At 44.9% G+C, this 144,179-nt stretch overlaps 1 protein-coding gene across 1 annotated transcript; it reads left to right on the top strand.

Moving 5' to 3' along the window:
• The first annotated feature begins 43,607 nt into the window (after nucleotides 1-43,607).
• On the top strand, nucleotides 43,608-110,152 carry SAMD5 (sterile alpha motif domain containing 5). The gene is made up of 2 exons (XM_075553887.1): nucleotides 43,608-44,350; nucleotides 109,438-110,152. Exons 1-2 carry the CDS (start codon nucleotides 43,901-43,903, stop codon nucleotides 109,498-109,500), a joined length of 513 nt encoding a protein of 170 aa, XP_075410002.1. The 5' UTR covers nucleotides 43,608-43,900; the 3' UTR covers nucleotides 109,501-110,152.
• Nucleotides 110,153-144,179: the final 34,027 nt, after the last annotated feature.

The following is a 144,179-nucleotide window of genomic DNA, read 5'->3' as shown; positions in this document are numbered from 1 at the left end:
GGTTCGTTTGACATATAAAATAATATCCTTTGTGCCATATCGTCTTCTGAATTCGACTTGAATTTCTACTAGTTTTCTGTGGATGTATTGCAACAGTTGTTGGATTGTCTTCAGCAATAATTTACTTGCATTCTATTGGGCATCTTTCTTGAAATGGGCACAAATATGGACCTCTTCCAGTCAGTTGGCCAGGTAGCTTCTTCCAAATTTCTTGGCAGAGATAAGTGAATCCTTCCAGGGTTTCATCAATGTGCTGAAACACTTCAATTGGTGCTCAGTTGATTCCTGTAACCTAGTTTTTCTCAAATGTTGTCAATGCACATTGGACTTGGATAACATCAGTTTCTCACCATATGCTACCAACCTGAAATTGTTTGATGTTAACCAGTCCATTTTGGTGTGGTGAGTCAGTGTGTTCCCTCAACACCAGTCACTATTTCACACATAGAGTCCTTCAATATTGCAACCCAATGTTTGAATTTTTTGTCACGATTTTTCTGCTTTGGATATTCTTAGTGTGTTCTTCATGTTTGACTTTCTAATTCCAGGTCTTTTCACATTTCATTACAGCACTCCCTCTTATCTTCTTGAGCTGCTCTTTGAAATTTTCTTTTCAGCTTTTTTATTTCATGGTTTCTTCCCATTGCTTCAATTCCTCTATGATCAGGAACAAATTATAGAGTCTATTCTGACATCCACTTAGGTTTTTAAAAAATTATCCAGTCTTTAAAATTTTAAATGACCTTTTCCTTTCTTTACATATGATATTCTTATGTCATCCTACAACTCATCAGATCTTCAGCCATTAGTGTTCCATGTGTCAAATCAGGTCAATGTTATCTATATTCAGGGGCTACACTCAAGATTAGAGAAATAGAAACACTGCCTTGAGAGTGTTGAGCTAGATGGAGGATATATCAAGAAACAATAATCTCAGATTTTGGTATTGAGTGGTATAATACAAGTGTCTATGATTTTGTAGAAATACTTTTTAACCACTCTGGCATTTCCTCTCTAAGAGCTTTACCTAAGAAAACAATAAAATATATGAACAAAGAAGAATATACACCTACGTTTTTTGTTTATGTATACCAGTGGGAGAAAGTATATTTAATAGGTACATATAAAAATGGGAAGAAAATATGCCAAAACATTATTAGTGGTTGTCCGTGGGCAGTAAGATTATGAATAAATTCTAGTTTTCTCTGTTTTCTAAATTTTCAACATAAACATGCATTTCTCTTCAAATTAATATTTTAAAAGTTTTCTTTTCAAATAGGCAAACGAGTCAAAAACTAAAACAAATTGGTATAGTTATTATTCGTGGATAATGTCCACACAGTTCAAATAAAGAAAGAGAATTTGAATTTATGATGATAGCACATGACAGCCAGAGAGCACCCATCTATCCCCACCCACTGCTGGGGAGTCTATTCTGACTCATAGCAGTGGAGTAGGCTGGGCACAGGGAGTATCCCAGGCTGTGCAGCTTTATGGAAGCACAGTTTCTTGTCTTTCTTCCCTGGAGCAATAGGTGGGTTAGAACCAGTGACTTTCAGTTAACATGTGAGCGCTCAACCTTCTGCACCACCAGAACTCCTACCTATCCACAAGAATTTCAATTTTCCACCACTTTAAGATAATATTAATTCTAGCATCTAGTGTATGATTTGCAAGATAAAAATATAATATATACAGCCATATTTATTTACTTAAACAGGAATGCCTTACCTCACTTGAACTTGCAGGCATTCAATATGAATACACTGCTCAATCCAATGGATTTATGCACACTGATAAAAATTGCATTAAGTATGAATTATGATAAAATAAAATGCTTTCTGTTAAGTTGCTTGCGTAAGCTAAATATTTAGGAAATACTTATCTTTCACATTGCAAGTATAGTTATTCTACCATGTTGCAGGTTGTCCAGTTTAAAACCCATTCTTATATAATCTAGTCAGTAGGTGACACAATGGATACCTAGAATATAAATGAGCAATTTATCCTTGTATATAATTAATTTATGATATCCTCTACTCTGATAGATTTGAAATAACTTCACTTCCTCTTCCATATCTGTCTCAGAAACTCATTTCTATTATAAATGTTTTTTGCAACCAAGCCAATGATTTTGTATTTAATTTAATTTTCATTAGTATCCTCTAGAACAACTGTGTTCCCCCTGAAATATTAACGAAGAAAGATGTTGTATTGAGTATATAACCTACTGCACCAGCACGATCTGCTACTTTATTCTTTATAAGATATTTATTTTCTTGAATATTTCAAAATTCACAAGACATTCCTTTCTTGAATGAAATATGTTCCACATCATCAAAGCACCGGGATTTTTTTGGAATTCTCGTTATGCACAGATTTATAGCATGCGTCCATTATTTTTCAAAACATTGACCTCAAGCATGATAGCAGAAAGCCAGGCAACAGTCTTTATAATGTAAAAAATAGACTTCTGAAATAGAGTACGTGACAGCTACGAAGAAATAGCACAATGGATTACGACTGTATTAAGACTGCTTAACAACTAAATGCGTTGAGATTCTCATTTTATTTTAAGCTCCTTCTTACGCTTCGAATAATCATGGCAATCACTTTTCCCTTTGAGTGTTCAGGAAATGCTTCCGCCCAGTAGAACTTTCTGTTCACAGTGGCTGCACAGAAGCACAGGGAGGACCTAGTCCTCATGCTCCGTTAGGACTATTTTTGTTTCTCTCTGCGATGGCTCTAGTTTTTACTTTCTTTGGGTAATTCTTCTGATTTTGACATTGACCCTTGGGTTGCCTTCTGCCTCCCAACCTCTTCTTTTTTAATTCAAATAGGGATGGAAAATGTATCCTGTGAAGCTTTTAGACCATTTTCTTTACACCAGTGCCCGTGGAGTGTGTTTTTTGAAATCTGTTTATTTCGGATGCTTTAATAATATTTGATCAAGGGTCAATTAGTACATGAATGTAGCACAGTGAGAAGAGTGTGCCCTGAGAGCCAGAAGCCGTGGGGGGATAGTTCCTTGTCTGCCACTTAACATTTATGTGACTATAAATGGCTCCCTCCCTCTCGGAGCCCTACTTCCACATCTGTAGAGGGATAAGAGTACTTATTTCGAGGATTATAGTGAATGAGGTTCACAAAAGATAAAGTTCTCAAAGGTGCTTTGTGCAGGGAAATACTAATACTATTATTATTTTAAGACGATAATGTTTCTGACTCTGTCTTCCCTCCCCCCTCCTCTCTCTGAAGCTTTCCACATCTATAATTGAATCTGCTATTTCCTCTTTGTTAATGTTCTCAGTTTATACGGAAACCTTAATGCAACTGGGCATTGCAGCCCCACATGAGTGCCTTGTTCTCTCCTGGCTTTATCTGCAGAGTCCAGGTACACGCAAGGCAGAGGGGCGTGCAGCAGAGCACAGGCAAACTTGAAACAATGACGGAGAGGAGTCAGGGAAGACTGAGGAGGAGCTCATAAGAATGAGGCCAATTTTCATTTCATTGCAAAATTCTTTGAAGCTGTTGTAATCATGCTGCCATAACTCTATAAACACAATAGACACTGCTGGTTGTAAAATACAATAACCCCGACGTGTAGGCCAGGGGAATCAGATCACGGAAAAGAGGCTTTAAAAGCATTCTAACAAGTATCCTTGGATCCTATTAAGTGTGTTCCCCACCAATTGGCATTATGTTGCTCATTACATGTATAATGGGAGTGTTCTCTTTGCAAATGATTTTCAGAAATTGTACAAACTCTGTAATACAAGTTTCCTAGGTCTAAAAGGAGGCCCCGTTCGCAATGATTTTTCCATTAAGCATGTCTTCACTGATGTTTCCAAGAACAGCTACTATTGTTTCTGACTCCTTCTTTCATTCCCCAACTACTCATTAAATGCCTACCAAGTGGTGCCAAGTGGTGTGCAGGGGCACTGAGTATGCGTAAACAAGGCCCTCAATGAGCCTACAGGAACTGTGCTGATAGAGGCTAGTAAGCGGTAGACCGGGAAATCAAACCAGAGAAGGGAGCGTGTGGTGTGGAGGAGCTTGCTTGTTTTGTTGGGAATTTAATGAGGGTGGACAGAGAAATCCCATTTTAGAAAAGACTGGGAGGAAGAGGTAAGGGAAGAGAGCCTGCAGGTATCTTTGAGAAAAGCATTTCAGGGAAAGGAAGTTGTGAGGACAAAGACCCAGGGCAAGTGTGTGTGTGTGTGTGTGTGTGTGTACCTGATGCCATGAATGGACCAGGGGAGAGCTGCAGGAGCGACGTCCTGTAGAGTTTATGGATCATTAAAAGGACAGTGCTGAGTGAAAAAAGAGGTCATTAGGCAGAGGATGACATGACCTGACTTGTATTATTATTTTTTAGATAATTTTATTGGGGACTCTTACAGCTCTTATAAAAATCCATACATCAATTGTATCGAGCATATTTGTACATATGTTTTCATCATCATTTTCTAAAACATTTACTTTCTATTTGAGCCCTTGGTATCAACTCCTCTTTTTGTCCCTCCTTCCCCCATCTTCCTACCCTCATGAACCCTTGATGAATTATAAATTATTATTATTTTTATATCTTACACTGACTGCTGTCTCCCTTCACTCAGGTTTCTGTTGTTTGTCCCCCTGGGGGAGGGTGTTGATCATTGTGATGGGTTGTCCCTTCTTCACCTTCTCCCCTCACCTTCCCCCTACCCACCTGATAAGGCTACTCCCATATCTGTTCCTGAGCGGTTTATCTGACCTGGATTCTGTGTGTCATGAGTGTGAGCTCTTATCTGTACCAGTACATGCTCCGGGCTAGCCAGAACTGAAAGGTAGGACTGGTGTCATGATAGTGGCGGGTGAGGAAGCTGAGTCTCCTCAGCCTGTTGACCAGCGATGTGAACAGACTTGCCTCAGATGGAGGGCCTTGGACACTGGATTAATGGAGATATATCGAGGTTAAAATTTAGCACTTTATCGTTTGTTTTCTCTCATGACCCATTGTTCTAGTTTTTAGGACTTTCTGATTTCATTTGGATTTTGTGTTCTTTTGCTGCTGCTGGTGGTGGTGGTGGTGGTGATGGTGCAATTGTTCTGCTGTTCTTTTAAGACAATAGCTTTCTTTCCGTAGTGACACAAACTAGATGAATCTTTCTCAGGATTTGGGCAGTGGGGAGGGTTGGAGGGAAATGGGGAGCTAGTAACAACGAGTACAAGAATGACTAAAATGTTCTAAAATAGATGGTGTGGTGACTGCGCAACTCTTTGTGATATCTTTAAACTATTGGATGAGATGTACATTCTATATTGTTCAATATTTCTTTTAAAGAGATGTTGAAAGGTTGGACCAAGGTAATAACCCTGAGGTCACCTAAACTGTGACCTGCACAAGGTTGAAAGAGATGGAGAGGCAAGGTGTTGGGCATGGGGTTCGGAAGTTCTTTTAGTTAGATGGTAAGAGGAGGAGAGGGGGATCTTCAAAGGAAACCAAGCATAACTTCACCATTGTAGATTTATGAAGAAGACAGGAGGACAAGGAAGTCATCACATCTTCACAAGGCACTTTCTCCGGCTCTAGCTTCTTGGCGACTGCTGCACCGACGGAAAGGAATGGCGCGTGCTATAGAAGGTGGACATGTGGGCACATAGAGAAGATGAGCTTTTCACTTTCAAACTTGGCAGAAGACAGTCATTTAAGGCAGAGATGATAACAATGTACCCTGGGGTTATACTGTCCATGGCAGTAAGAAGTAGGACAACAGATAATGGGGTAGACAAATGAAAGGGTTCTGTTGCTTTCAAGGCTCAAGGTAGAACTTGAAAGAACACTACGGTAAGTTCAAGATATGTGGTGTAAGGCTCAGAGAAAGCATTTTAAAAATTGCACTTATAGCGAAGAGTGCAAAAGACATAATATAAAATCACAAAAAATACTTTATAAATTCCCCAGATACTTTTTAAATTACCAAAGAAAGCAAAGAAGAAAGAACAGGAAACACCATACGAACACGGTTTGAAGGAAAGATGGATGAGCTATTTTAATAGCAGACAGAGTAGAGTTCCGAACTGAGAATATTAAAGGTGTCATTGGATTCTTTCATAAAAACAAGTACAGGGGGTGAGTTCATCAAGAAAGCATAGCAATCTTAAAGATGTGTGCACACAGCAATAAGGCTGCCATATAAATGAAACAAAAACCAGGAGACTGACACGAACCATCCCTCCCATGGCATTCTACATCCTTCTTCCAATGGCCCCATAGATCTTACAGACAATACAATTGCTAAGGACGTCCACTGGCTACAAAATGGTAAAGGTTATTGGGGACGTTAGCAGGTTGAAAAGTGGTAAGGATAGAGTTCTTTTGTCCATAGCACTTCTTCTCAGACGGCCAGCCGGCTGTCCTGCTCTCCTCAGTCATGTAGTCGCTTGGACTCTGTCCTTCTCCATCAAATTTTTAAAAGCTCTTACAGAGCTGGTAAGCATTCAAAGGGTACCCTCCTCTGCAAGCCAGCCTCTTGTCCAAAAGTGCTCAACTTTAGAGTTCTGCGGGCCGGGAAGCCCCCCACTCTGTCCCATGGTCTTGGCGCTGCAACTTCTGATGCACCGGCAGCCTCTGCCATTTCCAAAAGGGGTTCTGCATGCACGCTGATGCCGACTCTTCTTTCTTTTAATCGTTTTATTGGCATGTAATTCATATATCATACAATTTAATAGTTCAATCACATTAAGAAGAATTGTGCAATCACCATCACAATCAGTTTTAGAATATTTTCTTCTTTCTTGTACACATTGTTATTAGCCCCCCATTTCCTCCAAAATCTCCCCTGCCATGCCACCAAGAAACTATAAATCCAGTTAATCCAGTTACCATCTCTATAGATTTACCCATGCTGGATTTCATATAAAGAAAAATATTCCAAGCAAACAGAACACTAATAACAATAACAAAGTAAAACACAGAAAATGTTCAATCGAAAAGCACAAAATATGGAGAGGGAAGGAGAGAGTGGAACACGACCTGGCTCACCAAGCCCTCAGCACACTATTCTGGCTCAGAGCAGCCAATGCACAGAGAGGATCACAGAGCTGACCCCACCATGAGACATGCGATGTCCTTCACTGACACATAGTGCTGTGGGGGACAGCACTGGGGACATGGTGCGGGAGGTGTGCCCGATCCAACCCCACCACACTGGGGCCAAACCCTAAGAGGATGCAGTGGAACAGCAGGAAGAACAAAGCAACGAATCCCTGAGGAATGCCAAAGGTGGACTTTGGGACCAGGTGTGGCACCCCAGCAGACTCGACTGGAAAAAACTCATAAAGATAAATGGACAGACGTGGAACTGTTTGAGGGCATTTCTTTTCTTTCTTTTTTTTAAAAAATGTTTTGCTTTGCTTTGTTTTTGCATAAAATATTGTCTCTGCGTGTCTATGATAGGTGGGATGAACAATCTGGAGGAGAGAACAATAGGACTGAGGTTCTGGGGGGACCTGGGAGAGGGAGAGGTAGGGGAAAGGAAGGGGGGTATCAACAAACCCAGGGACAAGGGAACAACAAGTGATCTAAATGGAGGGTGAGGAGGACATAGGATGCTTGGGGGCGGGGGGGGGTGTCTTGATTAAGGGCGATGAGTGAAGAGGAATTACCAAAACCCAAAAAAAAGGCCAAACATGATAGTGGGATGAGAGGAAAGTCAAAGGAAACAGAGGAAAGAACTGGGAGGCAAAGGGTATTTATAGAGTTCTAAATACAGGCGTGTAAATATGTAAATGCATTTATATACAATGATAGGGGAATAGAGCTATGTACATGTATCTATTTATAAAATATTATGGCAGCAGATGGACATTGGACCTTCACTCAAATACTCCCTCAACACAAGAACATTTTGTTCTACTAACCCAGCACTCACCTTCCCTGACACAATCGCTGAAGACAAAATGTGTGCATAAGCAAATGTGGTGAAGAAAGTTGATGGTGCCCGACTATCAAAAGATGCAGTGTCTGGAGTCTTAAAGTCTTGAGGATAAACAAGCAGCCATCTAGCTGAGAAGCATCAAAGCCCACATGGATGAAGCTTACCAACCTGTGTGATCATGAGGTGTCAATGGGATCAGCTGTCAGGCATCAAAGACCCAAAACAAAACAAAACAAAAATATCAATGTGAATGAGGGGGAGGCAAAGCGGAGACCCAAAGTCTATCAGTAGTGAATTGGACTTTCCCTTTCAGAAGGGCCACAAAGAAGAGACGAACCTGTCAGGTTGCAGTGTAGCTCTGATGAAACGCACAACTTTCCTCAAGTCTTTTAATGCTTCCCCACCACCACCCCCATGATCATGACCCCAATTCTACCTTACAAATCTGGCTAGATCCAGGACAGAAAAACCCCTCAGGATCAATGATGGAAGTAGCAATGCTAAGTGGGTAGGGGAAGGGGGGTGATGTAATAAGGGGGAACCAATCACAATGATCGATATATGACCCCCTCCCAGGGGGACAGACAATAGAAAAGTGGGTGAAGGGAGACAGTGGTTGGTGTAAGACATAAAAAAAATTATAAATTATCAAGGGTTTATGGGGGAGGAAGGAACAAATGAGCTGATAGCAAGGGCTCAAGTAAGAAGAAAATGTTTTGAAAATGATGCTGGTAACTTATGTACAGATGTGCTTGACACAATGGATCTATGTATGGGTTGTGATAAAAGCTGTGTGAGCCCCCAATAAAATGATTTAAAAAAAAGAAAAGCACAAAAAATTAAAAGCTAAAATAATTTTCAATGGGTCTAAAGGGAGATCAAATAATAAGGGGTTAAATTTTAACCTGATTGCATCTGCAATAATCCACTTTCCAATGCGCTTTGCATGAGAGCATGATTGTTCACATCCTTGGTCTATGGTCACAGGGGATTCACCAGAGGGTTGGTTAATCCATGTGTATTTCAGCTTCTCCTTTTTTAAAAATTAAAGCAATTTTAAAGTGGATCAGAAGGGAGATCAAATAAAAAGGTATTACATTTGAACCTAAGCATATCTGCCTTCATTGACTTTACAAGGCCCTCAGCCTGATAACAAGGCTACTCACATGACTCGATGTGCTCAGAGAGGAGTCACCAGAAGATTCATTTAATCCATGTGGGAACCCTGCAAATGGACTGTGTGTCCCCACTGTCATCCATAAACTTCTGCAAATCAGGTGTTCACCATATAGGCTCTGATATCATTTCTTCCTTTGGATTTGGATTTTATTTTTTACAATCCTTAGATCACACAGGCAACATGGTACAGAGCGTGCTTAGTGTTCATGAACATATGTCATTCTCTCTATAGGTATATCTTAAAAACTACTTTGACAGAAGAGACCTCACCTCAGTTGAGGTCAGTTTTTGAAGATGTAGGGACAGAAATATGACCATCCAGTTGCTGCAATACAAAATTGTGGTAAGGAAATCCCAAATCAATAGACCCTCATGCCAGAGTGATGAGCAAATCCTACTGGAGATTCAAGTCAAGATGAGGTGGAAGGGAGCATGTGTGTTTTGGAGAAGGTGGTTAGATTTCCGTTGGTAGGAAAATAAGGAGGAGCAACCTCTTATTGGGAAAAAGGTGCTTAACAAAGCTTATATAGAAACCAAGAGGAGAATAGGCCTGGTACTATGTTCCTAGTAGGACACTTTTGACCTCACGACTATTCCACCCCTTGATGACCCAGAACAGGTGCTATAGATTACTGGAAACCTAGACTCTTCGTTCAAGGCACACAACATCCTCATAGACCACCCCAGGAGGAGTTCATCTGGGACCCCCACTAGTGAACTGGGCTGTACCTCAAACTCACCCTTAGACCCTTGGGTTTAAGGCATAGCTATAGAACTGGCAGTTGTTGGACTTTGACTTAGATTTCTTGCTTTAGGATGCGAAATGCTTTTGTATTTTACTTCCATCTTGGCTTCATTATGACATGTAGTAACCTGGTAGGCATGGTTCTGGCATTGTGAATGAATTCCACCAACCCTCATTGTTTCTGTCAATAGTGTGCAGTCACGTAGGAGTTTAATCTGTACAAGTCAACAGCGTGCATGATGTAGTTCATAGCCAGCATCCACTTGTATAATGGCCTTTTCTCAAAAGTGCTTTCAATTCTATACTGCTGACAAAATTAATGCCACTATACCCCAGGGTGATAATCAATAATATTCTCTAACGTAAAATAACAATGATGTCTTTAAAGTGAACCAGAGACCTATACAAACCATATATGAATGGATTTGGGGGCTCACAGTTAATTCTAGCCCCGAGCTAAGAACAATTTGTCTGTGATATGGTCCTGTTTGATGATTGTCCTCATGAAGAGATTCTGTAAGACATGGGTGCTACAGAAAAGTGTGGTGGGAAAACTAGATGGTGCACAGCTCTCTGAAAGACTAGTGTCCAGATTCTTAAAGTCTTGCTTCAGACAAGCAGCCTTTTAAGTGAGGCTTCAACTGAGTCTATGTAGAAGAAACACACCAGCCAGTGTGATCCAACCACACTAGTCTGCATGCAAATAATAAAATTCAGATCTCCAGGAGGGAATGGCTATTCTTTCTTGATGTTTTTGCTTTGGAGATAACTTTCTTTAACATCCAGTGAAATTGCAAAGCTGACCAAAATCACCCAGTCACTGTGTGAAAGTTACAAAGATTATGGGTAGAAGAGCCAGACCAAGTAATTTCACTTAATCACAGGCATATTAATTACTCTTTCTTGTGGCACAAGAGTATTAGCTTATCATTCAAAGAATTGTACGTACTTCAGGATAGATCTTTGAAATGTTCCTTTTGACCACGAATGCCTCACCTTACCTTTTCAATTATAGATTATGTGATTGTTCAAATCAATTCAAGCTGGCCAATACCAAGTCCATTTCAGCACACTAATTCTGGGATATCTATCTTTATGTGTTTTGTTTCATTTTTGATTATTTAAAATTGTCCTAGGTTCGTGTTTAATGTATTTCCTGTTCTGCTTATTAGTGGATGTTTGCAGTTCTTCCTGTCCATGATAAGTCATGCCTCATGAGCAAATGAAGGCCCCCAAGGTCTACAACAATAGCATCATTAAGGTCAATTCTACTTTGAGGAGGCAGCTCTTCCCCGGTTGTTTTTTGAGTGTCTTTCTGCCTGAGGGGTTAATCTTCTAGCACTATTTCAGACAATGCGCTGCCGCTTGTTCAGGAGATTTTCACTGCCCCCCACCCCCAACCGCCCCCTCTTTTTTTTTTACAAGTAAATTTCTGGATCCTTCTTCCTAGTCTGGAAGTTTCTCTAGTACCTGACTACCAAGAGTGATCCTTCTGGTACTTGAAATACCAATGTCATCGCTTCCAGCCTCATAGCCACAAAAAAGCCACCAGAGTGCAACAAGTGATCAGCGGTATAAGGATATAGTAGGCTTGAAAACAATATGATCTTAATAGCTATAGAAGAAGCATTTGAAAAAAATTAAGCACCCATTCATGATTTAAAAAACAAACAAAATATCGCAGCAACTTAGGAAAAGATTAGAATTTTCTCAACCTTACAAGCGTCTACTAACAACATAGAATCACACTTATGGATGAAAGAAGAAACATTTCCTACCCCCCACCCCGCACCATAAGATTAAATAAGGCTAAGACGAGGACATCTGCCTTCACTATTGATGTTCAACGTACTTGTCTTAGTTGCATGGTGCGGCTGTTACAACAGAGCACCACAGATTGATGTTCTGAAAGAATAGAGATTCATCTTTTCACTGTCCTGGAAGCTAGAAGTCAGGTGTGGCTACATGAGTTTTTTTCTTGCTGGTAGACCTAGGCATTCCTTGATAATACTGGTATTCCTTGGCATATGACTTTCCTCTGTATATGTCTTTTCATCTCTTTTGTGCTTTTTTAAAATACAAAGTGATTAGGTTTAGGATTCACCTGAATTCATTCACTCAGGTATGGTTTTATTAATGTAATTAAAAACTAATATTTCCAAACAGAGCCATGTTTGCAGGTACAAGACCAAACCAAACAAACACCTTTGACCCCAAGTCTGTTCAAGTACATGCAATCCATGGATACAAGTTTGCATGCCTGGAATTTTTCCAGATGCAGGTCACCAGACCTTGTTTCCCATGGTGCCGCTAGGTAGCTTTGAACCCTCAACTTTCAAGTTAGTGAAACTCCAACTCCAACTCACTGCCATTCAGGTGATTCCATGTCTGAGCGATGCTCCAGAACAGAAGAGAACTGCCTGGGTGGGTTTCCATGGCTGCCACTGCACCTGGGAGTCCAAGACATCCATCATCATTGCAGTGGGTATCCATCTGTCATCAGTGCAGTGGGTATCCATCCGTCATCAGCACAGTGGGTATTCATCCGTCATCAGTGCAGTGGGTATCCATCCGTCATCAGTGCAGTGGGTATCCATCCGTCATCAGTGCAGTGGGTATCCATCCGTCATCAGTGCAGTGGGTATCCATCCGTCATCAGTGCAGTGGGTATCCATCCGTCATCAGTGCAGTGGGTATCCATCCGTCATCAGTGCAGTGGGTATCCATCCGTCATCAGCGCAGTGGGTATTCATCCGTCATCAGTGCAGTGGGTATCCATTCGTCATCAGTGCAGTGGGTATCCATCTGTCATCAGTGCAGTGGATATCCATCCGTCATCAGTGCAGTGGGTATCCATCCGTCATCAGTGCAGTGGGTATCCATCCGTCATCAGTGCAGTGGGTATCCATCCGTCATCAGTGCAGTGGGTATCCATCCGTCATCAGTGCAGTGGGTATCCATCCGTCATCAGTGCAGTGGATATCCATCCGTCATCAGTGCAGTGGGTATCCATCCGTCATCAGTGCAGTGGGTATCCATCCGTCATCAGTGCAGTGGGTATCCATCTGTCATCAGTGCAGTGGGTATCCGGCCAAGAGAAATAAGGCCAGAAAACCAAACCAAAGACATACAATTTGAATAAGATGTAAAACTAATTTCTTTACTCTCAGATAATATCATCATCTAGGTAGAAAATCTTAAAGAGTTGATAAAACAAACCAAAAATTAAAAACTGAAAAAAATCCTAAGGAATTTATCAAACAAACCAAGAAGGGGGTGAAAAACACTTCTAGAACTACTGAGTATGGCAAAGGCACAGGATATAGGTCAATGTAAAAAGAAAATCAATTGAATTTTTTCATATCAATGAATAGTTGGAAATTAAAATTTTAAAAACACCATGTGCAAAGCAATACAAGTATAAAATATTCATGGATGAGTTTTATAAAAATTTAAACAACCTGTAGAAACTACCAAGATTGATGATAAATATGACTAAAAAAACCCAATAAATGGAGAATTATATCCTTTTTATGAACTGAAAGTCTCAATACCGTTAAGATGCTGCCTTTTCCATGGTGATCTATTGACTCAATGTGATCCTTCACACTTCATTTCTTTGGTAGAAGTAACAAGCTAATTCTAAAATGTGTACAGAATGCCAAAAGATAGAGAAGAGCCACAAACATTTTGAAAAAGGAATAAACTTGGAGAACTTACACTCTCATTTTAAGATTTGTCATACTGTGAGAGTAATTAAAACAATTTAACGTGGTATGTATCGAGTTATATAAATCAATGGGAGAGAGTAGATACCTTCTACAATATACCCTCTCATGCATGGCCCATTGATTTTTATCATGGGTGCCAAGGCACTTCAAGGTAAAAGGGATGGTCTATTAAAATATGGTCTTGGAATAATTGGTCATCAATATATTTGAAAAAAATTAAGAACTTTGAGCTTTACTTCACACTCTATGGATAGAGGATATTAATGTGAAGTGGATCATAAATTTGGTTGCAGAAACAACAAATATAAAGCTTCTGGACAAAAAGAGAGCAGAAAAATTACCATAGTGATCGTGAGCTGGGTGAACATTTCCCAGCAAACATTTAAGACACAGAGTATGAACCTTAAAAGTAAAAATTAATAAATTCAACTTTATCAAAATTAAAAATTTTGTCCTTTGAAAAACATTGTTATGAAAACAAAAAGGCAAGAACAAAATGAAACGGCAACATGATTAGCAAAATGATCTGTAAGACACATATCTGATCAAGAGCAGGTGTGCAGATTTATACTGAATTCTTACTGCTCAATATGAAAACACCTGCATACGTAAAATGGACAGTGATGGACAGATTGCCTCTGTGTTTCTATCTGTCATCACAAATAGCACCACAGGGACCATCTCTGGAGAGTAGACGTTTGCATGATTGATTTCAAACCTACATTCTAGAGAGGAACTGCTGAATCTCTGGGTCAGACTGTGCCCTAGGTCCCAACCCTGAAATCATGAATGGAGTCTTCTACATCTTCATATCCCTGATGATACCTGATGTCTTCCAGCTTACTCTTCACACAGCGTATCTAGTCTAGAACCACACGTCCGCTAGCTCACCACTACCTTTAGGACCAATGGCCTTCATGGAACCAGCTAGAACAGACACCTCTGTTCTCTTTAACTAGCCAAGCAATTATTCATTGTGTAACCATTAGAGCTCAGTTGTCTGTGCTCCCCATGGCACAGCCAGCCCTCAAAGACCTCCTAACGGCTCTCTTTTTAATCTAGGGAACATTTCAGGGCACCTGACATATGGGTACTCAATACGTTTGTAAACATGAATAAGGAGGGAGGATAATTTGGGAAGACAGAAGATTATCTTTGTGAATATAATATACATTGCATACTTAGGAAGCTAATAGTTGAGGGAGATGCATGGTTTGCATATACATATATACACACACATACACTCACACACACATAAATATGTATATAAATGCACATGTTATTTGTGTAATATACAGTACCTTTTGGCCACATGGACTTAAATGAATAGTGAGACATTTGTGTGCAATTGACCTTCAAGAAATCTAGAACTTTGAGTTTAAACATAGGAGAGCATTTGGGGATCAGTTGTGGCTTTTAGTCATTACTAGTGAATCAGAGAAATGTGTGGTCAAGGAGTATGTTGACGGAATGCTGAAAAACTGGGGTTCATTTAGAAAAGTGATGACAGAAGGTCCTCTCACCAAGAGAAAGGCAGAGAGATCAATGCGGTGTCAACACCGAGGCTGGCGTGGCTGGCACGAGGACTCCTGAGCCCTTCGTGAGAGGGCTGGAATGAGATCAAGCAGAGACCACTGGGTCTGGATGCTCACATTTCACTGCTTCCTTTGATAATACGGAAAGCTAGACTTGGTGCTTTGAGTCAATCATAGTGGCGACCTTATCGTACACACAGCGTAGAACTCGGTGGGCTACTTTTGGAAGTGGGGGAGTAGTGGGGTGCTTAAATCTTCACACCACCCAGAGACTCCTTTGATCCCCAAATCAAACCTTCTGCCCTCAAGTGGAAATCAATCCCTAGCAACTTTACAGGGCAGCGTGGAATTGCTCCTTAACGTTTCCAAGACTGGAAACATCTTCCCATGAGCAGGCTGCCTCCTCCGAAGATCAAGTGCTGGGTTTGAACTGCCACCTTTGTGGATAACAGCCTAGTGCTAAACCCACTGCACCATCGGTGGGTCTTAATTTACCATTGATATTAAGACAGAAACCCTATTGGCTTTACCATTTATCTTCAGCGGATATTCTGCCCCCTCTCTACTGTGCACTTGAAAAACCTACATGGAGGGAAATTTCAGAATATCATTTTACTACAAGAAAGATGAAATTTTACCAGAGAAATGACGTTAACAGGATATTTTGCTTGTAGGCTACTTTGCACTGTGCAAAGCTTTTATTCCGTTACTGGATTTTATTTACAACTACTATCGAATTCCCTTGGCTCATCATATCACATACGTTTTTCTTTGAAAATTCAGGAGCCGTGGCCTTTGAAAGGGAGGCACAATTTTCTTTCTTTCTGCTACACACGGACATAGGCACCATTGCTTCAAAGAAACCTGCTCCCATCTCCCAGTTCCACAAGGAACTGAAAATATGTGGTCATAAGTCCCTGCAAGGTTACATAGTTTCTGGTTATATTCTTATTTATCATCTAGTATCGTACTCATTGGATTTCCGCTTAAACAGACACCCTAAGTTTGTTGTAAAAAGAAAAACTTAAACACCTCCTCCATTAACCTCATAAAACTTCGTGGACAACATAGTCTTTTGAAAAGTTTTAAATTTCAACTTCTTCAGAAAAAAGTCAACGTTATGGCTTTTATATATTATGAAACTTTCCTGGTGAATTTTATGTTATTCTCACCTCCCCTTAACCAATCAAAAACATAATCTTTCTGAAGTTTCTGGAAAGAAAAAACATTGCTTTAAGCCATTTTCCATTACTTTCAGATTTAGAATTAAATTAATGCAATAAAATTTAAAGAAGAAATTCTTCCTTTCAAATTACTTCTGTGCTCATTTCTTTTATTTCCTTTGCACCTGAAATTTATGTCTCTTTGTGCTCCTGGTTGATAACTTGTAAATCATCTTTCCCAGTCCTGCTACCGGTCTCAGAAAAAAACCCAAACCTAAAACCCAACTCACTGCCATTGAGTCAATAAGGACTCATAGCCACTTCCTGTGGGTTTCCCAGAATGTAACCATTCATGGGGGCAGAAAGCCCAGTCTTTTCCCTCAGCGCTGCCGGTGGTTTCAGATGGCCCACCATGTGGGTTGCAGCCCAAGAAATAACCACTACACCACCAGGAAGCCTCAGGCCCTGGAAAAAGGGGGTTGGGGGATTTGAGTCCTCTGATTTCTTTTTTGGTAGCACTTTCCCGATTACAGGTGCTAGGTGATTGCAATGAGTAACAGTTGGGTTATCTGAAATTCTATCATGCATAGGCATCCTTTCCGTGTCTCTCTACTATCCAGGGGCTAACCATAGGAGGTCCTGGATGGCCCAAGCTGCTAAGCACAGGCCTACTAACTGAAATATTTGGCAGTTCAAATCCACCTGGGGACACCTCTGATCTGCTTCTGATAGGTCACAACTGTGAAAACCAGTTCTATCTGAAACACCAAAGGTTGCTGTGAATTAGATTCAACGTGACAGTAACTATTTGTAAATGTTTAGCTTATAAAGTGTCCACAGGAGCAGTTTCACCCTGTCCAATGGGGTTGCTATGAGTCAGAATGGGCTCAATGGGAGTGAGTGAGTGAGTGAGTGAGTGAGTGAGTGAGTGAGTGAGTGAGTGAGTGAGTGAGTGAGTGAATACAGACTCACACATACAAATGATTATGAAAATGCTCAAAATGCACTATTTTATTTGGTGATTTGTTAGGTCACTGTGAGCTGGAGTTGACTGGACAGCAACTAACATCTACAACAACATCAAACACCAGGCTCGATATTATTTTCACTAATATAGCAATTGACGCTCTTAATTACAGCTCCAAGGCACCGTATTACCTTCTGAATCATCAAGAATCCTGCCGGTCTAGGCACTTTCCCAGATGAGTTTGAAGCAAATCTGGGACCCTCTCAATTCACTGTAAACATTTAAGTATGATCTTAAAGTATAAGAGCTCTTCACACTAAAAAAAAAACAAAGAAAAACATCCTTACCTACAACAAGATTTTATATTTAAATATGAACACACATTTACTAAATATATCTAACCATATTGTCACGGAGTGAAAATTTTGAATATGGCTCTCCTCCCTGAGTCTCAGTAGCTCCCACCAACTGATTGGATGGGGTTATGAAGATAAGACATGTATAACACTAATAAAAGGTCTGGTCCATCTTTGTTACCAACCCACCCACTACAAGAATAAGCTATCTTTGAAGGAGCGGTAGAGAGCAAAACCCTGGACCTTGGAAGACTGGAGACCCCTGAAACCAGATGCATCAGAGACTCTACAGGGTACCTGCTCTTTATGTGACCTGAGACTATGGAACTGTGGGACAGATTGACAGCTGGCGGACTCCCTGGCCCATGGAGGCAAAACCCAAGGGGACAGGCGGCTGAGAGATTGAGAACCAGAGAAAGCCTTGGCTACCGTATGGCTGGGAGTCTGGGAACTGGAGAGAGATTGGGGCTCCTAGTTGAGGTGTCCAATGGCTACATCCGTGCTGTCTGATGATTCTGACTTGTAACCTATTCCTTTCCCTAATAAACGAGACTCAACCTCACCGCCATCGGGTTGAGGCCAACTCACGGAGACCCTGTAAAACAGGGTAGAACTGTCCCTGGGATGTTCTGAGACTCTAACTCTTTGGGGGAGTTGGGAGCCCCGCCTTTCTCCTGAGGAGTGGCTGGTGGTTTCAAACTGCTGACCTTGCAGATGGCAGCTGAACACGTGACCACTGCACCACCAAGAGCCGTCACTTCCTTAGTAAACCCCTTTAATTGGGAGTGTGGTCTATGAGATCTGTGTGACCCTGGCAATGTAGGAGGGCTGTAGCTGTGGCCTGGGACGACCAGTTGGCGTCAGATCAGGTAATGAAGGATGGAGCATGAAGGGAGGGCCGACCCCTGTCTCCTGGCAATAGGAAAACCGGAAGAGGTCAAGCTGTCCACCTGTGTTGCGGTTTATTGCACATCTACAGATCTAGCCATTATTCACATTTCTTGCATTTTCTTCTAATAATTTGTTTGAATCTGGTTCCAGGAAGGGTCCATATTGCAAAATGGGTTGAGCTGAGTCGTATGTCTCTCTGAACCTCAAAATCTCTCTCTTACCCGCTTTCTGTGTCTCTTGTACACACAATTATACACATACGCTCTCTCTTTCTTTCTGCTCTCTCCTTGGCTTTTCCCTGACTCACCCAGATTATTTTGTTTGGAGGCTCCCTCAGTCTCCATGTGGCTGATTGTCGCACCTGTAGTCCCGCTGTTGTAATTTCTGCGTATTGGTAGTTACATCCAGAGTATTGATCAGATTCCGTTTCAACATAATTTCTTTTTTTTTAAATTTTTTTTTCAACATAATTTCTTAACAGGACTATCTTATAGTTAGCATTGGCTGTTTTCACAGGAAGAAGTAAGAAGGCCTGAATTTCTCTCTTTTTTATGATGTGGTCAACCTCTGATGATACAAGGGTGAAGCTGCCATCCTGTATCTAGGATCCACCTATCTTGTCACATGTATACCCCCAATCCCTGCTCTTCCTATTGTGTGGTGTATGTCCCTAGACCACCCCCTCTCATTGCTGTATAACCTGTAGTGCAGCCCCTTCCTGTGACTCATGACATTACCACACGGGCCACCAAGCGGGGCTGAGGGGAGCCTGCTACCATGAAATGTGTCTGACTCCATTACTTCTATTTCTCATGCTCTTGATGATGTTAATATAATATAATATGATATGATATGATATGATATGATATGATATGATACATATCTCAACCGTACAATTGTGCTTACTGAACCCGTGATTAGTGGTGGGGGGCAAGGACCCCCACAAAAGGTGATGGACCTTTTCCACGAACTTTTTGAAGGCCCTTGTGTGTTTTGATTGGCAGTTATCAACCTTTTGTCTCAAGACTACATTACTTTCCTAATAGTTATTAAAGATCTTGCAGATTTTTCACTTATATGGGTTTTATCTGTTGATATTTATCACATTACAAGCCCAAACTGAGGAAACTTTAAAGTGCTTATTTAAGATAACAGAAACAAGCTTGTTCATGTTAACATAAATACCATTTTTTATGGAAAATAACTCTGTTTGTTGAACAAAGAATAGTAATCAGCGTAACTTTGTGACATTATTATCAACCTTTAGTCAAGTCTGAGCTATTAAAAAACAGTCTCTCCAGTCTGTTACAATCTGTTGCTTTGGTTGAAGTTTGCAAAAAAAAAATTCCTGCCTCACAAGAAATGTAGTTGGAAGAGGAAGGATTATTTTAGATACCTTTTCAGAATATTGTAGACCTTCTATCATACTATCTCAAACAAGACAAAGTTATTTTCTTGAAGCTCAGTGGCAATGTGAAATCTGAAACCACATCAACGAATGGTTCCTACTAGAGTCCCATATTGAATTGAATTTTTTAAAAACTTCCAGGAGCCCTGGTGGCATTATGGGTAAGTATTGTACATTAACTGCAAGGTTAACAGTTCAAGCCCCCTTGTTGCTCCGCTCAGATGAAGCTATCTACTCTCTTAGTGTCACAGCCTGGGAAACCCCATGATAGAGGGTCTCTCTGGGCAGGAATGGACTTGATTGCAGTGGGTTATGGAAGAATCAAATAATATATTAATCAGTTACCCAGTAAGAGAACCAGAATGAAGGGGTATCGTTAAACTATTATGCATTTGTTTTACCAGAGAGAACAGCAATTAAATAAGCAGGCTAAGAAACAAAAGATTGGGTCAGAGGATGACCTGCAAGGATGTTGTTTTGGTGCCTTCAGTGTCTTTGAGTAAAGACTGGCACAGACACGCCTAGCACCACAGCCAATTAAGAAAAGAACCATTGCCTTATCTTTTCCTTTTCTTGTATCTCTTACCCAGACATGGTTTTGTGACATCATTTAGAAAATAGCGAGTCACCGTTATATGTAGACTTTCTAAACGTGAATGTATTTCAGTATTCAAGATCTTAAAAAGACAGTTACCACTGGTGTTACCCAAAAAGCCGGAAGTATTGGGAAGTTGTCAAGTTCACTACAGTGGCAGCTACAAGTTTTCTGAAATTTTCATTCAAAAGCTCAGGTCTCACCTGGCAGGCAACCAGCATTGTCAGTTGTTTCCTTGAAGTGTCATGTTCACTTCATCATATTCAAGAAAATGTCTCCCAAGTACACAAATCCGAATCACTAGGACTTGTCTTGCCAGTCACTCGGTACAGAGAAAATGGTGCTCCACGAGAAAAGCAGTTAGTTCTGGTGGGAATTCAATCACACACCTGGTTTTCAAGGAGACAACTGCTGTGGGTGGGTGTGCCGAAGAACTGTACTTGTTTTTGCCATCTTGTTACATAGAATACTAAGAACTAAAGAACTCACAGATCCTGGTTTAATACAATGAATGGTTTTTACCATTTCATTGAAGAGGCTCTTCGATCTGAAATTGGATCCAGCAAGTGAAACTGGATCCATTTCTTTTCTTATAGGGTGCTAGTAAGATTACTCCTACCCGTACTGTTGGGTGCCACCCCTTTGTTTGGTGCAGAGGCACTAGAAGATTTTCCCACCATTGCTTTTGGGCCATCACTTCGCATGCTCACATAGTGAAATGGGTCATTTAGGCTGGTCACATGAAAATAATACCGAGCGGGTGAGACCCATAAAAGAGCTTTAAGGGATTTCAGGGCTATACTTTGAGACAGTGATACTGTATAGTCTTTCCATCTTCTCTTGATGTTCCCTGCATCATTCACTGTTTTGTCCATAGCAACAAGAGGCTTGAATTTTTTCTCCAGCTGATGGACTTGCTGATGAAGATCAAGGATTGCAGCCCTCAGTATGGATGGTAACTCAGTGTGAAGAAGATCAAAATCCTCACCACTGGACCAATAGGACATCATGATCAATGGAGAATGGGTTGAGGTTATCAAGGATATTGTCTTGCTTGGTTCAAAAATTAATGTTCATGGAAGCAGCAGTCAAGAGATCAAAAGACATGCTGCATTAGGTAAGTCTGCTGCACAAAACCTCTTTAGAGTATTGAAAAGCAAGGATGCTATTTTGAGACTAATGTGCACTTGACCCAAGCCATGGTATTTTTGATTGCCTCATATATATGTGAAAGTTGGACATTGAATAAGAAAAACTAAAGAAGTATCATTGCTTGTGACTTGTAGCTCTGGTGAAGAATTTTGAAAGTACATTGGCCTGCTAAGAGGACAACCTGAACTGTGTTGGAAAAAGTAAGGCTGGAGTGTTTCTTAGAGGCAAGAATGGCAAGACTTTGTCTTACACACGTTGGACATATTATCAGGAGAGGACAGCCCCTGGAGAAGGGCAACCTGTTTGGTAAAGTGGAGGAGTAGATAACAAAAAGAGGAAGACCCTCAATGGGGTAGGATGACACAGTGGCTGCAACAATGGGCTCAGGCATGGGACTGATTGTGAGGTTGGACCAGGATTGTGAAGTGTGTCCTGTTGTGTGACAAATAGGGTCAGAACTGACTCTAACAACAATGACATCAACAACATACCTCATACTTCCTGACCTAGACCCACTAATTGGTTAGAGGTTGCATTGAATATTCTAATTTTCTTAGCTGGAATACATCTATAAAGAAACTTATCTTGTCAGGTGGTGTTGGATTGGTTCCAAATCATAGGGATCCATGTACAATGGAACGAAATACTGCCAGGTCCTGTACCATCCTCAAGTAGATCGATGTGCCTATATTTACAGGTTTAGTATTAAGGTAGTAGAAGGACATTGGGCCTCCACTCAGGTACTCCCTCAATGCAAGAATATTTTCTTCTATTAAATTGACATTCTATGATGCTCACCTTCCTGACACAACCGCTGAAGACAAATGGGTGAATAAGCAATTGTGGTCAAGAAAGTTGATGGTGCTTGGCTATCAAAAGATGTAGCATCTGGGGTCTTAAAAGCTTAAGGGTAAACAAGCAACCATCTAGCTCAGAAGCAACGAAGCCCACATGGAAGAACACACCAGCCTATGTGATCATGAAGTGTCAAAGGGATCAGTTATCAGGCATCAAAAAAAATCATACCACTGGGTGCACACCTCCATGATATGATCACTGAGGACAAATGGGTGCATAAGCAAATGTGACAAAGAAAGTTGATGGTGTCTGGCTATCAAAAGGTATAGCTATCAAAAGGCTTGAAGGTAAACAAGCGGCCATCTAGCTCAGAAGCAACAAAGCCCACATGGAAGAAGCACACCAGCCTGTGTGATCATGAGGTGTCGAAGGGATCAGGCATAAGGCATCATCAGAACAAAAAAATCTTACCATAGTGAATGAGGGGGGGAGTGCAGAGTGGAGACCCAAAGCCCATTTGTCGGTCACTGGAGATCCCCTTGCAGAGGGGTCTAAGGGAGGAGATGGGCCAGTCAAGGTGCGATGTAGCACCGATGAAAAAATACAACTTTCCTCTTGTTCCTAAATGCTTCCTCACCCCCTCCCCAACTACCATGATCCGAATTCTACCTTGCAAGTCTGGCTAGACCAGAGGATGTACACTGGTACAGATAGGAACTGGAAACACAGGGAATCCAGGGAGGATGATCCCTTCAGGACCAGTGGTGTGAGTGGCGATACTGGGAAGGTAGAGGGAGAGTGGGTGGGAAAGAGGGAACAGATTACAAGGATCTACATGTGACCTCCTCCCTGGGGGACGCACAACAGAAAAATGGATGAAGGGAGATGTCAGATAGGGCAAGATATGACAAAATAATACTTTACAAATTATCTAGGGTTTATGAGGGAGAGGGGAGTCGGGAGGGATGGGTTAAAATGAGGACCTGATGCCAAGGGCTTAAGTGGAGAGCAAATATTTTGAGAACGATGAGGGCAATGAATGTACAAATGTGCTTTACACAATTGATGTATGTATGGATTGTGATAAGAGTTGTATGAGCTCCTAATAAAACTATTTTTAAAAAAATTATTTTTAACTCTGAGCCTATTATTGAAGCCACTGTGTTAACCCATCTAGTTGAGGATCTTCCTCTTTTTTGAATACCCTCTACTTGACCAAGTGAAAATCCTTCCCCGGGATTGGTCCCTTCACTCAATGTACTCAAACTGCAAGAGACCAAGCTAGTCACCCCTACTTCTGAAGCTGCACTTCTCCCAAGGCAGTTTGGTCATTTTCCTGGCAGCCCACAGTACTCCTTAGCAATGAGTTTGTGTTGAAGGGCCCATCATATAGGAAAGCATGCATCTATTACCTTTATGTGGAAGTTTTCAAACTAATGAGATGGTTCTCTAGTATTCTCCAAAGCATAGCCAATCAAGTTTTGATTTTTAAAAGTATCATATGAACATAGGGGTTTAAGCACATTTAATAGTTTTCAGTCATTGCATTTATGCTTCTCGTTGATAATAGTAAACGATTCCATGTTGCCTGGTGGGAGCTCGTGGAGGTTGGCTCCGTAGTCATTTTGGCATAGCCCTGGGAATCTCTGATTGATTCCTTGCTTTCTAGTAGTGTAAGATTGTTCTAGGCTTATCTTGTTCATTTCTTGTCCCAAACCTGGAATCTGGCATGTATCCCAGGTGCCCTCCTTCTCTCTGTTCCTTTTCGTGGATCTCTAATGTCGCAGATCTCATTATCAGTGAGCCAATAATTGTTTCCAAACCTCTTTATTGGTTGGACGGTGGCCTGGTAGCATAGTAGGTTATGAGTTGGACAACTAACTGTCAGGTCAGCATTTCTAATCCACCAGCAGGACCCACAAGGAAAGTTGGAGCTATCTGCTCTAAGGAAGTTCTATACGCTTGAAAACCATAGGGGACAGCTCTGTCCTCTTCCATGGAATTGTTATGAGTTGCAATTGACTCTCTGGCAGTGAGCTAGTAGATTGAGCTGGAGAATGAGTTTGTTCTTTTTGCTTATTTTTTTAAATCAAATGATTGTGAGTTCAGATGGATATTTCCAAATAAAATCTAGGATGATGAAGTTTTATTTAACTTTGATGATCCCATAATTATGTTTCCTTTCAATTGTGCCAAAAACCTTGGATCAAGCAACACCAACAATGACTCATTTGATTTATCCCTCATTATTTATACAACAATTCCAGCATTACCACCAACAGACACATTACCGACAATAGTTTATGATGTGTTGCTGCTCTTCCTTTTCACTTTGGGCATTTCCATTAGGCATGAACATCACGGCTGTCATTTTAAAGTCTCTTGGAATAACCAGCTCTTCTTTGGGTAGTGCACCAGTAGAAGACAAACAGGTTCACTTGTTTGATTCTATCAGTGTTTGGAGGATTTTTTAAAAATTAACTTTTTTGTGATATAAAGTGTAGTCATGCATTCACAGTCACAGGTACAAAGTAAATTATATTTAAAGATGTTTGGTTCTGCTTAGGGATCTCTGGTGATGTAGTGGGTTATGCATTAGGCTGCTAACTATAAGGTCAATGGTTCAAGCCCACCAGTTGCTCTTTAAGAGAAATATGAGGCTTGATGTTCCCTTGGAAACCTATCTAAGGTCACTTTGAGCCAAAATTGACTTGATGGCAGTGAGTTTAGTTTAACGGTGCTTTTATTATTAATTTTTGCTTCGTAAAATTTCTATGCTCATATGACTATTGCTTCATAAATTCAAATAACAATCAATAAAATGCCAACTCTACCTTATTGCTATTTTCCTTTGTGTTGGCTAGATTCTCTAGAGAAGCAAAATCAGTTTCACACACACACACACACAGAAATTTATGTTAAGAAAATGGCTCCATAGTTGCAGGAGTAGGAAGGTTCAGTTGGGTTCAAGTTTATGAGTCACATGGTAAACTGGAGGCTTTCCCTGACTACCGTAGGTGCCAGGAAGGACAAATCAGGGAGCAGAAAGATGAGCAGGAAGACCACAGCTGCTAGAAGAAGAGGTAGATGAATCCAAGGCCAGCAGGCAGATGCTAGGCCATTGGCTCAAGTCCAAAGACGTGAGCTCAGTGAACCAGCCGGCTGCATGACCTAGAACAGTGGAAAGCCTGGAAGCCCTCCACAGTGGGTACTTAGCCTCCCTTTGCATTCCACCCGATCATCTGACAACTGCTTGGCTGCTCACAACAGATCCCATCATGGAGTTGATTACACTGTGTTAGGCACATCATGGGGTTCCTGGGGCCCAAATGGCAAACCATGGGGAATCTCTGTAGAGTCACGTTGATACTGAACCGAGCCACCATATCTTTGGGTAGCCTGCTCTTAATCCATGGGGGCGTGTCCTTCCACTAGACACAATTAGCGAGTGTGAAGATATTCATACATTCTTCTCAAGTACAGAAGACACCATGCATGTTTTTCTCCACCTTAAAAACAATAGTATTACCTCTTGGGGTCCCTCTATTATGACTTATAGAAACGGTCTCAGCCTTTTTATCTAGCGGCCAAGCTGTAAGGAGTTCACGGGGCCTAGGTATCAGCGTGGGTTCCATCTGTCCCTTATTGCTGAGTGATGGGGGGTCGGCTGGTTTCAGTAGTTAGCTGTTACGGAGAGTACTGTGACGCGTGGCCTGGGGCATCCGTTTTCTCCCTTAGTTTATTAGTGGATCTTCGAAATCTTCTGAGATGTAGGGCGGCTGATGTGAAGGGTGAGCGCATCAGGGATTCTGCGGGATGCTGCCAAATCTCTTTCCATGGGGGATGTGCTGCTTAGTCCGTTAGGATTCCCATCTCCAAACCTGCCAAGGTACCCTTCGTGATGTGAGAGCTGGGACTCCCCCGAGCGTGCTGCTGCAGGCCCCTCGGTCGCTGTGAGAGTCTGCCAGAGGTGTGCTGAGGCAGACGACGGGCAGCAGAAGGAATCACACTCACAGCTGGATTGTTCCCTGTTGTCAAGGAGGAGCTGGGCTGTAGCAAGCAGAAGACTGGCACCATTCCTCAGCTGCTCATGGCATCCAACCCCACTGGCCGTTCTGCATGGACTGTGTGGTCAGGTTCTGCAGTCTCTCCTACAGGCTTGCTATGGGTCAGCATCGACACAGCAACAATGGATTAGGCGGTTTTGACCGGTGTCCAAAGCAGCAACACTTTGTACCTGGGAGAGATTGGCTGCGGAGCCCTGGTGGTGCAGCGGTCACACATTGGGCCGTGGCATGATTGGCGGTCTGAGACCTCCAGCAGCTCCTCAGGTGAAACACCTGGCTATCGATCCTCATAACCAGTTATTAGTCTTGGAAACACACTGGGGGGAGGGGGGTGTCACCATGAATCTACTTTGACTCAATGGTAGTGAGTTTGTCTTTGGAGACCTGGGTTAGAGTTTCCAATCTCCCACACTCCCAGAGGACACTCTGAGAAACGACCACCAGCCAGTCTCTCCTCAGAAGTCTGAGTCTCGGGACCATCTGAAGTGTCCTTCAAAATCCTTTGGGTCCTATACTTGCTGAAAGGGCCCCTTCCTTCCCCACAGGTCAACTGATCTCAACTCCTCGAGGCCTCTCCTGCCAACCAGAGACCACAGCACTTCCTCCTCCCAATGCTGGGTCCCTGCACTGCGGGGCCATTCCTCTGACTTTCTCTCTGCGCATTGCCTCAACTCCTTTCCTTTAAGGCTCCCTCCACGTTTACAGATAATGGCTACGTCCTGAAGTTACCGCCGCTGATAGACCTCAGGATTTACTATTTGTCTTTTAACTTCTTTAATGCCTGGTAGCCATCCTATTAAACTAAGTGAAGTGGGATTCATTTACTGACTTGACTCGACAAACACAGAGGTTGAACCGTTTTATTTTAATAGAAAGAGAAAGTCGCTTTATGGCAAAGGGTTGGGCAATGACCAGTCCTCAGCTCTGACTTCCCTAATATTGGGGGGTTTGCAGACTGATAGGGAAATGGATGCATAAATTTATATATATATATAAAGGCGGGGCAGGCTGGGGATAAGTTGAACTCATGAATGCTTTGCGCTAAAGGTAAATTTTTAATTCACCATGCAGGTACACGGGAAGTGTTCAGGGCTTTGCTATCTGGGAAACCAGGAAGTTTTCCTGGGCGGCAGCGGCGGAGGAGGAGGGGGTTTAATAAGTTGGTTCTGTTGCTTGAAGGGCTCTCTGCATGGGTGGGGGCCCAAGCTAGCATGGTCTGGTTTGGGATGGTTGTCTTCTATGTGTGGCTGCTGGATTGTGTAACTAAGAGGGAAGTTCTCTATTGCAACACACTATTTGTTTTGTTTCTGTTTGTTCATATTAGGGTGTATCTCAGTAGTGTTATGTCATTGGAGGTCCCCTTCATGAAGTTGTGTTATATTTTTTCCCTTTTTGGTATATGAAATCCAGGATTTATGAACCTATAAGGACAAGTAGAATCATGGGTTTGGTCGGGGGGAATACAGTGGTGGGTGGAGGGGGGCAAAAGGTAGATAATGTCAAAGAATCCAGGAAGAAAAAAATTGTTTGAAAAATGATTGTGCTAGCAATTGTACAATTCTGCCTGACATGACTGAACTATGGAATGATGTGATAAATGCATTTAAATTAATAATAAAATTTAAAAAAGAATCATGTAAGATGAGTGCCCAGGTGTGGTGTGTCCTTCTCTCCTTGAGTTGTGGCAATCCCTTCCTTATGAGGGATTGGGGCCTTCAAACTCTCCAGCTGCTTCCTGCTGATGATGGGTTATGTGAAATGTGTGTGATAATCTAATTGGCTTGTTGCTAGTAGTCAGGAGCAGGTAGTAAACCAAAAATAGAGCGTCTTGATCCTCATTCTGAGAGCACCCCTGTGCACTGCGATGGTGAGTGACCTCAGCAGCTAATGGAGAGGTGGGGGGGGTTGAGCTCCTTAGTCGCGCCTGGTAAACAAGATCTAGTGATCCCCGTCTAAGAGTCCAGCTGCTGAAAGCGCTACAGATCTTTGTGCTGCTCAGACATGCATGGGTCACCGTGAGCCAGGGTGGATTCAGTGACACTGGTCTTTGGGAATGCTTGCTTCTCCAGCTTGGCCAGCAGTTTGGTGTTAAGCTTGGGCCTTTTGCTCATTCACGTGTTAAGAAATGATGCTTCAATGTCATTTGAATGTGCACTTTTCCTATGTGGAGGAAGGTAGGGAATTATTTCAGTTGAAGAATCGTTTTCATTTTTTACTCCCCTGGGAATTCTCTGACCCATTTCTTTCCCATTGAACAATTGTTGACCTTTTCTTTCTCCATTTTTCTCTCTTTTTAGATTCCCTGTGCCTCCAGCTTCTATCTGCACCAGTGTACATCCTCTGCTCTATCCAGACTTGCAAGGTAGAATTCGGATCATGGTAGTGGGGCGGGGGGAGGAAGTATTTAGGAATTAGAGGAAAACTGTATTCTTCATCGGTGCTACATCACATCACACTTTGACTAACTCATCTCCTAACCTAGACCCCTCTACAAGGGGATCTCCAGTGGCCGACACATGGGCCTTGGGTCTCCACTCTGCACTTCCCCCTTCATTCACTATGGTAAAATTTTTTTGTTCTGATGATGCCTTATACCTGTTTCCTTCCACACCTCATGATCGCACAGGCTGGTGTGCTTCTTCCATGTGGACTTTGTTGCTTGTTTTTGAGCTAGATGGCCGCTTGTTTAACTTTAAGCCTTTAAGACCCCAGACACTATCTCTTTTGATAGCCAGGCATCATCAGCTTTCTTCACCACATTTGCTTATGTACTCATTTGTCCTCAGCGATCAAATCATAGAGGTGTGTACCCAATGATATGATTTTTTTGTTCTTTGATGCCTGATAACTGATCCCTTCAGAACCTCGTGATCACACAGGCTGGTGTGTTCTTCCATATGGGCTTTGTTGCTTCTGAGCTAGATGGCCGCTTTTAAGACCCCAGACGCTGTATCTTTTGATAGCCGGGCACCATCAGCTTTCTTCACCACATTTGCTTATTCACCTGCTTTGTCTTCAGAGGTTGTGTCGGGAGGGTGAGCATCACAGAATCCCAATTTAATAGAAGAAAGTATTCTTGCATTGAGGGAGTACTTGAGTAGAGGCCCAATGTCCTTCCGCCACCTTAATACTAAACCTATAAATACAGACACATAGATCTATTTCCCCATCTTCATATACCTATTTGCATATGTACATGTCTTTGTCTAGACCTCTATAAATGCCCTTTGCCTCCCAGCTCTTTCCTCTCTTTCCCTTGATTTTCCTCCTGTCCCACTATCATGCTCTATCCCCACCTGGGTTTCAGCAATTCCTCTTCCTTACATTACCCTTGATCATGCCCTACCAGGCTCCTTCTCCATTTTTACATCTACTTTGCCATACCTCACCTGACTGTTGTTGAGTCGATGCCAGCTCATCATGAACCTACAGGACAGGTGGAATTGGCCCTTTGGGTTTCCTCCGCACTGCCAGGGCTCCTCTCAGGATGCTCCCCAAAAACAGCTACAGTCTCTGGGCCACCAGGGGCCAAGTAGATGCTCAGGAAGTAGAATCCACTGAATCTTTTGTCCTTCTTGCTAAACGGAAGTGGACAATTAGGCGGGAACAGCTGTTATTTAAATAGCTAGCAGGTCCTAAATGGAGTGATTCCATTCTTGTAATTATGAAGATACCTTGTACTTGTCTGGATATCATTGCACTGGATATCATTGCACTGTGCTTGGACACACATGGACCCCTTTTACATCAGAGTGAAAGGCGGCCTCATCTTGTGTCATCTTCATGGTCGTCGGCACGTCTGAGCCCACTGTGGGGGTTACTGTGTCATCCATCTCATATGTCCACTCATATCTGACCAAGTTTTAGATTTTAAGTTAACTTGGTTGACTTAGCGCTAGTTGATTCAAAAAAAAAAAAAAAAGACGGGGGAAAGTATTCCTAAAATGACCCATGATACGAACAAAATACTGCAGCTGCCACTTTTCTCTTAGGTGATGCAAGATTCATCCTTTCCTTTTGCGTGCATTGTTAAACAGAGACACTTTATCCATGGTCAGAGATAAGAGGATACAACGTGTTTTCAATGAATCTCATTTAATTATCTCTCTGAGAAAGGGTCTCTTGCTTTGTTCTTTCTCTGTTAGTGACCTCTGGGTTTCTGACTCCTTGACTGTGCTGAATCATCATCATCATCATCATCTTCTTCTTCTTCTTTACACCCTTTGTTCCTTCCTTAAAGAACGAAAGGCATGCTCTACTAGCAATGCATAATCTAATGGCATCCTGCTGCTACTCCCTACAGCTCCTTGTCTCTCCCTCTTTCATATCCGTGTTGTCACACATGAGTATAATGTACACAGCTCAGACACATTAACTGACATCCCCACCCACCCTGCCCCCAATTAAGTTGCCAACCCCACGCCCCACTCGCCGCCGCTGGGGAACAGATTGCCTGGTACATCACTCAAGCCTATTATTCTTCTCTCCCCCGATGGCACGGGCTCTCTCTAGATGCTTTTTAGCTCTAGAGGCAAGTCATAATTTTGCATTTTAAGATGAATATTATATATCTTTGACTTTTACAAGGCGAGAAACCCTGGGGACTGACGTTTAATAGATGTTAATGGGATTTAATTTTTACACACCCAATGTGAGATCATTTATCTTCCAAATAAAATAGTCCGAAACCTTATGTGCCACGAGGAAAACTTCAGAACAAATGATTTGTTGCTTTATGTTACTAAATCACTTACAGATTCTGTGCAGAGCAGAAAAGCTGGTTCTCAATATTTAGCATTTCCAACCTGAATAGAATTATCATTAATTAATTACACGAGTGGATCAACAGGCATCTGTCCTACTTATTGCCACTGCAGGGCAGTCCTCAAATGGTGCCTACAAGGGAATTTTCTTCACATCCTTGTTCCCCATTGGTTTTCATTAGGCAAAGTGTCCTTTCTACAAAGCAAAACAAAAGCAGAGAGCTTTTTAAAATACGAAATGATCAGCAAGCAGAGGTCCTCCAAATTTTTATATAGAGAAAAAGTCTTGGTAAACAAATGCTACTCAAAAAACAACACAAAATTATCGGACTGTCAAGCTGAAAGAGCCTGGGTGGTGCAGTGAGTTGCACATAGGCTGCTAACCTCAGGGCAGCAGTTCGAACCCACCAACCACTCTGTGGGAGAAAGACGAGGCTCTCTGCTCCCATGAAGATTTCACCTCAGAAACCTAAAGGGGAAGTTCTACTCTGTCAAACCACTGAGAATCACAGCCCAGCGAAGTTTGCATATGCCATCACATTAACCATGCATATATCATATACCATAACATTATGTATGCATATATCATAACATTAACCGTCCACCTGTACACAGCTCCTGCAACAATGCACAATCTCTAAATCAAGACAATTATAAAGCCATACTTGTGCCCAATATGATACAACTAACCTGTGCACAATAAAATATGTCCTAGTCCAGCTGATAGTTTTTCTTTTGTAAGGGTGGGGGAGAAGCAAAATTAATTGCTACGTAAGTCTGTAGATGTATAATACATCAAGGAAGAAGTGTCACAATTACTTCCCTTATTTATTGCACTGCTCATGCAGTTGTATCTGTACTTAGGACCACCTTCTTCCGCTGCCATTCTGTATTCCCTTCATCCTCAGTAAGCACCTCAGCTGACTCTATATCTTTGTCCGGGGGTGGGGGGGGGCAGGCGGAGACTCCAACCTGAGGGAGCTGGGTCATTCATTTTCATGCTAGAACTGGATTGCTCTAGTTTTCCACCGACTTCCATCCCAGGGCGTGGTCGGGTGAAGAGCCATCCTAAGGGATCTCATGCAGCCCCGAGAGAATTCTTTTTTAGCCTCTATTGTGCAACATCAATTTGATTTCCCATTAGTCATCTCGGGCGATCACCCTGGCAAATATGGAAACCTCTTTCTTGGTCTGTTGCTGTTTTTCCAAAGGAGAAGCTTCTTCTCTGAATATGGAAGCCATGGAGATCCTCAGATCACAGAGTCCTGGGCACAGGAAGCAAATATTTTGTGAATGAGCCAGTAGGGGTAACAGTGATTGATGACATTCGTGTCTCTAATTCATGGTTCCTGGACCCATGGCTCTGGACTATGGGAGCAGCAGCATGCTATACTGGACACTGGCTGAGAACTTACATAATTTGTAGAATGGGAGAACATGATGTAAGAGAACTTATATAAGGCGAGACCATTGCCCAACTACTGTCACCTCGCTGTCTTGAAAAAGTCATTCGGTTGTTCTTTCCAGGCCGAAGCTCCCAGGGGAGGGGATATGATCGAATTAGTGGATTCCACGAAGATGACCCTCGTTGGCATCTTTTGATCCAAAGCTCTGTGGGACAGCAGGATAGTGGGTAGGGACAGCATTTGCAAGTCCATCATGGGAATTTTAGTCTAAGTGTTGAGCACAGAGAAGGTAAATTACATATTCAGTATAATATGTCCCAGTAAGATTGAGATGTGCCTTTTCTGTGAGGAAAGGGATCCACGAAATCCACCTGCCACCAGATTGCTGGCTGGTTCCTTTGGGAAACAGTGCCACAGCAAGGACTTAATGTTGGTTTCTGCTGCGTGATCGGGGCATTCAGCAGTGGGAGCCCCGGTGGATAGAAGTCCATGTTGTCGAGCTCAAGCATAATCTCCATTCTTGTCAGCGTGGTCACTTTGTTCACGAGCCCCCTGGACAATGATAGGAGCAGCTGGCAAAGAGGATGACTATTATGGGCACCACCATCCTATTTGTTTCACTGTTGAAGTTCTCTCCCCTGTGGAGGCCACCCTTTGGTGAGCATTCCCAGGAGACACAAAGATTTCCCCTTCTTTGGCCCATTTAGAGAAGCCATCTACACACTTCTTTCTTCTCCTCCCCTTGTCATCAATTTTACAATTAAGTTTCCTCCAAGTCCCACAATATGCAAGCAGACCATTGGCCGTATCCATAAAACAGTTTGTAATTGCACATCTGGTCAGTTTTCCTTTAAAGGAATGTAAACAGCCAGCTGCATTGTTCAAAGTTCTGTCCATTTGGAGAATGTCCCTGTGTTAACCTATAAGAGAGAGTATAAGAAAGAGTTTTATATTAAAGAGCAATTGAATATTGAGAAAACATCCCAGCCCAGTCCAGATTAAGTCCGTAAATCCGATATTAGCCCGTATGTCTGATACCAATCTATAAATTCCTCTTCAGATTCACACAACACATGCAATGATGCCAAATTCAGGAAGATCACAGGCCAGTGGGTAGAAAGTCCTGTGGATCCAGTGGTGGTGTAAGCATCTCCACGCTGGCGTGGGTCTCCACATGGGTTCTCCAGCTCCAGGGCTCTAGGGTAGCTCCATGTATCTTATCAACAGGAGTGAGTGTGTCCCATCTCCAGTGAGCTATTTATCTCCTTAACGCTTCCAAATGAGGTCATCAAGCTGTGATCCGATTGACAGCTAAACTCCACCCCTTCACGCATAAAAATCTCGAATTGACAACACGTTATGTATGTAACTACCATAGATCACCTCTTGTGAACTTCAGACTTTCAGACACTCTTTAGACATATAAAAATTTCAAGCAAACAATAATAAAATTATATCTGTACCTCACAGGATAATACTAAAATGCATACAATGAAAAATATGCCACCCTCATTTAAATATAACATTCTATAAGTGAACAAAACAAAAATATTCTATACTTATATGAACACCTATACCTTAATCCTATAATCCTGTGAAGACATTCCAGCACCTATGAAAGTTTGTAATCCAACCACTTCATGCCTTTATCCTCCCCATTGTGGGTATCCAATTTCTATACTGCTCACTTATGTCAACCCAGTGCTCTGAGGAGACAATCATATTATTTGACGTGAAGAATCTTCATTCCAGTGTGAGGCTGCATGCGTAAGCAAAATCAAATCAGGGAAGGCCGTCCATAAAGTCAGCAGCAATATGCAACAATTCACAGGCTCAAAATTCTTCTCTTCATTTGATCGGGTTCTCATTGGGGGGTGTATCACTTAGGCTCACCAGGGAGTCCATTGGCTGCCTTGCCTTTAGCCCATGGTCCCGTCACAAATTCCCAGCAACCCTAGTCCCCTTGTCTAGGTTTCAGACAGGGGACTTCAGACCAGGCAAGCAGCTCTCATTTTCTCTTCATTTCTCTTCTGTGAATCAAGTCCTCAAGTGACTCAACAAGTCTCTTTATTGCTGAATTTCTCTCACTTCCACTCAAAAAGTGGATCCAGGTGGTCACCTAGCAAGCATTTCAGCCTGCTCACAGGCTCTCTTCAACCTTTAATCCTAGAGAGGAGAGTTTCTTTAAGGCTCCAGATTTTTTCCAGCTTCTGACACAAACCACTAATTCAAAAATCCAAAGAGCTCCTATTTTTGTTTCTTCAATCTGTCAACAGCCCCCTAGGCAAATCTCTTCACCTTTGAATGTCCTCAGCACTCAAAGCACTGGGTGGGGCTTATCCTTTCAGAGCTTTCTTTGCAACTGTGTCCTAACCGAATTAAATCCCAGTTTGGTGGCTCAAGGCAAGAAGTCTTACAAAAATCTCTATTTTTACTTCCCAATAATCACTTCTATCAATCATTGTATCAATAACAAAAGGCAGAAGAAAAAATATAAACCTGATCCTAAACTCAATTCTTAAAACAGTCAAGTTCAATCCTTTTCTAACTTATCTTAATCCTATCTAAACTATTCTATTGATACAAAATATGGCCATAGGCCTCTGGCTGCATTGCCTCAAGCCAGGGCCAGGCCCCTGTCAGCCTTTTTGACCTTCTGTTAGCCATTTTCACTAAGCAGCATGATCAAATAGTGATTTTGCCACCCAAACTCAAAATTCACATTTACCACAATCATTTTCACCATTTCAGACAGGAGTAACCAAAGACAATTTCTAGAAATCAAACGTTCAAATTCCCATATTTTTTTCCGGAAAACAATTGAGTAAACAGTATGGCTTTCCTCTAACCTCTGGCTAGCCAAAGAAGGAAAAACTACCATGCGGCAGAGGTCAGACAAGCATCCAATCTCCATTTTTATGATGTGTTTCTCTAGTACTCTACTTCCAAGGTACCATAATGTGTTAGTCTGGGTTGACTAGAGAAACAAATTCATAGACTCTCTTATATGTATAAGAAAGAGCTTTATATACAAGAACAATTGAACATTGATGTGTATCCCAGCCCAGTCCAGATCAAGTCCTTAAGTCTGATATTAGCCCATATGTCTGATACCCATCTATAAATTCCTTTTCAGACTCACACAACACATGCAATGATGCTGAATACAGGAAGATTACAGTGTGTGGAAAGTCTTGTGGATCCAGTGGTGGTGTAAATATCTCAGTGCTGGCATGGGTCTCGACATGGCTCCTCCAGCTTCAGGGCTCTAGTGTAACTACATGTCTATTGTCAACAGGAATGTCTCCAAGGGAGTGAGTGTGCCTACCTTCAGGGAGCTATTTATCACCTTAGTGCCTCCAAATGTGGCTATCAAGCTGCAATCTGATTGACACACTAAACTCCACCCCTTCACTATTAATAGTCTCAAATTGACAACACAAAAGGAGGGGCGATGTCTGTAATGGATAACTGGACTTTATTCCCAAATTCAAAGGGTCTGCTCTATGACTCACCAGTAGGGGCCTGTCAGAGACTCCAAACAGCATCTCCCTCTGCCATTGCCATTCCAAGCACCATTGGATCAGCTGGATCATATGGTTGATGGGGCAAAGCAGCCTGCACGAAAGCCTGAACCTTTTCAGAGCCTTCCTTTGTTCTAGATTCCACCCCAAATGAGCATGGTGTTGATTCACTTGATAAATGGGCCAGAATAGCACCCTCCAAGGAGGGCTAGGTTGCCTCCACAATCCAGAGACCTGCCAGACACTGGGCCTCCTTTTCAGTTGTAGAAAAAGCCAGATGCAATAATGTATCCTTCACATTCGTAGCAATCTGTCAGCATGGCCCGCAGCACTGAGTTGAAAGGCACCTGCATTTTTAATTGGATAATTTTCCCACCCTCGATACATGAAAATGCTTTGCCAATAAGTCTAGAGTCATTTTTACTTCTTCCTTACTGGGTTCTATGAACATAATGCCACCAATGTATTGGATCAATGTGACATCTTGTGGATGAGAAAGGAGATCAATGGACTAAATTATGACACAGGGCTGGAAAGTTGAAATACCCTGAAGTAAGATAGCGGAGGTGTATTGTTGATTTTTCCAGCTTTTGGTGATACCTGGAAACCAGAAGAGAGAAAAAGGCTTTGGTCATATCAATAGCAATGAAACTGCATCTGGAACAGTAGCTGCAATTGAAGCAACCCCCCTGGTTAAGTTTACAACAATCTACCGTCGTTCTCCAAGATCCATGTTTGTCTTTTTACACATGCCTGAAATGAGAGTTGAATGGGGGATGTGGTCGAAAACACTGCTCTTACATCTTTGTAGTCTTTGCAAAGGGCACTAAGCTCTGCAATCCCTCCAGGAATGTGGAATTCCTTTGGGTTTACTATTTTCATTGGTAAGGGCAGTTCTAATGGCTTCCACTTGGCTGGTCCTACCTTCATAGACCTCATTCCGCTCCCAGGAATCAATGTGGGTGCTGTGTTGGTACCTTAGAGTATTATTCCAGGGATATATTCTGGAACTGGGGCTGTCACTAAAGGATATGCTCTGGACCAAGTATGAGACAAGTTGGAGGACTCCTTAGGAACCTGACTTCCGTAAGTCCCCATTCTGCCAGGTGGATCTTGGAGACTTTTTGTATCTCCTGAAATTAGTGTCAGTCCAGAGCCAATGGGCAGTCATTCTCACTCATAAAAGAACCTTTGGGGGGAGGTTGGGAGAAAGATTAAAAATATAAACTCCTGGAAGCGTAGTAGAATCTTCTCTCTAGGGGACTCTGCCCGCCCTTCATTCAAAAGGTTGTGCATCTGTCAACTAACTCAAATCTAGGAATTCATTGAGGACTTGTGGTTCTCTATTCCCCCATTTATTTGACCTGGAATTCTTCTGCTTGTACAGAGGAAGTAATCATTTAGCTAATTTTATTCCCTCCTAGGGACATCTTCCCTAAGTATTGAGTACTGACTCCACTTCTCTGTTCATTGTGGTCACCATGCTCATTTTGTCTCTGTGGATTAGGCATGCCCACTTGGCCCATCCCAACTCAGGGGTCCAGTCAACCCCATGTAGTTAGGTGTGATAATTTCATTAGGGCAGTTCCACTTGAAATCTGACTTACCTAAATATATAAATAAATAATCCCCAACAACAAACAATTACTGTGGACTTCAGGGAACCCCGAGGGAACCTGGTGGTGTAGTGGTTGTACGTTTGGCTGCTAACTACAAGGTTATCAGTTGGAAACCACCAACCCCTCTGCCAGAGAAAAATGAGGCTTTCTACTCCTGTCAAGATTTAAAGTATCAGAAACCTACCCAGGCAGTTCTACCCTGCCCGATATGGTCACTATGAGTTGGAATTGACTCACTGGCAGTTGGATTTGGTCAGGTACTCTGGGTACCCTTTACAAATCTGTTCCTTACCACTGTGGTAAAAGTTATGTCTTTAGGGCACTCTGTGTGTAGGTCAAACTTGATTAATCTATTAGAACATGCCAATTTCTCTAAGTCTTTGAGTATCTCCTAGGATTCCTTGTGGTAGACTGGGTTAAGCATTGAAATGCCAACCAAAAGGTTAGTGGTTCAAACCCACCAGTCATGCAGTAGAAGAAGGAAAGAAGACAATCTGCCTATGTTAGTTACATGAGCTGGTGTCCGTGTGGGGTGGAGTCTAGCCTGTCAATCAGGATATAGCCAATGAGACCTATATGTGGGTGTGGCCTACTCCTGAGGATTCTGGGAATTCCTGTTTTTCCTCCTTGGAGGCAGGAGGCAATGTCTCCCTGTTCACTCCCTTGGAAATTCTCTACCGACAAAACTCAAAACTCACTCCCTGAGAGACGCTCTACTGACAAGACACATGGTGATATACTAGAGCCCGTGCCCTGGGTGCTGGAGAAGCCATGTGGAGACCTCTGCCAGCACTGAGCTGCTTCCACCACCACTGGATCCACAAGACTTTGCCCCACTGGCCTATGATTTTTCTGCATTCAGCAACATTGCATGTGTTTCATGAGTCTGAAGAGGTCTTTATGGATTAGTATCAGACATATGGGCTAATATCAGACTTAAGGACTTGATCTGGACTGGGCTGGGGTGTTTCCTTAATATTCAATTGCTCTTGTATATAAAGCTCTTTCTTATACACATAGGAGTGTCCATGAATTTATTTCTCTAGTCTACCCAGACTAACAAACTGCCTCAGATGTATAGCCTCAGAAACCCAGTGGAACGATTTTACCCTGCTTTATAGTGTTGCTATGCGTAAAAACTGAACTCAATGGCAATGTTTGTTTGTTTTTAAATATACTTCATTTTATAGTGTACCAAGGCAAATCTAGTACTTGATTTTTAGTATAGGCCTCAATGTGATCTGTTTTAGCAAACTAACCAAATAAATGAGCAAATCTGTTTCTAACTTTTCGAGCTGCAATATTGAATAAAGAAGCTGTTTAGTACATCATATCAATAAACAGACCGATCCAACTTCATGTTCCTTGTACCAATATCTCCCATCCTTACAAGCTGTTCCTGTACACTTCGTTTGGTTTCTGTTTGCACATAATACAAAATCAGGTAGTGCTTTTGGAGGTTAACATACCTCCTCTGAGTCACATGTTGTGCTTTAGCTTTTGGAGTTTGTTGGGACTTAACTTAGGAAACATTAGTGACAGGGTGGGGTCAGGAAACATTTAGCAATGGCTTCTAAGGTATCAGCCTCAGGCCCATCTAGGTCCCATCTGACCCTTTAGGCACAACTAATTCAAGCTTCTCAGATGGTGGTGGAAGGGATTTCTTGGAGAGGGTGGCTTAACAGACAAATATGGAGTAATGTTGTCAGATGGGAGGGGTGGTGGCACTGGCAGGGGTGATGCCATGGGATTTAGGAGCCAATGTCTCTATCTTCCTGATTGTCTACATACTTAAATTTCAGGTGTCATTTTTTTTTTCTCTAGCACTGCTCTTACTTTAACTTCAGACTCCATTTGGGGTTGAGAATTCAGTTGGTTTTGTAATTCAGCCACTCTTAGGAGAAGCCTCTGGGTTTAGTTCTGACAAAATCAGCTATTACTATAAGAAAGAGGAGTTTCTTTCAAGGCACAGTGGCAACATTCAGGTCGCACTAACAGCAACAATGTAGGTAATTCAAGGAATTGCAGATTTGGGTTCCTATCCCAGTTCAGTTATGAAATAGCTGTGTGACCTTAGGTAGGTAGCTTGACTTCTCTGAGCCTCTAGTTTTTCCACATCATTGGAGGATGTTGGTGATAGCCTCATGGCCATCATAGTTCTCCAAGGCTATTGTTCTGAATCTTGAACTTAGCCAAGCATTCTTGAAGTTTTACTTTATACTTAGCATGGGTCTCTAGGGCAGGCAAAGAGACATCAAGGCTGAAAAGCTCCTCCATTGAGATGATGAGTAGTGGCCTCTATGAGCCCACTGAGAGATTCCCTCTGCTAAGGTAAGCAGTAGAAAGACAAAGGCTGTAGCAGTGGAATCTGGAGAAAGTGTGTGGTCTCCAGACCAGTCGGGCCGCCAGATTGCAGGTTCCTGTTGGAGGTCACAGTTGGTCGGTGTTATTTATGACTGATGGGCAAATGATTAATTTATAAATGCTCTCCTTTCCTATGAGAATGAGCCAGGACACATTATTTCCTAATTGGCTAGTGACTTTGCACATAAATAATGGAGAATCACTGCTGCTGGCTGGGAAGGCACTTGGACATGGCAGCTTTGTTCTTGTCTCAGTCCTGATTTACTGCATGACCTTGGGCCAGTCATTCATCTTCTCCAAAACCAGTTTCCCTAATTATAAAATGGAAATAAAAATACTTGCTGTCTCCACGAGGATTAATGAGACGGAGTGAGTGTCTTTAAGTTCCCGTAGGGAATTGGGTTCTAGAAAAGCAGTCGGAGGCCCACCAAAGCTGTAGGGTGGCACTTTCCATGCTGCTTTGGAAACAAAGCAAAACAACAATTAAAAACACAACCCTTGAGCTTTAAGTTTCTGTTTTTTAATAAAAGGGCTTACCACCCCACTCCACCCCACCCCACAACGAGCTCAATATTTCCTGCAGGAAATATGGCATTGGCTGGAAATATCTCCCTGAGAGACATTGGCTGGAACACACGTGCTGGCCTGTTCCTTCAACGCTGTAATGCTTGCTCCCTCTTCCACTGTGACATCTTGAGCCAATGGTGTTTGGGTACCAAATTTCTTCTCCAGATACTCGATCATACTGCTCACTCTTATCTGGTCAATTATGACTCAGTGGTTCTAGAGGGCAAAGAAGAACTACTTACTCCTGTGGGTTCCCAAGTCTAACTCTATTGGCATTGACAGCCTCATCTTTCTCCTGCAGAGCAGCTCGTGGTTTCAAACGGCTGACCTTGTGGTTACAGTTCAACACATAACCCACTACACTACCAAGGCATAAAACTACGAGTTACTATATATATTCAGACAGATGTGTATCCAAAAAAATACTCACTGCCATTGAGTCAATACCAACCCAGAGCGATCCTATAGGACAGGGCAGAAGTCCCCGGTGAGTATCCGAGGAGATAAACTCATAGAAAGCCCCTTCTCCCAGAGAACTGCTGGCGCTTTTGAACTGCCCACCTTTCAGTTAACAGCCTAATACTCCTAAACCAGGGCTCCTAGATGGATATGCAGATACTTGTTTTGCAGTAACCAGTCAGTCTCCATGGTGTGGACCTTGGCTGGTAGTGACCTCACACATGCCAGAGTCTGTGTCTTACAAGGTTCTCAGTGACTGGGTTTTTTGGGGGGGAGGGGGTGAATAGGATGTCAGACCTTACTTCTGATGCACCTGTGAGTGGACTTCAACGTCAACTTTTCAGTCAGTAGCTTATCTGCTTTATGCTTCGTGCCACATTTGTTAAGCTCCCAGTAAACATTTGTTGCTAATATGGGGGTTGTAGTGGCAGAATTCAGACAGCTGGAAAAATTTCCTCCACCCAAAATCAAAAGCCTTTATTGATACGGCGCACTAGGGTACAAAGGTAAACTTGGATACATATCTGGATTTAGAAAGTGGGGTGAATCGTGAGTTCATGAATTCTCTTTGGTGGAATACAATGGGTCTGCGCCGGACTGGTGGCACAATGGTTGAAGCGCTGCGCAGCTAGCCAAAAGATTAGCTGCTTGAAACCCACCGTTCTGTGGTAGTGAAGTTTATAGCGCAGGAACCCTTCAGGGCCCTTCTCTGTCCCATAGAGTCAAGTTTACATGGGAGCCTACTTCTCATTTTTTTTATTGCCCCTCCCCTTTTCTGATAATGCCTTAAATTCGCCCTCGTGGCCACAAGGGGGCACTGTGAGCTTGCTTTGGGGAGAAGTGCCAGCAGAGTAGGCGGGAGGGTTGGGCGCGCCCAGCATCTCAGTGTCCAGCAGCCTTGCAAGGAAGGTACTGAGGCTCCAGATCTCTAACTCGGGCTCAGGAAGTGGCCTTTGTCAGGGAGACCGGGGCTCGGGCCTTATGCTGCCCCTGAGCTCCTTGTACTTGTCTCTGCTGGTCCTCAAATCTACCATCTTTACTGGCAAACATTCTTAATTTGAGATCCCTAGTCTTGGAGCTTTGGGAACCCAGAGCCTCCAGTAACCAAGGGGAACATTCCTCACCCCCACCCCTGTCTCTATGATGGGCAGAAGACCCCCAATGTTTGTTTTTTTAAAAAAAGAAACAGGTCCCCAAAGAGGTTGATTCTTGTGATTGAGGGGGAGCCCTGCAAAAACCAACACAACTTCCCTTGTCCACCTTGGGGGTGGGGGTGCGTGGCATGAGTCTGGCACACTGGAAGCGGACCCCTCCAGAGAAGAGGGTCCAGGTGAGGCTCTAGGCCTCCCAGAGGTGAAGTTGAGTCCGGCAGCCAGAAGGCTACTAGACTGGGGCCCAGGAAGTGTCCGACCTTGGGGAGGACATGGGCGTGCATTGGGGGAGGGGGGTGCACAGCTGTTTCCACCTGCAGCTCTCCGCAAGGCCCTCCCCAGGTGGCGCAGACTGGGCAGCAGCGGGGCGGGAACTTGGTGATTTTGTAGTCCTTAGAAAGTGGTCTTGGGCGGGGGGAGGGGAAGGTTAGGTCACCCCTCTCTAGCCCAGCGGGGTCTTGGGGCCGGAAGCCAAAAGATCTATGCAGGTTGCTGGCCTCACAGGGACAGAGCGCCTGGTTCTGGCCCCGGGGGCAGAGCCGAGCGCCCCAGGACGCCGCGGCAGAAGGCAGGGGGCGGGGGACCAGAACGAGAAGACAGTGGGGACCCCGGTGCGGGGAGCAGGCGGAACTCGTCGGCCGAGCAGAAAGTGGCAAACTTTCACGGAGCCAGGGGCTGGGCGGTGGGGAGCCCCGCGCCTCCGCCTCGGCTGCAGCCCGCGCCGCGCGCCCAGCAGCCCCGCCGGCTGGCTCCCAGCGCCAAGGCGCCGCGCGGAGCCCCCGGGAGAGGCTGGAGCGGGCTCCACGAGCCGGCGGGCCGGCGGGTGCCCAGGGGGCCGGGAAACTTGACCATTCTGCCTCGCCCAGCCCGGAGTCGGCGCGGAGGTGCCCGGGAGCGAGCGGAAGGCTCGGGCCCAAGGGAACGCAGCGCCCTCCAGGGCGAGGCCCCGCGGGGAGCCGCGCGCACCGGCGGCGAGCAGGAGGACCGCTCTGGAGCCGCCCCTCCCGGGGGAGGACGACGGGGACTCGCGCTCGCGGAGACGAGGCGCTCTGCGCGCCCGTGGCCCGGCCCGGCGCAGCGCGGAGGAGCCGCCTCCCCGGCTAGGGGCGCGCGGGTCGCCGCCCACGGCGGAGCCGGCAGCCGAGATGCGGCGCGCGGCCTCGGGCCGGCTGGGGCCCGGGCCCCTTGGGGGCGACGCGGCGCGGCACTGACCGGCGCGGGCTAGGGGTGCGGCGCCCCGCCCCGCCCGCCTCCGCCCTCCTCGCGCCCCTCCCCGCGGCGGCGGCGGCGCAGCCGGGGCGGCTGGAGCGGCTCGCCCAGCGCCAGTGCTGCGAGCTCCCGGCGGCGTGGGCATCCACTTGGCCGCGCGTCCTCTCTCCCCGGCGCTCGTCTCCAGAGGGTTGGCGGCGCCCGAGCCTCGCCGGCGCCTCCCCGGGAAAACTTTGCCGCCGGTCCCCCACGCCTGGGAGGAGAGGCTTCAAAGTTCCCGGCACTGGTCCCGCCGCGCGTGGCCCGCGCCCGCGGGGCTCCGGAGCACCATGTGCACCAACATAGTTTACGAGTGGCTGAAGGCGCTGCAGCTCCCGCAGTACGCCGAGTCCTTCGTGGACAACGGCTACGATGACCTGGAGGTGTGCAAGCAGATCGGGGACCCGGACCTGGACGCCATCGGGGTGCTGGCGCCCGCGCACCGCCGCCGCATCCTGGAGGCCGTGCGCCGGCTGCGGGAGCAGGACGCGGCGGCCGCCGGCCTCTACTTCACCCTGGAGCCGCAGCCGCCGCCCGCCGTCCCCACCGGCCGCTGGGGGGAGCCGGGTGGTGGCCTGGCCGGCCGCACCCCGGGGCCCCGCGGGGACCCCCACAGTCAGACGGCTGCCCCCCGCAGCAGGGAGCTGGTGAGCTACCCAAAGCTGAAACTGAAGATCATGATCCGGGATAAGCTGGTCCGAGATGGCATTCACCTGAGCAAGCCCCCGTACTCCCGCAAGGTAAGGGGCGCCCGGCGGGCAGGAGGGACCAGGTGCGGCGGCTCCTGGCGAGGCTGGGCGGTTGGTACAGGTGCGGTAACGGCGCGGCAGGGATGCTTGGGCGTTTGGGGTGCTCTCCTAATTTCTCTCTCTGTTAGTGCTTTATCCCTACCTGCTTGGTGGCTCCAGGTGTCGCAGAAACAAGAATCCCTTATCTATCCAGGTGTTTACTCTAAACTCGGGTCAAGCCTCCGCGCCTCACCTGTTGACCAATGAACAACGCCTGATGCTGCTTCTGGCTGCAAAGGGCCTTTCCTATAACTCTAGAGCTGTGTTGGGGTCAGCAGAGTCCCAGAGCATGTTGGGGGACCTTTTCTGTCTCTTCCTTTAAGGACACCCCCAAGAGCAACCACCTGCTCTTGAAAGAGTGGGGATCCAGGCTTGGCTGCTCTCAGTGGCATAAAGCCGAGTCTCAGCACTGCTGCATGTTTGAAAAGTAAACCGTGAACTTGCGCCTTTCGGGAACCATTAAAGAAACACGTGTGTAGCTAGTGCACGGGAGAAAAGTTTCTTACACACAAGTGTACAAGGACGGAATAAAGTGTCAAGGACAGGGCCACTCAGGCAGTGCTTCTGAGGCCTGTGGTGAGTCAAGGGTTATTAACCTAGCTGGATGTGAAATGGGACCCACTGTGGCTTCTGGGTTTAGAGTGGGGCAGACAGGACAGGGAATGCTCCCAGCCTGCCCGTCCAGTCCTCTGGAAGGGGAACAAGACGCAGGAAGGAAAGGGTGGCCACGTTCCAGTGACAGGCAAGCAAACTTATGCCCTCAGTGTGAAACGGGGACCATGGAAGTGTGGTGTGGTCATCGTGGGGTGCTCCCTGGCTTCAGAGTAAAGGTGATAGTGGTTGAAGGTCAACAGCAAGCTTCATAAAAAACGAGTGAGCCATCTGAATGGAGGAAGGCGTGGGGTGCTTACATATTCGTCATATTTCTAGCTGCAAATAAGGAAGGTAACTCAGGTAACTTGTTTGAGTGTGTATAGTGTTTGAGAGAGGACCACAAAGAGGGCTCTTCAGATGAAACATGTCTTGCCCCCTCTGACCTTGGGACTAAAGCAAGAAGACCAGGAGGCTTGCCATTGCTTAGAGACAGAAGGCTGCCCCCATTAGTTCCTGGAGACAGACAGCTGCTCAAAGGCGGCAGGGACCAGGTGGACAGTGGTCCTCGAATCCTAGGAAGGGAGGTGGGCTGGGCTGAGAGAGGTGTGTGTTGGGGAGCAGGAGTTCAAGCCCCAGGATGGAAGTGGAGGGTAAGGTGTGTCACTCGGGCTGTGGCTTGCCAGGGTCCTCTGGGCACAGGAGGGTGTGGGCTCTAGGTGAGCAGGTGTGCCGCCTGAAGTAGCCAATGAGGGTTCTGATTCTTCAAAGGAAAAAGAGCACTGGCCCCAGACAAGAAGCAGTAGATTCCCAGGTGGGGCGATGGCTCTGGGTGTCAACTTTGGATGGTGAGTGATGGGCAGGGGCGGGGGAAAGGTGCAAGTGGAGTGCAGTCCCTGTGAGACAGTGCTAACTCGCATTTACTGTTCCGCGTCAAGTATTATTTCCGTCCACAGTATTTAAAAAAATAAGTGTTTGATAATGCAGAGGCAGCCATTCCCTTTTTCTGCAGATGTCATTCTCTTTCCAATGAAATGACGGGATAATAGGGGACACAGGCATTTGGTCATTGGTTCTTCAACTGGGAACTAACACAGTGGCGCTCACAGGCTTCCTTCTACGAAGGAAGAAGAATCCCATTACTTCCATTCCCACGCCCGTTAAAAGAAAAATGCACGTGGAAGTAAAGCTGAGACTATATATAATCAATGCACATGAAATCGAGCCGCACAAGACGTAGTGCCTGGTCATGTTGAATGTGCGGCTGATCCGGGAGTCGCCTCTTACTGTGGGATTTCGCTTTTAGAGATAGGCTCCCCAGTGCAGCTCACGTCTTTGCATGCAGCGTGAGGGCCTTTTCCTGTAAGATGTGGTTCACATTGCCTGATCTCCAGAGACGTGGGCCCTGTCATCATGGGCAGGTGCTGTCACCAGTGCCCTGTGGGAACATGGCCTCCCATTTTCTTCATAGTCATTTGCGTTGTTATGAACTTGGTGGGTGTTGATGAGGCCTCTCTTCTTTGCCTGACTGTCTGACACCAGTGAGGGAGGGGAGATGGAAGGATTGGAGGCATGTTGTTGGTGTTGTTAGGTGCCATCAATGGGTTCTGACCCATAGTGACCGAATGCACAACAGGACAATACACCAGCTGGTCCCTGTGTCGCCCTCATAAGTATCCCTGTGCTTGATCCCATTGTTGCAGCCACTGAGTCAGTCCATCTGGTTGAGGGCCTGCCTCTTTTGTGCTGCCCCTCCAATTACCCCGCATGATGTCCTTCCCCAGATATGGAGTTTTCATGACATGTGTGTCCACAGCATGCACGGCGAAGCGTCGCCATCCTTGATGTTCAATATTCTTCGCTAGCACCACAATTCGAACACAACTTCGAAAACTCTGGGAGGAGTCAGAAGGGAGTCCTTGTTTTTTGTGGTTTTTTTTTTCAGTCAATATAAAAACTATTAAGGACAAATAGCTGTGGATCATGCCAGAAGGCATTAAGCATACGATCTGTCTTACATAGAGACTAAGTGACATCTAATAGTTTAAAGAGATTTCATTACTGCTTCTAATTGAAATAAATGGTCCAATGCACTCTCAAAAGCTTACTGCTGTTTCCATAAAGTTATAAATACAAACAAAATCAGAGCTACATCATTTGAAAGATAGAAAGATAAGGGAAATCATTGGTATGTGTTACCTATTACCAAGTCATAATGAGAATATTTCTGGAGTTAGAAGATGTTCCTTTAGATATTTTAAAACTTTATAATATGGCTACAGTCCCACCCTGTGTATTTGCCACTCAGAGCAAATACTTTTTAACACCCCTTCCCTGCATTTGACAAAATGATTCGACATACCGTAATAGTCATGTGACAGTCCTTATGTAGTAATCATTGTTTTCTTGATTCTCTCTTTATCTTGAAATCAGATAATGATTAAAATTACTGAGGTAAAGGTTAAGTTGCAAGTTTAAAGTGGGTCCATTCAGTGGGAATAGTTCATCAATGACGTAGAATAGACTTTTGCCGAACTGGAATATCCCAACTGACAGCTGGTACTGGGCTTCGTGGTGGGAATGCTGAACACAAATGCAAACCCCGAGCGTCTAGTTGTTCCTTCTTTTCTGTAAGCCGCTGTGCCCCCACTGTTGATTCCAAACCTGTCCAACACAATCCCAAGCTGTGTTCTTCTGGTTCCGATGTGCGAGTCGTCTGAGTAGGAATGAAAATGCAACCTGGGAGACAATTCTGACTGACTTCTGATGGCCCTATAGGCCAGGATAGAGCTGTCCCTGTGGGTTTCCAGGACTGTAACTCTTTACAGGGGTAAAAGCCTCATTTTGCTTCGGTGGAGCTGAAGACGGCGGTTTCAAACTCCTGACCTTGTGGGTAGCAGCCCAAAGCATTACCCACTCAGCTAAAACCAGAATGAACACATAGACTAGAGAACAAGAGATAACCACCTCAGACTCTTTACAATCAAGTTTGCAAATTGGGAGCCGAATGTAAAACTGAGAGTTTTCGCAATTAACTTCCATGCAGAATACAATGTTTGTTAAAGGCAAAGTAATTAGATATGCTAATTTGAAGCTAATCTGCATACTGAAAAACTTAACTGTAATCCAGCAATTGGAATTTAGGCCCATGCAGATTTTTTTTTTCAGGGAGAAGTTTCAGGCAGAAAGATTTTATCACTGACATTGTTTTATAATTAATTGGCAGTAGGGATGTTGAAAATAAATTGTACATTGATTTTTCATCAGTCTTCTGTTTTTAAATACCCTCCTTTATTTGCTTGTAAGGAGCCTGGTGGGCTACACATCGTGCTGCTGATCACAGGGTCCACAGTTTGAGCCTACCAGTTGACTTTTAGGAAAAATGAGACTGTCTGCACTCTGAAAGATGTAACGTCTTGAAAACTCAGCGGGGCAGTTCTACTCTGTTCTATAGGCTTGCTAGGAGTTGGATTGGACTTAATAGCAGTGGGGTTTTTCTGTGGTTGTTAGTCCTATCAGGGGGCTTCAAAAGGGATCATGGAAAAATTCCATTATCTTTTCACTCCACTTCTCCACAGATTTTTTGAAGACCCCTGTTTTTGTAGAAATCATGTATGCATGAGAATATCTGGACTGTTCATAAAACACAGCAACAATACTAATGTCACATTGTATATGCATAGGGGTAAGACTGTTCCCATGCCAGCAGTTATCCCCTGAAAAATGTCTTTAACACTAAATTAAATATTGCTTATTCATAGTATTCGTATTTGCCAATTTTCCCCCTCACTGAGGTTAGACTACATCCAGATGTTTCGTGAGAGTTCTCTACATATTATGCATTATTTTATATCCCATTTTATATGCATGGACTACTATTGATCAAGTGTGTTGCAACCATTCCCCCCCCCCCCCCCAGAATCCGTTTACCTTAGATTTCATGGGCTGTGTCTAATACCTCAAGTTTAAAATCTCCGGTGTAAGCCACGGTAGTGGCTTCTTTCGAAGGAGAGTAGATTGCAGATTGTACCGGTTTGCTATCCCTGCTGTAGCAGCGACTCACTGAGTTAGTGGCTTCCACAACAGACGCTTCTTTTCGTATACCTGTGGAGGTCAGAAGTGCCGCACTTGCTTCACCGAGAGCTGAAGGCAAGGTGTTGGCAGGGCTGGTACCTTCTGGAGGTTCTGAGGGGGACACTCCGTTTCCTTGCCTAGAGGCCTCCTGCACACTTGGCTGGTGGCACCTTCCTTACATTTCATTGCAAGGTCCCTTCTCTTTCTCTCGGTCTCAACTCTCAGCCTCCCTGCTACATGGACTCTCCTGGCTAATCCAGAATACTGTCCCCACCTCAAGATTCTAAATGCAGCATACCAGTTACTTTGGCCTTGGAAGGTACATCGTCATGGTTCTGGGGATTAGCACACAGATGTCTTTGTTGCTCAGTATCTTCATATGAACTCGAACCCGGGTCCACTCTGCGTGCAGCAGAAGGGAACACGGCCACCCTCACCTCGGCTGCTGTGTGAATCTGTCTCTGTGGAGGTCTTCCTCTTGTTCCTAGTGACCCTCCTCTTTATCAAGCATCACATCTGTCTCCCAGGACAGGTCTCCCCTGAGAACACACCCAAAGTAGATGCTGCGAAGTCTTACCATCTTTGCTGCTAAGGCGCATTCTGCCTGTGCTTCTTCCAAGAAAGATTTGTTTGTTCTTCTGACAGTCCATGGTGTATTTAATAAATTCTCTACCAACACCATCATGCAAAGGCATTGATTCTTCTAGGAAATTCTTATTTGTTGTCCTGCTTTTATATGTCTGCATGTGAGGGGACACCTTTGGGGGGCGTTGTTTAGCCTTCTACACAGACTCAGCTAGAAGTGTATTATAATTCTTCACATTTACTGGGCAAGTCGGTTCCTCTTTCTTGACCTGAGTGGTCTCAGCTCTAAAGTGGCGATAACATGATCTACTTCTTAAGACTCAGAATGTGGTACATGATACAGTCAGCGGGGTAATAGATACGTTACTCAGGATTCACTCATGTCATTTGGAGAATGTTTGAAATTTATAGTATTGTAAATATATTCACCTTTAGGAAGTGATTCCTTTTGTGTACTTTTATTTTGTTGTTAAGCATATACATAGCACTTTAAGAAGTTCTCCATGTACAAGTCAGTGGCCTTGTGGAGCTATTCTTGCTATCCAGAACATTCTGTTACATTATTTCATGTCCTTGCTATCTGTTCAGTGGTTCTTTAATTTCCTCCAGAATTTCTAAGAACTCTCTAAATAACATCAACAGAGATGAGGGTTTTTGTTGTTGTTTATTATCATTTTACTGGGGGCTCTTACAACTCTTGTTACAATCCATATATCAATTGTATCCAACATATTCATACAGATAGTCCATCGTTCTTTTCTAGACATTTACTTTCCATCGAGCCCTTGGGATCAGCTCTTCTTTTTTAGCCTCCCTCCTCCCTGCCCCCCACCCCTTGTGGCCCCCTGATAGATCTTAGATTGTTAATTATTTTCAAATCTCACACTCACCGCTGTCTCCCTTGCCCCATGGTTTCTGTTGTTCTTCCCCCTGGGTGTGTGTGTGTGTGCTTATGTGCCATTCATTGCCATAGGTGCCCCCTCCCTTTCCACCTCTCCCCCGTCCCCAACACTTTTACCTCTATTCCCATTTCTGTTCCCGGTTTCCAAGTGTTGTGGGTTTTATTTCTTGCCTGTACCTACGTTCATGCTCCCATCTAGTCTCGATTGGGAAGCGGCACGGGGGTCATGATAGTGGGGGGTGAGGAGGCCTGAAGGGATCAGAGGTATATTGTGTGACCCATTAGTGCTCTACTGCACCCTGATTGACTTATCTCTTCCCTGCGACCCCTTTGTGGGGGGATGCTCCGTTGTCCGTTGATGGACTTTGGGTCTCTGCTCCATTCTCACCAATGCATTTTTATTTGTTTGTTTACTGTTTGTTGTGAGTCTTCTGATGCCCATTGCCCAGGTCTCGATGACACCTTATGAACTCACCGGCTGGTGTGCTTCTTCCATGTGGGCTTGTTGCTTCACTGTTGAATGGCCGCTTGTTTAACTTCAAGCCTTGAAGACCCCAGATACTATATCTTTTAATAGTCGGGCACCATCCTCTGCCTTTACCACATCTGCTTATGCATCTGTTTTGTCTTCAGCGATTGTGTGGGTGGGGTGGGGTGGGAGGAGTGAGCATAAGCCAGTTTGTTAGAAGAAAGTGTTCTTGTATTGAGGGAAGGTATGAGCCAAGGACCAAGGCCTGTCTGCGGCTTCACTGTATTGCCTTATAAATATATGTACATAGGCCAACACCACTATTGTTATGGATTAATGTATTTACATAAGTGGACACCTCTGTTAATCTCCCTATGTATGCCTCTGCTTCCTAGAGCTTGCCTCTGTGTCCTTTCGCCTCCTCCTGCCCCACCATCACTTTCCCCCTTCTTCCACCTCTTAGAGCTTCTTCTCCACTAGCTTGGTGTTGCTCTAATGCTCACAGGATCTCTACCCTCTCCTAGATGCTGGTTCTACTTCCCTAGTTGTTCCCCTGTCCATGATGCCGTCCGCTCACCACACCCTTCTCCCTAACTCCTTCTTACCCCTCTACCTTCGGTTGCTATTGGCCCTGTTGCCTTCTCCCCGGACTTCCCTTCCATACTCCAACCCATGTAATTGGGCAACCCATCCATGTCCTAGTCCGAAAAATAAGAAAACATACGGTTGAAGAAAGAAAAGGAAAAAGAAAAAGGTGAGAGAAAAAAAGAAACAAAACAAAACAAAAAACCTTACATAGGTCCAGGTCTGTTTGCTGGCCCCATGAGACCCTCCCCGCTGGTCCTGAGAGGGATCCGGGGGCTGCCCCTCCTAGCCCGAAGTCCATTCTTGGGGCTCCTCGGGGACTCTGTGGCTCGACTTTACTCCAACTGATGATCTGGTATGCTCGATTCCCACACAGTCTCCCTGCCGCGTGTCCCCATTATTGTCCCCTGTTCCGTATGTTCCAGTTAGGGGACAATGAGTCTTGAGCTGTTGGTAGTCCCACGGGCCTCTCTGTGTCCCAGCAGCTCCAGGCTCATCCTCCGGGCTTGGTGTGCCCATATGGAGTCTAGGCCGACTGCCCCTTTCTCTCTTTCCTCCTTGGTTTGCTTCCGTCTGGGTGTGGTAGGTCGGTTCCGTTCTCCCACCAGAAGGTCTAGTGTCCTTCTCTGCGACACACACTTCCAGGGTGGGGTCAGGCTGGTCTGGTTGGGGCTGGCCCTGTATCCAGTCTTTTCATGCATTCCTCGCTGTGTTATGTTGCCCTCCCGGATTGGCGCACCATGGTGAGGTCTGTATGCATGTTCCAGTTCTGCAGAGACACAACCAATCCCCTCCCTCTGGGTGGGTTAGTGCCCTGTTCCCTCAATGTCATCATGTCAGTTTCTCCCCACCCCACTTCTCCCTCCTCCTTTTCCCTACATGTTGGATTCACATGTACCTCCCTGGGTTTGGTCTGACCTCCCTATACTTCCACCTGTATTGCGAGATAAATGAGACAAGTTTTAAAAAGTATTTTGCTCACGTTTCCTCTGCCTTTTGGGTGGCTCTTTAAAAAAAATCTAATAGAGAAGTATAAAAATCACTCTAATCTTTGAGATTGCTGTTACCTTTATCATCTGTATTCAAAAGTCAGTAAATACTTACCATATATACTCAAATGTAAGCCGACCCGAGTATAAGCCAAGGCACCTAATTATTACCTGGGAAACCAGAAAAACTGATTGACTCGGGTATAAGCCTAGGGTGGAAAATGCAGAAGCTATTGGTCAGTTTCAATAATCAAAACAAATGAAAATAAAATTACTAAAATTTGAGACATTAGTGGGGTCATGTATTTAAATATTTATTTTAAATAAAAAACATAAAAAAGGACAAGTCATTTAACATTAGTAAACCAGCCCAGTAAGTGGAAAATAGGTTCAACAAAAACAAGGTATCAACAATCCTTCAAAACTGGATTCCTCATCATCATCCGTATCCCAATGCAGAGCTTCTGCTGGTGTGAGGTCATCATAGACGCTGTCCTCACTGAGATTGCCGTTAACACCATCACTGCTGTCATTTTCATACAAAGCGCAGTCTTCACTGCCACCCATAGCATTACTAATACCACATTTCTGGAAGGCAAGTCGCACCATGTCTTCTGGAATGTCTTCCCATGGACCTCGAACCCACTGTGCTATTAACTCTATGTCAGGCTTCATGAGATTTCCTCCTTTTGTTAGTCGGGCTTGACCAGATGACATCCATTCATACCACATCCTTCGCACACGGTCTTTAAAAGGCTTATTCAAAGATACATGTCATAGGACGGCTCTGATTGGTTAGATGTGAGTAAACAAACATTCAAAGCCCTGCAGTGTCAGCGGGGCTTTGAATGAACAGCGGAGAAACATCAATCACCCGCAGATAACGGGTGCTCATCCTGTTACCTGGGGGAGGGGGGCGCAGAGAGATGTTACACCTCGCTGGGGTACCACTGACGTGTATAAGCCAAACCCCAGTTTTTCAGCACATTTTTTTATGCTGAAAAACTCGGCTTATACATGAGTATATACGGTATATTCCTATTAACTTTTTATGGTTTCATTTTTTTTACCTTTATCTGAAATGGAATCCATCTAATCCATTTAGAATTTACTCTGGTATCTGATATAAGGTACAAATTCAATTTTATTGTTCTTTGAGTAGCTGATTTTATTATGATTCTTTAGTCTTGTAAATGATCCTTTCCTCCTTCGCATCCATCCTAAGGCAAATACAACAAGAACCCCAGTGCTGTGGGGTCCATTTCCAGCCAGGGTCTCCCTGTTAGATGGAGTGGAACTGCCCCATTGGACTTCCCAGGCTCTGTAGGACTTCGTGAAAGCAGAAGACCACTTCTTTCTTCCAGAGGCTGCTGATGGCATCTAGATTAGCAGCTGACTGCTGGAACCACTGTGCCACCAGGGCTCCTGCCGTCCTTCCCACATCCTATTTTAATGCGCAGCATTTTTGTGTTGACGTAGTGCTTGGCATGTTGGTCCCTTTTCTAGCCCCTGCTGGTTTAAAGACACTGTGGAGATGCTCAATGCTGAATGCCTTTCCAGTCTAGACAGGTCAAGTTTCTCCACTTTCTTCTTTCAAAAGCGGTCTGAAAGCTACTCTGAACCGTTTATTATTCTTAACGAGCCGTGGTATATTATACAATACCCTTCAGAAAATGGAGATCTTTGTTAGGAATACAGCTGTCCATTCATCCAGAGTGCATCATTGTATCCTCACGGGATACACTCTTCCTAACCTGGATATTTTATGGGTCACAATTTAAGCAAATCTCTCATGCAGCCTTTCTAGTCATTGTAGCCTGACCTTCTTTACTCCGGTCCTACCACATTAGCTAGAATTTATATACAAAACCAGTTGGCATTGAGTTGACTTCCATCCATGACGACCCCTTGAGTGGACTTGTCCCTGGTTGGAGTGTCCATGGTTGATTTCTTTGTGAAGTAGAATGCCAGGCTTTTCTTCAGAGGCACCTTTAGATGGCCTTAAAAACGCTCCTCTTGTGAGAGCTGTGCACAACACCCACAGATTCGTTCCTATAATTGTTACAGTAGGGTTAAGTCACAACAGTGATTTGGCATTCTGGTCTTAGTCCTAATCATAACGATAATGCTTCAAGTGTTTTGCTATTATCTTGCCGTTGGCTGTCAGTTTAAGTTCATCTTCATCATGCTAAGAAAACAGTCATTTCCTAGTTTTGTAGGAATTGTTAGTGGGAATAGACATTAAATTGTATTAAGTATCTTTTCAGCGCTTTAGAAATGTGTTACAAAGGATTCTGTTAAGGTGGCCGTTGTAGCCGTGGTCTTATATGCCCATCACAAAAGTTTAGGTGGGACTCCGCGAATGAGGTCTGTGAACCCCTAACATGGAGATTGGGCAGCTTTGCCATCCATTTGGCCTCTAAAGATGAGCCACCCAAGAGGTGGAAAGGGGATTTAATGACTACCCAAAAAGAAGAGCTTGGTGCCACCGTGGGTTAAGCATTGGGCTGCTGCCAAGAAAGGTCAGCATGGCAAACCCTACTGAGCCATTCTACTTTGTCCTGGGGGGCTGCTGTGGAATACATACTTTGGACCATGGGTCTCTGGACCCAAGAGGCAGGGGGAGCAGCACTCTCTTGTTCAGGCAGTAAGAGACTAGAAGAGGTGGTGGAGGAGAAACGGCAGACAGAATCAGGAGACTAGCAGGAGATGGCATGGTGGGAGAACCACAGAGTCCCTCGGGCTGGAGGCTTGGTCGTGGAGTGAGGTGGGGCTCCCGGCACGTGGTGGAGCCGATTTCCAACCCAAGGAGCTGGAGCTGGGCGTGTTTGGGTCAAGGCTTTCAGACAGAATAGTATGTCAAGGTACTTATCAACACAGCAATACTGGTACTTGTCCATGCAGAACACAGGCTGCTGAGATGGGAGGTTGGGGACCAGAGAGGCCTGTCGGTGGACTTGGCAGAGAAGAGGTTGTGCCCTTCTTGGAACTGAATCCTTTATGATCTTGAACTTCTTGTTACTTCCATAATAAACTCCACTGGGTCTATTACCTGAGTTCTGTGTGACCCTTACGAGGAATGATCAGAAGCAGCAAAGACGTGGAGGATGCTGTGGGAGGGATGGCATGTCAGAATTGGTAAGCAGATGGACAGGTGGTGGCTTGTCAGACCTCTGCCTCACAGGAACCAGCCTAGGGCGGTTGATCTTGCTTCTCCAATTCCTTTGTGAAGTGTGAGGAGGTCCAGTGCTTCCATCTGGCCGTTCTTACAAGAAATAATACAGAGGTTTCCCTTTCTGGGCCTCAGGGTGTGCGGCCCACTGCCATTGAGATGAATCTGGCTCATAGCGACCCCATAGGACAGCGTTGAACGCTCGGTTGGGTTTGAAGCAGCCGGACACTTAACCCAACTCTGCCACCAGGGCTCCTGACATGAATAGACTTCCTAACATGAAATCGTCTCTCCATAGAAAGGAGATACTCTAGTTTGGAACCAGCATGAGATGCAGAATTTACAGTTATCTCACCTGAAGATTACGCTCATGTGGCTCTGTGAGTTCCGTGGAGGCACTTTGCTGGCTTTTCCTGCCAGGGTATTTTGGAAGAACACCTCGTCTCCATCCAGACTGCAATGAGGGGCAGGGGCAGCTCAGGGAATGGCACCCCTGTTGCTCATGGGCAAGAGTCACATAGTCCAAGGTAATGGCTTCTTTGGCCGGCACACACATTTCCCTTTGATCCAGGGGGCAGAGCCTTGGAGGGAGCTAAGAGGTTAATGTGCATCCCTATTGATTTTAGTGTTTTCATTGCGAAAATGGACTTTTATTTTTTCTGGGCAGCTCAGGAAATTCTCGCCAGATTCTGGCCTTCTTGTCCTCTGTTTTCCCCTTCCTCCCCTCCCTCTCCTCCAGCCATTATCTCCTCCCCGGTTCTTTGTACACCCAGGGCATTTAGAGGATGCCATCCAGAGGGCCTGCTCTCAGGTGCCCTGTGAAAAGAAAGGCCTTCCTAAGAAGAAATCCAGGTGGCATGCATTGGATTCATTGTAAGGCAGCTCTTTGCCTTGGCGTGAAAGCCACAGCCCAGTGGGCAGCAAAGCTGAAACTGGAAATCTCTGCCAGAAATCTTCATTTAACAAATACCTGGTGTACATTTGCATGTCCAGCCGGAGGCTCCAAAGAATGACTGGTCATTGGGGCCAGGATTAAACATGGGGTTAGCAGAGTACTTTTTTTCTAGAGAGGTTGCCCAGAGCAGAGGCTCGGGTCAGCTGAGTCAGCAGACATGGACACCCGCTCCTTCCCAGGCTGCCCATCAATCATGAAGTTGGACAGAGCCTCCTTCAAGTGACCATGTCTCAGAACAGAATGGAACCCTGGTTTGTGACCTAACGCTCCCCCTCAGGGACTCTTCAGTGACAAACGGAGCACTACCTTAAGTGGTAGCAATACTCTCAAGGCCAGAAAGTCATAAAGCGATAGATGATCATTGGGGAGGGAAAATTATTTGTGGAAAAAGCCACTGAGCAGTTCTTTGGGCGTGCTTTTCCAGGATCCAGTCCAGCAGAAAAATTGTTCGTTGGTTCTGCCTCGTAGGGACCCCAAGTGCGAGAGAAGGAACCACTGCCTGGTCCAGCCTGGCCCTCACAGTGGTGAGGTTGGAGCCCCTGTTGCAGGCATGTGAAAACAGGAAGAGACCCTTTGATGAGGTGCTCTAATTGCTGCCAGTGAGGGCCTTCTGATGGGAGGAAAGGACGGCCCAGTTCCTCTCAGGAATCACAGGAGTGCACTAAGCCCCTGCCTTTCCAGGAGGAAAGAAAATTCAGGATATGCGTGTTGCATCCATTAGAGATTAGAGTTGAGCCAGAGGGTATGCACAGCAATTCACTCTGGGAGACCTACTTCCTTGCAGTGATGAGGGCGGAGTTGGAGTTGGGCTGGTGACATTAACTTTGAATTTGATGGCCGTGATTTTTACAGCCATTTCTTGGCACGGCAATTTGGGTCAGTATATTCGTCTTGGTTAACATAATCCCCCTCTGTTGATGTATTGAGTTTGGATGTTCAAGTAAAATGAAATCCTTGACAACGTCAATCCTTTCTCTGTTCATCTGGATGTTGCTCATTGCCCGGTTGCGAGGATTTTTGTTCTCTTTCTGTTGAGGTGGGATCCACGCTGAAGGCTGGAGGTTTTGGTCTTCTTCACAGGGTTGTGGCAGCTGCATAGGGAAGGCGGAGGAGCCTTCTTCCAGGCCTGGTGTCGGTGTCGCTCTTCACATGCTCCAGCCTCTTGAGTGACTTGCTCAGCACGTGTGCATTTGTGTATGCTAAGGATGGTGAAAGGATACCACTCCGATGCACATGTCTCCTGACTTTGAACCATGCAAGAGTACAACGAACTGCCCTGGAAGTCCCATTCTTCACATGATCTATGACTTGTTATGATCCACACAGTTTAATGAGACCTTCTGATATTTCCTACTTACAGGCGCCCTGGTGGCTCCCATCAAGAGCCACGGCCTTAGAAACTCACAGAGACACTTCTATCCTGCCCTGTTGGGTCGCTGTGAGCCACAAGGGACTTGCCGGCTGTGAGTTTGGTTGGTTGGGGACTCTCTGCTTTTACAAGGTCTACCTGACATCAGTTGTGAGACTCTTCATGCTGCATCCTCTTCGGGACCTGGCTTGAATTTCTGGCAGTTCCTTGTCAATGTACCACCACAACCATTTGATAAATTCTCTGCAGCAATATTTTCATCGTGTGTGATATTACTGATATTCTTGAGTAATCTATGAATTCCAGCAAATCATCTTCAGAATGAGCACAGATATGGATCTCTTACAGATGGCTGGCAAGGTGTCTATATTCCAAATTTCTTGGCATAGGAGAGGGAGTGCTTCCAGAGTCCAAGGAGGTGGCTTGTGGGACTGGGGGGGGGGGGGTCAGGGCACGTGGAGGCAGCCGTCAAGAAATCAAGCCATGTGTTTATTGCTTTGGGAAAATCTGCTGCAAAAGACTTTCATAAACTGCTGTTGAGCCTGCATAGCACATTGACATCTAAGGTGCGCCAGCCCTAAGCTATGGTATTTTCAATCATTCATACGTATGAATAAGGACCAATGCATAAGGCAGACATACCACGGGAAGAGGGCATGCATTTGAATGATGGAACTGTTGAAGAATACTGAATATTGAAGAAGTGCGGCCAGAGTGGCCCTTCAGAAAGGAGGCTGGTGAGACTTCTAATGTACTTTAGACGTGTTGTCAGGGGGACCCCTGCTTCATACAATAGAGGGTCAACAAGAGAGGAAGACAGTCACAGAGTGACACCTGGGCTGCAACAAGGGGCTCAAACCTCGCAGTGATCACGAGGGTCATGCAGGGCCAGGCATTATCTTGCTCTGTTGCCCATTGGGTCCCGATGAGTCTTATCCATTTCAAAGACACTCACAACCACCACCTTGAAAATAATGATGAGCCGAATATTCCGGTCTTCTGGTCATTTATTAAAACATTGTGACAGGAGCCTGCGTGGAGAGCTGAGCTGGGTTAGCTCTGCCTTCTGACAGAAAGGCAGATGATGGGAGTGCCCCTCAACTGGCTCTTTTGAGCGAGGCACGCTGAATTATATTAAAAGTGATTTACGTGGCAGGAGAAGTGTGAGGCTATTCTTTTGAAAGTAGGGAAATTGAAAATTCAAGAGCTCCCAGCTTGTTGACCTTCCTCTGTATTCTGCACACCTTTCCATTGTGCTTTGATTTCGTTAATTGTGAAAATTAGGCTCATTGTTAATTCAGCCCTCTGTTAATTAGTTGTGGTTATGTTTGATTTTTTTCCTGACACATCTGGAGGGTTCTTCTCTTCTTGTTGGACCCTCTTCACGCCCGCCCCAGGAGCTGAGAAAGCTGAAGTGTTGTTCCTTCGCCACCTAGAGTCGATCTTTCCGCGCATGCTGGCACAGGTTGGGAGAAACCGCCTGCCGCCAGTGGCCTCTTCAGGTAGAGGCTCAGGAAACAGCTTTGCATGGTGCATCATCGTTGCCGTCATCTTCCTCACTGGGACAGTGGTTTCTAGTTATTCCTAAGTAAGAGCGCTCCACTGGTTCATCTCTCTCTGTTCCCATAACACCCCACTGAGGTAGAGACTCCTTTTGCCTTGCCTGTTTTAAGGGATGAGAAAAGTGAGGCTTAAAAACCTTCCTGAGTTTGCCCAACATCACCCAATTATCAAGTCTCATTAGAAAACCAGATATGTGACCTAGAACCTGCGTCTTTCTCACGACTGGGTTCAGCCTAACGACCATTGCTTATGTAGGACTTGTTCTGTTGGTGAGAAGTAGGCATTGGACAGGGAGTGGAATTGTTCCAAGGATTTTTTTAATGCTTTATACTTTTTAAAAATTCAAATAGAATTTTAATTTTAATGCTGAATACTTAAATTTCAAAGAGGGTGAAGTAGAATTATCTCTATTTTTTACTTAAGACAATGAAAACCCCTTCATTTTTTTACCTGTATTATAAAATGTAAATACTGATATATCAGAATGACACCAAAAAAATAAAATCATACATAATTCATATCACCCTAATTTGGTGAGAGCTTTTATTAACATGTGAAAATATCATTATCTGGTACCATGTTTGATTATTTGAAGTAAGTCAAAAGGTATTGCTGTTAGGGTCCCAGTCCATACATGCACAAACTTATTCCAAAGAAAACGTGTTTCAACATCCTTCTGTGACCAATGGATGCTAGTGGACAAGTTTTCTCCGTAATACACTTGCCTTAGGGGGAGCCCTGGTGGTGTCGTGCTTAGCATAAGGCTGTGAACTGCAAGGTTAAGAGTTCTAAACCACCAGCTAAGGCACAGGAGAAAGCTGGAACTCCTTATCCCTATAAAGAGTGACAGTCTCAGAAACTCACAGGGGCAGGTCTACCCCGTCTTCCAGGGTCTCAGGAGTAGGAATAACTTCAAGGCAGTGAGTTTGAGTCGTGCTGGGTTGCCTTTAAAAAGGAAATGAAAAAGGATAGTTTTTGTACCAACAGCAACAACCTATTTTGATGTCAAGGGTAATAGCAAATTTTTAACTACCAGGTATTATTTTTATCTGTAGTACATGGGGTTTCTATGCGCCAGGCCAACTCACGGGCACCTAACCACAATGCAATTCAGGAGACCAACCTCCCAAATCATTGAAACCCCGTAACCCATTTTCAAGAATATTGTCAGACCTTATCAAACCGTTTTTAGATGAGTCCAGCATTTTAAGGAAGGCCAGGAAGACCACACGATGAGCCAAGGTGAATGAAGGCATTTGGGCTCAAGTCCAGAGATTGTTGGAAGCCCATTAGTAGAATTCTCATGGATGCAATAGACACTGAAGTTTGGATCTCAAGGTGGCTCAGCGTTTTCGATCTGAAGTCAGCACTTTGACTCCAGCAAGCTTTCAGTTCAGCTAGCGTTTCAGGTTGTACGAAGTGTCCTGCTTGTACGAAAGGCTGGTCTTCCCATCGGTCTTTGATGGAAGATTGAAGCTAATGAAGCTGTTCTTGTGGAATGAATTGTCACTTGGAGCATGTCCTGGAGTGTGCCCATATGGAGCAGAGAGCAAGGTCTAATGAAAACAGCGGCATCTGACGGGATCTATAGGGTTAGAGACCCCTTTATGCGATAACCCAAGGGCTAATCTTGAAAGACGTTCTGATAAGCCATTGATGATCACTGGGGCTGATTAGGAAGACGTTTTAAGAAAATAGGAAAAGAGTCGCAGATTGCTACCGAGGAATGAATTTCCCCCATGGTGACAGTACACCTGCTCAGTCTTTCAAGGTCATCGGGCTACCTCTGAGATGTTGGTGAAGAAGCCTCCCCCCATTCACTCTCCAACCAGCCCTCCTGCTGCCCCTTCAGACATCTTGTTTCCAAAACTCAAATATCACTTCAAAGAATATGATTTGAGTCTCTCAAAGATGTCTAAATGGCCTTAAAATTTTTTTCCAATGTCATTTTATTATAAGCTAATATAGATATCATGTCATCCCTTGGTTCTATCACATCTGGCAATTTTGCACAATTGCTGCTACCATCAGTTTCAAAACCTTCTGTTCCATCTTGAACTCCTTGATACCAGTTCCTCTAACCCCACCCCTACTGCAATGCCCCGCCCCCCACCCCAACCCCATCCTGTCCCTACCCCACAACCCTTATTCTCCTTGCTGTTTCTATAAATTCATCAATTCTGGGTTTCATATACTAAAAAACAGAAAAACATATAATCCAAGCTGAAGTGGGTTGCTCCCAATGATAAAACACATCTGAGCTAAACCGCAATATGACAAAAATGGCCGTGTTGGTGTGGTGTAAATGGCAGAGCATCAAAATCATGGGGCAAGGTCAGCGAGGGAGAAACGATGCCTCCCAGAGTGTACGGCCCTAGGTGGAACAGATCGCAAGAAGAAATAGCTTTACTTGTGATATTTTTGTTTAATAAAGATGTCATGGGCTTGTAGCAATGCTTTATAAACTTACCTTTGCAGGATGACGATGTTAATTGCAGTAGCTAACTATGCACGGTTGTCACTCAGCTGTGGCCTATCCAAGACAAATATTAGTTCTTGGGGGTCCAAATATTCAGGATTTTTTGACCATATTAAAGCATTTTCCAAAGCATACATCATTACTTTAGTTCATCCCAAAGAGTCAGTGCTTTCCCTCTTTTAGATAAGATGGAGAGTAATGTAGGGACCGGGCATTGAATAGAATGATTCTTTCCTTGTTCCGAGTACTTGCTTTCATTGCCCCCAGCGTACTTTTGAGTACCCATAATGGCATTTCAGGCAGCAAAGCTTTGGAAACAGTTGAAAGTCCTTTTCGTAGATAAGTTAGCTAGCGGGAAGTCCTATATTTAGCCCCAAATCCAAAGCACCAAAATAAAATGTGACTAAAAGAGATGAGGCCGGATCACTGCAGAATGAGCATTTCCAGGGGAAATGATTGATTAATATCATGATCATTTATGTGGCTTCATTGTGACCATTGTTGTAAGAGGCATAATCTTCCAAAAAAAACTTACTCTTTAAAAAAACCCACATTTTATTGGTGGCTCATACAACTCCTTTCACAATGCATCCATCCATCGTGTCAGGCACATTTGGACATTTGTTGCCATCATCCTTTTCAAAACCTTTTCTTTCTGCTTGAGCCCTTGGTATCAGCTCTTCTTTTTTCCCCCTCTTTCCCCACCCTCCCATCCTCTGAACCCTTGAAATTATAAATGATTATTGTTTCCATATCTTACACCATTTGCTGTCTCCCTTCACCCACCTTTCTGTTGTTCGTGACCTTGGCGGGGAGGGGTAGGTGGGGGCAGCGGTGATGTTGAGCATTGTGATTGCTTCCCCATTTTCCTCCCTTCTCTCCCCACCTTCCCCCTACCCTCATGGTATCACTACTCCCATTATTGTTCCTGAGGCGTTTATCTGTCCTGGATTCTGTGTGTCAAGAGTTCTCATGTGCACCAGGGTACCTGCTCTGCTCTAGCTGGACTTGTAACGTAGAACTGGGCCATGATAGTGTGGGGGAAGAAGCATTAAAGAACCCTAGGAAGGTTGTATAAGATTTACTCTTAAAAGACTTGTTTTTGTTGATAAGTCATATTTTAGTTAAAGAAATTTACCTAATTATTTGTGTAGGTCTACCCTTTGCTTAGACAGGTGTATTTTAATGGCCTTCTTTTGCTACTAAAATTGAGATGAAATGTTTGAAAGCCAACGAGTCCCCATTATAAACTTAAGGAAGCAGGACTCTTTCTCAGCCTTCACCGGGGAAAGGAATGACCTTGTTTTGAAGAATCGCCTGCGTACACTTGGAATGATGCTGCGCGATCTGTGATGTTGTGCACACTTTCATGAGAATGGGCCCAGGATACTTTCGGGTTGTTTGAACGTGAGCAGAAGACTCACACATTGCACAGTGGTGTCTGAAAAACAGGCAAAGAGAATTTCTAAACAACGAGAAAGCATGTGGTTGGGAACTTGTTTGAAATAACATTTAGCGTTCCAGTTCTGCTTTTACTTAGCGTGTTGGAAGCTGCAAGAAAACACTGTCCCCACTTCAACAATGAGAAAAAGATGGATAATGTGCAAAACCATATACTCTTAATGAGTGAACTGAGGGCTCGTGGCAGCCGAGTGGTCTGAACTCCACGGAGAGAGGAACATACGCAGCACACTGGCCTTGGCATAGCGCAAGAGAGGGATCGGCCGGTGATGACCAAAGCTGATGGAAAGAAACAACCCAAAACCGAAACTAAAACTTTGTGAATTTTCAAAGGCCAAATATGGGCTAGTGTGGCCCTTTAAAATTCCTGGGAACATCAGACACAAAGACAGCCTGTACCCACTTGCCAACTCCTCCCCGCATGGTCTCCACCGGGCACTTGAAAACAGGGAAGCGCTCGTGGAATAGGGTTTTGCACACGGGGCTGCTAAAACCCAAGGTCAAAACAGCAGCCTCTTTGTGGGAGAAAGAGGAGGCTTTCTTCTCCCATAGAGAGCACAGTCTCAGGTTTGCACTGTCTGGATCAGTCTGGGTACATTAGAGAAACAAATCCGCAGAAGCCCACAAGTCCAACATTAACCCATATGTCCGACACCAATCTACAAAGTCCTCCTCCATCTCACAAAACACACACTTTGATGCCAACTGCAGGAGGGAAGCCGAGTCAGTGAGCATGTAAGCATCTCAGCGCTGGCAGGGGTCACCACACGGCTGCTCCAGCACCCAGAGCTGCATCGGGGTAGGTCCATGCAGCTTCTCCTTGGGGATGTCTTGCAGGAAGAGAGCCTTGCAAGCTGAAGCAGGGAACTGGCTAAGGCAGCTGCACCCTGGCTTAACCATCAGAAAGCAAGAGACCCGAGAACTAGAAAGGCAAGGCTCACCAAGCCATTTATCTCTCTACCCTTCAATTAACCCCACATGTGTTTATCAGCCAGGTTGGCACAATAAACTAACTACCTCACTCTCCTATGGGGCCACTGTGAGTCAGAATCAGCTCTCTGGCAATGAGCAAGGCACTTAGCAGAAATGGGGCCAGGGCAGGACACTAAAGAGAGCCCCTCAGTGGCACAGAGATATAGATAGTGATTGACTATCCTTGGCACAAAAAATCCACCTCTGTTCCAGAACTGCTTCCACAAGATAAATAGCTGCCATAGCTGAAGCTTAGGCAGGACATTTTCCCAGGCACCTAGATGCAGTGCAAGATGGTCAGACACTGGGATGGGTAGAAAACATCCTTTCCCAGACCGACAATGACACTCGATAAACATAATATGTACCTGGGGAAGGGTGGTAAGCCCACTCATGCCTATGATGGAAACTGATATAAAATAGTGGTCTATCTGGAGAGGCCATTTGGACCATAGATCCACAGACCTGAACACAAAGACCCACAATCAATACAAGGTAGAGATTGGCTACCATGCCTAAGTTGAAGGGATAGGATGCCTGAGAAAGGCCAACACCTCAGACTCAAGTATCTGAGGTCTTTGACAGACAGGCTGGACCAGGAGCATCAAGAAGACCCCTTTTGGTCCCAGCATGATCCTTGCCTGGAGTAATCAGTCTAAAGCTGTGACCAGAGCACAGAAAGTCATCCTCTGCTGGACCAGTGTGAAAAGCCTACTAGAAGTTAATGGTGAAACAGGAACACAGGAAAATCTTCTTTCAGGCCCCACCCCCACCCCTACCCAACCAGACTTAATCATAAACAGGCTAACTGCAATCGACACTGGAGAGATTTGAGGTCTTTGCTGTACTGAAGGTTATTGGAGTAACAACAGCAAAAGAAACCCAAACCAATCTCAAGGACCGTAGATTAACTCAGTGATGACAACGGCAAAAGAGTTGGGCCCATTTTAGACATAAATTCAATCTACATCTATCTCTGCTGTACTTTTTAATATAATGTCCCACATTTAATTTTAAAAAATTAAACACACAATAGATAAAGGGGGCGGAGGGAATGACCTCCCAAGAGAAAAGTCCAGCCAGAATGCTCTTGAAAATAGACTGGTGAAACTTTCACAGTCTTTGGACACGTTCATCAGGAGAAATTCGTCTCTGGAAAAGGACCTCGTGATTGATAGAGGGTCTGTGGGAAAGAGGAAGACCCTCAGTGGGATGGACAGACATGGGCTGCAGCAAAGGGACCTACGATGTAAACAGTTGTGAGGATGGGGCGGGGTGATTCTGCTGTACACTGGTTTGCTATGAGTTGGAATTGACTCACAAGCCCCTACCAACAAGAGAAATGACAGTGAACAGAAGTAGATGCAGAAATAGCCCATGCGTTGGTATTGTCAGATAAGAACGTTAAAATCGCTAGAGCAGCCGTTCTCAACCTTCCTAATGCTGTGACCCTTTAATAGAGTTCCTCATGTGGTGGTGACCCCCCAATCATTTTTGTTCCTACTTCATCACTGTAATATTGCTACTGTTATAAATTGGGCTACCCCGGTGAAAGGGTTGTTTGACCCCCAAAGGGGTCACAAACCACAGGTAGAGAACTGCTGAGCTAGAGGAACAGAATAACATAGGAAAAGGTGACCATTTTCAGTAGAGAGTTAGAATTTATGAAAAATAGTCAAATGGAAATGCTAGAAATGAAAAATACAACCAATTTAAGAGAGCCTTGTCTACATGCTAATCAGCAGACTGAATATAGCCGAGGAGTCAGTGAACTTGACTATAGGTCAATGGAACAATCTAACCTGAAACACACAGATATAAAGGGGACGAGTAGATGGAGGGGTTGGGGATAAACGGAGTGCAGCTCAGAGCTGTGGGAGAATGTCAGATGCTCTAATATAATGGCAAAGCTCACCAAGATGCCGTCGCAGCCCTAATAACATCTTGTGAATACAACAAAACTGGTAGAATTGCATGGAAACATAAACAAATTAGTAATGCAGCTCGGAGGTATTAGCATCCCTCTTGAAATGATTGAATAAGTAGATAAAGATCTGTAGGCAGATCAAAGACTTGAATACAACTATCAGCCACCCAGTCCAATATATTTGCATAGTCCATAAAGCCGAGTAAATATCCTTCAGGTAATCTCTGCTTCCAGTCTAGATTCATCTGACATCAGCAGTGATGCCCTCCTGGCATGGCCTCTTCTGCATCCGCCTTGAATCTCCATCAGCTCCCTGTCAACGCACTGCTGCAACCACTGTTGAATGATCTTCAGCACAATTTTACTTGTGTGTGATATGAATAACAGCAACATCTTGACATAGATATGAAAAGGACATACCACCCCAAAGCTGCAGAATACATAGTTTTGCAAGTGCACATGGAACATTCGTCATGATAAACAAATAGTAGTCATAAAATATACATGAATAAATTTCAAAGAATTAAAATAATATGAACCATATCTATTTTTTAAGTCTAGTAGAATTAAATGATAAACAGCAGAAACATACTGACAATTAACAAGTATTCCGAAATGAAACAGCACACTTAAATAACACAGAGCAAAAAGTCACAACAAAATTAGAAAGTATTTTTAAATGAATAAAAATGAATATATAGCAAACTCTGATTCTCTGTGGTAGTTTGTTTGGGAAGGTGCCATGAATACTGAGTTAGTGAGTTCAGATCAACTCCGAGGGGACTTACAGGATTGATTTCCAGTGAGCCTCTGGAAACTCTATTTGTACCAGCTGATCAATATGTAACCTTCTTTTGACATGTATTTTTGTTTAAAAGCACCTTAAATAATATTTGTATACATTATTTAATATATATTATTGATTCCTTAACATTGAACTCATGTCAACAGCACTGTAATTCAATAACGCATGCCTATTCCTAGCGTAATCACAAGAACAATGTAATAAAAAGCCCAGGTGAAGGACTATGTACAATACCTGCTCAGTACACCTCAAAAGCTGTTGACGTCGTCAAAAACGAGGCAGGATGGGTAGACCATCATAACCCAGAGGACCACAAGGAGATGATGTTTAAAACAAAGATAATGATTACGGATGTCTAGGATCCTGGAGCTGAAAAGACATTAGATGAAAACTAAGGAAATTAGAATAACGTATGGACTTATGTAATACAGCTATTTTTACATAGTTTACAATAATATCCTATGACTTGTAATTTTCACTTGCCTCGTGCATATATGAAAGCTGGACAATGAATGAGGCAGACCAAGGAAGAATTGATGACTTAGATTTATGGCCTTGTGAAGTATGCTCAACATACCACGGACTTCCCTAAGAATGAACGAATCTGGGTTGGAAGAAATATGACCAGAAGTCTCCTTAGAAGCAAGGATGGTGCGATTTCCCCTCCCCTCCTTTGGAAAGGGGATCAGGAGAGACCAGCCACTGGAGAAGGATGTCATGCTTGGTAAAGTAGAGAGAGGGTCAGTGAAAAAGAGAGATCTTTCATGTGATGGATTGATGCAGCAATGGGCTCAAATCTGGAAACAGTGGAGAAGATGGCCTAGGACTGGCCAGTGTTTTGTTCTGTTGCACATTGGCTGTCAGTGTTAAGCAGAACCAACTCAGCAGCATCTAATAACAACAAGGCTAATTTTTAAATTGTAACGAACTTTCTATTCTGATGTAAAATGTTAACTATGGGAAACTGGCTGTAGGGATATTGGCTTACTATAGTATATAAACAGATTTTCAGAAAATCTAAAGTGGTTTTAAAAGGTAAAGGTTATTTTCTAAAAAATATATTGCTAGGGAATGTATTTGAAATATATATTTAAAACAATTAAAAGATAAACCAGAGACAGGGAGAGAGTATTCACAGGAACATATCCTATGAAGGATTAGTATCGAGAAGCAATTGCCTTGTCAGTTTGCCCTTCCTGGGAATGGGAATACATTTTGTAAAGTCCATGTAATACTAATGCAAGAGAAAAAACCATCTTCAAAAAGGAGTGAACCTGCATTAATAATATTTAGTCTTTCAGTAAACTCTCTAAATTGATATTTAAAGTGTGGGAGCTAGAAGTTATAAGAGATATCACTTAACTTTTTCCCATTTTGTACCTTGGCATATGTAGCAGCTAGATTTAAAAAAGAAAATTTTTTAGCAGCTAGATTTTTTTTTTTTGCACACTTGACCTTGTGTGAATGTGCAGGGATGGAGTTCAATCTATCAGTGAGGTCACAGTCTAGTGATGCCTTCTTGGGGGTGTGGTCTTTTTCATAAGCAAGATGATGAGGAACTTCTCCCTCCTTCTCTAGACTGTAGACGTCCTCTGTGCTGGAACTTCACTGAGACTCTGTGTTTGTTGCCCAGGGTGGACCCAGGTGGGAAGCTGACCTGCAGAGCTCTTGATGCCTTGCCATGCTTCCACTGACCTTGGATCCACAGGACTCTGCTCCCACCAGCCTGTGATCCTCCTGTTTCCCTCTTTACACGTTTGCATCACTAGCCTTGCAGCTATGTGAGTCTGAAGAGGACCCAACTAGCATTGGACTTATGGGCTTGAGTTGGATTGGGCTGGGATGCCTTCTTGATATAAAGTTCCTGCTTGATATATGTGCATGTCACTGATTTTGTTTCTTTGGACAAGCCAGCCTAACACAGCACAGTTATGAGTCGCAAGTGAGTGGTCAAACAAGGCACAGCCATCAACTTTCTGAAGAGAGTAGTCTGGATCTTAACTGAGGCTGAACTATGAAGAGCACCTGGGTGGTACCTATGGCTAATGTGCTCAGCTGCTAGCCGAGAGTCTGACAGTTTGAGTCCACCCAGAGCCACCTCTGAAGACCGGCTGGTGATCTGAAAATACCAATGGAACCCAGTTCCACTTGGACGCACTGGGGTCACCAATGGTTGGAATTGATTTGACTGGGAGCTGGTTACTGGTTATGAGCCAAGGTAATAAATTACTACAGGGACCAAACTGGCCAACTCCTGTGTCACAGTCTAATGAAGAGAGAACTATTTACGAGTCCATGCTGGGAGGCACTGCCTACTCTTAGTGTCCTTGAACATGTTTGACAAATTCTTCTCCCTCGGCAGGATAAAGCAGTTGATATACTTACATCCAGGCACACAACACTACCTAGGAGCCCAGCCTTCCTTGTGGAAAACGAGATGGTTTTATGGTGCTGTTAAGACATCAATCTCCAAACCAATTTTATGTTCCACCCTCCTGGCCATTATCCTTAGATGTGCCACCAAGATCACACCTTGTGGCTTTTTGACGTTTCAACAGCTTCACCGACATGCTGCACTCCCCCAATGGCCCGCAGTAAATGAATTCCTGGGGATCTAGCCTGGTGAACGGTTGCAGTTCAGATAAAAGCATGAATGTGGGCAGAGGGAAAGGGGGTGCGTGGTTTACAAGGGAAGGCTGTAACCTTAGGGTTTTATAGACTTAGTTTGATCAATTTCACAATTTAGCATTGTGTCTTAGAATATTACTAATTACTGTCAGTTCATATTAATAGTACGTTCACCAAATGTTTATGAACACAGAGTAGACACAAAACTCTGTTGTGCGAAGAATGCCAAAATAAGTAAATTATTAATTGTGTCCTAATAGAGGCATCTTATCTATCCACCTATACACATGTGCACATATGTGCTCATATATTTGTATACGTATCTATACTCTCATATTTATGTGTGTGAGGAAGTTTGTATTCACTCATATACCCATAGAAGAGCCCTGATGGTGTAATAACTTTTAAGTTGGGCTGCCGACTCCAAGGTCAGCAGTTCAAAACCACCAGCTGATCTAGGGGAAGGAGGTGAGACTCTCTGCTTCTGTAAAAACTTGCAGTCTCTGAAAGTCAAAGGGGCAGCTCTACCTTGTCATCTAGGGTAGCTACGAATCAGAATAACCCAATGGCAGTGAATTTGGTTTTGGTTTACAGCCATACGTGCCTGCATAGGTATATATGTATGCATGTGAGTAAAGGTGGCCAAGGGGCCTTCCCAAAATATTTTTCAGGTGAGGCCAGCCCCTATCATTCTTGGTAAAATAGAGTGGAGTGAAAAAAGGAGACCCCGCCCCTTGCCAGATAGACTGACACAGTGGCTGCAACAATGGGCTCAACTGTAAGAAGGATTGTGGAAGGAGTAGCACTAGGAGGTGTTTCATATGAGTCGGAACCAACTCAAAGGCACCTAACACAACAACCTAGTCTATCGTTTCATTTTCTCTCTTTCCCTCCTCTCCTCCCCGGAACCATCAATCTGATATCTTTTGGTATGAAACATTTGTCCTGATTTGTTATATATAACATTGGTCTCATATAATAGTTTTCCTTTGGCGAGTAACTTTACTCGGCATAGTTTCTCCAGGTCCCTCCATGGCATATGGGAGTCCTGGTGGGCATAGGGGTTACTGCTTGGCTGCTAACAGCAAGGTCAGCCATTCAAAACCACCAGCTTCTCCTTGGGAGATACACAGGGCTTTCTACTCCCCTAAAGAGTTACAGTCTCGGAAACCCACAGGGGCGATTCTACCCTGCCCTACAGAGTTGCCATAAGTCAGGATTGACACACTGTCAGTGATTTTTTGGGGGGGTTTGTTTTAAGTCCATCCTACGAGATGCTTTATGTTCTCATCATCATTCTTTAGCGATGTGTCGTGTTCCACGTGTGTATGTACCCTCGTTTCTTTCTTTATCCATTTGTGTTAGTCCGAGTTGACTAGAGAAACAAAGTAAGACACTCATGTGTATAAGAAAGAGTTTCATATTAAAAGAACAAGAGAATATTAACAAAAAATCCCAGCCCAGTCCAGATCAAGTTTATAAGTCTAATATTAACCCGTAAGTCCGATACCAGTCTATAAATTCCTCTTCAGACTCACACATCATATGCAATGATGTCAATGCAAGAAGATCACAGGCCAGTGCGTGGGAAGTCTTGTGGAACCAGTGGCAGTGGCAGCATCTCAGCGCTGATGTGGATCTCCATGTGGCTCCTCCAGCTCTAGGACTCTGGCGTTATCAGCATAGCTCCCTCAGGCTTGTCATCAGGAATGTCGAGCAGAGAGCTTGTGTGTGGTGTGTGGTGTGTGTGTGTGTGTGTGTGTATGTGTGTGTGTGTGTGGTGTGTGTGTGGTGTGTATGTGTGTGTGTGTGTGTGTGGTGTGTGTGCGTGTGTGTGTGTGCGCGTGCGCTCCAGTGAGCTGTTTATCTCGGTTGCACCTTCAAAGGAGGTCATCAAGCTATGACCTGATTGACAAGCTGGACTCCGCCCCTTCCTCAGATTGACAGTAGATTGTGTAAATGCCACAGCATTCTTCCACTGAGGAGCAGTAACATTGTTTGCAACTCTTGGCTGTTGTAAACAGTGCTTCGATGAACATGGGCATGCACAAAGCTGCTCACGTGATGACTCTTACTCCCTGAGCACAAGGATGGCTGAACCAGATGAGTCAGTTGTATGAGGCAGTCCCATAGCACTTTCCACATTGGTTGCACATTTTTTTATAGTCCCACCAGTAGCATATGAGGGTTCTAATCCGTCTGAATCTTCTCCAGCACTCGTTACTTTCTGGTTTTGTTTTGTTTTTAATGCTGCTGCCTAGTGCTGGCATAAGGTGGTATCTCACCATTGCTTTGGATTACAACCCTTGGAAAGGCTAGGGTTCATGATGGCTCCATGACTTTGGATCTCAGTGACCCACAAGCCGATTATTGAACCTTTCTATTACTACCACTCTTTCTTCCATATACAAATGGAAGATTGTCATGTTTCCCACCTCACGGGATTGTTCTGAATGTTACTCAGAAAATGCATGCCAAACACTGATCATAATACCTGGTGCACAGGTCCATACCAAGGTTAAATAATCTATTATGTTAGGTGGAGTTGGTTCTGACTCACAGGGACAGAACAGAAAACTGCCCAGTCCTGGGCCATCCTCACAGTTGTCTTCAATGTCTGAACCCATTGTTGCAGCCATCGTGTCTAAGGCTTTCCTTTCAGTGCTGCTCTGTGACTTCTCCATGCACGGTGTTCTTCTCCAGGGACCAATCTCTCCTGAAAATATAGCCTCAGTCCCTAAGATGAAGTCTCAACACCCGTATTAGGCCAGGTGGACTAGAGAAACAAAAGAGTAATTGTATATTAAGGAAATATCCCAGCCTCGTCGAGATCAAGTCCATAAGTCTGATATTAGCCCATATGTCTGATACCAGTCTGTAAAATCCTCTTCAGACTCATACAATACATGCAATGACATTGAGTGCAGGAAGATCACAGGCCAGTGGGTGGAATGTCTTGTGGATCCAGTGTCAGTGGAAGCTTCTCAGCACTGGTGTGGGTCTCCACATGGCTCCTCCAGCTCCAAGGCTCTGGCTGCCATCAGCATTGCTCCATGTGGTGTGTCAACAGGATGTCCCGTCAGGAGATGAAGCAGAGAGTATGTGTCCCGCCTCCAGGGAGGAAGACAGGAGTTCCCAGAATCCTCAGGAGAAGGCCATGCCCATACAGAGGCCTCATTGGCTCTGACCTGATTGACAGACTAGCCTCCACCCCTTCACTCAAGTTGACAAGAGATTATGTAACTGCCACACCACCCTTGCCACTAGTGAGGATTTTTGGCAGTACTTCTTCCAAGACAGATTTGTCTCCTTTCGGCAGTCCATAGTACTTTCGATATTCTTTGCCTGCCCCATAATTCAAATGCATCGATTCTTTTTTGGTCTGTTTTATTCCAGGCCCAACTTTGACATACATATGAGGCCATTGAAAATATCATGGCGTGGGGCAGGTACACCTCGGTCCTCAAAGTGACATCCTTTAAAGAGGTTGTATGGAGCAGATTTACCCAATTTAATATGTCGTTTTCAATGTAGCTATAATTAAAGAAGTAAACAGTACATCTGTTCACAGGCATGTTACCAATAGAACCACCAGCAAAACATCAGCCTGTGCAGGTACACTTACATAAATCAAGGGAATGCTTTTCTATGGCTGACAATTATATGTTATGTGTTACCCAGTTTTATTCTGCTGAGAGCTGTATTACTTAAAAATAAATTTTAAAAAATTAATGGGAATTTAAATGGAATCTCTGTCAACAGGGGGAAATTAAATTAAAAATGGAAAAGAGTTGAGAGTAAACAAACAAACAAACCATCATAGATATTGCTACTTTATTTCTGTCCAATAAAGTCAGCTTTTTATTATTTTCTACCAATTAAAAGAACAAACCCACTGCCATGGAATCCATTCTGATTTATAGCCACCCTCCATGGTGTTACCAAGCTTGTAAGTTGACACCGGAGCAGACAGCCTCATCTGTCTCTTGCAGAGCAACTGGTAGGTTTGAACTACCAACCTAGGGCTAGCAGCAACCCCCCCACCCCCCCGCCCCATGTTACAGCATTATTCAAGAATAAGGTCTCTGGAGCTTAGTCCACTAAGTTGGCCAATATCAGTTTAAATGTACCTAAGGTGGTGTTCTGTCATATCCGCCATCTCCGTATTTTCATGTAGGTTTTTGCATTTCGTTGCAATGGCCTCCTAGAACTCAAAAGCAATGTTCATGAGTATAGATTGTATTGTGGGATTTGACAGTTGGAAATGCCTGGGATACAGTTGTCTATTCAGGAAATGTCGCGAAGTTCTTTCAGGGCTGCCAATAAAAGCCCACAGGGCATGCCACCCTGCTGTAAGCATCCACCTAAAGGCTCAAGCTCTGTGGGCCAGCCAGCCAACCCCCAGAGGCCCCGTTCCACAAGCCAGCTCCTGCCCCAAAGCACTCCGATATTGTTGCTCACTGGGCTGGGAGGTCCCAGGTGGGAGGGCTCATGCCCTGGCTCCTGACTCTGCTGATGCTTCCCTGCCGCTCCTCTGATGTCACAGCTGATCAAGGAGGTTCACTGCCCAGGGATCTCAGGGTGCAGTGGACGTGTTTCACTCCTGGCTCTTGCTGGTAGTGAAATTTTCCCCTCCCTTTCAGAGGGCTCATTTTATACCCAGTAGGACAGCACGTCAATCAATCCAGTGATCAATTACTCACAAGTCAATCCTATCGGTGTCTTCTCCCACCTGCGTATCCAGCCCCATGTCGGAAAAAGTCATTTGGTGGGGAGTAGAAGAGCCACGTTAAGGAATTCACTGCTCCTGCGGGGTATATTTATCTTTTATCATTCAACAGTGTGTTCTGTTAACAGAATTTCATTGTCTTACCTATGAGGCCTATGTGCAAATAATAGAATTTTTCTCCCCGTCCTTAAAACAGAGAATGGCTTGAAGCTACGATCACTCCATTGTAGATCACCTCCTTGGAAGACTGCCAGGAGGCTTGCAAAAGGGAAGTCAAGCACACCCAGAAGATGCTGAATGAACTCATCAGGAATGATTGTCTTGGCCCTTTGTATTTTCTGCCGAATGTTCCCACGGCTCACAGGAAAGCAGGTGTTTACTGGGAATGTGTTTCAGCCTCATTTAGTTTGCTGCGAGGCACCATCAAGTCTGTTCTGACCATCAGTGACCCTCTGTCCAACAGAAGGAAACACTGCCTTGTCCCGTGCTGCCTCCCGATCATTGTTACTTATCCAGTGTGCTAGGGGCTTTGAAATACCTCATAAAATGGGTCTTCATTGTTCCATAGGCTGTTTTAAAACTACGGTCCTTAACCCTTTCAGCATTTCCGTCCACACGATGCCAACAGGAATGGAGATACTGAGGAGCTGCGCTGTGTGCTCAAAGGGTTCTATTGGTTTTGGAGAGGGATGGAGAGAACACCGTGCAATTTCGCTGTTGTAAATGCCATCCAGTTGGTTGTGACTCATAGCGACCGTACCCTCAGCAGAAAGAAAGGCTGCCCAGACCTGCTCCTGCCTCACAGTTGTTCCTGTGCTAGAGCCCCTAATGGCAGCCGTGGTGGCCAGGCCAGCTCCTGGAGGGCCTTCCTCTTTGTCACTGCCCCTCGGTTTTACCAAGCCTCATGTCCTTCTCCTGGGCCTGGTCTCTCTTGACAACATGTCCGAAGTGTGTAAGATGAAATGGTGCCATCCTTGCCTCTAAGGAGCACTCTGGCCATGCTTCTAAAATTTAAAAAGACAAAAACCAACCACAAAAACAAACTCCAAACCACGAGCTGCTGAATCATAGAGACCTATGGACAGGGTACATAACTCTCCCTGTGAGTTTCCAAGACTGTAATTCATTACTGGAGTAGAAAGCCCCATCTTTACCCCGAGGGCCAGCTTGCAGTTTCCAACCGCTGACCTTGCTGTTCAGAGACAAAGAAGTAGTCACTGCGCCACCCGGGCTCCTCGGCAGTCTGCACTGTGTGGGCGTGGGAGCCTTTTTTTCTGGTGCTAGTGTTTCTTTGGGCTTTAAAGCAGATGATTTTTTACCGGACACAGAGAAGGTATTTTTCTGATCATTTAGGTTCTGCTGAAAACCAAGGCCAAAAAAATACACAATAAAACTCTCTAACTCTTAAGAGATTTGAACAAGCTCCATATGAGGTGAGTAATGATTTTCCTTCAGGCAGTCACCTGCCACCAAGCTCGGTGTGTTTATATGCACACGCTCACACCCACCCACTCCCACACCCACAGCACTAGCTGCATGCGCCTTAGCAGGGTCCATGTGTCGTTTATAGGCAGTGGGTGCAGACAGCGTTTGCTAAGTGATCAGACATGTCCGTTCCCATTTCCCCTCTGCTGAGACATACAAAAGCCGGGCATCCCATGGTGCCCTCTGGGACCTGGCAGCTCCTTCCTCCGGTTTTGCATCTTGGAGAGCTGCCTGCCATCGGGCCCCAGCCAGCACTGGCTTCCACCTGCGGTTTTGACTTCAGTCTTTGTGGTCGTCGTTGAGGTTGGTGTCATTAAAGTTAATACGCAGAACAACCGGGAGACACAGCCTGGCAGACCGAGCTTCTCCCCAGAGCTGAGTCAGTGGCCTGCAGAGGGGCCTGGGGTAGAGTTGAGGCAGGAACAGGGAGCCTGGCTGGGCCCTTGGTGCCAGAGGCAGCGGAGGCGGAGTCTCTGAGGACGCTGGAGCCCAGCGTGGTTTTGCCTCATCTGCTTCCTTTGTGATTTCTACCATTTGATGTCTTAATCTGAGCTTCTGAGCATTGCAAGTGAATCCAAGGTAACCTCCGAGCTGACCTACTTTCACTTAGAAGAGAATCATTTAACATTTTAAACCCCCTTCGTGACTCTATCTGGTTTGTAAAACAGAGCCCTTTGTTCTTTCTGGATGGTTGAGTGTCTATGTAACTCAACCATCGTATATATCTTTCATGAATCCCAGAAGTTTTAAACTTGCAAGGATTTAGAAGCAGGGTTCCCCTCCCCTAGGTTTCAGGTGAAGAGACATTGCCTAGGCTCTAAACCCCCCAATTTTTGTCCTAATGGTTCAGAAAAAAAGAGCTTTTGTCCTCTGGATGGGAGTACAGGTCAGCTACAGAGGGAATTGGTTGGGTGCCCTTAGTGGATTAGGGCTCCCAGATGGAGCCAGTAGAACGGCCCTCAGAGAGAGCTTCCAGGTTGCGGCCTTCCTTAGCGCACAGCTCCGGCTCGCTTTTCTCACAGGTGAGGTGGGTTTGAACTGCCAAACCGATGGGCAGCAGCAGAAGAGGACCAGGGGCTCCTTAGATGAAATCTATACCATGGTGAAAAATGCCTAGCTATGACTACGTACATTGTAAGCCTGGGTTTGGCTAAGCCTTAAAATATCCTGCCTCTAAATTGCAGTATTTAATTATAATCTTAGATGATTGGCAGGATAATGCAGACTTTAAGTCTTGTGATTTCCATAAAGTTTGAAGACAGGCCCATGTCTTATTCAGCCCTCCAATCCCAAGGATGGCACCAGGCCTGGTCCTGGCAGGTGCTTGTGAGCGCAGCAGTGGATGGAATGTACCTGAAAGACGCTCAGGCCCTTCACTCTCATCTTGCCTGTGAAGGGAAGCAAGCACATGGACCAGTGTCCAGCTTCCACCTAAGCTCATCATTACAGCCACAGGTCAGCATCCCGTACAAGGGTTCAGCCAAAGTCAACAAAAGCATTCTATGAGAATTAACTGCCTAGATGGAATTCACAGTACAGGTTTTTGATTTCTCGTAAATTGTATGATATATACACATGCCTTTTATTAAGGTTACTTCTAGAATTCTTGGTAAGAAAGGTTAACTTAAATTCCTTTGAGTGGAGATTAGAAGTAACGGCCATAATGCCCTTCCTCTGCGCTGCCTTGGGTTCCCGGTCCCACCTTTATCCGGGAAGGAGGATGGCTCTGCTTCCATAGGAAAGGCAAGTGCGTTCTCAACCTACACGCAGGTGTAGCAGCCCCTACAAATCCGCCAAGCCCACAGGTAGATGCAGAGTTTATAGGGGTAAAGTTAATACAATTTCTCACTGTCACTGATTTGCGTCAATTCTAATGCATAGTGACCCTATAAAACTCAGTAAGCAGAAACCAACCACAAAGGTCTACATATAACCCCCTCCTGGGGGATGGAAAACCGAAAAAATGAGGGAAGGGAGATGTCAGACAGTGTTAAGATATGACAAAATAATAGTAATTTATAAATTATCAAAGTTTTGTGAGGGAGGGGGTTGGAGAAGGAGGGGGAAATTAGGGGCTGATACAAAGGGCTCAAGGAGAAAGAAAATGTTTTGAGAATGATGATGGCAACAAATGTACCAATGTGCTTGACACAATGGATGGATGTCCAGATTGTGATAAGAGTTGTATAAGCCCCCAATATAATTTATTTTAAAAAAACAACAACAAAAAAAACCCCACAGTAAAACCCATGCTTTGGGTTTCCAGAGCTGCAAGCCTTCAGGGGAGCAGACAACTTCACCTCTCCCTCAGAGCAACTGGGGGGTTTGAACCACTGATCTGGCAGTTAACAGACCAACTTGTCACCTACTACACCACAATTTTTAAGGAAAATAATACATAATTCATAAAAAAAACAACAACAAAAAAAAACGGAAGAGCCAGGCAAGAGAGAAGCCCTGAGGCCCTAGTTCTCTGGAAAACCTGCCTTTGATCAAGTATTTCAGAACACAAGTGAGCTCTCAGCCTGTGAGCCAGGAAACAGTGTTGTCTGCCAACTCACGACCACCCCGTGGGCTGTGAACGGAAGCGCTCTGTGGACTTGTGCGTGGCCACGACTGCTGGTGCCCTGGGCCCTTGTGATCTGTTGGATTTTCATGGGATGATTTGGGGTGCAGGTAGGTCATCAGGCCTTTCTTCCTAGTGTAAGTCTAGCAGCTCCACGGAAACCTGTTCATCACTACGGAAGAGAGACGCTTCCGCTGACTGCTGAGTGTGGCTAGGCAGGAGGTATGCTGGCTGGGAGAGAACTGGGGTCTCCTGCACAGAAGGGGAGACTTTGACTTTGGGCCACAGAAGTTGCATGAACATGAGTGGTAGAAGAAGACCATGAGAGGAGGGGCTACCTGAGTCGAGCCTGGAGTGCTGGCACAGAACCGTGATGAGGTCCAGGGAGGTCGGCTACTTCTCCCCAGCAGCGTTGTGACTGAGCAGGGATGGGAAGGCCTGGGAGCAGAGTATGGGGCTCATATGCCTGTTTTGTCACTAACTAGGATTCCTAGTTGTGCTGGGGGTTAGGTGTTTGCGTACAAACCACAAGGTACGTGGTTTGAATCCCCCAGGCACTCCTTGGTGGATGGTTGAGACCAACTGCAGTAAACAGAAGACAGTCTCAGAAAGTGTATAGACAGCCACTCGGAGTCAGAACTGATTCTGCAGCAGTGGGCTTGGCCTTTTGGATTAGTGTTGTTTGGGGGCCACGTGGAAGGCAAGGCCTTTGACGTTTCCATCCTTCGTTTCGGCTGCATACCACGAGGGCTTTGGCAAAGCCAAGCCACAGCAGCGGTGAAGGCATTGGGGTTCTCGCATAAGGATTTCCAAACTCTGATGTAGGTGAAACTAGCGTGTCTGAATGGATGAATGGGGCAAGGAACAGGACCCAGGCTGATTTGAGGATGAAGTCTTGCAAACCACTGATCAGGTCCGTTGAACCCCACGCTCCCTTCCCATTTTTTTTTTTAAACCACGGAATCAATGCCCAGGACCGTAGAAGGACGGGTTCTAGATTTGAAGTCACATTCCTTCTCATTGCCACGTTGTTTTTCTCTATTCAATCATGTGTAATTTTTCCCCACATTGCACCAGTTTTCTTAGAAAGCCTACACTCAGACATAGATCTTTTTACCATTTCAAATCAGAGTGTGTTAGTCTGGGTAGGCTAGAGAAACAAAATTCATAGACATGCATATGTATATAAGAAAGAGTTTTATATAAATGCTAATTGTACATTAAGAAAGCATCCCAACCTATTCCAGTCCAAGCCCATAATTTGATATTAGCCTATATGTCCAATACCAATATAGAGAATCCTCTTTAGACTCACGAAACACATGCAATGACACTGAATGCAGGATGATCGCAGGCCAGTCGGTAGAAAATCTTTGGATCCAGTAGCAGTGTAAGCATCTCAGCACCGAGGGGGTCTCCATGTGGCTTCTCCAGCTCCCAGGGCTGTATCAGGGTAGGTCCACATGACCTCTCCTCAGGCATGTCTGACAGGGAGTCAACAGAGAGAGAAGTGTGTCCTGCCTCCAAGGTGGAAAATACCAGAGTTCCCAGAATCCTCAGGGGAAGACCATGCCCAAAGAGGCCTTATTGGTTGTGGCCTGATTGAGTAGACGCCGCCCCTTCATTCTTAATCCTCTCAAGTCCCAAACTGACACCAGGCTGTGTAACTACCACACAGAGCATCAGGGCTGATCAGATTCCACTGATGGAGTCAGTTCTAAGGAGAGTGGGATGGAAATGGCAGATCATAGTTGAATTTATATAGAAGTGAAACAAATTAATTAAAATCACACTGTGACACTTGGTGTGGTTGTTTGTGTGTGTAACTGGCTTCCAGCCAATTCTTGTATGTTGACCAGAATAGGTCGTAGTTAGGTGAGATGATGGTAAGGTTTCATCTCACGTACTTTGGACATGGTATCAGGAGAGACCAATCCCTGGAAAAAGGCATGTTGGTAAAGCGGAGGGTCACAAAAGAGTGGAAGACCCTTGGCGAGACGGATTGACCTGGTGGCTGCAGCAATGGGCTCACACAGAGCAACAGTTGTGAGGATGGTGCCGGCCCTGATAGCGCTTCATTCTCATGTTGGTAGGATCGCTGTGAGCTGGAACCACCAATGTGGGGGAACCTTCCCAGTTCTGAAATTATACAAGTTTTAGGTATTTACAATTATGTATACTTTTATTTAAATTTTTGGCATGGAGATGGTCTCGCTGATTAGTGTACAGTTCTTAAGAAAGGATACATTTTTTGGTGAAATCTTTTTAAAAAAACAACTCACTGCTTCCTCAAGTCAAGTCTGATTCATAGGCACCTCGTGGAGGGCAGAGTAGAACTGCTCTGTTGAGGTCCCAAGAGCGTCAATCTTTCCAGAAGCAGACAACCCACCTTTCTCTTGAGGAGCCGCTACTGGATCCCAAATACAGTCCTGTGGTTAACAGCCTGCTGGTCAACCAACGGTGCCACCAAGCCTCCTCCACAGATGGAATACGCAAGTTCAATGGCAGTTTATGCCAGAAAAGACATGTAATCAGGGGGCTGCTGCTGCTCATCTGTGGTTCCAAGTAGGGAAAATGGATTCTTTAGGATATCGTGGTATGTGGGGATGTGTAGCAGAAAGAACAGAGTTGAATCAGGTCTCCATACAGGTTGGAGAAAGGAGTGGAGGCTTTCCATTCCAGCAGAGTGTTTTTTTTAAAAGCAGAAGAACTTGCCAGAAAACAAACAAACAAACAAAACCCTAAAAAACAACTCAGGACTCTGAAATAACAAAGAGGTATTTAAAATTCAGAATTTCAAAGGAGACTGAAGCCCTTACGATGCATGTGTACTGTGAATAGGCAGTTACAATGCATGTGGTGGCTGTGAAGGCTTCCGTTGGCGGTTGGACACTGAATAAGGAGACCAAAGGAGAGCGGATGCAGTCGTATTGTGGTGCTGGCAGAGAATACCGAAAGGACCATAGACTGCCAAAAGAGCCAACAAGTCTCTCTCGGAAGAAGTACAGTCAGACTGTTGCTGAGAAGCAAGGATGGCGAGACTTCATCTCACAGACTTTGGACACCTTATCCAGAGGATCCAGTGCCTGGAAAAGGACATCTTGCTTGGTACAGTCGAAGGGCAGATTGACACAGAGGCTGCAAGGCTGGGCTTCTGACATTACAACAAGAGTGAGGCTGGCGCAGAACCGGGCAGGGCTTTGTTCTGTTACTCACAGCATTGCTATGAGTCAGGCCTGACTCGATGGCACTGACCCAAAACAACAACAACATGGCGGCACCAGAGGCCGTAGCAGGACACATAGTCTCCAGTTTGAACTCACCCAGTAGCCACTGCGAGAAAGGCCGAGAATCTGCTTCTGGAAAGATTAAAGAAAACCCCAAGGCCAAGTTGACTTTCTCATGGGTCTCTATGAGTCAGGATTGATTCCAGGGCACCCAACAACATGGTGAACCAGAAGGTCCCTTGGCAGCTGAAGTGGTTTGTGCTTAACTGCTGAACTCCTGGCCTGTGATTTGAACCTATCTGTTTCCATCTTCTTTAAGGAGTCTCACCAAGAATGTCCACCTGGGCCGTTCTGTTCTGTAACACACGGGGCTGCCATGAATTGGAGCCCACTTTGGGGAAACTAACAGTGAACAGTGGTGGTTTTTGCAGGGACGGGACCTCTGTGTGGACACCAGGGAAGGTCATCCGAGCCAGTCTACAGACCTTCAATGTCTCTGGGCGGACTGCCTTGTACGCTCAGCCCTGTGATGGAAATCGTGTGTCTACTCGTGTGTACCCCGGGATCTATGGGGTATTTATCCGGCATTGTCAAAATGAATGCTCGGAGCTGCCTATCCCAAACACCCATTCCCCCACTTATCTGAAACGGAATTCAAAAGGCCTGAGAAGAGACAAAAGGCTAATACGTATTCTTTAATGTCACCTCGCCAGCAATTCCGCTCACACTGGTTTTATACACATGTGTATTTCTAGGTGTAGCAAAGCAATCAAACCCGTGGCTAGCTAAAGTCTTGCTAAGTGAAATATTAGGAATTAAGAGATGATTACTAAGTCATTTGGCACCAAATTTGTGCATAACTGATGTTTAGAATATTGCTATCCTTCAAAATGGCTTGGTGGGGTACCCTGTGGTTTTACATACACACGAACAAGGATGTTGCCATAGCGACTTTGCTACCCTTTTGTAAATGTCGGGATAGGGTTTTATCAGTTTTAGTCCGTTAGTGCAGATGTTGCAGACTCTGCTATAGTGGGTAGGGAGCTCTCTAAGGAGGGCTGGGGTACTCTCTCATATCTCAGTACAAGCTGCAATTCAATTTGGCATTTTTTAATTCTCTCTCTCTTTTTTAAACATCTTCTGCTTTGCTGGTAGAAGCGTTAGATTCCAAGTGAATAAGTAAAAGCCAACATACTGCTGCTCCAGAAGTGCTCCAAACTTGGCCATGTGGAATGCTCCCTCTTATTGCTGTAGACAAAGCAAAGGCATTCAAAGTTCATTCTGCATAGCTGGAATTCTTTGGCCGCAAAATAATTCCGAATGCTAATAGAAAATTTATGGATTTCAATTAGAGTTTGTCGTGTATCATAATTCCAGTTTTATACTCCATGCAGTTCAGTGTTTTGGATTTTTAATGGGGCCAGAGCAGTAATCATAAAAGTGATCCAAAATGCACCCAGTAATTACAAAGATTTGCTGTTGCCTCTGCATTAGAAGTGATGATGATTTACGCTCAGTGAAATTGCGCATGTGGCTGTGTTTAGGGTCATCTTGCTATTAAGCTGCTTATTAGTTATGGTCAGTGATTTAAAGCATAAGAGCTACATGAGAGGGCTGTAAAATTATTTATTCTTTAATAGATAATACTAAATTTGAAACAGGCATTAGGTTAATTATAATCTTGTACATTAAAGAATACGTATTAGCCTTTTGTCTCTTCTCAGGCCTTTTGAATTCCATTTCAGAGAAGTGGGGGAATGGGTGTTTGGGATAGACAGCTCCGAGCATTCATTTGGCCGGGGAAGAGTAATATCTTTCATGAATGCTCGTGGACATCCTTTTTCTCATCACGAGCTTTTCCCCATGCTAAGCAAATGCTAGTTCTCTTTCTTAAGCTTGTCTTGGATCTGGGCCGGGAGGACGGAAAAGATCCGGGTGGTGGTCCTTCTCCTGATTACAGGGAGTCATGGGGGATGGAGATATGGTTAAGGATACGTTTGGTGTGACAAGATGGAGTTTGTCCTATACAAATACATATATGTATGCGTATAGATTTAGATATACATGTCTCAACCAAAACCAATTGCATGTAAATATGAATATATACATGCAAATTATAAGCTGTGTATAATTTATGCATGTATGAGGGGTTTTATGAAGTTCATAGGAAAGCAAAATTAGGATGAAAAATTTCCTTCAACTTTTGAAGCCCTCTTATAGATATATGGATTTGTAAGTATATATGCACACATTCATATACATATCTGCCAATACATATATAAAATATTCAAGATTATGAAGCTGCCTTCATCGTCATTTCATGTAAGAGAAAAATCACCCAGTATAAATATCACGATGTGTCAGAATAGGAATTTCTAGCAACATTAATCAAATTTGATATTCAAATGTCTTTGTTAATATTCATTTGTAATGCTTGAGTGTTTGGCTAAATCAAGGAAAAGTCTAAGAGAAAGAAACTCTGTCTAAACTTGTTAAATCAAATCAAATGAGAAAATATATATGCATTTTACCCCCCAGGAAAAGCTGGGCTGTGCTGGCACAGGTAAATGCTTCCCAAGCTCAGTCGCTTGACATGCTGCTGCAGGTAAGTGCTGGCTGGTCGATTCGGATTCATAGTGGCCTACGCACCAGAGAACAAAACACTGGCTGGTCCTGCAACGTCCTGCTGATTGTTCCTGTAGAGTCCATTGTTGCAGCCACTGTGCCATTCCATCTCTTTCAGGGTCATCCTTTTTTGCTTTCCCCCTGACCTTCTACTTTATCTACTGGGCATTTCTTTCCGTCTCTTGTTAGGCCCAGTATGTATATGTGGGTGTTCCGTTCCATTCAGTGACTCAAAGATTCTGGCTTCTTTATGTGACCACCTACCATCTCAACACCTGGCTGCTTCAGAGAAAAGAGAACTGAAGATTCTCTGTCCCGTAGTGAGAACAGGGAATGCCTTCTATTCTGCTTACTTGCCATTATTCATAGCTCAGGCTGATGGTTCCAGTTTGTAGGGGAACCTCAGAACCTATAATAAAGGGAAATTAAACAGTGTTAGGTGGGCAGCCGATGCTTCCTCTGCTGTCACATGAAAGTGCTTCCGAACTCTAAATTGCATGCAAATGTACCAAGGAGACAATGCCTAAAGGCATGGCACATGTAAGACAATCTCTTGAGTTCTTCCATTCCAACCCTGTCCCCATCTTCCACATACTGAGTTTGGAAGCAAAACCGATGGCTCGTACTTCAATTCTAATCTGTTGTAGCTTTGCACATGCTCGCTTGGGCCAGTTGCTCTGCCGCCGCCTTCCCGTTATGGTTACTGGTGACCTACTACTGTGTTAGTCAGGATTGACTAGAGAAACAAATACATAGACACACATGTGTATAATAAAGAGCTTTATATACAAGAGCAATTGAATATTGAGAAAACATCCCAGCCCAGTCCAGATCAAGTCCGTAAGTCTATTAGTCCATATGTCTGATTCAAATCTAGAAAGCCCTCTTCAGACTCACAAAAAAGATGCAATGATGCTGAATTCAGGAACATCACAGGCCAGTGGGTGGAACGTCTTGTGGATCCAGTGGCGGTGGAAGCATCTCCATGCTGGTGTGGGTCTCCCCATGGCTCCTCCAGTTCCAGGGCCCTAGGGTGGATCCATGGGTCTTGTCATGAGGAATACCAAGTGTGTATGTGTGTGTGTGTGTCCCACCTCCAGAGAGCTGTTTATCTCTGTAGTGCCTCCAAAATGAGGTCAGCAAGCAGCAACCCAATTGACAGGCTAAACTCCACCCTTTCACTCTTAATAGTCTCAAGTTGGCACCAGATTATGTAACTGCCACACCTGTTTGAGCATGATGCTGCAGCTGGACAGGGGGAAGGATACATTTCCCATTGGTCTGTTCACCATTGTGTCCTAGTCTTCCACCAGGGACTCTCCTCTGTTCCTCCAGCAAACTCCCTTCCTGTCATGAGAACGAACAGGAAACATTCTGAAGGTGGGCAAGAGTCAGGATGTAGCTGTTGAACAGTAGAACACTGGAGAGGATCCATCTAATTACATGTTGTATCAGTTTTATTGCTGCACAATGAATTACCACAGATTTTGCAGCTAAAAATAATACTCATTTATTATCTCACTGTTTCATAGGCTAGAATTCCAGAAGCCCCAACTGGGCTCCCTGGAGGCTCAGGATTCCAGGCTAGACTCTAGAAATTGTTCATCTATGACCTTATCTGGAGGCTTCAGAGAAGAATCCTCTTCCAAACTCATTCAGTGGAAGGTTCCAGTTCTTTTCATTTGTAGGCCTTTTCATTTGCTGTTAGCCACGTGTCAGAAAGCATCCCCCATTCCTTCTAATGTGGAACCTTCTTCATTGTCAAGCCAGCAGTGGTGCTTAGAGCTCTTCCCAAGCTGTGATCTTCCCTGACCTCCTTTCATCTGGCCAGGAAGAAACAGAGGCTCCTGGGACAAACTTAGGCCCATCTGAATAGTCATACAAGGGCATACACCCCAAACACCTGAATTGTGCTGGCTGAGTGGAGCTTTCATAGAACGCATTGTCCCCAGTAGGCAAGCATTGAGCAACTCCCTCTGGTCACAGCGAATTTTTTCGTAAAAAGAAGTTTTACTCAAACCTCACTTTTTGTGATAGCTGATTTATGAGAACAGCATGCAGCTGTAAACTTTTATTTACAGCTCATGAAAAATGCCGCAGAAACTGTTGCGATGTTGAGTACAGCTTACAAGGACAGCGCTGTGGGAAAAAAGTGTACGAGTAGTTTCTTTGTTTCAAAAAGGTGAAATGTCGCTGGATGACAAACCTCATTCTAGATGTTTTTCAACTCCGCGAATGGACAAAAAGGTCGACTTGTAGTGCATTTGGAGTTTGTTCCTCCAGGTCAGACTGTTAATCAAGCTTTCTATTTAGAGATTCTGAAAAGATTATGTAACAGTCTGGGACCCCCACCCCCCAAAAAAAGGCCTAATTTGTGGCTGATGGGGTACTTGTTTTGCCACCACGACAATGTACTCGCTCACACAACCATTTCAGTGCATCAGTTTTTGGCAAAAAAAAAAAATTACCTCTCTTGCCCCATGCATATTAATCACCTGACCTCTCTCTGTGTGACTTTTTTGTTTTCTTGAATGAAGAGAGACATGAAAGGATAGCTATTTGGTGATGTAGTAGAGGTGAAGAAAAAAAAAATGAAGGAGGTGCTGTGAGCCATCCAAACAGATGAGTTTGCAAAATGTTTCTAAGAATGGAATCACATATTTGAGAAATGAGTAAAGTATAATGGAGAGTACTTTGAAGATGGTAAAGTTATTTGGTGGAAAAATTTTAAATGCAGAGCTTTGAAAATTTTCCCCCATTTTTGGGGGGTCCCCCTCGTACACTGTAACTTAGTCATGGGAGTGAAATCTCATCATATTCATAAGTCTCACCCAACAAGAGGCAGTTCTGTGATGGTGAGGCTCATTCATAGGATTCTGCCTTCCCCAGGTGTGTCTGCTCCTGCTAGGCTAGGAAGGAAGCCTCAATCTACGGAAGCTCATCTCTTTGCCCACATACAAATTCGAAAGATAGGAAATCTGTTAGCAACAACAATGAGACATGGGAGTTGTAGAGGCAGTTGTTGGTTAGGCAAGAGCATGAATTTTACTTTCAAAGTCGTCTTGATATACAGAAAATACTTTCAAAACAACTTAATGTAGGCAATAGGCATATATAATTGTTTACTTGCTTGATTTTAAAATTAACAATAATCATACAATTTCATTTAATAAATACAATAAACATATATAGTTATGGCAATTCTACAGTAACAGCCAATTGAAGAGATAGATTTAATGGAGAGTGAGAAGTGGAGAGAAATTGTGGTGGGTAAAATCCATTCAAAGATTTTAATAGAGTAACAATATCCTTTCCAGGATAATGCTGTGAAGTGTTATTAAAACCATGTTGTGATTTTACATCTGTAGACATAAGTGGTTCTATAATTTTCTTAAATGTTGCTCCTCAGACCATCTTTTGCAAATTGTCTTCTCATTGGGATAAAAAAATATGCTGGGAAACATTTCCTTGGGACTTTATATTTTAAAATATGGGACTGCTATTTGCTCAAAGGAAAGATGTTGTGAGGTGCCGTTGAGATGGTTCCAACCGGTAACGACGCTATGCACAACAGCATGAAGCACTGCCTTGTGATACAATTGGCACAGGTTTCTTCAAGTCAGCCGTTCCTCCTCCCTAGGTGTGATCAAGTGAACTTCCTTAATATAGCTCCTCTTCTTCTTTTGTTTAATCATTTTACTGGGGGCTTGTACAACTCATCACAATCCATACATACATCCATTGTGTCAAGCACATGTGTACATTTGTTGCCATCCTCATTCTCAAAACATTTGCTTTCTGCTTGAGTCCTTGGTATTAGCTCCTCATTTTTTCCTCACCTCCATGCTGCCCTCTCCCTCATGAACCCTTGATAATTTATAAATTATTATTATTTTGTCATATCTTACCCACTCCCTTCACCCACTTATCTGTTGTCCATCCACCAGGGAGGAGATTATATGTAGATCCATGTAATAGGTTCCTACTTTCCACCCCACCCTCCCGGTATTGCCACTCTCAGCACTGGTCCTGAAGGGATCATCTGTCCTGGATTCCCTATGTTTCCAGTTCTTATCTGCGCCACTGTGCATCCTTTGGTCTAGCCAGATTTGTAAGGTAGAATTGGGATCATGATACTTGGGGTGTGTGTGGGGGAAGCATTTAGGAAATAGAGGAAAGTTGTATGCTTCATTATTTTTATACTGCACCCTGACTGGCTCGCCTCCGCCCGTGACCCTTCTCTAAGGGATGTATAGTTGCCTAGAGATGGGTCTTGGGTCCCCGATCTGACCTTCCCCCCATTCACATTGATATGATCTTTTGTTCTAGGTCTTTCACGCCTAATACCTGATCCCTTTGACACCTCGTGATCACACAGGCTGGTGTGTTTCTTCCACGTGGGCTTTGTTGCTTCTCAGCTAGATGGCCACTTGTTTGCCTTCAAGTCTTTAAGACCCCAGACACTAATATAGCTCTTCTATGAATGCTTCTGTGAGCCCCACCAAATGGTTGGATGGGACTGCACAAATAGGGTGTGTGGTCTCTGCCATACTACAGTTTCACCCCAAAAGTGTTTGTATACAGTAGCTTTTTCCCTATGCCCATTTTGCATTTTTTCATTTTATTTATTTTTTAATACTTACCTCAGCGGGCTCATGTTGTACTTGTCCTTTGGAGCCTGACTTACTTCGCTTAGCATGATTTCCTCCAGTTCTTCCCATGCCACTATGTGCCTCATACGTTCATCCCTGCTTTTTAGTGATGCTGGATAGGGCAAGATATGACAAAATAATAATTTATAAATTATCAAGGGCTCATGAGGGAGTGGGGAGCGGGGAGGAAGGGGAAAAAAAGAGGACCTGATGCAAAGGGCTTAAGTGGAGATCAAATGCTTTAAAAATGATTAGGGCAAAGATTGTACAGATGTGCTTTATACAATTGATGTATGCGTATGTATGGATTGTGATAAGAGTTGTATGAGCCCCTAATAAAATGGTTTTAAAAAATAGGGTGTGTGAAACACCACAAGAGGGGATTGGTCAGTTTGGGTTGCCATTCCTCTGTGTGTAAGAGCACCACCTCCGAAGCAGGAGCGAGAATTCCCGGGACTGGCAAGAAAGAAGTGCCACTGTTTGAGAGTAACTTTAAAATGGGCCCACAGAGAGATCAAATAATAAGCCGTTTCAACCTAACTACGTCATCCACGGTGCTCTCTGTCCACTAAGGAGCCTGCTCAGATCCCTGGATTACGGTCAGAGGGGAGTCACCGGAGGCTTTATGCATGTGCGGACTCTGAAAATAGATTTTGGGCTTCCACTGTCATCCATTGCCTTCTGCACATCAAGTGTTCCTAATTTAAACTCTGATACCATTCACTTCTCTGAGTTTGGGTTTTGTTATTTATAATCCTTAGATCACAAAGGCTGGTATGCCTCTTAATTGATGCCACACTAAGATCGCTGTTTATTTTAGGGCAATCCATTAAGACCCCAGACACTATTCTTTCTGACTCCAGGCTCTATCTGATTTCTTCATCACATTTTCTTTTCTTTTTCTTAAATAATTTTATTGGGGGCTCATACAACTCTTATCACAATCTATCTATACATCCATTGTGTCAAGAACATTTGTACATCCATTGTCCCCATCATTCTCAAAACATTTGCTTTCCACATGGGCCCTTGGAATCAGCTCCTAATTTTCACCCTCCCTCCCCATTCCTCCCTCTCCCATGAACCCTTGCTAATTTATAAATCATTATTATTTTATCATATCTTACACTGCCCGACATCTCCCTTCACCCACTTTAATGTCCACCCCCCAGGGAGGAGGTTATATGTAGATCCTTGTGATCTGTTCCCTTTTTTCTACCCCACCTTCCCTCAACCCTCCAGGTATCGCCACTCCCACCACTGGTCCTGAAGGGATCATTCATCCTGGATTCCCTGTGTTTCCAGTTCCTATCTGTACCAGTGTACATCAGCTAGTCTAGCCAGGTTTGTAAGGTAGAATTGGGATCATAATAGTGTGTGTGGCGGGGAGGAAGCATTTAAGAACTAGAGGAAACTTGTGTGTTTCATCAATGCTATACTGCACCCTGACTGACTGGTCTCCTCCCCGCTACCCCTCTGCAAAGGGATGTCCAGTTGCCTATAGATGGGCCTTGGGTCCTCATTTTCTATAGAACTTGTATTTTCAATATTAGTAGAGTCATGTCCTAAGGACTAATTATTATTAGGTTAGGGTTCCAAGTAAGTGTGAACCCCAAATCCATTCACACATCTGTTTTTTAAAGTCTCTGGTTCAATTTAGAGATATCACTATCATTTTATAATGGAAATTATTATAACTCATTCCCATGGGGCATACAGTAATTCTATTGGTAGCACCATTAATGTGACCAATGGTATTGAAGTTAAAATCATATATATATAGTCCGGCTTTTGACTTCTACAGATTAAACCCTTAAGTGACTGGGGTTGGGGATGCAGCAAAGCTTTCAATTCTACTCATTTACAGAGGCAGACCCATGTTTGCCAGACCAGTGCACATCATACAAAAGCAAAGAAAGCATTACAATCATAAGCATGCAGGAGTCCCGGGCCACCGTTCACTGGACACCACGAAAGTAAGATAGCAATTATCCGCTTCTCACACTGGGCCTTTTAGCCTTAAGTCCAAGGCAGTATGGGGATTAAGGTAAAGCCAGTTAGTGAGTTGGTGGGTTTTCCCACGTGGAGTCTTTCTGGTGGACTTAACAAGGCTGCTGTGTGCCTTGAAGGGACAGTCTCAAGTCCCAGGGGTCTATAGCACTCGACCTGGCTTACCAAGAGCTAGGTAGAAACTACGTCAAATGTGTCCAGTTAGGAACCGAATGCCTGGTGTAGTCTCCCCTTGGGGTTTATAGGTAGGTATTGGGAAGTGTTTTTCCCGTTGGCAGGTTGCCCCACCCCCTTTACCCGGCAACACGCGTGTAATTCCCTTCTTCCAGACAGACACGTCTTCCCCAGCAGCCTCCAGCAACTTGACTTGAATTTCCAGTAAGCGTCCCTAATCACTCTTGTAGGGGTGTGTCTGTTGATTTGGGGAGCCCTCAGAACAAGGCTGTGAGGCTGCAGCGGATGGGTCTTCTCCTTCTCCCACCACCTGGAGAAACTGCCCCCCCCCAGGTGAGATCTCTCTGTCAAAGTGGGGTTTAAGATGTCTAGATAAAAGGGGGGTGGTATACGGTTCATGTTGATCTGAATTCTCATCACAGCCACGGCTGAACAGCCAGTCCCCCCAGACTCAGCCTCCCCTGGGGGCAGCCTGACCGTTTACTGCCGTCTGCCTGCACGTCCGGTCACTTGCTTGTCAGCTTTCGTTGAGCTATGTCCTCCTACGGAGACTGATGAGACTCCCCCTCTTGTGTACCTGAAAGTGGAGAGCGAGCACCCTCGGGACAGACCTTGATGAGGGGATAACGGAAGTGGAGGGGTCTCTGCTTCCCTCTTTCTCCTCTTCACATGCGTGGTTCTGAGGTGCGTTTCACCAGATTCTGGGAAGTTCTAGCAGAAGCCAAGGAACCAAGACTCCTTCCTTGTGCCTCCTGGAGCCGGCTTTGTACCTTTGCTTCAGCGACCACCCAGCCCCACTGTTCTTTGCTGCTCTTCTCAGGGACCCCATCTCCAGAGGCACAGCCTACAGGAAGCCCGAGTCTCCAGCGCGGGCTCCTTGGGGAACAGGAATCTTCACCTGTTGGACCCACATTCCATTTCCCCAATAAGATCATCCAGCACCAGCGGGGATTGTTGAAGCAAACCAGCAGTGTAACGACCTTTCCTGTACACGTACAGTTACTTGTAAAGCAGAAATAACTTGATATTTCCTCCGGAAGGCACTTTCAGAGAGACAGATCGATAGTCCGAGAGATAGATACCGTTGTTTCTTTCTCGTCGCACATGATTAATCTCCCTGCATGAGCTTTACGTTCCTTTTGCTACCAGGACGCTGAGGTCTTCGTGGGGAGGAAGCCATGTTTCTCAAGATCCAGCTATTCGCCGAGAGCGTGTTGTGAGCAAGTGTTTGGAGGTTCCAGTACAGGCGAGGCTCTGCTGGAAGCTCAGGTCTCTAAGGCTTTGTAGCTCTTCAACTGGAAGTTGACAGTCCTCTGATGGACTGTGTGGGAGTGTCAGGTAGCATTATGGGGAATGTCACCTTGTTTAGGAATTGTATTAGATTCCAGTGCCTTGGCCTTGCTCCCTCGATGCTGCCTCGTCTGAGTTCCCAAGAAATCCTCAAATCGCAGCCTGATGGAACTGGTGGTCACTGGTCAGTGCCGTCCAGTTGGGCATCTTTAAATCATGGCACCAGCATCCTTGGTTCAGAGGGCAAAGAGCAGGTGCCAGCCAGTGGCAGGAAAAGATCCCTTTGTAGGGGGGAGACCTGGGCCTGGGGGCGAGTGTAAACTTGGCCCTGAAGAAGACACCATTCTTTCTGGCATAATTACATTCTTGATTGTGGTGTTTTTAAATGAGCCGTGAAATGCTAAGCCCTGACTGCGCAAGTGTGGTTTTTAACTAGGACTCTCCCCACCCCCAGCCCCATCTGAATGTTAAGGTGGCAGATGCATAACTAATCTTAGCTGAATCTATATTAAGAAGTCAGCAAGGTGTCTTTATTTAACTTGCATGATCTGTGAATATAATGTAGTGTTAAATGGCATGATTTTGCACATTCGGTTCTAAAATAAAAACAACCTCTCTTTAAGCGATGGTAAAACGAGAAAAAAAATGGTAAGGCAATTTTCCATTTGGTCATAACAGGGAATGAGAAATCCGGAAGAAAAGCATGGCAGGACAGCCCCTTCCCATGAGCTCCTCAGATGGAAGCCAGTCCAAATAGCAGTCACTAGAGCCATTTTATCTGAAGGACAAAAATCAGTGCTTGGGATGGTGTTCAGTTTCACACGGGGGCATTCCTGCCAGAGGAAGGGAAGTTTAAGAAGCCCTGGTGATGATAGATTCGGAGTCTCCTGATGAATACCCAGCCAGTGCGCATCTGGGGCTTTGCCTGGGTGTGTTGCTGGGGAAATGGACTGGTTTCAGGAAGCCCAGGTCCCTGCTGTTATCGCTGGGCAGCACGTTCTGAGAAATGACATGGGCTTCTCCAGCTTTCTCTGTCCAATGCCTTTGCTGTACGGATCAGATTCCTGACAGAGTAAACAGTGAAAACCCCAGGGCCCCACTGTGGATGAGTGTGTGGACTGAGACGTAAGAAAGAGTCACCCCTTCATTTCTTGAAATACTGTTGTGAGGTCTTCTTGCCTTGCCCAATCTTTTTTTAAAAGATCACTTTTACTGGGGCTCATACAACTCTTATCACAATCCATACATACATCAATTGGGTAAAACAAACTTATACATTCGTTGCTCTCCTCATTCTCAAAATTCTCTTTCTGCTTGGGTTCGTGCAATCAGCTCCTCAGTTTCCTTTTTCCCCTCCCCTTTCCTCCCCACTCCCCCTTCCCTTATGAACCCTTAATAATTTATAAATTATTGTTTTATCTTCTCTTACACTGCCCAGCGTCTCCCTTCACCCACCTTTCTGTTGCCCATCCCCCAGAGAGGAGGTTACAGGTAGATACCCGAGATCTGTTCCCCCTTTCTACTCCCTCCCTCCCCCCTCCACCCCTGCTCCCAGTATCGCCACTGTCACCGCTGGTTCTGAGGGGTTCATCTGTCCTGGAGTCCCTGTATTTCCAGCTCCCACCTGCACTGCTGTGCATCCTCTGGTCTAACCAGGTCCGCAAGGTAGAATTGGGATCATCTGCCTTGCAACACAATCAGGTAGGGCCCAAACCAAACCCCCTGCCACTGGGCCCATTCCGACTCATCATGGCCCTGCAGGTCGGAGCAGACCCGCTCCCAGCGTTTCCAAGGCTGTGGTGTTGGGAGGAGACTTAGGGCGCTGTTGGGTGAGCATTGGACGAAGTAGGGGTTCAAACCGATCAGTTGCGAGAAGGCAAAGGCTATCAGCTCCCATAAAGATCGATCGCTTCAGGAACTGTATTGCGGTCGCGGTGAGTTGGAATAGACTTAACAACTTTGTGTTGCCGGGGAGTCTTCCAGTGGCAGCTTGCCCCGTGTTTCTCCTGCAAAACCCTTGGTGGGTTCAAACTGCTGACCTTTGAGTTAGCCTAGTGTTTGTGCTGCTGCTCCCCAGGACTCCTTGCCAGTGGCCACTCCGAATTCTAGCACCATTTCTAAAAGATCTTGAGGGATTGCGTTTTACTTCATTAACTAGCTTTTATTTGAGTGTGTTTTCATTTCTTCAGGGATACGATGGTAGCTTCTGATTCTTCTCTTCCTTTAAGAAAGTGGTTCCCAAGCTGAAGAAGACAGATCCTTAGAGAATTATAAGTAGGAGAAATCCCAGAACTTATCCAAGTATCTCTATATGCTTGATAAGATAGAGGGGCAGAAAAGAAGGGGGAAGGTCCCAGCAAAATGGCCTGACACACAGGCTCCACCATGAGAATCATCATCCCCAGGATGGGGCAGGACTGGGCAGCGTTTTACTCTGTTCTGTGAAGGGTCACCTTGGGTCGGAAGTGACTCCACAGCCCAGTGACAACCATAAATATTCTTAAATACAAGGTTACATTTAAAATAATGGTTTTTTTTTCTCAGTCAAAACATGAGTAAGGGTGCTGTGTGTGTGTGTGTGTGTGTGTGTGTATGTGTGTGTGAGAGAGAGAGAGAGAGAGAGAGAGAGAGAGAGAGAGAGAGAGAGAGAGAGAGAGAGAAGCTGCGAGGAATCGATGTTTTTAAAACCATCAAAGAGGTCTTTCTGCTTGACCATGCTAAGATCTACTGCTATGGTTGTTAGGCTAGGCTTCATGCAGCAATATGGGGTGGGGGGCGGGAAGACTTTAAAAGTTCTTGGCTTGACATTTTTTAAAGTGTGCGCAGGATCCATGATGTATTTTAATCACATTTGTGGATTGCTAATGGAATCATGCTGTTGAATAACCGCTATGTTTTTGTTTTGAAGCTGTGCCCGAGTCCCCGTGCCTCCTTGGCTGGGTTCTAGCACTCAGTGATCTCAGACATGTCATTCCAGGCCTGCAAGTGCCAGAAAAGGCACCTGGCCGCCCACATAGGCTCACCTTGTGCTGCATACCTTTCTGAACAGTTGTCCAGATAGTAGTTGTGTGAGATGTGGATTCCACTGTTGTCTCCACCCTCCACATTAAGCACAGAAGCGGGGGTGGGGGTGGGGGGTTGGAAGCAAGGGGAGGAGGAGGAGGAGACAGAGCAGGGGTTTGAAGTCACAGCAGGAGCCAGCAAGCATTCCTGGGTCTGGGATGTTGTGTGAGGTGATTTCAGTGTCTAGCCAGGGACGCTGACTTTGTTTAAGGTAGTTCCCCTGGTGGGCCCACCACTTCCCACCCTCTGTCAGTCTCTCTTGGTTTGAGACAGTGCCCTGGGGCAGCCAGACCTTACTTCCTTCTCTCTCCCTCTCTCTCTCTAACTCACACACACACACACACACACACACACACACACACACACACATGACCTCAGTGACATTAGCTGCCTTTCACTGGAACCAAGACGTTGTTTCATGGGAGTTTTGCTCCCCAGCCACCTGCTCCAAAGGACCGCCAGTAAGAACTCCAGCGCCCGTCAAACAAACACCTGCTGTTTATACACTGGACAACATCCCTTGTCGCATTTACCTGTCCCCGAAGTTCATTTGTAGCAGCCTAGTCTCCTGGGGCTTACTCGGGACTTCATCATTGCCGTTCCTCCACGGCAGTTAGCTCATGGTCCTTCACCCCGAGTGAGTGCAGGCAGGAAGCCTCTCTCCCTCCACTTGCCAAAACCAGACCCTCAGTGGGGCACTAAGAAGCAGCATCCAAACTCTGGGTAGCCCTTAGCCCTGGCTGCCGTTGAACATGCAAATGTACTCTGTGAGGAGTCATGGAAGAGATGTGACAGCTGTCCTGCTTCCCTGCCCATTCCAATTTGGCAGGGAACTGTGGCCCAGTGCAGGCCATGTTTCAGGGCTTGGGGACTGGAGATTGGCAAGCTGGCTGTGCTCACAACTGCCTGAACTGCTTCGAAACTTTTTGTCAAGGCTAGCGAGTCTAGTCCTCTGAACCCACTGCCATCAAGCAGTGACTTATCAGTCCTCTAGGGCAGCGGGTCTCAACCTGTGGGCGGTGACCCCATTGGAGGTCAAATGACCCTTTCACAGGGGTTGCCCGATTGATAGCAGTAGCAATATTACAATTAGGAAGTAGCAACGAAAATAATTTGATAGTTGGGGGGTCAGCACAACATGAGGAACTGTATTAAAAGGTCGCGGCATCAGGAAGGTTGGAAATCACTGCTCTAGGGGTTATGAGTTGGGCTGCTAACAGAAAGGCAAGCTGTTCGAAACCACCAGCTGGTCCATAGGAGGAGAAAGACGAGGCTTGTTGCTGAACTGAGGGTTGGAAGTTCATGTTCACCCAAAGGCATCTTGGGGAAAGGACCTTCTGAGAAATTAGCCCTTGAAAATCTGCACACAGAGGTGAGCTGACCACACACAAGTTGACTTGATGACAACTGGTTGTCACGTAGAAGGGGAAGATTTTGTATTCCAGCCGATGAGCTACTCTGAACCTGGCTGCGTGGCTGACGAACTCGGGGCCGCGGCCCTTTTTCGGGAACGCCGTTTTCTCTTGGAAGAACAACTGACACACAAGCACGGTTCTCTGCCCTTTGTTCTTTGCCTGACAGTTTCTCAAAATGAATCCAGTGCCATTTCCACACGGAACACTCAGGGGGACATTAGGATTCTGGAAAACTGGTATCTGCCACCGAGAGTGTGACAGTTCCCTAATAATGAAAGATTGTTTGTTCTTGTTTTGGTGAGATGCGTGGTGATATTGTTTCACGATGTGACTTTTAAATGAAAAAGAGTAGACTGTGTCAACCTTTGAAAGAGCTGCACAACTAGGGGGCCCAGTAAATGACCGATGCACGCCACGGCGGACTGAGCCGAGGGTCCAGTAACCAGACAAGCTTTGTTGTTGCTAGGTTGTTAGCTTCTTTTTTTTTTCCCCAAGTTGTCTGTAGGACTGTTTTATTTTATATTTTTTGTTATCAAAGTGAGTTTTTATAAAGGAAAGAAATTTCAGGATTTACAGGAGAGAGAGAGGAGAGAAGAGAGAGAGAGCAAAAGAGAGAAGAGAGAGAGAGAGCAAAAGAGAGAGGAGAGAGAGCGAGCTGGTTGTTAGCTTCTTGTTGCTGTCTTAGGTGCTGCGTAGTGAATTCCAACCCATAGCGACTGTGTGCACAACAGCACAAAACAGTGCCCGGTCCTGTGCTGTCCTCTAACTAACCTCATCATTGTAACCACGATGCCATGGGTTTGCATGTCTACATGCCTCTTATAGGCCAGTGATTGAAATGTAGTTAACATGGACAAGACCGACCGCTGATTTCAATGTAGTACGTAGAGTATATGGGTCCTGTGCTGATGCACAGGGCTATGATCTGAATGGTCAGCAATTCAAAACCAGCAGCAGCTCCACGGGAGAAAGACTGGGCTTTCTACTCCACAAACAGTTACAATCTTGGAGACCCACAGGAGGGTCACTATAAGTTAGTATGGACTTGATGGCAGTGGGTTTGGAGGCTGAGTATGGGAAGTTCAGTGATTGATAGGGCTTCTGGTTGTACTTGGCAATGGGCCTTTAGGAGTTTCCTATGTGTTGTTTGGTCATGGCATCAAGAATATCCACAATGATCTTTCCCAAAAGGCTATTCACATAGGCCTCCTTTTTAACAGGGGTGTGAGGCCAGATTTTCTGGATAGGCTTCAACTGAAACTAAAACATATTTCGACAGCCTAATTGTAGAAGCAGATGTGAGATGCTTGTCACTTTAGATCAAGTCAGACATCAAAACCCAAACCCAGTCCCCTGATGCGCGGTCACTTCTGACCCATAGGAACCCGATAAAAAGCATGCAGGAATGTGAAACGGTGCTTCTCTTTCCCTCCTCCTTTTAAAAACATGTATTTTCCCCATGAAATATGTTAATATATAACTGTTCTTTGAAAATGAATTCAATGCATGTTTTATCATTTCTCAGTTGTCATTTGAGCAAGATGAGGATCGATAGCTCTGTATGTCGTCACAAGGCGACACGCTTGAGAATGGTCTGCTTAGCCATTTCAGTGTGCTCCCGGTGGAGGCCCTGAGCTGCTCACCCCAATGCTATCACCCAGTCCATGCCCACTCCGATAGCGAGTGACCCTGTAAGAGAGTATAGAGCTGCACCCCCCTACCCCCTGAATTTCTGAGGCTGTCGCTCTTCATGGGAGCAGAAAGCTGACACCAGTCCCTTAAAGCAGCTGATGTTTTTGAACTCCTGTCTGTGTTGGTAGCAGACCAACATGTAATCACCACACCTGAGTTTTCCAAGGTGAGTCTTTAACTATCAACGAAGGGGAACATTTTTATATACAGCCTTATGAGTGGTGGTGGTGGGCAACCAAGTTAATCTCAAACGCATTAGAACTCAGGGCAGAATGCCTAGGCTAAGCTCTTGCTGGCTGGGAATCCCTGGTCTTTGCTCTGACTGGGTGGCTTTTCTTTGAGCCCCCAGCCTCTTATGGATCAGCAGCTGAGCGCTGTTTTCCTCTTTAAAGTGAAAACCCCCAATAGCTCAAAATGTGCGTGGAATGCTAAACTTTTAATGCTCTTCAACAGCTTCCATGAAAACAGAAATGCTCACAATTATGTTCTTAAAATTTATCATATTTTGTATTTTTTTGGGGGGTGAGAATTACACAACAGCATATATAACAATTGAACAATTTCTATCAGTACAAGTCAGTGACGTGGATTGTGTTTTCCAAGTTATGCTGCCACCACACTCATTTGCTGAGCTGAATTCCATTACATCTTAATTTACTGGAAATAGATCCACCTCGACGCCATCTGATTTGCTGCAAAATGACTGAAAATAGCCTCTGTCACCTCTCTAGGTCTTGTCCTTTGAAAACAAATCATAAACATTCTAATAAAAACCAAGCCAGTAGGCATTTTACACAAAAGCAAAAAGAGCCAACACTATTTGTAAATACCAGTTATTTACTGCTATGAGTAGTTGACTCCCCATCCATATTTTTATATTCATGCAGTGCGCATGAACATGGAATATCATTTATGTTATAGAAGTCATGTGTTTTTCTCATATACTTCAAAACTTTAAGTCACTTAGTTAACAGGATGAAGCAAAATTTATTTCTTAGAGATTATGAATGGTATTAAATGTGATACTTATGCAAAACTTCCCCACAACATTTTCTGAATAAAAACCAAGTGTCTTTTCCCTAAAAGAACATTTGCGTATGCTAGCAACAACAGTGCCAAACAGGAGGTGATTCAAACTACTCCTACTAGCAAGTGAGAAATGATGTATCCCTGTGAGAGGGCTCCCAGCCAAAACTCGTTAGGAAGCACAGCAGTAATTTTGTGGGCTTTGCTACAGTTTCTGAAGTCCCCAGAGCCCTTCCCTCCCCAATTGAGCCCAGGATGCCGTCGCCTTGGCTGGTGCTGAGAAGTGAGGAGATGGCGGATGCTTAGAAAGTCTGACTCTGAGGAAGGGCAATGCCTGGCTCGAGGACACCTTCTGCAGTAACTGTCGTTGTGTGTCATCAAGTCCCTCGTGGCTCATGGCAACCCTCTGGGGCAGCGGAGACCAGCCCCTAGAGGACTTCCAAAGCTGTCATCTTTATGGGAGCAAATTAGCAGGTTTCCTCTAATAAAACACCGATGTTGGCTTTAATGTTCATGGTGACGTCTGTTCTGGGCTTGTGCTACGCATGTGCAAGTCTGCCTCTAGGTCACGCGTTTGGATGGGATTTGGAGACCTCGGGTCATCTTTGCATGAACGCTAATTAAACGTCCGTATCACTAAAATACCAAGCATTCCAAGCCAGTTGAACCTGCCCACCTGCAGCTGTGAAAGTGATTTCATGCCACATGCAATTCCCAGGGTGGCAATTTCACACTTACTCCCTCTCTGTACAACGCTCCCCTTGTCCTTGTGCTCTAGGGAAGCCTGGCTCCCACCTAACTGGGAAGCTGAAGCCCATTGTCCAAGCTCTCCCTCTCCCACTCTCTCCATCACCTCCAAATGTGCTGGCATCTTTGCCCATCTGTTCTTTGTCTCTATTTTTGATGAAGAATTACTCCTCTTCCCCCTAAGACTAATTCCTCCCCTGGGTCTCAACTCCTTGCCAAGTAATAATTATGGTCCATAATTATCCCTTTGTATTCTTGCATTTCATCTCTTTCCATGGAATCCTTCCACTCGGTCTATAAATATGTCCAAGCTCCCTGTTATAAAAACACTGTGCTCCCCCACCCCCCGGAAGCTTCCTGGGCTGCCTCCTTCACTGTGCATCTAGACCTCTTGAAAGAGTGGCGGGCCCTTTGCATGAGCTCCATGTCATGACCAGCTCTTGTCATAAAACTATGGAAAGAAAAGTACAGTGTCCCATCAGGGAAATTCCTGATCGCGTCTTCCTGGTAGAGATAGGGCATGCGGCTGTCTGAGTGGTTCCAAAGCCCAGTGACACTATGGGGCAGAGGAGAAGTGCCCCAGAAGTGTCCAAGGCTGTCGCCTTTACAGAGGGAGTGTCAGTGGCCCAGCCGTTCAGCCTCTGGCTGCTAACTGAAAGTTGGCGGTTCGAACCTATCAGTCGCTCTGCAGTGGGAAGAGGAAGCAGTGCATTTTCAAATAGCTTGCAGCCGGGGAAGCCCTAGGTGGCAGTTCTGCCTGGTCCTGTGGACTTGCTGTGAATTGGAATCAGCTCTAGGGCCGTGGGCTCGGTTTTGAGAAATCCTCATGGAAGTGGATCACCAGGTCTTTTCTCCCGTGGAGTGCTTGGGTCTCCAAACTACTAACAATTTGTATGGAGCTGAAGGTTCAACCATTAGGGCTCCCTAGGGATAAGACATCGCTCGCTCGCTCACTCACTCACTCACTCACTCACTCACTCACTCACTCACTCATTGGCCTTGAGTGGATTCTGACTCATAGTGACCCTATAGGACAGGCTAGACTGGCCTCTGTGGGTTTCTGAGACTGCAGCTCGTTACAGGAGTAGAATGCCTCGTCGTGCTTCTGTGGGACAGCTGAAGCATCAGCCGTAGGGAATGACGCCGTGAACCTTAGACAGCAGGAATCTTCTGCAATACCTGCCACACATCCCAGACTACAGTTTGGAACCAGCAGCCACTATTAGGGAGAAAGAAAGGACTTTCCACTCCCCTAAACAGTTACAGCCTCGGAAACCCAGCAGGGCAGTTCTACCCTGTTCTATAGAGTTGTTATGAGTCGGAATTGACTCAATGGCAGTGAGTTTTATTTATTTTGTTGACTTTTGAAGGGAGATGTGGTGGGATAGTGGTTATACATTTGGAAACTACCAGCCACCCCTTGGGAGAAATTTGAGGCTTTCTACTTCCATAAAGAGGGACAGTGTCAGAAGCCCCAGGGACAGTTTTACCCTGTTCTCTCAGTGTTGACTGGGTGCCAGTGAGCCTGACTTTCTAAGGAGCCCTGGTGGCGGGCAGAGTGGATTATGCACCGGACTACCAGCACTATCGCTCATTTAGTCATGTTACACTATATATGTGATTTCATTTCCAGGGAGCTTTGGGAAGCCTCCTCACATATAGAGATAGCTGACAACCCAACAACCCAAGGATAAATAGTCCAACTGAAAAAAGTGGGAAGAGCTTGAATGGGCATATTTTCAAAGAAGATACACTAATATCATCAATCACTAAGGAAATGCAAATCAAACTCAACATGAGATACCCAATAGGATGGCTAATATCTAGACTTATAGAAACAGAAACAAAGGGAGGAAAAGATAAGACAATACAAGTTTGGTGAAGATGTGGATAAATTAGATAAGATGGCTTCTTGTGGGGCAACCAATGAGAAAATAGTTCAGTGGCTCTTGGATGTGCTTTATACAATTGATGTATGTATATGTATGGATTGTGATAAGAGTTGTATGAGTCCCTAATAAAATGTAAAAAAAGAAAAGAGGAGAAAAAAATGATTAGGGCAAAGACTGTACAGATGTGCTTTATACAACTGATGTATGTATATGTATGAACTGTGATAAGAATTGTATGAGCCCCAATAAATTGTTAAAAATTAAATTACATTAAATTTTTTTAAAAAGTTAAGGAATTGCTCTGGGATTCCTAGGAGAGATTCCACTGCTAGTCATGTACCCCAGAGAACTAAAAGCATTGATCCAAGGAGATAGTCACGGCAGCGTTCACAATAGTCAAACAGTGGAAACACCCCAAATATCCATCAACGGAATGGGTGCACAAAACGTGGCTTATCTGTACAACAGAGTGTTATTCAGCCTTGAGGGGGAACGAAGTTCTGCTATATACAGTGACATAAATGAAGGTTAAGTCTTGGCCAGACACAAAGGATGAATGTTGTATGTCTTCACTTGCAGAAATATCTAGAATAAAGACACACATAGAGTGATAACAATAGATGAGTGGTTCCTAGGCTCGGGGGAGGGGTGGGAGGCGAGAACTGGGAGCCATCAGTGCTCACAGAGCTGCTGCGTCAGAGAGGAGAGTGACTTTAGAAAGACAGGGTTGGCGGCTGCACAACTGTGTGATTAATGGATACGTGGAGATGTTAAAATAGCAAATTCCATGTTCCACAGGAGAAAAGTCATTTAGGCATAATCGGAATAATGAATGAAGAAAAATGTAATCTCATAAATCTTCATTCCCCCCAGCAAGGGCACGGTGTCTGTCTTTATTACATAATGTGCTTTGCCCCCACAACTTCTCCGATTAGAACTTTGAAATGGATGAGGCAAACGGCCACATCTCTATGAAACGAGCCCTGTTCACCTTCTAAGACCCCGGATTAAGTGAAATCCTGAGCCGCTCCAGCTCAGTGCAGAACCCACTGTGGGCCGCCCTGATGCAAATGCTTCGTGAGGAGTGGGGCCACAAGGGCAGAAAAGGAGAAAACGGAAACTGAGGGGGCAGCAACGGTTTTGAGGATGTTCTCTCCTAGAAATGAGGGAACAGTCATTTGACCTAAGGCAAACAAACCTGCCCGCATCTTATTTTTAAAACAAAGGCTATCTTTAAAACCAGCAAAAGTCCAAAGGCATTTCGAATTGAACAGACAGCTTGGTATATTGTTCCCGGGTCTGGCTTTCGTACATTTTGAGACAGGACAAGCTGATTTGATATATTACTTTTCATGAGTTAGAAGCCAACCGAAGACTGTATCAGGGCATCCTGGAGGGGCTGTAGATACTCACTGGGCTTTTAACCGCAAGGTTGATGTCTCGAACCCACCAGCCGCTCATCGAGGGAAAAATGAAGTTGTCTGTTCCTGGAAAGACGTCATGGTTTTGGAAACCATAAGGAACCGTTTGACAGGGTCCTCTTGCTCTTCTTGGGTCCATTCCACCTCACAGCGAGTCTGTCTGCGCCAGAACGCAGCACTGCCCAGCCCTGCGCCGCCCTCCCCGTCGGGTTTACGTTGGAGCTCATGCTTGGAGCCTTCTCCTATAGCAGTGGTTCTCAACCTGTGGGTCGCGACCCCTTGGGGGGCATCGAATGACTCACAGGGCTCCCCCGATTCATAACAGTAGCAAAATGACAGTGATGAAGCTGCAATGAAGATAATTTTCTAGTTGGGGGTCACCACCACATGAGGAACGGTATAAAAGGGTCGTGGCATGAGGGAGGTTGAGAACCACCGTCCTATAGGGTCGCTATGAACCAGAATTGACTAGGGAAGATTGTTTCTCGGACACACTACATCTCAGGAAAAGTACTACAGACACATATTAGCAGTTGATGATGTTCCTCGGTAGGGTGAATAAGAATCTGTTTTTCACTATAGCTGAATGCCAGATAACTTAAGGGGGGAATTGCCAGATGAAAGATAGGGGCAGCATCCCCCCCCCCACAGGACGAAGTTGAGAAGGCCAGGAAAGGAGGAGGCAGGCAAAGAGGAAAGGCTGGGAGGAGACCTGGGAAAGGATGTTTCATTGTGGGCATTGCGATCGATGGCATGAAACAACATGTGCGTGACTTGTGAGGAACAGAACATGGATCTGCTCTGGAAATACCAGCCAATTCCCAAGAAGAAAGATAAAGAAAGAGCAGTGTGTGGCGCGGGAGCTGCAGGGCCAAGGAGATTAGTTGGCCAAGAGTGTATGTCCACAAGGGTGATTTCTTTTGCTCAGTTGTCCCCTCCCGCCCTCAGCTTGTCAGCATTTTTAAAGTATCCTCATTTCTGTTGCCCTTGGAGAGTGGGAGCCATCGAGGCCGGCGTCAGGAATGTCCATTCAGCATGTGGTAGCCGAGCATGTAGGAGGCCTGCATGGGGAAATTACCACGGTTTCCTGTGCTCGTGAAGCAACGTGTACGCTGCTAATTACTGTTCTCTGGGACAGCTTGTGTATCTTGAAAACTCTTCTTACTCCAACCTCGGAAACCCTCTTTGTCTAACCCTTCCACCCCCTCACCCCCCAAGAAAGGAAAACAACCAATTGCAAGGCTGGGCTTGTTTAATGCATGTGATTTGTGTCTGTGGAAGCAGAGATTCAATCCTTTGACAGGCTGTGGGCTGGATGCTAGCCGTGGACCATCGGGGGATTTTCGTTGTAACCGGAACGCGGTCATGAGGTGCTGCCCCCCTTTATGACCATCCCTCTTCTGAGCTTCAGTTGCCGGGGAGCTGATTCTCCCCATGGAAACCCCACGTGGGTCAGGTTAGGACTGTGCTGCGTAGCGTTTCCAGTGGCCGATTTTCTCCCAAAGCAGATTGATGGCCAGCTCTTTCTTCTGAGGTGCTTCTGGGTAGATTTGAACCCTCAACCTTTCAGGTAGCAGCTGAGCACATGAACTGTTTGCATTACCTGGGACTCTAGCCTTACTAACTGCTAATTCTGTAACTGAAGTCTCTTTCTGTTTGGTTTAACTCTCCCACAGATCCCAATAAATGATCATTGAAGACTATGCAGTAAATACAAGTTTTGGCGTGATGCCTTTTTTAATCTAGTCACAGATTAGAACTTTAGAAATGAGATCATTTTACCCTTTGCAAATTATAAAATGCCTTTTCTCCTTTAGATATTTTTTCTTCACTGTCTGCTCCCCCCACTAAAAATACAAAGCCCAGACACAGAACCTTAGCTTGTCAAGATAGAGTGAACTTTAACATATACAATCCCAAACCCAAGGTGATTTTTTTTGTTGTTGTTCTTGTTATTTTTAATTTAAAAAATAATTTTATTAAGGACTCATACAACTCATCACAATCCATACATACATCAATTGTGTAAAGCACATTTGTACATTCATTGCCCTCGTCATTCTCAAAATATTGCTCTCCACTTAAGCCCCTGGCATCAATTCCTTAATTTTTCCCTCTCCCTCCCTGTGACCCCCTCCCTCATGAGCCCTTGATAATTTATATATTATTATTTTGTCATATCTTAAACTGTCCGACTCTCCTTTCATCCACTTTTCTTTTGTCTGTCTCCCAGGAAAGAGGTCACATGTAGATCCTAGTAATTGGTTCCCCCTTTCACCCCACCCTTCCTCCACCCTCCCGGTATCGCCACTCACACCACTGGCTCTGAAGGGATCATCCACTCTGGATTCCCTATGTTTCCAGTTCCTAATTGTACCAGTGTACATCCTCTGGTCCAGACATAATTGTAAGGTAGAATTGGGATGATGATAGTTGGGGGTCGGGGGGAGCATTTAGGAACTAGAGGAAAGTTGTATGTTTCATTGTTGCTACTCTGCACCCTGACTGGCTCATCTGCTCCCCACGACCTTTCTGTAAGGGGGTGTTCAGTTGCCCACTCTACACTCCTCCTCATTCACAATGATAAGATTTTTTGTTCTGATGCCTGATACCTTATACCTTCAACTCTTCGTGATCACACAGGCTGGTGTGCTTCTTCCATATGGGCTTTGCTGCTTCTGAACTAGATGGCTGCTTGTTTACCCTCGAGCTTTTAAGACCCCAGACACTATATCTTTTGATATCTGGGCACCCTCAGCTTTCTTCGCCACACTTGCTTATGCACCCGCTTTGTCTTTAGCGATTGTGTTGGGAAGGTGAGCATCATAGAATGCCAATTTAATAGAACAAAGTATTCTTGCATTGAGGGAGTACTTGAGTGGAGGCCCAGTGCCCATCTGCTACCTTAATACTAAACCTATAAATATATGCATATAGATCTATTTCCCCATCCTCATATATAAATATATTTACATATGCACATTGCTTTTATTTAGACCTCTATAAATGCCCTTTGCCTTCTAGCTCTTTCCTCTATTTCCTTTGACTTTCCTCTTGTCCCACTATTATGCTTAGTTTTCACTTGGATTTCTGTAATTGCTCTTGGTTACATTACCCTTGATCACGCCCTATCCGGCCTCCTACACCCTCCTCACCACCGATTTGGATCACTTGTTGTTCCCTTTTCCCTGGGTTTGTTAACACCACTTCCTTTCCCCCCAACTCCACCTCTCCCATGTCCTCCTTGAACTGTCGGTCCCATTGTTTTCTCCCCTCCAGATTGTTCATCCAGCCTGTCTTATTTAGACAGACCTGCGGAGTTAATAACATGCACAAAAACAAGATAGAGCAAAACCAAGAAACAAAAGGAAACAAAACAACAACAATAAGCCAATGACAAAAACCAACCCAAAATACAGGAAAGAAAAGCTTGTGGTTAGTTCAAGGACTGTTTGTTGGCCTTTAGGCGTGTTTTCCTGTCCAGTCTGATGGGGCGCCAAGGCCTCACCCCAAAGTCTATTTTTGGAATTCCCTGGGGGACTTCATTGCTCTGCTCCCCTTGCTGTTCTGTTGCACGCCCTTAGTGTTTTGCCTTGGTGTGGTGGGATCAGATTGGGCACATTTCCCACAGCTGTGTCTCCAGTGTTGTCCCTTGTAGGGCCATGAGTCAGTGAAGGATGACCTGTCTCATAGTGGGGCTGGCCATATGGTCTTCTCTGTGGATTGGCTGCTGTGAGCGGGCATATTGTCCTCAAGGCTTGGTGGGCCAGGATGTGCTCCAGTCCACTCTCTCTTCCTCGCCCTTCATTTGCTCCTGTGTGCTCTGATCAGATATGTCCCTCTCCTGGAGCTGCAGATTCAGTGGTGTCCTCTGAAATAAATTCTTCTGCGGGGAGGGGCCCAAGGTGATCTTAATAGCAATATTGACTTGGATGTGAATTTGTTACTATGGATATTTGTCTACATGGGTGTGGTGGGTGGGGAGAACTTCAAAAGGTCATGGAAATATGAACTCCAAAGGTGATGGTAATTTCCACTATCTTTCTGAAGCCCTTCACATTAATTCACAGTAAATGTTTGTTAGTTTAACAGGAAAACAAAAACATCAGGCTTGAAAGCTGCTTGATTCTCTGGAGAACGAAATTGCCTGAGCACGGGTACTTTTCACCCATTTGGATGGAGTTGCTTGATGCTATTACCCAAACTAATTAATAGTGACATATTAGTTAACATGTTGTCATCAGCAGGTGGCTATTCGAGCAGGGGTGAAAGTGGCACATGCTAAAACAAATTGTGGTTCCCCCAGAGAAAAACACCATGGCTTAAAAAAAAAAAGTCTTTTAATGATGTTAATGATGTCTGCATGAGGTTTTTTTAAAAAAAACTTAGAAGACTTTACTGAGAGATGAAACAGGGTCTGGGGTTGGAGAGAGGGAGAAAAAGAGAGAGACAGATAGACTTGAAAACCAAGACAAAACCAAAATTGATGCAACCTTTTCTGAAAGCATTCCTATTTAAGTCCGTATTACCCTTCATATCAAACGCGGTCAGGACCTGACAGGGACACCTCCCTTCTCCATTTGCTCTCTCTTTTCCCTCCCCCCTCTCATCCTTCTGGGCCTTGAGTGGTAATCCTCCACTTCCGTCCAGCCTTGGCGGAGACCTTGTAATAGTGAGCGGGTTAAAACTGCCGGCACCTCTGAGGACTAGAGGTAACGAGTGTAATCCAAGCCTGAGAACAACCCGCTGCTGACCACAGGGCTAACGAACCTGCTGGTTTCTCCTCGCTACGGCATCCTTAGTCACCTCCCTCCCTGTCACTGCACGATGCTTTTAAATGTTTATGTGTCTAGCTTACTCTTTATGCATGCAAATGATGATGGCCAAAGATGGTGGTGGATCTTTATTTTATAAGATGACTTTTGAATCAGCTCTTGCAGATTCAAGGGGCATTGGTGTGGGTGCTATTAAGAATCTGTAGGACGTCTCCCACGGTGTGGGCAGTGGCTTTGGTGCCAGGGTTGCCAAAATGCACGGCACAATGCTGTGATTTGGAAGTGCGTGCTATCACGCGGCATGGCTTCATTTAATCTGTTCTTCCGGGTTCCTGTTCTTACAAGAAATGTCCAAGGAAAAGCAGTCCTTTTAAAACATAACTTAGAGGAGAAGGAGAGACTTTGTGTTTACTGTCTTTTAAGGCAAAAAAAAAAAAAGTAGGTGCTACATTTTTTGTTTGTTTGGGGCCAACTGTGGACACCCCACTTTCTAACCCCGCCCCCCCCCCCCCCCCCCCCCCCCCGCTCCTGCTCAGGCACCGCTATGCGCTTTCTGTACGTGGGGACGTTGTTGGCGAAGATTATGGCATTAGCTTCAACGGGAAGAGACATAGATGGACGGCAGGGTCTCTGAAGGCTGTGGCCCAGGGTCCCGGCGGGACTAGGAGCAGTGAGTCGGACGGGAAAGGAGAACGCAAATAACCCGGCTATGTTCACACCCACAGGTCCGCCTGGCTGGTATCCTAGCGTACTTAATGCATTGGCCGAAGTCATCCCAGAACCGCTAGATAGCATTTCGAAAACCCGTGGAGAGCTGATGAGGCGCTGAAGACTGGAACAGGGCTCCCTTAGCGCCTTCTTTCCAAAAGGGAGCTGGATGCCGACCTGGAAATACTCATCAGTTTAACTGTCTTTTGCTTGGGAAACATTCTGGAATCAATCAACTTAGTACACTGGGTAACAAATGCGTACTAGCCAGAAGGCAGGCCGCGGAATGCCACGCTCACGTAACTGAGTGCGTTTTTAGAAGATAGCAACTATTCTGAGATATAAACGTATGAATACAAATATACAGAGATATTTTGGGATATCTCCCTCCAAGCCATGAATTATGAATCTCGGTGAAAACAGATGGTGTTGGCTAGGAGATTCTGGTAATAGGTAAATTTAGAACTAGTTTAAGACCACAAGTAGGCTCCTGGCATTAACTAGTAATAGCAGTCCTAATTAGCTCGTTACTTAAGAGCAGTAGCTTTCATTTGGTTTGTTTTTTATGATACTTTTTCTGTTTTTAGCTTTCCTCCTATAGAATCTTGATTTCCTCAGTTGATATATTTTATGTCATTCTGTATAGAGTAGTTTGGGGAAGGGATTCCTATTTTAAGGGACTTGATATAGTTATTTCACCTGTGGGCACCCTAATAAAGCTGACAACATCACCATGGGAAGAAAGTGTCTTGTCAGTTATTTTTCAAAATTTAATCTGGCCGACTTTGGTGGTTGGACATGCTGTGATGTACAAGGAGCAGAAACTCGACTTTCTAACTTTCATTTTCCTCCCTCTGTGGAGACTGCGGGGACCTCAGGCACAGCCAGCGAGTTCAAGCCCGTCTCTCACCAGCTCCTGACTGCAGACAAGTTGGGGGTGGAGCTTGGTAATGAGGTTGGCTGTGCGCATCGCAAGCCCTGGATAAGTATTCTCAACAGAGAGAATAAATTGAGGGAAGGGGTGGCCATTAAAATAAGTCTGGGGTTTTCCTCACTCTAGAAAACACAACCAGGTCAATGGAACCTAACCCTGGTTGAGAGGAGGCCACCGAGGCCATGTCGATACTCGCTCAGTTCCCGGGACTTCCGAAGGATGTCAGTACTTGAGAGACGGGCATATACGTCAGCATTGGCATCAACAAGAATTACCATCAACTCTCAAAGGAGAAATGTTTTATATAAATGTCTTCTTAGTCTCATTTGTTCTTCGGAATGGTTAGACAGTTAAGCCATGTGTTAGCTTCTCCAAAGGTGACCTCAAAGCAATAGTGCGTTAGAAATCCGAGCATGTCCATCACTGAATGGATTCTAGGGAGCAGTTCAGGCCCCAGGGTAACTGACTCAGTCTTAAGTACAACCGTCAGGAAACTACGTTCTGGAAAACCCCTGGGTTGTCCTTTAAATGAAGGACATCGTGTTTCATCAGGGTGACCCTCCAATCAGCCTTGCACCGTTCTCTTTTCCCCCAAGTGAGCTAGAGTCTGTAAAGTGCCCCCCCCCCACAGTTTTAAAGGGTGGGGCGTGTGTATGGATTAGAGAGAGAATTTACAGTGATAATAAATGGCTTCCTGCCGGGGACCTCCTTTCTAGGTGCAGCATCTGTGGCTGATCGATTCTGCAGATGTGCATTTGCATGTGTTTGTGGAACTGTTGCCTGAAAAGGCTCACTTTCTGGAAAAATCTATCATGTTCACTCAGGGCCTTCTCGGGCCATCGACTACCACCTCCACCTCTTCCAACCCCCACCGCCCTCAAAAGGCTCTTTGGCCATTAACGTTTCTATTATCTGTTTGAGTGATGTCTAAGTTTAATTATCATGTCAGATCTAAATCTTCCGTTTGTTGCAGCTATTGGCATCTGAAAGAGCTGATGCTCCACCTAAATTAAGAGTCTGGAAAGGGCCAAACAGCTGATGGATTTGAAAGACACTTTAGTCAAAGATAGAGAAAGGACACGCTCAAACAAATGGTAATAGTGAAGGGCGGCTATTCCTTGGCGTTAAATTCAGAGGAGGCAAACGTTGGAACTTAGGAGAACGAATGACTCCCACCGTGAACTGTATCCGAATATAATCATTCTGCCGCAGACTCACTTTCTAAGTTTTTGAAAAACTAGTCTAGACACTAATGTCATCCTTAATTTCTGAATGTAAGGAAATTCCACTTGACCGAGGGAGAGAGAGATTATCAAAACTAGAGGACTATCTTGACGTGAGGCTCCGGGAACATTAAGAAAGACTAATTACAGACACAATATTGAGAAATTCCGAGAATGATAGCAAAATTTCTTTCAGTTCATCTGAAAAGAATAATTGGGGGAAGGGGGCTAAGAATGATTTTATTCACATTAAGGTATTTCTTGGCGTAAGGAGGCATACCCTTTGGAATCAGAAACCCTGGGGGAGGAGGGGGAGATGCATTTATGGTATTCCTACAGGATAAGTCGTCCCTGTGACTTGACAACATTTTGGCGCTGTGAACTAACACCCAGGAATGACTTTTTACTTGGGAGTTAGTTGGCTCTTCATTAAAATTCTGTAATTATAGTCCCCCCTAGCCCCTGCGGTTAGTTTATTAAGAACATGAGCTATAGTCGCGCGTGGAGGAACTATTTTGGACAAGCATTAAACTCTTCAGTGGTTCCTATGCTGCTGCAGTGGTTATGCATTGGCCTGCTCACGGCAAGGTCAGCAGTTAGAAACCAGTAATCGCTCCTCAGGAGAGAGACGAGGCATTTGATTCCTGTAAAGACTGACAGTCTTGGAAACCCACAGGGACAGCTCTACTCTGAACTGTAGGATCCCTGTGAATCACCATGAGACTGATGACAGTGAGTTGGGTTTGGTAAGATGGAAAAAGAAACACCTCTCACAGAGTCTCTGAAACATACGAAGGTGTCCCTTGGGTGCCGAGCTACTAACTGAAAGGTTGGTGGTTTGAATTTACCCAGAGGCACCCCAGAGCAAAGATCAGGACCACAAAAGCCCCACGGATCTCCGGTCTCCTCTGAAGCCGCTGAGATCCCCGTGAGTCCAGACCCACTTGGTGGCAATTGATGCAGCAGGGTCTTAAATAAACTTCCAAACTCAATCCACCGACAGCGTGTGGCCCAGATTGGACGCATGAATGCTGGCTTCCCCTCTGCCTTCTATTCTTTCCTTTCAGTGCTTTTCTAGAGGAAGAAACTTGCTACCACCAAGTCAATTCAACTCATAGTGACCCTACCAGGCAGGGCAGAACTGCTTCTACGGGTTTCCAACGACTGTTAATCTGTACCGAAGCAGAACGCCCCATCTCTCTCCCTCGATGTAGCAGGTGGTTTCAAACTTCCGATGTTGTCATTAGCCACCCAACTTACTCATAGCCACACTGCCACCTTAAAACTGACGAACACACCCATGATTACGCCGACGGACCCTAGTGCTGCCTCAGAATCACTGACTGAAAGCCACTTGGCTTTCTTTCAGCAAAGATTTACACAGGCGGCACTGCCCCATCGTACAACATCGACAAAAACAATGCACAGGTTTCTAAGATCAGCTTTTCTCAAAAGCTGACGAAATATTTCACAGACGTAGCTATGAAAGAATTTCTCTCCTCTTTTGCTCCATATAAAAGCTTCCTATCTGTAAATTAGATCTAAGCCCATGGGAATATCCCAGTATGTTTTTATTCCACATTTCCTTGAAGCTTATGAAGCTTCTTCCCTCTAAGGTGCGTGCATCTCCTTCGGATCTGGTCGGTGCCCCTTCACGAGTAGGGGTGGGTGTAACATCCCCAGAGCTGCTCCAGGGGCAAATCCAGCCAAGCTCAGGTGTGGATGAAGGCGGATCTGCAAACACGGGGAAGGAAAACCAGTGTCAGTGACTGGGAAACCCCTGCCTCGAGGTTGGGCTGAGCACACCCGGAGCTTTCATCTGTCCCTGGAGAACAAAAAGAGGTTAAATAAAACCAAATCGCATGGCAAAATGTTTGCACTCTCTATTTTTACTTGTAAGATTTAATCAACCACTAAAATATCGTGCCCAGGAAGGTGGGTGAAGTCTGACTTTTACAGTGGGTAAGGAATGAGTAGGTGTTCAAGGCAGGCACATATAAGAGAGGCAGCGGAGAGCCGAAGTCTGAAGTCTCCCTTCTTGGGTTCTCATTGAGGGAAGTGTTCAGGGGGTCCCAGAAGGGTTCAGCTGATGACTTGTGCATAGAACAGAGCCACGCAGGCCCACTTATCAGTGCTTTATTAAATAGATCAAGGCTTTACTAAATAGCACACGAAGAAGCCGATCAGCTGTGCGTTCTCTTTCAGAGTTTGCTTTGTTTCCTCTTTAGCTCTCTCAAGAGTCACCAGCTGTATATTATTATACCAGATGCTTTATGTGATCAAATTCTCTGATTTTAAATACTCCCCAACATCGTACGATGAACCTCTAGTGAGAATGAGTCCACTAAGTCTAATAATCCACGATTGCCTTTCCAAAAAAAGGCTCTAAAAAAAGGATATTTATAAAAACTGTAAAACAAAACTTGAAAAACATGATCAAAATTGATCTTCCCTTTAAAGTTTTTTTAAAACTCCTAGAAATGAAGAGTTAGTGTAGTGGTTCTCAACCTGTGGGTCACAACCCCTTTGGGGGTCAACTGACCCTTTCACAGGGGTCACCCAATTCATAACAGTAGCACAATGACAGTGATGAAGTAGCAACGGAAATAATTTAATAGTTGGGGGGTCACCACCACATGAGGAACTGTATGAAAGGGTCACGGCATCAGGAAGGTTGAGAACCACTGGGTCTGTGCTCAGTGTTGCTGTGAGAAGGTACCTTTTAAACAAGAGGGTTATAGGAAAAGGAGAGACTCAGTTCTACAGTCAGAGGTGGGTGGTGCTGTGAGGATGATGATTTTGCTAAATTTCTCCCACTGGGGCAGAAGGCCACATTTAAACATGGCTTAAGCGGGAAAATAGCCTTGAGAGATGTATTCTGTATTGTGCTTTTAGATGAATTCTTATTTCCAAAGATGAACTGCTTCCCCTGACTACCTTGAGGCCAAAGTGGTATATTGAGTGGGGCACGCAGTAGGAGTTCTGTTGCTTCTCATAGCGGTCGCCCTGTTCGCTGTGCTCCGTGATACTCGGCGACCCTGCCTGTTTGGAGAGTTCTGTCGAACAGAAGTGTGCGCATGGGCTTGAAAAGTCAACATGTGACTGACGAAGCAGCCACACACCGATCCTCACCACTGCCTTTGGATTTTGAAACATTGTTGACAGTTCAACCCCCTTTTTTCCTTTCAGCCCCCCCCCCCAAGCCCCAGCCCCTTTAAAGAAAGTGTATGCGAAAACACTGAAAAGCCTTCCTGGAACGGTCTTGCCGAGCCTGGGCAACATCGTCATTTGCAAACATGATGTCTACTTCTCAATAAATGTTGTGGCTTTCACAGCAGTTCCGTCTCGGCCTCTTTTGTGATCTCTTCGACTTTGATGACTGCGTAGCGAATGCATATTGTTTCTGTTGACATTACACGCGTGTCTGTGGTCCTATAGCATTACAGTTAGCACGGGAGACCAGAATTATAGCTGGAAGAAAGGAAAAGGGAAATCGCCTCATATTGCCTACAAAATTCAAATAAATCCGTCCTATGCATTTGGAAGCCCCTGGACGAGACGGGTTCACACTGTGGCTGCAACATGTGTTTGGGTGCTTTGGGGGTGATGGTTATGTACGTGTGTGCTTTCCTTCCTTGTTCCAGTTGCCCACCTCTGATTCAATTATCACCACTTAGGGTGTTAGAAGAACGCCCTAAGAAAAAGCAATGGGTGAAGCCGTTCTGCCACACAGCACCCCTGGGAGTTGAGAACCAACATGCCAGCACCCAACAGCAAGGGCTAGAAAAAGTGGTTGACGCTGAGCCTAGTGGCTCACCACAAAGAAGGTTACACGGTTGAAGCTCCTCCCTGCGGTGATTCTGATCCCTTCCTGGCCCTGCACTCTCCGTTGTCCCTTAGCTGACTGTGATTCCACCACAGATACACAGCCTCTCTGGGAGGTGATTCGGTCCAGAGTCCTGGATTAGAACCCCACACCTACCACTTGCTAGCTGCTAGATGGAATCATGACCAGAATATCTTCTTGTATAAACGGGTACATGTAAAACATCCCCAAATGCTAATGCTGAAAGGTTTCTTGGTAGTGTATTGGGTTGCATATAAAAAATACCATGTGCTATGTTTTGAGGCTGGTGAATGTCTAGGTATAATTCCCACTGAATACAGGAAGAGATTTCAAGAAGGAAAGACCATGTGAACAGTTGGACTTTAGAAATGAAAGGGATGTGATGGTGATCTAATCTGATTCAGGAATGATGGAGTTAGGACATGAAGGAGCAAAGAGTTTATGATACACCCAGATGACACGCAGAGCTAGTGGAGGACAGTTGGGGTTCTTTCGCACCCCCAGTCAGGCTTTTGTATCATGTCAGAAGAGCCTGGCAAGTAAAACCTAGAGGGATCTAAGCTTCCCACGCCCACCACTCCCCAACCAGGTACTCATCTGTAGCATAGCTTTAGGTTTCACTTAGATCCATTGGTGTTTCAGACATTCCCTTAGAAAACATAGGTTCCTAAACTGAAACTCCAAGCTATCCCTTAATCAAAGATCCACAGGGACCAGCATTGTCATTTGTACACTCAACTTCTCTGGTCAAAAATATGTGCTTCAAGTTCTCCGTGGACTAATGAGCATGTTAGGAAAAATCAGTGATCTTTTTGGGCAGCACTAAAACACATTTAAAAAGATAAGGGAATCCTTATATGCCATACCGCCCCCAAATAAGTGTTGGGTAAAGAATCGGATGGCTTCCGTCATTAATGAAATCACTTTATATACGGCAAACTTTAGAAGTCTTTCATCTAAATCTGGATAATGAATACCTTCTAGTTTTACTCCGGGCCATAGGCCACCCCACTGAGAATTTTTTTTTAATTTAAAAGAGGAATCTTGAACAATTTGTAAATGAGAAGTGAACCTTTCCCCCACTCTTAGCATTCTCCTGAGGACAGAGTAGGTTCCTGTAATTATGGACACTTTTTAGCCAACCTCTACTTGAAAATCCATCCAGGTACTAGTAACACAACAGTTCACAACCTGTGGGTCGAGACCCCTTTGGGGGTAGAGCGACCCTTACCCAGAGGTCGCCCGATTCATAACAGTAGCAAAATGACAGTGACGAAGTAGCAATGAAAATAATGTTATGGTGGGGGGTCACCACAACATGAGGACCTGTGTGAAATGGTTGCGGCCTTAGGAAGGTTGTGTACATGTTTCCCATCCAGTTAGCTCCATCAGTTTTGCTTCAGCTTCATTGTCAGAAGAGATCAATCTATCTAGCAGCCTTTATAAAAGTAGTCATTTGGGAGGAAGGATATCCATATAATTTTTGATAGGGTTTTTTTTTTTTGCATCCCTGGCTCTACTTCAGAAGCCTTGAATCCAACCTTGGTTTCCCTGGTGAGTCTGTCTAAGCCACTGTCTCTTACTCCATGAGTCTGGAAAAGCGTTCTATCAACAGCATTGACTCCACAGGGCCCGGGAAGGCTTGGAGAGACAGACAGGATCTGGGAATGATGCCATGCTCTGTAGAAGTCATCGAGTAACTCAGCTCACGGTCTTCGTGACTCTCTGGGACTGGGTAGAACTGCCCCTGTGGGTTTCTGAGACGTTGACTGTTTATAGGAGGAGACTGGTTACTGCCTTTCTTGGGGGAGGCCCTGAGCACCCCTGGCCTGCCCCCTGCTGGCACTCTTCCTCAACTGTTGCTTCCCTAGGGTCTGGTGTGCACTTCTCAGCACCTGGTCGGTGCTCCGTGAGGTTGTTCAATGACTCTCTTACTACCATTGAACAGATTCCCACACAGAGTGACCTACAGGACAGGGTTGAACTGCCCCCGTGGGTTTCCAGGACTGCCCCTCCTTGTGAGAGGGGAGAGCCTCATCTTTTTCCCCGGGAGCAGCTCGTGGTTTCAAATGAACGAAGCACTGCATGAACTTTCCCACTAGTCTAGGAAACGGAACCTCGACCCTGTATGAGGAGACTCAGCTGATACAGTCCCCACGGTCAGGGAGTACGGAGGACCACCAAGGCCTTTGTGTTCGAAGGATGGCACCCCCTTCAGCCTCCCTCCTGGGAAAACACAGGAGCTTCTCCTGATCAGATGTTCATCTTGGCATGTGGTCTTCAGACTTGCCTGTTCCTTTCCTAGCACACCACAGGGGCCGATCATTTGTGACGGAAGATTCTATATATTTCTTTGGGTTTGCTTTTGTGGAAAGACACTCGATTTGTAACTTGTGAGGGCACGTGAAACAACGCACTAGACTGAAGACCGTTGGTAATCTGATATGTGAGAGTAAAAAAATGCATATCTGAGCTGTGGCTCAGGTTCTTATAGAGGGTGGCCTCTGCGAGACCCCGGTGGCAAGGAGCTGTGCTAACCTGTTCTACATGAACGGATGCTTCCAGCCCTCTTGGCCTGTGTTTTGGGCACACCCCCTTCTTGGTAGCTGTAAGAAAAATATATAGCCCATGATTTCATCCCTGGAAATAAGTCTTTCTTTCTTGAAGGTTGCCCTTTGTTTCTATTAGAAAGACAAACAAGAGTGACGTTGTCGAGAGCAGTCCGGACTTGCTCAGACCCGAGTCTGGATCTCACAGGGCTGCTGAGAACCACTTGACCTCCAGTCATGCAGGGACCACACACACTGGCGTCTTTTTGTTCTGCTGAGCTGTGCTGATTACCTAGAAGGACAAGAATCTCCCAAACCTGGATGTTATCCCAGACCCCCCAAGACGCCGGGTGACCTTAGGCAAGTTGTAAATCCTTGTCCGCTTGTTTCTTCATGTAGAAGAGGTTAACCACCCTCCCTCAGAGAATCTGCAGAAATGAAATGAAATGTAGGATCATATAGAGACTGTGTTGGTGGGAAGTCCTGATGGCACTGTCAGGTAAGCATTGGCTTGCTAGCCACTAGGTCCAGAGTTGAAACCCACTAGCTGCTCCAAGGGAGGGAGAGCGCCAGGACGCTGCCTCCTCCTGTAAGGAATCACAGCCTCAGTTCAGATGGACTCCATGGTGGGAGAGGAACACGAGTTCTTAACCATTCATCGTCGAGTGAATGTTGGCTGGTGGGAAGGAAGTAGAGACGTGGAGCCATCTTTTTCTATTGGTGTGGCTGGTGGATTCGAACTAAATCTCTCTCTGTTCAAGGTAGATTTAGGAAGAAGAGAAAGCCTCTCCACGTGTCCTCCCCGGGGGTGGGGGGGGCAATTGAAGCCCATTTACAGAGGTGACTCTGTGGAGTTACCTGTAGAAGAGAGGGACTCAGCAGGGAAAGGAAGTGCTGTGTATTCTGCTGATGATCAGGAAGAAAAGATGCTCCTCTTGTCCTCTCTGATGGCTTTGAATCCTGCCTTGGGATGTTTCAACTCTAACCGTTTCTTAAGCTTTAGTTATTTTGAGACTGTGCTATTTAATTGTGCTGCTGGTAGGATGTTTGGGCCCTATTTATGTATATCACACCTGGCTTCATTAGCAGTAAATCATACTGAGAAACTGAAATCTCCTTCCCCATTTCAGATGGCACCATCCCAAAGAACTCTTTAAGCTAAGAGGGTAACCTGCTCAAGGCGATCCTCCTGTCTGCCCACCAGTATTGAGGGAGCTTTTAAATCATTGATTAGGAAAAAAAAATCCTCGAGAATGAGTACATCTTTACAAGAAAGGGCACGTTTATTCTTTGTATGATTAAAAAATAATTTTGAGGCATCATCTAATTATAGTGGGAAAAAAATTCTACCCTAATTTTCCTCTTGATAGTGAAGTTGATTATTCTAGACAGAGAATTATAAATCTTAATAGTTTGTGGCCCACAGTAGGTACTAAACATGCTTCCAAAACAATTAGGAATTAATATTCATAGGAAAACATATGGCCAAGGTTGGGAGTTATTTGTTCGTAATAATCATTCATATTTTATGGATAGTATCAAGAGTCATATCTGCAAAGTGAAAAAAGATAGGCCAATCTACATTTATTACAAATGATGGAAGACAGTGTATTAGTGGGGAGAAAAGAGGAGTTAGTCATGGGTTTGAATTCTTTTCTGTTTTCCTAGTCATGTGGAACAACTTACCTGGCCTCTGGAAGGGTTGCATGAGCTATGTGTGCATATAGTGATGGGCACAAAGCAGGTGCCCAGGTGTTCTTGCAGTTCATTTTCGTATCTGGACAATATGCTATTCAGAGTCTATAATATGACACCAAGGCCCAGGGAATTTTTAAGCAGCTACTGCATTGGACTGCAAGGAGCCCAGATGGGGTTAATGAGTTATGCATTTGGCTTCTGGCTGTACGTTCAGCAATACAAAACCACCAGCTTATTTGTTGGAATTAAATAAGGCTCTTGGCTTCCATAGAGATTTATAGTCTCAGAAACCCATAAGGGGCAGTTCTACTCCGTCTTATAGGCGTGCAATGGGTCTGAATGGATTTGCAGACATTGAGGTTGGGTTTTTTTCCTCCTTTTGTTGTTGTTTGCATTGGGCTCGGGGGCACAGTGAGCGAATAAAGGGAGGAGATGGGTGTGCAAAGAACTCAAACTCCACCCAAGCAGAATGGCTCTAGTGCCAAGTGAGTACCTGCTGAGTACGTGCTAGGACAATAAAGAGAAGATTCTAATCAACAGATCAAAAAGATGACGAGGTGGTGGTGGTGGGGGGGTGGCGTATTGATTTGGTGGGAGTGGGAATAGAGTGGAGAAAGAGGGGTTCCATGGTTGAGGCACCACAGGAGGCCTGCAGACAGTAGTAGCTTGCTGGGCGTTTTGCAGAAGAATGGAATTTGGACAATGGCTCAGGAGCTTGGGTACATGGGGAACTAAGGGAGAAGTCCGTCCTTTGGATTTTAGATGTTCCCCCAAGAAGACAAATTTTATTGTACAGGCTGGGTATTGTCAAACTCTCGATCTTTCCATCAGGCTGAAGGGATTCGCATGCCCCACATATTTGTATGCAATATATATTGTGGAATCCTTCCTTCGCCAGGCACTGTTGTAAGTGTAGGGCAAAGAGTGGACATAAACCCATCCAGTCATCTTAGCGATTGCACTTCAAGAGACAGAGATCCCAGGTGTGGCTAATTGAGTGCCTGTTATTGCTTTCCCTGGCACTCAAGAAAGCTTATCAAAATGCAAGGCCATGAAACTCTGGTTGTTATGGGAATAGTTTACTCCAACAAAGATGCCAATCTCACACAAATTAGCACTTCAGACATACTTCTTAGTAGATTGTTAGTACCCTCCAAACAAATGCTAATTCTTCCCAGTGTTGGGGCTGTACCACTGATGGCTGCTAGTCTTTAAGGAGGGAAACATGTAATCTGAGAAGGAATGGGCCAACCCACCAATCAATCAAACAAAAACAGTAGCAAACTCACTGCCATTGAGACCATTCCAATTTACAGTGACCCTGTAAGACAGGGCAGAACTGCCCCTGTGGGTTTCTGAGACTCTAACTCTATGCGAATAGAAAGCCTTATCTTTCTCCAGTGGTTTCAAACTGCTGACCTTGCAGTTCCCAAGCCAATGCATAGCCACTGCTCCACCAAGTCAAGCTCATTCTCATTCCATTTCTCTGGAATGCCATTGTCCTGGAAATCTCTAGGAAGCGAGAAGCAGACTGCCCTGTCTTTCTCCAGAGGAGCAATTGGTGGGTTCAAACCACTGATTTTTCAGTTAACAGCAGACCACTTTAACAAATAACTATAGCACCAGGGCTCCTGCTCAAAGGGGAAAAAAGAGAGACATTTCCCAGAAAATAGCATTCAACAGTCTGGAGAGCCAGGGGAAGGCCAAGTTTAGGTAAGGACTGGGGGGGATGCATTAAGTTTAGCTCCAGGGCATGAATCGCAGAGACCTCCGTGGAGGAGACTTGCAGCGAGGGCTGGGGGCAGAGCTCTGAGCCAGCTATGGGTGGTGTCAAAGGGCCTGAGGAGATGAACTTACACAACGTTTGGCTGGGAGAGGAGCTATAGAGGGAGGGCAGAGAGAGGAGAGGGTAAGGTTTTGGAGTTTTGATCTGCATTTCTTTGAAGAAACGTTAGAGTGAATTTTTTTTAAAAGATCATTTTATTGGGGGCTCTTCCAACTCTTTTAACAATCCATTCATCAATTGTATTAAGCATATTTGTACATGTTGCCATCATTATTTTCTAAACATTTACTTTCTATTTGAGCCCTTGGTATAAACTCCTCCCTCCCCCCAAACTTTTGATAACTTATAAATCATAATTATTTTCATATCTTACACTTACCACTGTCACCTTTCCCCCGTGGTTTCTGTGGTTTGTCCCCCTGGAGGGTATATGTGTGGTTATGTGTCCATCATTGTAATTGGTTTCCCCTTCCTCCCCTTTTCTCCCCGCCTTCCCTTGACCCTTCAGGTATTCCCTATTCCCATTCCTGTTCCTGGATTCTGTGTGTTGTAAGCTCCTATCTCTTATCTGAACCTGTGCACATGCTCCAGTCTAGTCTGAGTGAGAGACAGCACTGGGGTCATAAAAGTGAGGGGGGAAGAAACCTCAAGGAACCAGAGGACTATTGTGTGTCGCATGTTTGATGCTCATGGCAAGGGAGTTCAGTGGGATATGCAGGAGAAGGACTGAGCAGACCTTCAGGCGGAGACCCTGGGTGGTGAACAGTTAAGCCTACTCTCTCAAGTCTACTCAGAGGTGCTTTGAAAGGAAGCCTAGTGATCTCACTGGGAATGATCAGCCATTGAAAATCCCATGGGTCCAAGTCCATTTGATGGCAACTGGTTAGATCATCCGGGAGGTCCCGTGGTGAAGTAGTTAAAAGGTGGGCCGATAACTGCCAAGTCAGCAGTTTGAAGCCACTCTGAGAGGGAAAGAGGAGGCTTTCTATTCCTGTCAAGAGTTACAGTCTCAGAAAAACACAGGGGCAGTTCTACCCAGACTTATAGGGTTGCCATGCCTCAGAATCCACTCCAGGGAAGTGAGCGGTTTGGTTTGAGTTAGATCTTCAGAGTTGACCCATGAGCATGCAGCACAGAGCGCGGGGTGGGGAGGGTCTTCCGCTGTAGGCAGTGGGGTTGGCAGGGAGGTCCTCAGTTGAAGTTGGGAAAGCCAGAGCAGCTACAAGACAGGGATGCATATTCTGTAGATGACGGGGATACATATTCTGTAGATGATGGGGCTCAGTGCTCATGTTGCAAAGCTAGCTTTGCGACAGCCCCTCTATATTCCTAACATGATTTCATATCTGAATTCTCTCTCACTGCCCTGGAGTCTATGGTGACTCCCAGCGACCCCTGTGGGTTTTCAGAGACTACAACTGTTTACGGGAGTGGAAAGCCCAGCCTTTTTCTTGTGGAGCTGCTGGTGGTTTTGAACTGCCAGCCATGCAGATCACAGTCCTACACATAACCACTATGCCAATGAAGCTAACCTACGCACCAATGGCTGCTTAAATTAGTCCCAATCCTCATCATTATGTTTCTGGAGAAGGAGTCAAACCTCACTGCCTTTGAATCGATGCTGACTCTTGGTCACCTTATGGGGCAGGGTAGACCTGCCCCTGTGGGGTGCCAAGACTGTAACCCTTTATGGGGGTAGAAAGCTTCAGCTTTCTCCCAAGGAGTGGCTGGTGCTTTCAAACTGCTGACCTTGTAGCTGTAGCTCAACTTCTCTGCAGCAGGCCATTCAAAAGCTCTAACATTGAAAGGCATTTTAGGAATACCTTTTCCTTGAACTAGAAGCAGAAAATAGGCGCAACAACTGTTTTTTGGCATTTCCTCTTTGCAGGAGAGGGCATGAGCAGACCATTAGGAAAAATCCCCGGGTCCTGGAAACACCAGTGAGATTGCCAGGCCTTCCTTTCCACGTACCTTTAATGCACCTGAGCTTTCCTGTCTCCAGATGTGATTTCATTTAAAGAAGTGTGAAATGGTGCTCTTGAATTTCTGCGATGCAAAGGTGACTCTGGGAGTGAGGCCAGTGGCCTGAGCGCTGCCTCCAGAGCCTGGTGGCCCCTGGATGAAAGCCTACGTTTGTGGGGAGCAGGAGCGATGTCGTGCGCATCCAAGTTGCTGGCTCTGCAGGTGCTAGAAAGCTCCAGGCCTATGGGGCGCACGGCACTCCCCTTCTGAGAACATCTTGTGCAAAGTGGGCACATAACTAAACATTAAAATGCGTAATGATTTGTTAAAGTACCATACCCTCTCATTAAATAAGAACAGGATGTATACGATCCATATCTAGTTTTAAACATAAACATTTCATTACGTGCCTGTTTAGGAGATAGGAAGCTCAGCAGCTGCTTCTCCAGCTGCCCCGATGGCTTGGTTGCCAAAGTCAATACCGGCCTGAGACGGCACGGAGCGAAGGGCCACAGAGGTATCTGTTCTCACCTTCAAACCTCTGTGAAGGAGCATTTAAAGCCACAGGTTGGCATTCACTCGAGGACCTGATAGCCTTTCAAACAAGGCGGGCCTTCTTGCTCAGCTTCCGAACGTCCCTGGTTTTCACTTTATAATGTTGAAAGTCTATTAGGGAACCAACAGAGGGATCCCACTTTGTTTCCCCTAAATCAGCTGTTATGGTGGCAGCCAACTGTATGGAGAGGGAAAGCACAATATTGTTATTTATGAGACAGAGATGGTGCACGCACACACACGCACATTCCATGTATTTAGGCAACTCAGTGCTCATGGAAGTGTAGGCAAAAGATCAAACAACTCATTGCCTTGGGCACATCTGCTGCACAAGACCCTCTACAGTCTTGAACAGCAAGGATGCTACTCTGAGGAGGTTGTGTCTGACCCAAGCTGTAGACTTTTCAGTTGCCTCACATGCAGGTAAAAGTTGGACATTGAATAAGGGAGATTAAAGAGAAACCTGTGCGTCTGAACTCTCGTGTGGCTGAGGAATATTGAAAGGACTATGACTGCGTAGTGAACAAACCAATCTGTCTTGGAAGAAGGACAGCCAAAGTACCTCTTAGAGGCACTGATAGGGAGGCTTTGTTTCATGTTCTTTGGACACAGGAAGGATCGATCTCTGGAGAAGGACACCATGCTGGGTGATATGGAGGGGCAGCAAGGGAAAGGAAGGCCCTCGGCGAGATGGATTGGCACCATGCCTGGCACAACAGGCCCAAACAGAAGAACAAGTGTGAGACTAGTGTAGGCCCAGGCGGTGTGTCCTTCTGTTGAGCAGAGGGTTGCTGTGAGCCAGAACCTCCCAGACAGCCCCTAACAAGAGCAAGATGCCTGGGCTTGGGTTCTTAAGTAGATGTCCAGCTACTGGAAGACAGGTCAGGGAGGGGATGGGTCGTTTCCAGGCAGGAACCATTGGCCTTATAGTGAAATGAAAGACAGCCCACAGACCAGGGCATGATCTCTCCCCTCTCTGGGTCATTTATCAAGGGGTACAATGGAGCGTGGGGACATTGATGTTAGGCTTCCCTTGCTCTGGAAGGAGTTACAGGATCATTTTGCACAAAGATGCGTTTTATAAAAACAAAAACATCTACAAAAAAACTACCCCAAACTTGCAAACAATTTTGAAAAATTATGACATGATTTGATTTTTAACAGTCTTGGGTATTCTTTTGTTTTTGAAATAGATATAATTAAATATAGTCACTTATATTGTCAAGGTAAAAAACAGACTTTAAGATACTCTAGAACATTAACAAGTAGAGTATGACTGACTATAGACTTGTGTATCTGCATATACCTATTTGATACATGGATTAAAAGCATCAGAAGAGCCAATGAAATATATTAACAGGCTCCCGGTTCTCTCTCGGATTGGTATGGTTCCCGGCAGCTTAATTCCCTTTATCACTGAGCGTTTAGTACTTCCATGCTTCTTTCTGACTGCAAACAAGCAAACCCATATATGTTTTTCGGACTTCTACGGGGGGATCCATAAGGAGCCCTGGTGGCCTAGGGGGTGATGCAGTGGGATGCCAACAGTGACATTAGTTCAGAACCACCAGCCGCTCCATAGGCGAACGATGGCTCTTCCTACTCCTGGAAAGAGTTGCCGTCCTGGACACACACACTGGCAGGTCTACAGCACCCAATAGGGTCGCTGTGGTCGGCATCAACTCCCTGGCAGTGGTTTTGCTTTTGGGTTGGGGAGGACCCATCAATCCCATTCAAATATGATTAACCCAAATCAACCTAGTGTTTTCCCAGGACTCACTTACTTTTTCATTATAGTTTAAAAGAATGATTGTCTCTATAATTTGAGTCACTACTTCTGGGACTTTCTGTCATGTATGCATGCCCCTTGTCTTGACCAGTGGGCACCCAGCTGGCTGCTACCCTGAGTCCGACATCCACACCTGCTTCTCTAGAGGTCTGGATGGCTTCAACACCCACTCCCCTGCCTGGCCTAGGCCCCTGCCAATTCTCCTTATAACCCGAGGCACAGGTGGCATGGGAACATGGCTCTTCTCTGCATTTGCTGTGTTACCACTGATGAACAAAACGTGTGTTATAAACGTCTGCATATTTTGTTGGTTGATCTGCCTTCTTGGAAGGTGTAAGTGAATGCCTGGATTTCTCTTCATTGTTCCTCGGGCCACTAGTTAGATGCGAATGCCAAGCAGGGATGTAGCTTGCGTGCCATCCTTGTCAGACACGGCCCTAGCTATAAAATCCTTCTTGGAAAATGTGACGGAAGGAAAGAGAGTTTGAGAGGAAAATAACTTTTGACTCGACAAGAGTAGCGTCTGGTCAAAGCAGATGTCACCACTAACTGGTTTTACAACATCAACACCCACGCCCACTCTTCTAGAGTTGACTCCAACTTGTGGTGACCCCTCCTAATGCAGAGTAGAACTGCTCCATCCACTCGATCCTCTGCCTGGTACCCTCCCCATGCAGGTACCCGAGCTTCTCTTTCACCGTGTTGTCAAGTGGGTTTCCACCACCAGTCATTAGGTTAGTCACTTGTTTGTGCAATTCAGACACACACACACACATATGTATCAGGAGTATAAATGTGTGATATATTAGAAGCACTTGGAGACCTTTGGGGGCTTTAAAATACTCTGTCACACTTACTACACATGCCTTAACCAATCCCATACATGAGTGTGAGACTCTTCATGTAAATTTAAGAGGTGTGTGGGGTGGCTGAGAACCGTTGATAGTGGTAGAAAGCAGAGGATGTTACAGAAGCAGGATGGGGATTCTGCAAGGCAGGAGGCTGGTGGAGACTCTTTAAACATGGACAAGTTCAAATATAACTCCAAATGCCTTTGTGAATAGAGGAACGGAGGTGGGGCGCATGCAGCGGAGGGCGGTCAAGTTGAAGCACATGCCCATGGTCAGTACTGAATGTCACCAAGGAAAATAAGAATCTGCCCTTCAGAGCCGTGATGGGCCGACTGTACGTAATGGGTAAGACCTCTCAAGGAGGAGGCTAGGGCGTGCTAGTTTTCAGTAGTGGCATTAGCTCTCTCAGGCCACTAGGGATTCATTGAACAAATTGCTATTGGAAGTCCCCGTACTACCTGTCATTATGAATACACTCCCCATAAGGCCTGTTTTACTAAAAATATGAACTATAAGGAGTGGTTTATAGGAAAAATTGACACTACTTTGCAATGCATATCAAAACCTTACCATTTCAAGTGTTATGCCTGACTCAAGCCATTGTATTTTCAGTTGCCTCAGATGCAGGTGAAAGTTGGGCATTGACTAAGGAAGACCTAAGAATGGTGCATTTGGATCAGGGTCCTGGTGAGTCGTATTGAAGTCGCATGGACTGCCAAAAGAACAAACAAATCTGTCTTCAAAGAAGCACAGCCAGAATGTTTCTCCTAGGCAAGGGAGGTGAGATGTCGGCTCAGGTATTTTTGACATGTGATAAGAGAGACCATTCCCTGGAAAAGGACATCATACTTGGTAAAGCAGAGGGGCAGCAAAACAATATGAAGATCCTCGACAAGATGTACTGACACCGTGGCTGCCATGATGGCCTCAAACACGAGGACAGTTGTGAGGATGGCGTAGGGCCCGGCAGTGGTCCGTTCGATTATACATAGGGTCCCTACATGCTGGTATGGACTCAATGGCACCAAATACCAACAACAGCATGCTAAAGATCTGGAAGCCTTTAAATTTAATGCATAAAAGGCTATACTATATATTATATACTAAAGCTAACATGGGCTCACTGATATGCGAGATGAACTGTACTAACTCTTCCAATTGAGGCACAAATTCAAATTGATGTCAGATTTGGGAACAGAATTTGTACTTACTTTGGGGGCTGTCTGTACTCTAGCCTAAGGGTCACTGCCATTGAGTCGCTTCTGATCATTTAGTGCCCACACGGTGTCCAGGTGGAACAGGGTGGCTGTGTTAGGCTGGGCTGTTTAGAGAAACAAAACTGGAGAGACCCATCTCTGAGTTGGAAAGAGCTTCCTATCAAGGAGATGTCCCAGGCCAGTGCAACTTCAGTGAGTGGATCTGCTACTACCCGGGGACCCTCTTCACGCTCACATAGCTGCTGGCCCATGACACCGAAAGGTGAAGCAGGGGAAGGAAGATCATAGGTGATGCAGAGTCATGTGGAGCCAAGGTTGGTGGAAGCGTGGCAGGGTGCTCACCGCTCTCAGGGCCGGTGGGCTATGCGAGGCTGTCCCTGGAGCACACACGGAGACCCAGCTAGCAGGAAAGCAAAGAGGTAGAACGTGAAGAAGAGGAGGACCCATTCCCGGTGTTACTCTTACCAAAAGGCCACACCCCAAGGAGGCATCACCAGGCTACCATTAATTGAAGCTTGGGTACCAGCCATAAGCTTTCATACAAACTCAAGTTGGCATACAACCTGATGACCATAGTGACCGTGTAGCACTGAGTAGAACTGCTCCCTCAGATTTCTGAGACTGGACATGTTGTCAGGGATGGATAGGCTCGTTTTTCCTCCCACCGGCAGCTAGTGAGTTTGAACCACTGACCTGAGGATTAGAAGTCCAACTCACCATCCACTATGTTATGAGACTAAAACATGGCTCCTTTTTACTCTGCACACAGCGTTCCAACACGAGCAACGTCCTCCCTCTGTGGCAGGAGAAACAAATCCTATCAAAAGTATTAAGAACCTGCCATTTCTTTGTCCTTTGAAAGGACTCTAATTTTGCATCGTTCAGTAATTGCACACAAATCACAATGTATGGATTTCTCAACAACTTTCCTTTTCTTACGCCCCACTATGCCATCTTCGTTTATGAGAGGAAAAATATATACACATGTTCACACAGTGAATGCTAAAAGGAGCTGGTGGAAAAGTAAAAATTCAGTGTTGACATCAATCTTATTGAAAGGACCGGAAAAAAGAGAGAAGCGTTGTAATTTAAATCACACTTTCTTCGTGTCCCAGTCCTGAACAACGTGGTCGTGACAAGAAGACATGGGCCATCTCAGCGAATGGGGTGGGGAGTGAACATTAGCTCGGAGCTGACATGGAAGCCCTGCAAGGACGGTCGTCACCTGGCACCACGAGGAGTGAAGGAGCTGCCAGTGCTGCGCGCTGGGACCAAGCTCCACGGAGGGCGGGAAGGCTGGCTGGGTACCCAGGGATCATCCGCTCGTCGCGTCTTCTGTTGGCAGCTTGTGACTTGTTGGCAAAATGTCTTCAATTACGGTGAACTGCCTAGTCCCGTAGCAGCACAAACCGATTTGTCAGAATGTGTTTACTTGGAAGCTGCGGAATCAGAAATCTTTTACTGATTTTAAAAGGTGGAGACTCAAAATACCAAATCTTAAAGAAACTTCACTCTGGGGTAAATATTGAAGCGGGGGGGCTGGGGGTGGGGGAGCCTTCGGAGGGCGAAAAAAAGCCTTGCCTTCCGGAAGGGACTCAAACTTCAAAGCAAAACAATGATATAAATAAATATATGTGTGTACATATATGTGTGTGTATGTACACACACACACGTCTTATTAAATAGCTCTCTGGGTGTTCGCAGAGCAATTATGGAAGGGAGAAGTTAAAATCCTACCTGAGCTCTGCATTTAACCTAATCAACATTATCACGGTTTTCTTTAAATAGATCCACATAGCCTGCTTCATCATCCTGTCCTCCACGAGTGGTGATAATCACAGGGGCTAAAGAATTAGCTAGTATAATTTATGTAAATATACAGAGTATGGAAAAGAGCCTGAGGCAACAAAAATAAAATAAAGGCCAATTAATGAAATAAAAGCCTGAATGAAGAAATGCATTAGCATTCCTCCAGTTTTTCTAGTGCTCATGGTTCTGTTCCGTTTTCCCAATTAGGTGGTATGAAAAGGCTTAAAAAGTCTGGGCCGTGGTAAATGATTATTAGTACCTAAATTAACGCTAATTCTGTTATTCCTTAGCTTGTGCTTTAGCTGTTGTTTTAAGCTTTGATGAAGAGCTGTGTTCTTGCTTAGTTGACTAGAGAGTTAAGGCTGACTGAATCCCTGGTGTTTTCCTGTTAGATTTCATGATGGGGTTTTAGAGTGTTTTATTCCTGTGTTTACTTGTTTAACCTCTGTCTTCCTTGCCAGACTGTAAGCTTCAAGAGGCAAGCACCAGGCCATTCTCACTGCTGTATGTCTGTCACCTACAAGGGCTATCCTTGTTATTAACACATCATTTTCCAAAGTTTTTTTTAAAGACATGGTGTTTGGTGGCAGAGGGGTGGGTGGCAGAGGGGTGGGTGGCAGAAATCACCCAGAACAATTCATTTGAGTTTTTGTAAGATAAATAAGGTTAAGACATCTGTGTTCGTCTGGCTTGACTAGAGAAACAAATCCAGAGCACTCATATGTGTATGTAAGAGAGAACTTTATATCAAAAAGTAATTATGCATCAATAAAACATCCCATCCCAGTCGAGATCAAGTCCGCAAGCCCGATATTAGCCCATATGTCTGATACTCGTTCAAAAATTCACGCAGCACATGCAGTGATGCTGCATGCAGGAAAAGCACAGGCCAGTGGGGGTGAAAGTCATGTGTATCCAGTGGCAGTGGCAGCATCTCAGCGCTGGCATGAGTCTCCTTGTGTCTCCTCCAGCTCTTTGAGTGTCTCAACAGCGGGAAAGGGAAGGCAGAGAGACAGTGTTTTCCACTTTCAGGGAGGACAACAGGAAAGATTTCTAGAATCCTCAGGAGAAGACCACAGGCTAGACTCCACCCCTTCACTCAAGTTGACAGGAGATTATGTAGCTGTCACAACATCATCCACTCTGGAGTCATAATGGACATATTAATGTGCCAACAGGGGTAGGCTTTCTGGCCACTGCCTTCGCTGGGCCAGTATTTTTTTCCTACTAGAGCAAGGTTTGAGCCCACTGTTGCAGCCACTGTGTCAATCCATCTTATCAAGATCTTTCTTCTTCCCCGATGACCCTCTACTTTACCAAGCATGCGGTCCTTCTTCAGGGACTGATGTCTCCTGATAACATGTCCAAATCACATGCGACAAAGCCTCGTCATTCTCTTTTCTGTGGCACATTCTGGCTATCCTTCCTCCGAGACAGATTGGCCGATGCTTTGGGCAGTGCATGGCGCTCTCGATGCTCTTCCCTGACACCGTAGTTCAAATGCATCCATTATTCCTGGGACAACGTATGTAGGGTTGCTAGGTCCTGACTGGAGGTGGAACTGACCCGATAGCACCTGACAGCAACCACAGCATTTTCCAGATCTGATGTTTTTCCTTCTTTGAGTTCTCCCATCAGCCAGCTATGTGCTTCTGCTCTTAGCCAACCAGAGCAATGGCTTCCGTGTCAGTTCTTGAACTTAGTCCCTAGGACTCAGCTCCCATCCTGCATCACTCCGTCTCCACACATAGCCACAGGGAGAGCTGCATGGGGAGGCTCCACTTCCCAAGTAGGTGTTGCTACCATCATACACTATGTTTGAAGTTTTGCATAGTTTAAAATGCATTATGGACCTGCCTGATCCCACTCTTCAATGTGCACCTGTATGTATCGATTTCTTGGAATAAAAGGTGCCTGCCCATTTGGTGCTTATGAAGCTGAAGCGAAGATGGCGTGGTGGAACATATTGATATAAGGCAATAGAAGGATGTGAACAAAGCTCAGAATCAAAGTTGCTACCTGTCCTCTAAAGAGGACTCATTATGTGTGTTAACTAGCATATTATGTATCTAATATGTTTGTAATACTTTAGGTAAGTAAACAGCAGGAATGGAATTGCTTGGTTTCAATGAATCATTTGAATTCCCTGAATAGAATGTTTGTGCTTTCTTTTGTGTGGTGTATGCGTTCAGTTTTGAATAACTACTGAACATAATTTGCATATCAAGATAGCATTATACTTTGGTGGTATATAAGGATCATTTCACTTACAAAAGGGAGCAATGGGCTAGTCCTGCCCACCCCACCCCCCACATACCTTTTATTTACATATCAGTAAGTTATCAACAAGAAAGTTGATACATGAAATATATCATATAACTGAATAATTCAACAGTTCAAGCATATCAAGGGGAATTGTACAATCACCACCACATCTGTCTTAGAGTGTTCCCTCCTCGTATGGTTGACCAGAGCCCTCTTTCCCTCTCAGAAGTGTTCTGGTTTGGATGGTAACTTCAGTGGTCAGTGGATCTGTGTCTCAGTTACCTGGTTAGTGCTACTCTGAAGAGGGATGCCACAGGAACATGCCTTGCAAGAATTGAAATTTATTGTCTCACAGTTTGGGGAAGCTGAAGTCCACGTTAGGGTCCTGGCCCTGTCCATCCGTCCTGGGAGCCTCTCTCCCCTTGCCTGGTGGCTGCTGTAATTCTTGGTGTGCTTTTGCATCTGCTCACCCAACCACTGTCTCCTCTTGTGCGTGTGGATCTCTGGGTCTGTTTCCTCTGTTTTAACTCACCACTCAGAAGGAAGTGGACTGAAGATCCATGTTACACTGTCATTGTCATTAGGCACCGTCATTCGGTTCCAAGTCATCCACTCGGTGCACAGAGAACGAAGCGCTGCAGCATCCTCACAGTGATTCGTGACATTGGAGCCCATTGTTACAACCACTGGGTCCATCCCTCTCATGACGGCTTCTTCTTTTTCACGATCCCTTCCCCCACTTTACCAAGCTTGATGTCCTTCTCCAGGGAGTGGCCTCTCCTGACAACATGTTCAAAATATCTATAACAAAGTCTCTCCATCCTTCCTCTAAGGAGCACTCTGGTCGTACTTCTTCCAAGACAGAGTGGTTTCTCCTTTTAGAAGTTCATGGTACTTTCAATGTTCTTCTCCAGCACCACAGTTCAAATGCATCGATTCTTCCTTGTTCTTCCTTATTCAGTGTCTAATTCAATGTCAATTCAGGTGTATACAGGCCATTGAAAATACCAGGGTTTGGGTAAGGGTGCCTTAGTCCCCAAACAAACGTCCTTGTTTTTCAGTACTCTAAAGAGGTCATGTGCGGCAGATTTAGCCAACGCAAGGCATCGCTTGACTTCTTGCTTGCTGCTTCCATGAGCATTGCTTGTGAATCCAAGGGCAAGGCAAAATCCTTGACCTAGACGCATAGTGACCTATATACATCAGAAGGAAACGCGGGCTAGCCCTGCCTTATCCTCACAATTGTTATCTTTGAGCCCAGTTTTGTAGCCAGTGGGTCAATCCATCTCTCTAAGGTTCTGCCCCAGAGAACACGCTCCGTAAACGTTAGCAGTTGGTATTAGTGCTGTGAGAGTTGAATAAGGTATCGATGCCAGTGCTTCACACACAGTTTAGATCAGAGACGGTTCAGGTACAGAATTCCCACTTTCCACGTGGGACACATGGCATTGAAGCCCAGCCAGGACCCCGCATCCACAACCACCATCCACCTGCCCATGGAGGCGTGCAGGGTGCTCTGAACGCGTATAAGCGGCGCTGCTAGATTAAGATGACTCAGGAGGAAAGCCTGGAGACTGCGAGTGACAGCCCAGTAGAGCCCAAGGGTTCTATCCACAGTGATCAAGGGACTGGACCAGTGGTTCCCAACCTGGGGGTCACGACCCCTTGAGGGGGTCAAAGTACCTTTTCACAGGAGTTGCCTAAGACCATATTTCTGATGGTGTTAGGAACCGAGACACCACTCCTCTATCCGTCTCCACGCGGTTCTGTGCACATGCAGATACGCACATATATGGGGTCACCACAATATGAGGTACTGTATGAAAGGGTTGCGGCATCAGGAAGGTTGAGAACCGCTGGACTAGACAGGCTCCTGTCTGTTGTGCACGGGACCACTATGTGTGGGGAGCTGACTCCACTGCAGTTAATAACAACAGCACAGAGCACCCAATGCAGGAGACCCGGAAGTACCACTGGGTCTGGACCTGGCACAGCACTGGCTTTTCCCCTGGCTACTCTCTGCAATGGTGTATTCATCACAAATATTCGAAATATGTGCTTACATATGTATGTGGAGATTGGCCTGGAATTAGAAACTCCGGCGGCTATTGCGTTATATCTCCAAGCAGACCGTGTCGGGCTGCCAAAATGCAGTTGAAAATCCAGCAAAACGCCAGCACATTTGAATACTATGCAAATAGGAAAGCCGTTGCTCTGAGATGGCATGTAAGGACTTGGCTACATTGGAAATGCAGAGAAGGGCGGGCTTCTTTATCCTGTTTATTTGAAGTTGGAGCCAGAATTGTGAGGGCTTAATGGTTTTAAATATTTTCTTGAGTTTTTCTAGGGGAGAGAGAGATTGTGTGCCTCTATTAAAAGACTCATAGCTATTTTCACACAGGAACTGGATGAAGCAGTACTTATTTGCCAGTTCTCGTAGAGGGTGGGGTTCCGGTGGGATAGAAGCTTCCGGAGCCGACTGAGGGTCTGACTCTCTAGGGCCATGGGGGAAGCCTGTACCCGTTGGAGCTCAGTGATCATTAGTTGGAGTTGAGGTGCCTACCCCACAGGGAGGGTCAACCACAGCTTGTCCCCATGATCATCTTTCTGTCCTGCTGCTGCAAGTTACTAAGGTTGCTTAATGGGTTTCCTTGTGTCCACCCAAAAGATATATGGACATCCTAACTCCCCTCTCTGTGAATGTCATCTTGTTTGGAAATAGAACTTTTGAAGATTATCTTGAAGTCACCTGAAGTAAGCTGAGTCCTAATCCCGACACCTGTCCTTATAATAGAGGAGAAAAAATCACATACACACCCTACGCGCGTGCGCACACATACACACACACACACACTCACACACACATGAGGACGATGCCACAGAAGATGCATTTACAAGACAAGAAATGCCAACAGTTGCTATGAGCCAGCAGCAGACAGGAGGAGGCATGACATAGTTGCTCTCTCAGAAGGCCCACGAGGAATCAACACTGTGAAGACTATGATGTGGAATCTCAGCATCTAGAACTGTGAAAAGGCTAATCGGTGTTCTTTAAAATGTGTGTTCTAAAGGGCAACAAACACATCTGGAACTATTTACAGGCTTTCTTTTTTTGTCATTGGGTTTTTGTTGTTTGGTTTTGTTGTGTCTTATTTTTATGCATATTATTGTCTCTGCATGTCTATCTAGATAAGTAAGATAGATGGGATAAACAATCTGGAGGAGAAAACAATGGGACTGACAGTTCTGAGGGACATGGGAGAGATGGGGAAAGGAAGTGGGTGTTAACAAACCGAGGGACAAGGGAACAACAAGTGATCTAAAATGGATGGCAAGGAGGGCATAGGATGTCTGGTAGGACTTGATCAAGGGCAATGTAACGGGGAGGAATTACTGAAACCCGAATGAAGGCTGAACATGATAGTGGGACCAGAGGAAAGTTAAAGGAAATAGAGCAGTGGTTCTCAACCTTCCTAATGCTATGACCCTTTAGTACAGTTCCTCATGTTGGGGTGGCCTCCTAATCATAACATTATTTTCATTGCTACTTCATAACTGTAATTTTGCTTCTGTTATGAATCATGTAACTCTTGTGAAGTGACCCACAGACTGAGAAATATTGAAATAGGGGAAAGAACAAGGAGGCAGAGGGCATTTATAGAGGTCTAAATGCAGGCATGTAGATATGTAAATATATTTATATATAAGTAACGGTAGGGAAATAGAGCTATGTACATGTATTTATATGTTAAGTATTAAGACAGCAGACAGATATTGGGCCTCTACTCAAGTACTCCCTCATCACAAGAACACTTTGTTCTAATAACCTGACGTTCCGTGATGCTCATCTTCCCAACAAGATCGCTGAAGATAAAATGTGTGCATAAGGAAATGTGGTGGGATCTTAAAGGCTTGAAGATAAACAGGCAGCCATCTAGCTGAAAAACAACAAAGTCCACATGGAAGAAACACACCAGCGTGCGTGATTATGAGGTGTCTATGGGATCTGGTATCAGGCATTAAGGACCCAGAACAAAAAATCATATCAATGTGAATGAGGGGGAATATTGAATGGGACCCAAAGCCCATCGGCAGACAATTGGACGTCCCTTCCAGAAGCGTCACAAGGCAGAGATGAGCCAGTCAGGGTGCTGTATAATTGAGGAAACATACAACTTTCTTTTAGTTTTTTAATATTTCTTCTCCACCATTATCATGACCCTAATTCTACCTTACAAATCTGGCTAGACCACAGCATGTACATGGGTGGAAATTAGCACTGGAAACACAGGAAATCCAGGACAGATAAACCCCTCAGGACCAATAATGAGAATAGTGATACCAGGAGGAGAAGGAAAAGGTAGGATGAGAAAGGGGGAACCGATCACAATGATCTACATATAACCCCCTCCCAGGAGGACAGACAACAGAAAAGTGGGTAAAGGAAGACATCGGTCAGTGTAAGACATGAAAAAAAAATCAAGGGTTAGGGAGGGAAGGAAGGTAGGGATGGAGGGAATAAAAATGAAGAGCCGACGACACCAAGGGCTCAAGGGAAAGAAAATGTCTTGAAAATGGTGATGGCAACAAATGTGTTATGTACAAACTGTACGAGCCCCAATAAAATGTTTTTTTTTTTTAAAAAAACCCACACTGCCCAAGTAGTGGGCATTGTTGTTACAGTATCCATGGGAAATGAACACAGTATGAAGGGCCTTATGAAGAAGTCAATTTGACCTCAGTGCCAATACCTGCGTGGCTTTGAGCATTTCTTTGGCCCTGCCTTTCCTCTTACTGCTTGTGACCAAAGACAGGCGTGGTGGCCGCAATCCAGTTCAAGAACGCATCTAGTGGACACAGTGCTCTGCTTTCCAGCAACATGGGGATTTCACGGATTGGAGAGTAGGGGGCTTATAGTCATTTGGGTTGCTGTACTTAAAGGTATAAGGATCCTCACAGTATTTTTTTTTAAGTGGCTGATGCTGTGACAGGCATGTAGCACCTGCATGTATAGGCCAGGCCCCCCCAGACCTGTCCCAGCTGTGGCAGCTTAGAATCCCCGTGCTGCCTCTGAGGGAAGCTCTGTGGGTCACGGACCCTCAGCGAGCATCTTTTCTGCCTCCAAAGGCCTCATCAATTATTCCCAGACTCGGGTAGAGGCCATGCTGAGGACAGAAGAGGGTCAGTATTAAGGAGCACAGGTGAGTTCTGCTTTCCCCTTAGGCCCTAGAGCATCTCTCGTCTTCTACATTGGAAGAGGCGCCCCAGTAGTTTCCTAAGCGAACCCCCTTCTGTTGATATGAATTCCTCCCCTTCTCTAGTGGTGTCCTTTAGATCTTGTGACAAGGGAAACGATTCCCTCCCGCCTTTCAAACGCAGAGGCATCTCCGACAGTGCCAGGTGTGTTTTCGTGAAGGCGTGGGCACCTGCTGGGGGAGAGGTGCCTGGCGAGCAATCCGGTCTTCTGGAAAGTCCCCGAGAGATGACGGTGCGAGTCAGGCTACGCTCTCAGCCCCTGAGTCATCGGCTAAATCAGGGTCTGGTTCTTTCAGAGGATGGAGTCAAGATATTTAAAGCCCACTCGGTCCTTTCCCACCATCTTTTTAGACTTCCTTCTTACTCTGCCGTGAGCTGGGCTCCCACATCCATCAACATTACCCTCCATCCCCGGAGACCTGAGAAGGGTCTGGTCTCCTAGTCTTGCTGGCAATCTGCCTATTCCCCTTCTGTGGACTAGGCAGAGTCCTTTCCATGTCTCCCATCTCAGCACTGTGACCCGCTTTCTTACAGTGAGTGCACCAAGCAGCGTCTTCTCCTTTCTCTACTGGGTCTTTGGGATTAACACACTCACTGCTGGATCCGCGTGTGCGTCTTGGCGCTAAATGAAGTTTCTGATTACGAACATGTAAGTTGTGAGGCTGTGGCCCAGAGACTGAACCTATCCAAGTGTCGATGTGCTCAAGTATAAAACAGGGGAAGTGATGTCCTTATTGAAAGTTATTTGGGGAGTACACAAGAGAACACAAGTACGGTGACCAGCCTGGTATCTGACACTTCCAAAGAATTTAGAGATGACACCTACGACTGATAGCCATTTTGTACCTCGCTCCGTATTCATGGGCTAAACGTCAGTCCAACACTAAACTTCCACCGGACACGGGAGCAGACACCTGTGGCTGGAAGAGACGGTCCGTGTCATGTAGACTGGTGGTGTGCTTGTTGTTATTTATCTGTCCTGGGGTGCCGCAAGTGTAATAAAGGGTGAATCGGCAGTTCGTGTGAGATCCTGGATGTGTCCGTGTGTCTGGCAGAGAGCTGTGGTAGAGGGGTGGTATCGCGGGGATGGCTGGCGTGGCACCCAGCACCATCGTATGATGTGTTAGGGCAATATCTAGGTTTTGAGTGATATACACACAGACTTGGCTCCCAGTCAGTAGCCTGATGCAACTGTTTTCAAAATCAACTTCAGCCACATTGTGCTTGCATGTGATTCTGATGATATTGATCGATTATTTCCACATTCCGTTGGGTCACCTTTCTTTGGTATGGGCAAAAATACTGGTATCGTCCAGTCGGTTGGCTAGGAAGCTGTCTTCTGAGTTCTCTGACATAGGAGTGACCACTTCCAGCGTGGCCTTTGTTTGGTGAGCTGTCTGAATTGGTATTTGATCAGTTCCTGGAGTCTTGTTATTTTCCAGTGCCTTCAATGCAACTTGACTTAGCCAATAACATCAATTCCTGATTATATGCTCTTGGTTGGAATGGTTGACTGTCAACCACTTGTTTGGGTTCCAAATATGTGATGTATGTACATCCATACTTAGATATGATCAATACACTGAAGCAAAAACATGGAAAGATAAAGTGTCAAGGTCTTTTATACAAAAAGTTACTAATATAATAGTTCCCATATCTGTAGCAAGTTGGATCACTTAACTTAGTGGATTGTTTGAAAAGTGTCTAAGGTCCCAGACTTTTACTGAAGCATTGTTGTTGTCAGAAGCCTGAGAGTTAGTTTGAACCCGTGACTACCCTGTGCACGACAGAAGGACACACTGCCAGGTCCTTACCCACTGTGACCATCGTTCCTGTGCCTGATCCTGTCGTTGCAGCCACTGTGTCCGTCCATCTCACGGGGGCCCTCCTCTCTTATCCTCCGCTCTACCAAGCACGCTGTCCTTCTTCAGCGTCTGGTCTCTTGAAGGATTGAAGCATTAGATTCTAATTCTTGGCAATTAACTACAGGACTAGTCTCTCCAAGGATTAAAGCATTAGATACTAATTCTTGACAATTAAATTCAGGGAACATTTTCAGCCTGTCTGTATCTGAGGGTTTGCAGGTATTCAAAATCGTTGAGCATGGCTTTTAAAAAAATAAAACTGAACATTCCCGCATCCAAATTTGATTCCATCGTGCCCATAGAATGAAATCAACTTTGGATGCGTGGTTTTGCAGAATAGGAGCTTTGGCTCTGAACTTTAGCTTAGGAGGCACATTGAGGTCTAGCCTGATGGTCTGCTAGCTCAAGAGCTTGCACAACCTTCTGAAGCTTCATGGAAAGACAGAAATAAAGACTACCCATCCCTTCCTTAGAAATCAGTGATGAATGCACCTTACCACGTGACTACCCTGTTTTCCAGAAAAAATATTCCAACAGCGGATCCCTTCTCCACCCACCTGGGTCGCATAGTGGGCTATGTGTTGAGCTGCTAACTGCAAGGTAATCAGCTTGAAGCCACCTTCTGCTCGTATAAAGATTTGCAGTCCTGAAAACCCACAGGAGCTGTTCTACTCTGTCCTATATGGTCAGTCAAAGTCAAAGTCAACTCAATAGCTTTGAATTTGGTTGTGGCTGGTGCTCCAGTCTAACACTGCAGAGGAAAAGCCTAATGAATGGGTTTTTTTGAGGTAATGGAAAATTTGTCATGTTCAATTAGATAAGATGCCAGTATATCCTTGTCATCTAGAGACCAGACATAGCTTTGATTCCCACTCTATCTTGAACTCTGGGGGTAATGGGGTACAAGTTGGGCTGCTAATGACAAGGCTGGAGGTTCAAGTTCACCAGCCTCTGAAAGAGAGAAAGAGGAGGGATTTGCATCAGTCAAAATTTGCAGCTTTAGAAATCCACAGGTGTCGATCAAACCACTCCACCAGGGTCACCCTGAGTCAGAATTCACTCCAGGGCAAGGGGTTTTGAAAACAATAAGCAGTCCCTTTAAAAATTCTCATGAGACATGTACTCTTTCATAAGGATATTAATAAGCATCATTGTTATTGACATTGTAACAGCTTTATGTCATTTATATACAGCTTAATGCTCACTTTAACCCTTTAAGGTAGATGCTTTCATTTCTCTCATTCAACAGTTACAGAGTAGCAGAATTTCCACCCAGATTCGCCAATGGAATCCAGGCTCTTACTCAGGTCTTTGGTCCCACTTTATATCACCTCCTATGCTGCCTACCTCGGAGTGATTGCTCGCATGGAGTAGGCTGCCCCCGAGCCATCTCCATGGAAGGCTTTGCTCTGAAACTTTAATTATTAGAGAAATCACCCATACTCCTCTTAGCTCAATTCTCTTCTCTGAAAAACACGGATAACAATTTCCCTTTGTCAGCTCACATTATTTTAATATTAAGACAGAGATAAAAGTGGCATCCATTTATAGCAACATAGGTTTTGCTGGCAGGGATATTGAAGTACTGTATTTTGGGATAGATTCTGTCGACGTTATGTGTTTAACTGTAACCCCTTTTATGTCTGCTGAGTTCCCAATTAAATAAGATGTTCATGGCCATGTCAGAGAGACTAAAGATTGTCTAGAAACCCAGCTTCTCTCGTGATTTCTTTGATCCTCTTTAGCCTTCTCTTCTGCCAGGTTTATGTCTTGTTTACTATTTCCTCTGTAGGGTTTTCTTAATTGCCCCTCTCCTTTTATCAAACAGTGTATCAGAGTGTAGATGGCTGTATTGATCCATGGCTGTGTTTTAAGCTCAGTGGATTCAGCACTATACATCTTCTTGCAAATGATTCCCAAGTTTTTAGCTAAGTATAAACTTAGCAATTCAACTATCAAGTGTATTTCTGGGTGGCATAATTCTTAGACCTACAGATATTTGGCCATCAATGATGCTCCTGTAAATTTTGGGTTTATGTGTCTATGTGAGTGATTATCAGACATCAGAGATTAGTACTTAGTCTCAATTTTTTTTCAGGTAAATGATCATTTTCTCTAAGATATTGTGATGGTTAGTGTTTACATCAGCTGGGGACTCCTGGGGCACAGTAAGTATTAAACCCAACCTCTCAATCAGATCATAGCCTGATGACACCTCTTTGGGGGTGTGACCTTTTGTATAAGAGCAGATTTTAGCACTCTTGCATTTAAGCTTTCTATTGGATCTGGATCCTGTGTTTGGCTCCTTGCTATCAGCTACTGATCCCAGGAGCCATCAGCAGACTGCTGAACTTGGGTTCCTTGGACTATCCTCAGATCCATTTACCTCTCCTTCACCAGCATGTGTCCCTTCTGCTTGTAATCCTGCTTCCTGTTCATCAGCTTCTACAGCTCCATGAGTCAGGAGAATCCTCCAGTTTACATGGGACCTCTGGCCTTGAACTGAACTGGACTGACCTACCTCTACAACTGTGTGAGCCACTTATTGATATCAATCATTACATATACATACACAAACAAGTATCCTGGTTTTGCTTCTCTGGAGAACCCCACCTAACAGTTATTTTTAATCTCATATGTACTTGAGTATAAGTTGACCCAAATATCTGTCAAGACACCTAATTTTACCACAAAAAAAGGCATTAAAAATGTGCTGAAAAACTCGGCCTATACTCAAGTATATAGGCATTCCTTTTGAGAAATGAGTTCTAAACATGCCAGGGTTTCTCTCTTTCTTCAGTTATTAATGAACTGTTACCCCAAACTCAGTAATCTTCTAAGAATGATTTATAAACCTCATTGAGATTTATAAATATCACTTACATTTCCTGCAATAGCCTTTCTTTATTGAGCTCTTGCCAAACATGCGCATTTATTAATATGTGTCTGGCTGACGAGTGCCATGGGAAAGGGGACTAAGGGTGCTCTTGTTTCGTGTAATATCTTGTGGACCCATCCTATCAGTTGGGAGTGACCAGTCTATGAAGTTATCCAGAATCCAGTATCCAGGAAAGAGCATATCTTTTGGTGGCATGTGTGTGAAGTTCCAAATAAATGCCCTGAGAGAGTACTTCGCTCATGTTCGAAGGTGCATGGTGGTGGGGACCCACTGGGGAGGCCATCTCTGTGATGGTCCCACTCAGCAATCACCTGGATGCATGACAGCACTGAGCCTCATGAGCTGCCATTCTCCACTTAGCCAGTGAGGTTTTTAGAAGGATATTAATCACCCAGATGGGCCTTCAGAAAAATCAGCATTTCCTCAACTGTAAGGTTGATGATTTTTAGGATTAATTAGTAGGGTTATTAATCCAAACAATTAAAGTCTCTCCTAAGAGTACAGCTGTCTGATTAATTAATAGATTAATTAGTCAGTGGCTTCTCCAGATGTCTATTGAGATACTGCCCCTTGAGCACTGCTGGGATGTGTTTCCAGACCATGAATTAATCCCCTTCCCTATTCAACTTCACAATACAAGGCAACGATTTATTAAGAGAGCCCTGTTGTGGGTTTGCTGTGAGTAAAAATCTATTTGTAATTATTCCAGGTTATCCTTCTCACTCACAGATGTGACATACTTCTGTGTTGTGAATTGATAACATTTGATAAAATCTTAATAGCTTTTCAGATGTATTTCCTCTCACCCTACCCAAAAGTGTACGTACAAAATTAAACACTGCGCTGGCAAAGAGAAGAGTCATCACATTCTAAAGCGTGATTTATTTATTTCAATAAGGCAAAAAATTTATACCGATATTTTTCATCATATAAATTTCATGACCACTTCAGGAGCTGTTGTTTTCCAATGCAAAACTGTATGTGACAACCTGTTTGTCTCTGACTCTTGCTGCACATTCATAAGGACCCCCGAGTCCCCGGAAGCATCTGACTGTATCTGGGAATTCTCTGGAGTCATTCATTGTCCCCAGGGTTGGACTGGCCGTGAATGACCCGCTCTGTCCTCTGGCCATGGAGATACACCTCAGTGGTCGCTCCATCTTCTCTTTTCCCTACAGGTCAAGCAAGCCCATGGGTGCCATGGTCACTCCTCCTATGACCACGTAGTGTTCTCCTTCCTGACTCCGCAATGTCCAGTGGAACTTGCCCTCTAGACAGCCTCAGGGCACCACTGAGACAGTGGCTTCCCTGAGGTGACGAAGTTGCAGGCCATTCTGTGGAACTCTGAGAAAGAATGGTTTTACATCTTCTCCTTCTCTCTGGGGCAATCTAGTGCAATGGAGAAATGCAGGGCTTTTAGAATTCGAAAGTTGTAGACGTTAAATGTTCTTACATCCAGTGTAGATGCCGGGTAGGTTCAAAAGACAATGTCTTAGTTTCTAGTGCTGCTGTTACAGAAATACAAGTAGCTAGCTTCAGAGTACGGAGAATATTACCATAGTTCTGGGCTGAATGTCCAAATCAAGGCTTGGCTGGGCCGATTTCTCTGGTGAACATTTAGTTTCTGCTGATGGCCAGTGATTTGAAGTGTCCCTTTACCTGTAGATGATATTCACCTGTCATCTCTTGCCGTGTGTGTGTCTATTTTATAACTTAAAAACAATTCACTGTCATCAAGTTGAGTCTGACTCTTGGTGGCTCTATAGGACTAGGTAGAACTGCCCTTGTGGGTTTCTGCGACTATAAATGTTTATGGGAGTAGAAAGCTTTATTTTTCTCCTGAAGAACTGCTGGTGGTTTCAAACTGCTGAACTTGTAGTTAGCAGCCCAACTCGTAACCCACTATGCCACCATGCACCCAGGTGCCTGTTTTTATAATTCAGATGTAATTAAATTTAAGAACCACCCTACCTTAGTATGGTTTCAAGGGACTGATTGATTATATCACATTAGTTTGCATCATTGAGGGATATCATATTACACTATTTTAGATTTCATTATGAAATATGATTATATCACAGTGCAACAATAATCTGCTTTAAGTAAGGCCAACTAATTTAATCATATCTAACTACTCCATGACAACAACAGACTAATGCTGGATGAAATGACTCAGAATCAGACTAGTCAAGTTGACATCCAATAGTAACCACCAGAGAGTATAACAACAATGCTGACTCCATAGGATGGGTAT

The sequence above is a fragment of the Tenrec ecaudatus genome, chromosome 7 (genome assembly GCF_050624435.1).
Source record: "Tenrec ecaudatus isolate mTenEca1 chromosome 7, mTenEca1.hap1, whole genome shotgun sequence".
Taxonomy (NCBI): Eukaryota; Metazoa; Chordata; class Mammalia; order Afrosoricida; family Tenrecidae; genus Tenrec; species Tenrec ecaudatus.
This window is presented reverse-complemented; position numbering and strand designations above follow the sequence as displayed.

Coding starts and splice junctions, on each gene's coding strand:
- SAMD5 (XM_075553887.1), top strand. CDS start 43,901: ATGTGCACCAACATAGTTTACGAGTGGCTGAAGGCGCTGCAGCTCCCG. Junction 44,351..109,437: donor AGCCCCCGTACTCCCGCAAG/GTAAGGGGCGCC, acceptor TCACACCCACAG/GTCCGCCTGGCTGGTATCCT.